The 143,301-nt window shown below is 39.9% G+C and overlaps 4 protein-coding genes and 1 long non-coding RNA gene across 11 annotated transcripts; 3 read left to right on the plus strand and 2 right to left on the minus strand.

Annotated features, from left to right (window-relative positions):
* The first annotated feature begins 19,402 nt into the window (after positions 1–19,402).
* Positions 19,403–25,465, plus strand: s1pr3a (sphingosine-1-phosphate receptor 3a). Its single transcript, XM_036587377.1, has 2 exons — positions 19,403–19,796; positions 21,494–25,465. Exon 2 carries the CDS (start codon positions 21,520–21,522, stop codon positions 22,789–22,791), a length of 1,272 nt encoding a protein of 423 aa, XP_036443270.1. The 5' UTR covers positions 19,403–19,796; positions 21,494–21,519; the 3' UTR covers positions 22,792–25,465.
* Positions 25,466–36,981: 11,516 nt separating this feature from the next.
* On the minus strand, positions 36,982–68,642 carry shdb (Src homology 2 domain containing transforming protein D, b). Of its 3 annotated transcripts, XM_036586959.1 has the most exons (8): positions 68,426–68,642; positions 66,441–67,061; positions 62,196–62,346; positions 53,322–53,522; positions 45,436–45,519; positions 43,983–44,148; positions 42,160–42,279; positions 36,982–37,981 (listed from the first exon to the last, which is right to left on the minus strand). In XM_036586959.1, the coding sequence occupies exons 2-8, from the start codon at positions 66,777–66,779 to the stop codon at positions 37,795–37,797; spliced, it is 1,248 nt and encodes a 415-aa protein (XP_036442852.1). In that variant the 5' UTR covers positions 66,780–67,061; positions 68,426–68,642; the 3' UTR covers positions 36,982–37,794. The 3 variants fall into 3 exon arrangements, with proteins under 3 accessions (XP_036442852.1, XP_036442854.1, XP_036442853.1); XM_036586961.1 differs by lacking the exon at positions 45,436–45,519; XM_036586960.1 differs by lacking the exon at positions 45,436–45,519 and having other exon boundaries at positions 66,432–67,061.
* LOC118819250 lies at positions 62,147–63,281 on the plus strand. The gene is made up of 2 exons (XR_005008142.1): positions 62,147–62,367; positions 63,198–63,281. It is a non-coding gene; the product is annotated as an uncharacterized LOC118819250 (long non-coding RNA).
* Positions 68,643–76,369: 7,727 nt separating the features above from the next.
* ankrd24 (ankyrin repeat domain 24) lies at positions 76,370–106,264 on the plus strand. The gene is made up of 22 exons (XM_036587393.1): positions 76,370–77,177; positions 78,644–78,774; positions 78,917–79,005; positions 79,268–79,332; positions 79,792–79,849; positions 79,965–80,035; positions 81,808–81,914; positions 84,764–84,939; positions 87,884–87,906; positions 89,553–89,636; positions 89,730–89,846; positions 91,929–92,048; positions 92,574–92,724; positions 93,832–93,995; positions 96,690–96,859; positions 98,501–99,237; positions 100,562–100,899; positions 102,913–103,146; positions 103,436–103,612; positions 105,314–105,469; positions 105,565–105,630; positions 105,878–106,264. Exons 1-22 carry the CDS (start codon positions 77,115–77,117, stop codon positions 105,950–105,952), a joined length of 3,372 nt encoding a protein of 1,123 aa, XP_036443286.1. The 5' UTR covers positions 76,370–77,114; the 3' UTR covers positions 105,953–106,264.
* A 2,442-nt stretch (positions 106,265–108,706) lies between these two features.
* On the minus strand, positions 108,707–143,092 carry shc2 (SHC (Src homology 2 domain containing) transforming protein 2). Of its 5 annotated transcripts, none has more exons than XM_036587141.1 (16): positions 143,076–143,092; positions 142,712–142,809; positions 137,983–138,225; positions 135,648–136,404; positions 130,894–130,964; positions 125,846–125,906; positions 125,628–125,747; positions 124,758–124,811; positions 124,540–124,591; positions 122,682–122,808; positions 121,843–122,020; positions 118,454–118,547; positions 117,243–117,410; positions 115,726–116,018; positions 113,769–113,925; positions 108,707–113,397 (listed from the first exon to the last, which is right to left on the minus strand). In XM_036587141.1, the coding sequence occupies exons 3-15, from the start codon at positions 138,003–138,005 to the stop codon at positions 113,797–113,799; spliced, it is 2,127 nt and encodes a 708-aa protein (XP_036443034.1). In that variant the 5' UTR covers positions 138,006–138,225; positions 142,712–142,809; positions 143,076–143,092; the 3' UTR covers positions 108,707–113,397; positions 113,769–113,796. The 5 variants fall into 5 exon arrangements, with proteins under 5 accessions (XP_036443034.1, XP_036443033.1, XP_036443035.1 ...); XM_036587140.1 differs by lacking the exon at positions 143,076–143,092 and adding an exon at positions 142,857–143,040 and having other exon boundaries at positions 142,712–142,747; XM_036587142.1 differs by lacking the exons at positions 142,712–142,809; positions 143,076–143,092 and adding an exon at positions 142,857–143,040.
* Positions 143,093–143,301: the final 209 nt, after the last annotated feature.

Genomic DNA, 143,301 nt, shown 5'->3' on the forward strand with positions numbered 1-143,301 from the left:
CTTGTCTGCACAGACAGTAGCCTCCTCAGCAGAGGAAAAGATGAGCTCAGTAAGAGATAATGCTAGACACAAAACTATTTGTGGTCCACTGAGATGCCCCCCTCCCTGTTTCCATCTCTCTCTCTTCCTCACCTTCCAGCCGCTTCCTCCGTTTATTTTCCCACCGCATAGTCCTGAGGTGACCTCCTGCTGTCTCATCTCTCTCCACCATCTTCATCAACAAACCTTCACTTTACACAGCGGCCCTTTCTAATCGTTCACTGAAGCATGTCTTACCTCTAGCCTTCATCGCTGCTCCTCAGCCCATCTCTCGGGTCAGATTCATAAGGGGCTCCTGCCAAGAAGAGCCCACACAAATCTAAACAATGAGGCTGGTTTCATGGGTTCAGCCTGGGGGAGTGTAAACACAGGTGGCCGAGAAGATGAGAAGTGAAAATGTGCCATACAGATGCCCCATAGAACTCTATATGTCTAATCTGAGGACAGTTATTTGGAAGTTGGGGTTGGATGGATTGGCAAAATTGAGCAATTCACATAATTTTGTACTCACCAAGGAAGAAATCAATCAGCCAGGGCTTGCTTGCAGTGGTGGACAGTAACTAAGTAAATATGATTCGTTACTGTAGTTTTTTTGTGTATCTGTACTTCACTGAAGTATTTCCATTTTGGGCGACTTTTTACTTTCACTCCACTACATTTCAAAGTCAAACTTTTTACTCCACTACATTATGCAAAATATATCGTTCCTTTTGGCTTATGTGCGCATAAAAACGTAACATGTCAAAACGAAAGAAGAGTGAGGGAAGCACACCAATCAGGGTACAGCGCGCTCTTTGTTTTTAGCTTTTTTTGACCTGTTGGACATACCGACTGCAAGCATACGGTTCAATGTCAGTGCAGCAGTGTAAAATTTTGGGAGTGTCTATTCCAACATAAATGATGGAACTTTGTGGGTAAATAGACCACAATATAGAAATATGTACACATATGCAGTTGTGGCTGGCATGTATCTTTTTCTGAATTTATATACAAACACTATTTCATGTTATAGTAAATTTGTTTTTTGCTAGTTTAAGTTTATGAACAGAGACCTACAGATGCAATATAGTAAAGGAAAACACATTTGTGAACCTGTGTTTAAAGTTTTTATTAAGCTTAAACTTGTAACTAAGTTGCAAATAAATCTTAAACTGAAACTTTGCTTGTTTGTAAAAAGTTATTTCATAGCCACTCAGTTCTACCTAATGGAAATTGTTTGCCTTCAGTGTTTTGTGCTTCTGATCATTTTAATAGACATCAGTGTCAGACTAATTAATGACATTATCATTATTCTATTAAAAGATTGGTTTACCAAGAGTGACACTGGAGTATTTTCACCTAAAATGAATTAATGAAGCAAGAGTCTTGTTACAAAAATGGTAATAGGACATTAAAGTCATAATTAATCTTTCAGTACTTGTACTTTCGATACTTAAGTACATTTGAAGACAAATACTTTTGTAGTTTTACTTAAGTGGATTTCTAAATGGAGGACTTCTACTTTTACTGGAGTAATATTTTACCTTGGGTATCTCTACTTTAATTCAAGTACATGATTTTTGTACTTCATCCACAACTGCTTGCTTGGTGTATGAATTTTAGTTCTTTAGTTTTGCATTGGAGCTACAATGCTAGTGCAGCTAAATAGTAATGAATCCCTGCTAGAAAACCTAGCACAGACCTGCATGGCTGATCACCAGCAAAACCAGCATATGTTGTGTTTTGGATGCCAGTATGCTGGTCAACCCAGGACCAGACCAGCACTATACCAGTATAAACCAGCATAGACTAGCTATGCTGTTTTTTTTTAGCAGGGAGCTAATGGCCTAGCAACTAGCATCATGCAAACTGAAAGCCTAAATCATCAAATACTCGCCTCAAACCCCATCATGTTTGTAAGTCTCAAATAGATTTGCTTGTGTGGTTCTGACACTGTATGACATAATGTTTTTGTATGTATATGTATAAAACTGGACAAAAGTAACTACTTGTTAGCGATGTTGGCCTGTAGCTCCAGTGCAAAACAAAAGAAGTGAACTCCAGTGTTACATTTGGAGTAGGTGATGAACCACAAATTACCATTCTCTGAAGATCTTTGGAGGACTTTCAAGCTTAGAAATGAGAGTCAATACTGATTTTTTTGGTATGCTTTTCATAGTTTGTGGAAAATATGATGTAGCACATTTATGTACAGCAATAAGCTGACCAGAGGAACTGACTGAAATCTTGGAGTAGGTTATAATAACAAAGACTGTGAAATGATGACTGCTTTCCACTGACTTGATTCTAGCTAGCAATGCCAGTTTTATACTAACTGTATACATATATAGGCCACAAAATGAAGCTGAGCTGCTATTATGTAAACTCTTTCAGTAAATGAAGTGCTGTTGGACCATGAAGCAATAGGGAGTTGGAGTGGCGTAATGGAAAATGACACTAAAATCACTCAAATAACTGCTATGGTACATTACAAAAATGTGCATTTTGCTATGGTGGACCTCATCCCACATAAAACCAATCATGCTTTTACTTACCAAGTACAACCACCGGTGAACTCAATTTATATTACCCACATTCTCATAGCAACGTCCAGCTCTCCTGTGTTTTCATTCTTTCACTTTCTTAGCCAGCTGGACTTCTGTTCATTACAGACTGTTTTGCTTCAGGGATGATTCTAAAGTGCACCAGATTGCGCAAGTTGCAGCACATGGAAATGAATGGGGCTTAGCCTTATTTGGGAAAGAGGCTGATCGGTTCTATATCTATATCTCTAGTCAGGAGGATGTCACAGTTGTCAAGGGTAATACAGCGTGAAATGTGTTTTTAGCCTTTCGCTTGTCCTGCCAGGCCAGCAGAGCCAGAGAGCTTTATGATGGTCAGCTCCATAGCTGGCCTGTCTTGTTCTTGCGGTGGCTGGGGTCAGCAGGGCACATGCTACCTCTGCAGATCTCTATCTGCTTGCTTTATGCCCACAGAGCTCACTGTCAGCAAAGCCAGCCACTCGCCCCATTCTTCTCTGTCTGTACCTGAGAAAACATCAGCCATGACAAATCATGCCAAACTCCTCTGGGTACAAAGGTGGGGTATAATAGAAATAAAATTTCATCTCCGTAACAGTGGCCTGTTTAGATGTTTACATATATTCTCTGCACTTAGTGAGCAGAACTGAATATTTATTATCATAAATTGCCAATTTAGATGAACTGATTAGACTAAAATCCTATTGCTTTGAATGATCCTATACATTAATTATGTTTATGTTGTTAAAACAAGTGATTAAACATTCCATTTTGTCACCACCAATACAATAATGTCACAACTGAAACTTGACGTAATGTTTCACTTCTGACAATTTTGGTTAATTTTGAGCATAACTCAAACTCTCAGTTTGAGCAAACCAGTAAGACTAGCAAAAAATAATTACTTGCAAAATATATATATATATATATATATATATATATATATATATATATATTGGTAGTGACAATTCTTATGGTTACACACAAATTTTCAGAATTTTTGACACATTTACTTTGAAACAATAGGATCTAACTGCTCACCATGCGGCCATGAGGGACAGGGATGCAGTCTCACTTCTTGCTCTAAAATACAGGGCGTGGCTAAAATAAGTCTAATTTTGGACTAAAACTCTTTGTGTTTCGGTAGTGACATGAAAGTGTGGGACAGCATTTTCTGAATAAAGTTTTTTATTTAAAAATTGAACTGATGAATTTAAATCTTTCAGCTTCAAAATAAAAAAAACAAAATATAAAATATAAAAAAATGCAAGCTTTATTTCATAAGTGTAAATTTAGGAGTTAGGCTTTAGGACAGACACTTCACAATAGAAAGTACTATATAAATGATTGTGCATATATATAATGTATTACTATTTCAATTAATGCTCAGGTTTAAGAAGAACACAAACCAAGTAAATAAGACCTGGAAACATAACTGTTTATTTAATTTTTTTTTATACTCTGGAACTGCAGTTTGAACTAATTCAGTAGAATGGTCTATGAGTATGCATTATTTTCCATGTAATTACTCAATAATAAGCTCACAGTGTGTTTTTCTGAAAGTAGAAAAAAACATGTAGTGCCCTGCAGCAAAAAGAAGCTAAAGTATCAAGCTTTTTGTTTATGATGTATGATTGACGGTTCATCATTTTGCTTCAGGAAAGACTGCAGCCACTAACTGTCACTGAAGGCTCGTCTCACCTCTGATCTGATTGGTCAGCACAGAAAATTGCTCATGACGCAGGCTACTTGACCACTTCGAGGTGAAATATTTTCACCTGAGCTCCACACAAAACACGGCTGTGCAAGCTGCATAACACCTAAGGTGTGCAGCACCCAAAATAACGCTTCTCTTTCTTTTTTGATCTGGAAATACATATGCAGTGTGAAAGTACCAAAGCAATCATTACTGTCCTGTTACAATTTTAATGTCTAACTCAAATCTCGAATCTCTCCTATAAGTGAAACTCTAGTACATCTAGTGCTTTAGTACATATTCACTGATGTACTGATATAGGTACATCAGCTGGTTTAATTAGTCTGTTCTAACTGCTGAAATACACACACACACACACACAAACATTATCTAAACCTCTTATCCTCCTGGGTCGCGGGGGATGCTGGAGCCTATCACAGTGCTTATTGGGCAGAAGGCAGGAAATACCCAGGACAGGTTTGCTGAAATACATTTGTAACTATTTTATCCTTTACATAATGTTGAGTAGAGGGTTTCAGCTTTGTTCTGTCCACTATTAAGTGTTTCTTTGGGTTAGGAGGACATGGAATGATGAAAGAGCATGAACATGACCTTATAAATAGCAGTGCAAAACCCATGTGATTTCCATCTCATATCTGATAGAAGAGAGGGTGAACGAGGTTGCATAGCTGCACCGGACATTTGACAGGCCAAGAGTGGATGAGTGGATGGGCCTGTGAAGGACTTTCTCAGGCTCTGGCTGGCTGCTCTGGGAGGTCTCTCCATCTCCAGTGATGACATATGATGACTCAGAGGTTTGCAAGGGTGCTAAGAGGGCAACGGTTAGAGGGAACAGAGGGAGTTTGGGGGATATCACATACATGCGCGCACACACATATTTACAAACTGCTTGTTTTTGTTCCTTTGCAGAACATTCATGTGTCCCAAATGTACTATATATGTAATAATACACTATATGGACAAAAGTATACATATTACACCTACAGGAGCTTTTATGTCATCCCATTCTAAATCGATAGGCATTAATATGGAGTTGGGCCCCCTTTGCAGCTATAACAGCTTCCACTCTTCTGGGAAGCTTTCTACAAGATTTTGGAGTGTGTCTGTGGGAATTTTTGTCCGTTTATGCAGAAGAGCATTTATGAGACACTGATGTTGGACAAGAGGGCCTGACTCACAATCTCTGTTCTATTTTATCCCAAAGGTGTTGGGATAAATGGGGTTGAGGTCAGGGCTCTGCGCAGGCCAGTCAAGTTCTCCCACACCAAACTCACCCAGCCATGTCTTTATGGACCTTGCTTTGTGCTCTGGGGCTCAGTTGTGCTGGAACAGAAAAGGGCCTTCCCCAAACTGTTGCCACAAAGTTAGAAGCATACAATTGTCCAAAATGTCTTGGTCTGTTGAAGCATTAAGATTTCCCTTCACTGGAACTAAGGGGCCTAGGACAACCCCTCAAAAATAACCCCATAGTATTATCCCTCCTTCACCAAACTTTACAGCTGGCACAATGCAATCAGGTAGGTAACGTTCTCCTGGCATTCGCCAAACCCAGACTCATCCATCGGACTGCCATTTAGAGAAGCGTGATTCATCACTTCACAGAATACGTTTCTACCGCTCCAAAGTCTAGAAGTGACATGCTTTACACCACTCCATCTGACACTTGGCATTGTGCATTTTGATCTTAGGCTTGTGTGTAGTTGCTCGGCCATGCAAACCCATTTCGTGAAGCTCCTAACATGCAGTTGCTTTGCTGATGTTGCTTCCAGAGGCAATTTGGAACTCTTTAGTGAGTGATTCAACAGAGCATAGGCCCTGTGCACTTCAGCACTTGTCAGCTCGCTTTGTGAGTTTGAGTGGTCTACTGCTTTTGTGGTTAAGCTGTTGTTGCTCCTAGACGCTTCCATTTCACAATAATAGCATTTACATTTGACGGGGCAGATCTAGCAGAACTGACTTCTGGCAGAAGTGGTATCCTATGACAGTGCCATGTTTAAAGTCACTGAGCTCATCAGTACGACTCATTCTACTGCCAGTGTTTGTCTATCAAGACTGCAAGGCTATGTGCTTAATTTTTCAATACTTTTCAATTTTTCAATAATTTTTCAATAATTTTCCAATACTTTTGTCCATATAATGTATGTGTGAGTGCATGTGTATATCTATAGACATATTATATCTAGTAATATATTGTAGTATATATGTAATAATATGTCCCACATGTTTTATATATCTTTAAGTGTATGTAATTGTAATATGCCATGTTATACAATAATAATATGTATACCTGTGTATCTATGTGCAGTCTAAGCCTAACCTTATCCTCAGTAACCAAAATGAAAGAGTTTTACCCTAAGAAATTTAAAAAATGAGACATGTAGCTTTTGTATAAAATCAGTTTAAAATCAAAGTCAGGACCAGTTTGTTAATTTTGTAGATTATTTACTTTTCTTTGGTTTATACAAACACACACACACACACACACACACACACACACACACACACACACACTCTCTCTCTCTCTCGAGGGAGTCTACGACTCCAAATGGTGCGATACACTGGCTGATGCTCATGTGTAGCCAAAATACATTTTTTGTTGACGGAAATCTAAGGACACTGTAGGGACGTAGTCTGTATAATTTGGCAATAGCTTTCAGTACAGATCGCTCTCTGGGCTTAGGCAGATTCATGTCTAAGAACAGAACATGATATACTCAACCCTTTTACAGACACATCACACATTTCAAGAAACTTGTCCAAAATGAACCCTTCAAACTCTGAGGGCCTGTATGCGCACCCGCACTCCAAACCTCTGCATTCTTTTGTAGCAGCCGTTGCCATGTTGGGAATATGTTCCCATTTAACCTAAAATCCAATTCTTGGGATTTTTTAAAATTTTCTCTTTTCACCCACTAGCTAGGTCTTCACTAGCTCACGATGCTACTGAGCTTTTAGAGTGAAGGCTAACACATGCTTCCTCTAAAACATGTAAAACGCCTCTGCATCTTTCCAAACTGCGGTTAACGCAACGACTCAACCTACTTGGAGGAGAATGCTAACTGACAATTCTGTCATGCTAGCTAACAGATGCCTGTGTTGGCTAGCATCACACTAGGTGATATTTGTTCATTACAGTAGTATTTGGTTCTCTATTTAACACTATGGCTGATTTCATGATTAGTTTTCTGATGACTGTGACAGTGGTTGGTGACTCTGGTGGGGTATACCAGGGACCTCCTCAGACGTTCGTTGTGGCAAGGTTTGGCTGATGGAGGAGGAAAGACCAGGGTTGCTGGTGTCTAGTGTGGGGGTGAAGTTCACTCTAGCAAGCAGCCTTTAGCAGCGGACCAAGAGCAGGGCAGAAATAATCACAGTTTTAGTGGTCACCTGAGCAGAGTACCACACTTCTAGGCTAGTCCTCCTTGCATTCTGTGGGCCTTTAGCTCCAAAAGCTCCTCAACCTTCTGCTTGGCTCTCTGTAGCTCAGCCCATAAGCTCAGCTCGTCTTGCTTGTCGCCCTTACTGCTGCTTTCCAGGATATAAAAAAGGGTGAAGTAGCTAAATGTTTCTAATTCATTACACCCTTAGCATCTATGTAGGTGATTCATAGGAGTTATACTTGAACAAGACCGTTACAGTCACAGACTTTAGCATAGTAGCAGCTTACAAGTATCTGGGCTTCAGCCTGAACTGCAGTATAAAAATACTTAAAATTATTCGGTGTAAAAAAAAAACGGCAAAAAGTCTGACAGCAGGTGTGACAGACAAAACACGTTTATTAACAATAAAAGTATGTTTTCTCAATGTAACCTGCTTTTTACTGTAATTTAGCAGTTTAACTAATTTAACCAGTTACTCTGCCATACAGTATTTTACCATAATAACAACAGTAATTGCCATTAAAATAAATGCAAATGTCTGTGAAATAAAGGTGATCATTTGTTTTACAATCTGGTTCTGTAAATGAGCAATAGCAGTGTTAAAATGCAGTATAAGTATGGTTTATTTACATGCATTTAAAGGGGAATGACACTGCTTTTTCAAAATTTCTGCACAATTAAATGGTTAAGATGCAAAGAAAGTTATTCAGAATGGTTTAATATTCAATTCCGTTCTATAGAAACTTACTGATTCAAAATTGTTCGCAGTGGTGGTGATAGGAACCAGACATATGAAGAGTTTAATCCCTCTAAAAGGAAGTTATTACGTGAAATGCTTATGAATACACTGCTTGATGCCTGAGACATTGTTTTTTAATGATAGTTTTTATTGATAAATTTTAGCTTTTTGAGATAAAAATATTTTTTTTAACTCCATTCATGCAGGGGGGCACATACATGGCAACATAGTCCCCAAAGAAAACTTATTTCTTCAGATATACTGCTATTTTACCATCATTAACATTACATACAAAAACTCAGAAGACACGCGTACAAAAAACAAGGGGACATCGACTATTCAATTTTACATTACTTTGACAGTGAAAATACTTTTTTAAATAATGTGGTCAATTGTAAAATGTAAATAATATTGCTTTTAAGGTAGTTTTTAAGATTGAGTATTCAATTGATACTCATTTGGAAATAATGTAATGTTATAAACTCACATAAACAAATAATAAACTTAATGTTTATATTTGATCTAGCATTATAAGTTTGTCACTGTAATGTAAAATAAGTGTTACTTGAAAAAACGAAAAAAATAAGTGCAATAGGTCACTAGAAGATTTTGGCGAGGCTTTACTTTTTAGTGTAAAATAAGTCTAAGAACCTTCAGTTTTAAAGGGTTAATGATCTCTATCTCACGCACACACAAATACGCAGACACACACGCATGAACGTCTGGGTTATAAAAGCATTCCTAACCCTCTGCCTTGCCGTGCTGAGAGAATTGAACAGTTTCAAAGGGCTGCGCTGTTTACATGAACGCCATCCAAGTTTTCCCCCCCAAGTTATTTTCAAAGGCAAAGGCCAGAACTTTATTTAGCGCTCGACAAAGTGATTACAAGGGAAATAAATTAATGCCGTTAAAAAGTACTTATTGCAATTGGGAAGCTATGACGTGTAAACAGTGATAGAGGTACTGGAAGTGTGGTGATGAACACTACCAGCACGAAATCCCTCACCAAGACTTCATGTTCCTTCATAGTTCACAGCTGCCAGACAACAGTTTCTTTATTGTTATTGTGGAAATAGTCTCCAATTCCCAAACCACACAGGGGCAAGCTGAGTTTCCCTTAAATATTGCCGGTTTCTCAGCACTGACATGGACCTGTGGTCTGCGAAACTCCCTCTAGCCTTGCACAAGAATCTTCTCGGATCTCACAGCCTTTGTCCTTCCGCTGCTCAGGACCAGCAAACACCACAGGACGTATAGGGGCTGAGAATGAAATTGATCCTTTAATGCCTTAAAATCCCAGGCTTATTGCATTCTAAGGATTATTATTCAGTAACTATAGACACTTTAATGCAAATAGGTTGAGTTATTCTTATAGAAGTGTGTAATAGAAGGTTATAGAAGTGTGTGATAAAACTTTGGGCCTGCTGGTGGGCCCTGGCCATTTAAGGGGTTAAAGGAATAGTTTGGCAAAAAAGCTTTTTAAACAATTTAAGTAAGCTTACCTCAGATGTAGTCTATCAGCCAAGATATCTTTGGTTGCCAGTTCTTTAGCTTAGCTCCAAAGCCACAAGGCTAATTTTGCTAACAAACACTAGGTATTATCTAAAATGACACCGTTCAGCGAAACTTTTTGTAGTTCACAGTAAGTCATACTAAACCACACCGACTAGCCTGAGCAACCATAATGAAGACCTGGATGAGGTTTGATTTGGTTGAGAGAGATTTTAGATGTGTATTTACAAAAGAAAATGGTGACTGTTTACTTCTAGCATTTGTTAGCTACAGGATTAAACTAAACAAGCTTAATTTGGACAAACATCTGAAACATTCCTTTGAACGGCTGGCTTATGATTTTCTTATTAATCATAATTTTTTGTTTATTCAGTAACTCCTATGAAGCCAATATTATAGTTATATAGTTACGTCATGAGAGTGAAAATCTGAAGTGCATGCTTACATATCGTAGCTGTTTTATGTTGGACATACATAAAATGTATGTCCAAATAAGCAACTTTATAGAAGAGAGCAAAAAACATTCTACAGTATTTTTTTTTTTCGGATTTTTCCCCAAACTTTCCCCTAATTTTCTCCCCAATTTTGTCGTCTCCAATTACACCCACTAGTTAGGACTCCCCCAATCAAACCATACACCAGTGCTAGGAGGGCGAAGGCTAGCACAGGCTTCCTCCAAGAACTGTAAAGCGCAACTGCGTCTTTTCGAACTGCCGGTAACGCAACGTCATCGGACACCCGAACACGCTCTTAGGAAAGCCCTAACCACTAGATCTGTTATGTCAGCTAACAAATGCCTGCGCTGACTAGCATTGCGTTGAGTGATGGGGGAAAAAGGGACCATCCTACCCACCCAGAGACAGTGAGGCCAATTGTGCTCTCTTGGACTCCCGGCCACGGATGGCTGTAGCACCACCAGGGATCGAACTCACAGTCTCCTGATACATTCTACAGTTTTAATGTAAGTTAATCCAAAAGGGTTTTATTCCAAGAGATTTTTGAGAACTTTTGTTAGTCGATTCATCATTAAATTTGCACATAATGTAAAGAACAACTGCGATGTTCAAATGATGTAGAAAAATATATATGAGATATATGTTTTTCTTTGGACACCGATGATATGAATGTTACAGGGTTGAAGCGCTCAAAAAGCTGTATTTAGTACATTTATAATAGTGTGAGTACTGTAAATAAACAGAAAATTGCTGGAGGAGTTACTGTACAATGTAGATATAGAACTGGTCCAATACCCAGTATCAGACTAATACTAGCACAAAATACTAGATCTGATAATGGAGAAAAAGAACAAATTGGATGTGATTCTGTAACAGATCTAGCCTGAAACACTGTCTTTTCCAAGGGGCGCCTTCTCCAAGGGGGGCCAACTGAAAAAACACAAGGTGAAAAAGCATGAATTTGAACTACATAAAGTTCCACACCTAACATATTACTTAACAATGTAAACTAAAATATGAGGAAAAGTGTCCCATATTTTTTTCCCAGATATGAACATTCATTAAGCACATCTTAGTCAATGTTAGCAATTCTTCTGTCACTACAAACCACAACTACTTCTGCTCCTCCTTCTCCTCCTCCTTCTCCTACTACTACTACTAATAATAGTAGTAGTAATAGTAGTAGTATTAGTATTAATAATAATAGTAATAATAACTAGTTGTATAATACACATAGAACATATATATACTATACTGCACATGTCCATCTTAAGTGAAGTACCTCGATTATAAACAGCTCATTTAAAAGCTTAGTAGATTTTGAAGAAAAAAATAACAGATCGCTATTGGTGTTGAAAAAGGTTCTATATCGGTATCAGTACTGAGGTTTTTTCAGTTCTGGTATTAGTATTGAAAAAGAAAAAGTGATATTGTGCCATAATTACATTATAAAATATTACAAAAAATGCGCCTCTTCTTTGTTGGGGTTCATTGTGACTGTTGGGGGGTTCTAACTGTCAGTGAGCCAGTTTTGATATTTACAGGCAGAAAGTTTACCTATTAACTAGCAAATGTGGTGCTGCTGGCAGAAATAAGGTAAACTAAAAAGAATCCAGCTTTTTGCTCATTTTATGATTTCAATCCATGTAGAACTGCAGTCACTAATCCCTCCTCCATTACAATGGTGACTGAAAGCTCATCTTTTGATCTGGGTCAGCACTGAAAAAATGTTCACAATGCAGGCCATTTGACTGATTTAAGATAAACCAGGTACATAAAAAGCGAAGCACTCAGAGGACATCTCCCACTGAAAAGAATGGAAATAGCCTCACCGGTCTGCAAAAAATGTGTACAGCGTGACAACAACCCCCCACCCCCCTAAGGGTGACAGCAAATTTCAGTAATGTCTCACCCCGTCCAGCACCTGGGCTCCAGCCTGGCCTCCATACCAGCAGATAAGAGATAAAAAAGCACACTCAGATAACTTATCATCATCAGCTTCAGTCCCACAAACCTCAGTCACATCCTGCTTTTAGAACCTACCTGGACAAATAGGAATGTAATTAAGATACTACCTGAGGCAAGATCAGTAGTGGTTTAACGAAATAGTTCGGTTCTTTTATGACCTACAACATACAGGCCTAAAGTTTGGAAGCAACACTGTCTTTGTAAAAATAAAAAAGATAACAATATAATGGATATTTAATATATGAATTAAAATAGAACAAAAGAGGCAATAGCAATAGTGGTCAAGTGACTGATTCTTCATTTGTTTTGCTTCTGGTGATTCTCCTGCAGAGTTTTATTGCAGCTCTAATCAGATCCAAATGATTTTCCAGGCCAGCTGTTTGTAAATAATTAAAAACTTCTCAGTGTAAGAGACTGGTATGAACGAAGAGTGTAACAGCTCTTCCTTTAGAAAAAAAGAGCTATATTTTAGAATACTGTAAACTAGGTGTTAATAAACATGTAGCATGGTGGCGACCACTGATAAATTAACCTAAAAGTAAAATAATTTTGACATTGCGTCCATACATTTGGCCTGTAGTTTACCTCATAATAAAGGATTACAGGAAGGAAGTGCAAGACAGGCCAGTGGTGATATTTTTCTGTATGGTGCGGTCAAGATGATGGAAAGAAACTGTTGCTGTTGATGGGAATGGGAGCAGTTCTGAAGCAGTAAGCTGTGAGCGCTGGCCAGATGTGTCGTTCTCGCAGAAGCGTCTGAGTGTGGGGGAGGAGGGTACAAGAAGGGGGCAGTGACGACTGAGGAAAAGGGGTCGGGGCACAAAGGTGAAGGCCCAAGAGATCGTCCCTTTTTTCCTGCGCTTACACACTCACACACACACTTACGCATACCTCTCCAGTTCCCACTAAACTTTACATTCCAAAGCAGCCAACTCACCATCAAACTCCGTGCCAGTGAGCCCTGACTCACTACACAACCCATAAACACCACGGCCCGGTCAGAGAGCCTCACGCATTCACACGTAGCCACTAAATGAGCTGGCGAAACTTGAGTGGGCTATTTTATACATTGATCTCTCAGCAACATCCAGGAAATGGCAAAAATAGCGGCTGCTTGTTAATCAGTTTGTTAATCTGTTGAAATCACACACAGGACTGTTCATCTGGACTTTTGTTAATGTTCTGTAAAATTTACCCAACCTTGGAATAGTTACTACGAAGGAATGCATTTGCGGGCAGAGCACGGATACGTCAATTACATGGTAACCACAACACTGAGCTTCCTCCAAGAGAGGAATTACTGGCAGGCATACAGTCACAATTCCCTGTATTGGTGTTTAGTTGTATACTTTCTAATATTACTGTTTTCAAATAGATTTAAATGTAATTATTAGTGGTCATCTAAGACGTTTTCACAGTACTGTATGACATGGAAGAGTGGACGGGGTGCCTGGTCATTCTCACGCTCGACCTCCACAGCCAGACGCCTCACCCAGCCTACAGAAACAGCTAGCTCTCACTGAGCTTGAGGGTTTCCAGAGTGAGGCGGCTTCAGAGTGGCAGCTGGGGTGGGGGCAGAGACCACAGCATGATAGCAACCCCCTACACACACTGCTTCTTTACTAGCATTTTTCTGTCTGTTCTCCCTCCTCAGGCGAGACCGCTAGAATGGACCTATGGGAAAGTTCAGTCCGGACACAGTATGGGAGAGCAGCAGTGGTTGAGGGTGGGAGAGAAGTTATTCCAGAGTGAGCCATGGAATGGAAAGCCCCCGAAGGCTGCTTTTTTCACCCATACTCAATTTGATGTACACTCATTTTAGCACTGCAGGGTAGTTTTAGGCAGGCAGCACATATTACAATGTGCCGCCAGGAAGAACTTCTCTTCCGGTGTGTGTTTGTGAGTGTGTTTATTTGTTTTTATACATTTTCAGGATAAGAAATGTCCTCATTTTGTAGGAAAACCAGAAGTAAACAGGACTAGCATGCAATGTCAGGGACTAAAGAATGGTAAAGAGTAATGTGTTTTTTCACAAAAGGTATATGTTTCGTTTTTTAAAACTGAAAAAGCAAAGCTATTTCTTTCAGGTTACTGAAGGGAAAGTTAGGGTTAGATTTAAAGTTAAGCTCTCTTATTACATGTAGATACATATATTATATACACATACTAACATATTAATTGTAATACATACAACACATTGGGACATATTAATACATATAGACACATCTATAACATATATGTGACATATTATTACATGCAGGTACTTCTATTACCACCAACACGATCATGTCATTACTGAAACAGCTTTCACCAGTTCAGACATAAAATCATAATAGTTTTTATTAAAACATAAAAGGTTTACTTCCAAAGGATGGGACCTAACTGCTCACCATGTGGTTATGAGGGATGGAGATATAGTCTAAATCTAAATCTTTCAACTTCACTTTAAAAGAAATCAAAATGATATTCAAAAAACACTGAAAATACAATATCGACAAGTTAAATTTAGGCGTTAGGGTTTAGGACTGACCTCCCACTAGAAAGTACTCTGTAAATTATGATTTTATATACGTAAAAGACACAAAAAACAAAGCACAAAGTGTTTTATGTGAAGAGGACCATAATGGGAAAAAGCTTTAGGGCTTTATTGTGATTTAATCCTTAGTGATGTAACGTGTGTAATGGCTGCTGTGCACTGTTACGTGTATTTTTAATCATCAAATTAATTCAATCAACCAACCAATCAATCAGGTCGTGAGTGTCCTCTCCATCAGTGCACCGGAGACTGAGCATCGCATCCTCCTCCTGGGCTCGGTGGAACTCCTCACAGAGTCAAGTCCGGTGCTACTGTGGTTAGGGTTAGCAGCAGCCCTCCTCTTAGCAGCTTAGTGCATCGTTGATGCTGGCCAGGGTGCTGCTTGTGTGCGCTGCCCATGACCCTTGGGATCCATCCACCGGCGCTGGTACTGCGTGTTCAGCTCCTCCAGCATTGGCAGCTTCACCTACAAAAAGCCATAGTGCCCTCAACCTGGCGGTGTGTCCTCCCACCGGTGATCTGGCAACAGGCTTCGATGTGGCATGTTCAGCTTCTCTTGAGCCCACAGCTTCCCTAACAGGGAATGAAGGCTACACTGCCAGGGACCCTCTCTGCCTCGGCTCTGCCGCAAGCCTCCATAACCAGCTTCACTTGTCCTGTCTCCAAGCCCAGCGTTTCCTTCCTAAGGTTGATCATGGCCTCTGCCACCACGAGGAAGTCCATACCAAGAATGCACTCATCCTGTATAGATGTGAGCCAGAACTCGTGCACTTGGCTCAGGCCCCCCACCACGACCTGTGGCAGATCCACCAGCACCTGAAGTACTTTTCCCCCCAGTGTTAGACAAGCTGCTGGGCGTAATGCTGGGCAACGACTTGCAGCTGTACAAAGCACTGCCACCCTCTCACTGGGCTCCAATGCTGGGCCCCGCCACACTGTCTCCTTCGGCCTATTCCCCAGCCAACTTCTTGGCTGCTTGGTGGCGCTATCCCACTTCTGACACCACTGTGGTGTAAAAGAAGACATTGAAAACAAAGCACATATATATATATATATATATATATATATATATATATATATATATATATATATATATATATGCAAATGCTCTTTTATTTTGGACAGGCACTTCAACAGGCAATAAGAAATCTATCAGTCCAGCGCACATCCAAACACAAAACACAGGAGGAGTGTAACGCAGAAGGACACAACATATGAGGAGGGTAGACGCTTCTAACCACTAGTTACACTACAAAGCTCGCCCCCCTTTGGACACATTTTACTCTAAGCAACACAACTACACTAATAACAGCAATGTCAACAACAACAACAAAGAGCATCCTTCTTGTGGAGTGTAGAGTTCCCCAAGAGCCACTCTGCATGGCCACACCACCTAAGCTCCTCATAGCAGTGTGGCCTATAGCAGATGCCATAATATATTTAGTTTATTACCATCTCAGTTAATGCTTTGGGGTTTAAAAGATCATGGCATTATCGTTGTAAATATCTAAAGTCTGAATACTTCATTGTTTTTTTTTTACTGTGGAGTAAATAATTCGGTGGAATGGTCCATAGGCGACATTTTATTACTACCTATAGATACTGACATAGATAATAGATAAATGTTGTGTGTATGTGTGTGTGTGTGTGTGTGTGTGTGTGTGTGTGTGTGTGTGTGTGTGTGCTCTTAAACACAAAAGTGCTCAGACATGCTGTCTATTTCAGCGAACAGCTCTGGGAGAGAGACGACCTATCGCCCAAACAGGAAGGCCAGAGGAAAGGAGCCATTTCTCATTAGAAACATGAAAACAATGTTGATCAAAGAATGAAGAGCTGTAATTCATGGGGCCTTGGCTTGTCAGCAATGAAAATGTTTTGAAAAGGCAAAAGAAAGTGGAGAACCACCCAATTCAGGGGTAAAAACATAATGAAATATACATTTCAAAATTGTGGCACAGGCATAGGTGGGTAGTATCATGTTCACTTAGTTCAATGTACTTTGTTAGTAAATTGCAATTAAACTACTTTTATTATATTCAAGCAGGCCAATTTTATTTGTTTATGTTTAATTCCTAAATTCTTTGTTTTGTGTTTAATTGTGTTCTGATAGACCAGCTCCTGGACTGCTGTTCTGCCACTCACATCTCTCACTTTCATGCTCTAGCATTTTATTTTAGACTTAAATTATCCCAAAAAGAGCATAATAGCACCACACAATCTTCAGTTTCTGTTCCGATCCATGCTAGAAGTAATAATTCAAAAACGTATTTTATTAGAGCTGTTTTTATTTCTACACACTTAAAAAGACGGTTCTTTAAGGGTTATTTAGTAAAGGCAAAGGCTCTATTAACAACCATTTCATGCTTAAATGGTTATTTTTATGGTGAAAATGTTTTTCAGATTGATGGTGTTGCATATGGTTCTTTAAAAATGGATCTATATAGCACCAAAAAAAGGTTCTCCTATTGTTAAAAGCTTTACTTCATAACAATAGAAGAATCCGTTTTGGTGCTACATAGAACCATTTTCAAAAAAAGTTGTGTATAGAACCATATACAACACATCCTCCATCAATCTGAAGAACCATTTCACCATGCAAAGAACCATATAAGCATGGTCCTACATAGAATATAAAAATGGCTCTAAATAGAACTGTTGCTTTTATTAAAGAACCCTTAAAGAACCATCTTTTTAGGTGTGAACATAAGTCATTTTTTAAGTTATTTAAGTTTTAACTAGATTTGGTTTCAGGCTCCTGAACCCACGTCAAGACTATGTCAGCCATCGTTCATCAACATAGACATTTCTTACTGTATGAACAATAACTGTCCTACAGGCTGGTTCACCCAGACTCAGTCGAATAAAGTGACACCTTCACCGATGTTTCTTAGTGTGTTCAGGGCCACATTACCGTCCACTGTCAGCCTACATGGTAAAACACCTGTTTCAGTCATCAGTCAGACACTAAAGGCATCATTACAGTGACTCATCGTGGGTTTAGGTCATTCAGGTCTGACTTAAAATTACAATTCCCTCTTCTCACGTGGGTCGCTGTGTAACTAAAAACACAAAAGCAAAACAAATTCACGAGCTACCATCCCACACATACACCGACACACACGCGCTCGCAGTGGAGCTGACGGTAACTCTCCTGAGGCGCTTTTTTCTCCACTCATTTTCAGGCAAGCCCCGCCCCCTGCAACCGGATTGGCTGCTACTTTATTCTCACTACTGAGCGACCTTCTGTGCATTTTCAGTGTTTAAACAGGATGCTTATCAAGAGACATTATAACTTATATTTAGGACATATATTTCAGCATATAGTGGTATGCAAAAGTTTGGGAACCCCTGATCAAATGACATGCTTTGATGATTTTCTAGGCGAAAATGATTTAAAACATCTCTACACAGAGCACACTACTGCACACTTTACTACACAATAACTGTTCATTTGCTGAATTCAACATACCGGGGGAAAAATAAACATAAAATGTTCCATGTATGAAGGTTATGGCACATTTAATATGTTTTGTTTTTATACATTATGTTTTGAATTTGAGTAAGTAGCTACAAAGTGAAGATACCCACCTGCAGTACGAATTTATGGCAAGTTATGGTCAGTATAGCTGCCTGTTGGGCTTTACTTGGTGGCTTGTTCGGTAGCTACCTTCAGGTTTACATGAGGCAAAGAAAAGCAGTTATGCTAACACTAACATCAGCTAGCTGACAAGCCAACTAGTTTAAGGATTTAAAAAAGAAACTTCTCTCTATAGTGAGAGCATGAACAAGCGACAGAGATAGAAACAATGTTATCGACAGCCCTTTATCGTCTTTGTTTTTATGTTTCACTTCAGTATTTGGAAACAAAGATGACAGTATTTGCCATATATTGTTGTTTACAGTAAGTTGATGCCAGTGAAAAGGTCATATAATGTTGATCACAATGCAATTTAATATCCCTCAATTCCTCAACTGGTAGGTGGAAATTAAGAGGTGCCAACTTTGTCAAAAGCCAGTCAGATGAGAACATTTTTACCAATTAAAAAAAAAAGATTTGATTGATCTCTTATAATTTCCTTGAGTTCTTGTAAATCTGAGCTTAACAAAATAAAGTATTACTAAACACAGGAGCAAAGGGAAGGAAAGAAGCTGAAGGAGACTGACAGGACTGAAGGAGCAAGTGAAAGAGCGTTCAAATCATATTAGTGAATGAGTGTTCAAATCATATTAGTTCTGTGCTTAATTCAAATTATAAATAGACAGATCTGCTGTGTGCCAGTTTGACCAAACAGACATCTTTGATCATGTTTGGCTGTTGCTACTCTAAAAGTTCATGATGAACAGCCAATCTGCTGGGCCAAAAAAAATCCTGGGGGACCATGCCCCCAGCCTTAGCCCCCCATCAATGAACCTCTAGTGGCAGCTGATTTCAGGGTATATAGCCAAAATAGCTCAAAATGAATACTCACAGTTTGAGATCCTAGCCAATGACAGCGCAGGAGGCGTGGCTTGACGGAAAACGGGTGGGGGGGAGAACAACGACGCAGCTGCAAAGACGCTGCTGTAGTGCAGCGCGAGTCAGGACGGAGCGATGCTTCTTCAAAAGTACTAAAGGGGGACAAACCAGCTTAGTGTTAATACGACAAAGTGGCGCGTTTACAACATTGATTTTCCACATTCACAAATGAGTCTTTTGTGGTGATCTGGAGCAAAAGTTAACGCTGATGTCTGGAGCACAGATTTGGAGGATGAGTGATGTTACGGAGTCTGACTGAACTCAGCCACGGGAGATAAGTTACCCAAACAGATGACTTTCAGAGTTTAATCGTTCTGACGGCATGGCGCCTACTACCTGCACTTTTGCACGTTTCCTCCAAACGTTCCGGTCAGCCGCTGAACCATAAGAGATTTTGCGAGATTTTGAATGCGAGGTATGTAACCTATCGATGCTGCTACCAACATTACTGTATAACAACGTCTTAAGTTTCAAACGTCTTCATATTTCTGTGAAATAAACCCGTCTCCTTAACCACAGTCCCACCAGAAAGTGTTCATTTAGGTTCCTTTTATTGATGAGGCTTAAGTTGGCTTCCTATTCGCCCGCTTCTAGTTCGAATTTTGCCGTTCCACCTTAAATGGTGCAGCAGTTACACTCTGGCGCCTCATTTAAGGTGGAACGTGAAAATTCGACCAAGAAGCTGGCGAATGAGAAGCTGACTTTAGCTTCGTCTGTTATTTGAAGTCAAAGGTTTCTAGGTTCATCTGGAGGGAGAGGAGCGGGACACAGCAGTTTACACACCTACACGATGAGAAGATTAAAAATATCCGATGCTAATTTACCGCTCTGCACTTCTGGACAGTTCCTAAAGCACGAAAATAGTCACAGAAAGACTTTAAAAGGTTTTACCACACAGCAAAAACCTACATTTGTGAGTTATAGTGACCAAAACTCTCAGAAAAACGTTAGCTGGAGAGGTTAGCTAAAACCGTTAACTTACTCTGTAGCTCGTGCGAGCCGTTATGCTAGCTACTAAAACAAGATGCATTTAACCCCTAAATTGCTTTATATATCGTTCTTCACAGGTGAGGAAACCTCTAGCTAACTGTTTAAAACTGCTCGCTATGTAAAACATTTCCGTTTCCTAGCTGATGTTTTGCTGTATTAAGGGCGAGTCTAAATTTACCTTCTTATTCGAATTTTTCGTTCCACCTTAAATGATGCAGCAGTTACCTTAAATGATGCGCAAACGCCACAATGTCACTGCAGCACCATTTAAGGTGGAATGGAAATTTTGAATAAGAAGCTGGCGGATAAAAAGCCAACTTGTGGTTCATGTACTGAAGTCAGAGACTGCATAAATAGTAAATCTAAATAATGACACAGGTTATAGCCGAATGATAGACTATATGTGATTTTATAAATAGTGTAATGTTCTTTTAAATAAGGTTTGCCCATACTGACTATCTGAAAGTGACATTTTTCGTGTTTAAAGTGAGCCAAGGGATTGTTGGGGAAAATTAAACGCAAATAAATAAGGTAGATAAGTTGCAAATTGTACTTTATATGATTAAAATTTAATACAAATGTAATAAATCAGAATTTAATAATGATCTCATTGGGGGATTAAGGTAACTTTCTGGTGAGCCAATTCAAACGTCCTCATAGACCAGCTTTGGCCCACGGGCAACATTTTGAGCAGGTCTGTTCTAGTCAGTCACTCTGTATCTTATTGTCCTCACTCTTACACACATTCTTATATCTTTAGCCAAGACTGCTCTTGTTGAGAAACTGATCTGTGTTGGCGTATGGCCTAAAAGTTTTCATTATTTTAGTATCCTTAGCAAATTTTTTTTTTTTCAGGTTTGTTTACTGTATCCTTCATTAGGCACCTCACAAAACATTATGTCCATCCAAAATATCTGGCTTATGAAACTGCGTTAACATATTAATGTCTTAAGATGAACAAATGTAATCTAATTAGGCACAGATCTAATTTAATAATGATCTGACTGGATTTGTCTTTCTGATGGGGAGAAATTTAATTTACGTTCTAGAAAAATGGTTAATTTGTTGCTAATGCACAACATGAGTGTTTTTTCAGAAATTGTATGTTTTGCTTGTGAACAGATCCCCACCAAAAATCGTGATGTTTGATGCATCTCGCTGGCTCCCAAAGCTCCACTCACAGACGCCCTCTGCTGTTTGAACCAGGAAGTGCCATCAGAATGGACAGCTACCTGGAAGAGGGGATGAACTCTGTGATTGTGACCCACTACAACCATTCGGGCAAGTGGGGACGCCCCCGGAGCGGCAGCACTTGCAAGATGGCCTTGCTGCTGTTCATCTGTGTGCTGATTGTTCTGGAGAACGCTACTGTTTTGCTGGCACTACGGTGCAACAAGCGCTTTCACAGCCGCATGTACCTGCTCATTGGCAACCTAGCGCTGTCTGATTTGTTGGCCGGTGTGGCCTACATGGTCAACATCTTCACTTCGGGCCGGCGCACCTTCTTCCTGACGCCAGCGCAGTGGCTGGCTCGCGAAGGCAGCATGTTTTTGGCGCTGAGCGCCTCCACCTTCAGTCTGCTGGCAATTGGCGTGGAGCGGCATATGACTATGGTCCGTTTGCGGCCGTGTGAAGCAGCAGCGGGGGGACGTGGACGGTTGTTGGCACTGCTGGCTGCTTGCTGGGCCGTCTCGCTGCTGCTTAGCGCCCTCCCTAGCCTGGGCTGGAACTGCTTGGGCCGGCTGCACACCTGCTCCACTGTGCTGCCACTCTATGCCAAAAGCTATGTGGCCTTCTGCATCAGTGTGTTCAGCGGACTGCTCGCTGCTGTGGTGGCGCTCTATGTGCGCATCTACCGGCTTGTGACATCCAGCGGGCGGCGGGTGGGCTCACGCCCATCTGAGCGCTCTCTGGCCCTGCTGCGCACCGTGGTGATTGTATTGGGCGTGTTTGTAGCCTGCTGGGCACCGCTCTTCCTGCTGCTGTTGCTAGACGTGGGCTGTGGGCCTGAGCGCTGCCCTGTGCTCTACCAGGTGGACTGGTTCATCGCCCTGGCCGTCCTCAACTCAGCCCTCAACCCACTAATCTACACGCTGTCTAGCCGAGAGATGCGTGCCGCCTTCTTCCGCCTGCTGTGCTGCTGTTGCTGCCGGACACCACTGGATGCAGTGCCAACCACCGCCGGGCCGCCACTGCCAGGGACTGGCATGCCCACAGCTGAGAACAGCAAATCCAGTGCCGGAGGAGTGGGCAGCGGGGTAGTCAGGTCCACATTGATGAGGAGCAAAGTCCCCACCCCAGCTAACTCTCAGCACGGGGACTCCTCCACACCTGCAGTCACACACCCCTCTGGGCCAGCGGACCTGTTGTCCGCAGTGCTGGTCAAAGCAGGGGCGCTGCCTTCGCTAAGCAAGTTCTGATTTTTAACAGCAAGAGAATCTTCACATCAATGAAGCACTCTGGACCGATAAATAATAGGGGCGTAAATTTTAATCTGATTCAATTATGATTATTTTGCATCATGAAATCTCAAATTTGACCATAATTTGATTTTAATTGATTGTTTTGGTACAGTTTGATACAAAAATATTTTAAAAAATACATTTAACACAAATACATTAAATACACAAATCTGACTGTAACTACTTCTATAGTAGCAGGATATTAACAATGAAAACAACACACCAAGTTTCTTTTACCTTTGAAAATAGCCTGAGAATTTTGCTTTGGCCGAGAAATGGCTTTCTGGGTATTATCCTGACCGCTTCTATATAATCTAAAATTCCAAAATTGGTGCACTTTAAATGCTACATTCTCACTGATGCATCACAGTGTATTGATGCATTTTTAAACCCCTGATGGACGTGTATGGAAGAGATGCCTCAGTTGTTGCACTTGTAACATCAAGCCTGTGGGTGAATTCATTAAGGTGAAGCTACTGGATGAGGACTAAAACACTTTGATTTTCTACTCGTGAGGATGTAGCCACAATGTTTAAAGCACAATTTTACAGATTTTTCAAAATCTCTGCATAATTCAACCGCTGAGATAGGGCTAACAATATAACAAAATAGGGCTGTGGAACTATTAAAATAATTAATCGTGATTAACCCCTTTAGTTTGTATAGTTAATAGTGATTCATTGCATTAGTTTTATTTGCCCAAATTCCCACAGAAGAATTTTTCCATTTAAAAAGCAGTGCATTTTATTTTATTGATATGAGTGAATAAGCTCAATCAAAATAAGCTCAATCAGAATGTATTTCAAAGATTCAGCTTGAACCTTAATGTGAAAATCATGTGAATGTTGGATGATCATGAAATTAAGTAAACACAGTTTACAGTTTTCATCACAGACGTTCAGTGAGAGCAACAGTGGCTGCATGTTCCATGCACAATTGTAGGTTCTTTCTCTCATACCCATACGTTATGTCTTGTTTTCCACTTTGCTGTTGCTTTGGTTAGTTTGATTTATCCATACGTCTCCTGCAAGCACTGTCTAGCATAGTCTGCCAAAGTCATCCTCCAGTGCCACCAGTACTGATATTACTGAGACTGTGGGCCTCAGAGGTGTGTTTGGCTTGTAAATTATACTATGACTCAATATACTTAATAAATAAATTTATGGCATGATAGTAGCTGTTAATAACAAATTTTATCAATGAATCACAGTAACAGTGTGCCCTGAAGTACAAATGGTTAGAAACTTTGAACTACGAAAATGCATTAGGAACATTAATAGAAATTGATGCAGTTAATAATTTTTTTCGTTAATGCATTATTAACATGTAAACTTTGACACCACTGTGATACCACTCCCACCAGGTTTCTGTGGGGGAGCGTTTCTGACTTTGTTAAGTTTCTCTAGAACGGAGCATTTCATATCAAATCACTCTGATTAACTATGTTTACACCCTGATGTTTGAATTATGCAGAAATGTAGAAAAATGGGTGGAATCCCCCTTTAATAGGAAATACAAAGGGCTAACAAACAGTGGCTATCACCTCCCAGTACAGGAACACCTTGACAACTGTGGTCACTTACCTCTCCAGAGAATAAAATGTTTCAGAACAGACCAAAGTAAAGGGGCCAGGACCTCAATGGAGCACTCCGGACTGATGGCAGAAGCGTCTCTGTATTAACTTTCAACTGTTGCACTTAACATTAAGCCTATGGGTGAACTCATTAAGATGAAGCTGCTGATTGTGGACTGAAACACAAGGATTTGCTTCTGGTGAGGATAAAGCCACTGTGTCTAATATGAAATGCAAAGGGCTAACAGACGGAGACAGTACAAGGACATAGATGGAAGGTTAAATGTGGTACAGAATGCATTACTGTAAAATAAAAAAAGAATGTTTATATTAAATATAGTATATTGTCGCTGTTCAAAAAATGTTTTTTTTTTCATAATTTGAGCACAGCCACTGTCCTTTACATTTTATAATAATTTGATAATAGACCAACAGAAATGCTCCAAAATTGCTTGGAATTAAATCTCCTTACATTGACAAAGTTTTTGGCTTCTTCTGGAAAGTTGTAGTTTTAAAGATACTTGTTTTTTATTTATTTTTTTCTTCTGGGCAGCGATGATATGCAGAAAAGTCTACTCCAATGAATTGTGTGAGTGGAACACCATTTGTATGTTTTTAGTAATACTATATCTTGGAGGTCAGAGAGTAGAGCCACTACAGAATATGTCCACTCTGGTGTACAGTTTCTTTTGTATAACACTTATTTGTATATTTTCATACCTTAACAGTATTATGTACATTATAATCTTCTGTCTGTTCCAAATGCCTTTAACAGTATATATTGTTGTTGTTTTTTTTCTTTTCCAAATTATTCAGCTGGACAAAAACGTTATTTATAGTTTGCTCTCAGTAGCTCATATTACACCTGGTGAGGTTGAAATGAGTGATAAAGAGTGATGACTCTATTAAACTGTGGATGGTTATTGATTCGGATATGGTCTGTAAGACTGGCCGAGGTTTGTATGAGTGCAAAAAATTTGATTTGTACGCTTTTCATTTCTTTTGGTCACTGCATAGCAAACAAAAATGCTGTGCATGTATTTATAGATTATTGTGAATGTAATATACCGAACCAGATAAATCCAGCTTTTCGCTATCTGTAGTTCAGTCCTACCCCTCTGATTGTACATAAATGTTTGACAGCCAGGGGGAGCTGCTAGAACACATTAAAAGGAAGCACACTGCAGGCTGGACAAGAGCCAACATTATCCATCTCAGATACTGATTGAGGGTCGTCTCTCTATACCTTTTCCACCACATGAGCTTTAGTATTCCATACATTCATTATGAAATAGATTTAGACGTTTTAACATTTAGTCACATGAAACGGTTCTTGCCTTGGACATACGGTTTTAGGACTAACCTTTCATGTGGAGGTTACATTTTGTGGGGCGTCTTTTCTTTAAACCCTAAGAATGTTCTTCACACGGACACATCTAATTTATAGTAATGGTTCTTTGAAGAACCATCCTTAAAGGGTTTGCCAAAAGGTGTCCCTTCCATGGCTATGGGCCTTTTTGGCACTTTTATTTATTTTTTTAAGATGAATTCCATTCTCGTTTCTGCATAGTTCAATCACTAACATGCTTTGTGTGGTTTGATATGGTTCAATGTAGAGAAAATTAGTGACTCAGATTTATCTACAGTGGTGGTGATAGGAACCAAGGGTCATGAAGTCTATAGTGCAATTATAGCCATTTTATTCACAAAATGACCAGTGAACATACACATCTTTTTATATGTTTTATGATTTTATATGTACGGTTGATAATGGTAAAATAGTGGTAAATCTGAAAAAAATACTTTTATTTTAATTGTGTGTTTGCTTACGATGCCCTGAATGTATCTTTCCACAGTAAATGTTTTTAAAAAAATGCATTTTGGAAAAAAAAATCCTGTCTCTAAACTATCACAAAACAGTGTCTCAGCCAACAGGCAGCGTATTTGTAACTGTTTCATGTAACAGGTTTCTGTGAGGGAGGCTTTAGAGGCCTTCAGCACTTCAGATGTCTGGTTCTCACCACCACCAGTGTGTACACTTCTGACTTCATAAGTTTCTCTTGATTGTTGCATTTCACATCAAATCACTCTGAATGACTGTTTCCATCAAACCAAACTAATTATGCAGGAAAAAATCAACGGGCTTCCCCTTTAAGAGTGTATGTTGATGTTCACTATTATCTGTAGGTAGATTTGAGATGAATGGTAGGTCTTATGGGCTTATATAGATACAGCTGTCTCTGCTCATAATGAAACATGGATATTGCTGTTGGTCTCCTGTTCTGTGCACCGCTCTTCCTAACAGAGGGTTGATGAGTCTGACTGCCATAGTCAAGCAGTAGATCTGCTGTAAGACATTTTCTGACAATAGAGGAGCTATAATCCTAATAAATGCTGACAAAAGGCATTTTGGTATGTGAAGGATATGACATTTAAAATGTCATTTTCACCTCAGCTGCAGGCTTTCTTCTCCCCCCGGCTTTAAAAGTCGGGAGAAAGAAACAGAATACAGCGAGATTTGACTCAGTAGAAAGAGGAGTTGTCAAAGTCTAGAAATGATCTCATATAGACAAGGTTTCAGCTTAATAACAGCAGTCATTAATTTTTCATCAAATGACTCCACTATACTTAAAGACCTGCCATTATTATTAAAGGGGCCATGTATGGAAAAATCATTGAGTGCTATCCTTTGTAAAGATTTCAAAACATACGGTTCACTCCAGTCCATAGATGGAAACTAAGCTGCAAACAGCAGTCTGTTTCGAACTCATCATGGTTGTGATGTCACAGCCATGAACACATTTCCATATTAACGCGCATTCAACCTACAACAGTTCAGCCCTGCCCATTCACGTTGTGATAAGGAGTGTTGTTACTGCAGGGAGTCTGTAGCAGAGGCAACTAGAAAAGACTTCAAGTACATTTATAACTCTTAAAGGCACAGTAACTAAAACAGCCTGTTTAATTCCACAGAGGAGCTGTGTGAAAATTATTTGCTGTTGATTGTTTTTGTGCATGAAACATGATGAGTTTTTTAGATACTAAACGTAGTCTTGGACTACACGGCACTCTGAGTGGAGGTTCTCCATTGAATAGAAAATGTAGTCCAGGACTAGACTTAATCCCTGACAGAGAAACAATGCTGTCAGTAGACTTATGGTGGGAAAAAACAGAAATGTAGAGTTAGGAAGGGCGTTTATTCAAATTTGTAAGGCATTATTTGAAAAATAAATAGGATATATGTAAGACTACTAAATGAAATGTTACAGGCCACTGCACACCAGATGCCACCAGGGACAGTGATGCTTTCAGGCCCAGAGCACAAATTCGTAGTGTTACTTGAAACGTATTCAGAGAATGGGGTCAGTCTAAAATCTTTAAGACAAACAGACAAATGCTAAGCATCTGCTGCACCTCAGCTAACGTTACTGGCCTCGTTGCCTCAGACATTTCAGCTAGAAAACAGCAAGTTTGAAATGTTAGTTAGCTGATACCACACAGATTATCTAAGCCGCTCATGCTTCTGAGTTGGGGGGGTGGCTGCTGGAGCCTTTCCCAGCAGTCATTGGGCAGAAGGCATTTCTGTTGATCTGTCATCAACTGGCCTGACTGCATGTCTTTGGACTGTGGGAGGAAACCCGCGCAGAGATGAGGATAACATGCAAAATCCTCACAGAAAGGGCCCTGATCACCCAGCCAGGCCCTTCTTGCTGTAGAGGCAGCAGCACTACCCACTGCACCCTCGTGCCGTCTAGTAGCTGATACCAATGTGAAAAACTTTTCCATCAAATCAGTGAGTGTAAGATGAGCTTGATGTTTATTGGCACTTTTCTCTGACACATCCTATGTTTTATAGCTGTGCTCTATATTATCTGCTACCAAGCACCAGAGACCCTTGACCAGTGTGTGGTAGCCTTTAGCTGGCTGCAGTAGTCTTTCTACGGGTGCTTCTTTGTATTAAACACATAAGAAACTCGCACCAAAATGAAACATGCAGCCTCTTTGCTTTCCTCTAGTGGAGTTCAGACTTCTCATGGTTCTTAAATATAAGAACGAATAATGTTAGATTAAAGCTGATCTGCATATCATTTAATATTTGATGTTTTAAACATGGCTATTGAACTATTTGAAATAGAGGATGACCCCTATGATGAAAAATACTGTTGAATGAATGACATGACAACCCACAAAACACAGAAATGTAGCATAGCACGTGACATGAATTCACTAGCCAGCACTGCTAAAGGGATATGGGTAAAAGGGAGATTAATCCTTTAAATGGAGGTGTTATGCTCTTACCTCATGCAGCACGCTCCTTTAGTGAATAGCCTCAGTGCTACAATGGATCAAAGGCCCAGCCGCTGGGCTATTGTGCTCTCCTTCACGGGGGATATTCATTTGTCGGAGTGCATGTCGGATCAGAGGGGAGTGTGAGTGGCTGAATGCGGCAGTGTGGCACCTTGGCTGGCCTGGAGCTCGGAGGGACAATAGCTCCATCTGTAGCTGGAGCTCAGGCTACGGCAGTGCAACAGCAATGAATGGAGTCCTCCCATTAGCAGAGCAGGAGGCCACTTTCGAGAAGCTGACAGGGGACTCGGGGGGGTGGGGGGGTGGGGGGGGGGAGTGTGAGTGTGTTTTTATAGGTGTGTGTGTGTGTGTGTGTGAGATGAGGGGGAGGGAATCCAGGGCTGGAGTCCAGATGATCTCAATTATTCTTCTCTAGATGGAGGTTACGGTGGGCTTTCTCTGGTCTTGTGCCAGTTTTAGTGCTTTTCTCTTTGAAGGATTGCTCTGAGACCAAAAAAGAATGGATTCACTTGATGTTCACTTGTATTAAAGGTCTGTATTTATCAGGCTTTTATGAGTAAGTAGATCTAGAGGTCTAATCCACAATAAAAGTAGCTCTGCACCAAATGTACCTGATTTAAATGTGTAAGTGACAGAATACAACCTGTAGCACAGGGTAGAATGTAACATGGATACTTGATGTAGTTAAGCAGCTTAAAGTAGTATGTGCTTTTGGTCACCTTCTCGTATTCCCAATGGATCAAAGTAATCTCATCTGCAAATACTGACAGCAATTGGACAGATATTTCTTGGGATGAAGACTATGAAAGTAATTTTGTGTTCATATATAGTTTTCATTTACTGAGTTGTATGTAAGTCACAGTATTCACAGCTCTATTATTTTAATAATCCCCTGTAAACAGCTATAACACAGCACTGCTATGATAAATTTAATCAATCTCACAGTAAGAGCTAGCCAGGACACAGCACAGCCTCCGTGCAACAAGATTATAACAAAGTGTTACAACCCTCAGGCCCTTCTAGGCCTTCAGAGAAGGCCTAATGAATTCTGTGCCATTGAAAAATTAAATGACATATCTGTAATTTTTAATTCATTTTAATTTAATTTGATCATCATGCTTGTTGTTTTTAACTCCACAAGTGTCGCAGCAGTAATTCTCTTACTTTTATATGTTTTGGTTGGAAACAAAAGGGTCAAGCACCCAAAGAAATGTCATCCGATCAGGATCTGGATAGACAGTCTAGCAAGCTCTCCTAGTGGTTAACCCAAACTGAAGGTCTAATAGTCACAGTTCGCAACTACAGCTAAGCCTTCCAAAAGACAGAAAACAATATCTCCTATATAAACTCAAAATAGTTTTACAAGTTTTTTATTTACAGATTCATCAGACGCATACTACAGATTTTATGATATATATATATATATATATATATATATATATATATATAATTTTTTAGCGGGACTACCTTTTATACTGTGCTGAATGACACATCTGATCCCAGATCAGCATTCTCACTGAAGCATTTGAACAACGGGATTGAGGTAATACAAACAGAGCAGGATCTGAGCACAGATAAGCTGTGCAGGAGCAGGTCTTTATCTCAGCCAACTGTTCACAGGGGAGTGGATGTTAAGAGGTCAGAGGTCAAACATCAGGATGGACAGATGGCCTAATGGTGCGTTCGAAAGGTTCTGGTAAACTCATGAATTTCAGAATTCACCACAAGAAAATTGCACTGGAAGAGTTCACAAGGTCATAAACCCACATGGTAAACTCAGCCAAGTGCCACATTACCCGAGTTTATGAGTGCTGACCGGCATGTAATTCTCTGGTGAACTCTCCATGCAGGGTATAGAAAGGTGTTTTAGCTTTTACATCGTTTTTTTGATATCAGAAATTCTATTCGAATAAGTAAAACTGTTAAAACATGAACTTTCAGACGTAAAAACTAAATTCAGTTCTTACCAGTAGGAATGATATTGCAGCATGTAGGATTTCAGTTGAGTTCTGGTAAGAAATAATGACTTTTCCCAATTCATTTTAATCAGAGGAGCCGTCAAAATGTAGGAAGTGCTAGAAATTAGTTCTGTTCTTACATGAAACAACTGAATTTGCCCATAGAAGTTTCATTTTCACTAGTAAGAAATCAACTGGAGTATAAAACTACGATTTCAACCTGTCAAATTTGGTAAAAAATGGAATTAGCACATGTAATAAATACAAATGAACTGGAATTAGCCATTGTTATTTTTAATTCTTATTAGTGACTACTGAAATCTTTCAGGCTAAAATATCACTCCAAATAGTAAGTTTAGAATTAGATTAAAACAATCACACCTATTTGAGCTTGTTGGACATCTCAATCGAAACCAGGGGCATTAATATATATTTGGCGGCCCTTTGTGGCTCTGACAGCCTCCACTTTCCTGGAAAGGCTTTCCATAAGACTTTGGAGCGTGTCTGTGGGAATTTTTCCGCATTTAGTCCAAAAAGCATTTGTGAGGTCAGACACTGATGTTGAATGAGAAGACCTGACTCACATTCAACGTTCCAAATCATCGCGAAGGTGCTCAGCGTGGTTGAGGTCAGGGTTCTGTGCAGGCCACTGGAGTTCCTCCACACCAAACCCGACAAACCATGTCTTTATGGACCTCGCTTAGTGCACAGGGGCAGAGTCACGCAGGAACAGGAAAGGGCCTTCCCCAAACTGCTGCCACAAAGTTGGAAGCATATAATTGTCCAAAATGTCTTTGTATTCTGTAGCGTTAACATCACCCTTCACTGGAAGCAGCCCAAACACTGAACAGCCCCAGCCCATTATCCCTCCTCCACCAAACTTTACTGTTGACACTATGCATTCCTCTTTTCCTGCTATCTGCCAAAACCAGACTTGTCCATCAGATTGCCAGATAGTGAAGCATGATTCGTCATTTCAGACAAGACATTTGCACTGTTCTAGAGTCCAGTGGCAGCATGCTTTACACCACTCCAGCTGATGCTTGGCATTGTGTGTAGTGATCTTAGGCTTATGTGCAGCTGCTTGGCCACAGAAACCAATTTCGTGAAACTCCCAGTGCACAGTTTGTGTGATGATGTTGCTTCCAGAGGCAGTTTGGAGCTCTGTAGTGAGCAGTGCAATAGAGGATAGGTGCTTCAGCTTGGTGGCCCTGCTCTGTGAGTTTGAGTGGTCTAACTGCTTTGTGGCTGAGCTGTTGTTACTTCTAGACACTTCAATTTCACAATAATAGAACTTACAGTTGACCAGGGCAGATCTTGCAGGGCAGAACTTTACCAATGGGTGTGGCTTAAACACCTAAACTCAATAATTGTCCACATCCTTTTGGCCATATAGTGTAAGTCTACTACTACATCTTCATATCATGAACGATATAAATATTAGTCACAATACATTTTTACCAGTTGGCGATGACCATGCAAATAACCCGTAGCTTAGCTAAGATTTGATGGTGTGAATATTTTTCAGCATTAGGAGTTGACGAGGACGAGAATGTGCCATACTATCTCTCCAATAAGACAGAAGGCCATGCCAGCCTTGCAGCACTGTCTGCTGAACAACACAGTCTGATAGTATCTGAGAGCTCTGAGAAATGTGAGTGAACGCGTGCTTTGTCTCACGTGAGGCCTGGTGGGTCACGTGCCGGTTTTTATCTGAAGCTGAGAAATGTAGCCGAGAAATTGGACAGCGTAATTACTCCATGACAAGTAAAGAGCCTAATTACGGGACAGATTAGCATTGTATTCATTGTTCGATATCTGGTGATACGGTAGGGGGCTTTCTCTGAGTGAATGACAAGCAGGCGGCTTTAGTGTGTAATGAGACCCCCTCCCAACACATACATACCCGAACCCGACTCTTTTCAGCTGTGGCAGCTGTGGACTATCTCTGGTTACAGGCTAGCAGACACACCTGTCCAGTCAGCGCTGTTCTCATACTGTATGTGTTTCTGTGGCATGCCTGAGAGATTAGCACATCAGTCTGGGGCAAAAGGATATATGCATGTGGCACATGTGCCAATACGTGCATGTCTGTATGAGCATTTATATACTGAGATGCCAGTTTATGTACCATGACCTTGTACCTACACTAAGTAACATCCATCTATCAGCTACATCTCTTGTTTTCGTGAGTCTCACAATCACTGACTGTAGCCCATCTGTTACTGCATAATGTATTAGCACCCTTTTTCTCCATCCATCTATGGAAAGAGATCACCAATGGACCACTGCTGACCAGATATTCCTTGGGTGGTGGACCATCATCAGTACAGCAGTGACACCAATAGTAGGTTAACAGATGTTTGGCTGGTAACTGTATCAGGTACATCAGTGTAGGTCAGGCATGTCAAACTGGGGACCTTCTGGGCCAAAGCGCTGCAGAGATTAGCGTTTACCCTCATCTAGCACTCTGAATTCAGTTCATGAAGGCCTTGCTAATTAGCTGATGAGCTGAATAAGATGTATTTAATGGGCCAGTGTGCTGAAGTCTGCAGTGTACATGGCAACAGTGCCACCACCACTAGCTAATACACAAAATGTTGCATCTACACGGTTATCAGGATGATGCGGTGCATTTAATCTGCTCCCAGAATCCTATGGTCGTTTGTTACTGTTTGCATTGAGCAGCCTGACTGGGTACATTCAAATTAGCAAGTAAAGACGAAGGTCAAATAGCATTTATTTATATTGCTTTGATCATTCAATAATAATTGTGATACTAAGATAATAAATGCATAACATTAACATAAATCTGTATGCACAAGTTTGAGCACCCAGGCCAAATCACACATTTTGTTGATTTTGAAGTGAATTTTTTTTTTACATTTTTAAAATTACAATAGTAATTGTGACAGTTGAGTGCAAATTCTTTGGCCCACGTTCTGCCATTCATACAGGCGTATATGTGTGTATATGTGTGTTGTGAACAGCTGTGGGGAATGGTCAGTCCATACAGCCCACTGTCAAGTGAAAAAACTCTTGCTGAAGGACGCCTGTGTCTCTGCTTGATGGATGATGGCTGCTGCTCTGTGTTCATGCATGTGTTTTGTTTCCTTCCAATCCCTGTGATCTGGAAGTGAAAGTTTTCATTCATTTTCAGCACAAAAATGTGAGAAAAACAGGTCTGACCTACAGAACTAACGGTGTGTGGCCACAGATGGACTACAGTCAGTAACAGCACCTATACGGTAGGTGCACCCGATGTACAGTCGTATGTAAAAGTTTGAACTCCCCCAGTCAAATGACATGCTTTGTTGATTTTCTAATTGAAAATAATGTGACGCCTAGTTTCTCATAAAGCATCTTTCTCTGAATTTTAGCACCAAGGATCAGTGTTTCAGTTTTTTCTCGATTTAGTTGTAGCACATTTTATGACATCCACTGAGAAATATCTGATACACAACTGGTCAACAGAGTCTTAAAGCAAATACAGTGTATTTACAACAAGCATGTTTCCACGATTCTGACAACAAATTCTTAATTTTGTCAACAAGATTCATTGACCAGGGCAATTTTTTCCCTGTCTACTCCTGTGTGCACTCCCAGTATATATGCCCCCCTGTCCTGACGAGGTATAAAAACAAACCTGAGTGTGTGTGTGTCCCTCCAGGGTGAATCTGCTCCTGGCTCCACACAGATCGCAGGTGTCATTTTCTCACAGTGCATTCAATAAATTAGCAACAGCTGATTTATATATTTATATATTGCTGCACACACATGGCCCAAATTATGATTGACAGGCCAATACACATCTCTACCAACACACATGCATACAGAGCACACAAGGACAAACACACTCACACAGAGCACACAAGGACAAACATCACTCCATGAAAAATGTATTTAAGCAAAAAAACAAAAAAAAAACAAAAAAAAAATCAGTTCACCTGCATAAATGTTCCCATTGAAACCAGGGCTGCTCATCACTCATTCTAACACACACACACACACACACACACAGCTCCCTCAGAACGCAGTCTGGAGGTGGAGGAGTGATGTGAGTTGCTCTCTCTTCTCTCCGTCACACCAGTAATCAGTCTCTGCCGTTTCATTTGGCAGCGTAATAAAAGCAATCTCAGCCTGCTTCACTCCTGCAATAGCAAAATAATAAGGCGACACACACACACACACACACACACACACACACACACACACACACACACACAGGTGGTTAATGAAGGAGGAAGAGTAAGCGTGGGCTGTAATGGGAAGAGCATGGACATGTCCACTCTCACAATGCTGTCTATCCGCTGTCCCCTGCAGTGTGTTTAATGTGTCTGTGAACATCTGAAATATAATGAATGTGAAAAGATTGGACGTCATGAAAAGTGTGTGCATTACAAGTTGGAGCCATTCATTAATGACCCAGTCATTCTAATCAACCTCAATTCAGTGGCATAGCTGAGGAGGGGGCCTGCTAGATGCATTATGTCCCAGAGACGTGGCTATAGTAAGGTTGACAACCACCGACTAGCCAGCTGGCCTACTTTATTGTAGCCACCTTAACTAAATGGAAAAAGAGCATTTTAAACATGATTGTTGACATCACATTTATCTGCTTCATTACTAAAACTGCTGACAGAGAACAACAGTGAGTAAAGACTAATTGAGTCCTCCATTTTATGGAAATGGGTGTAAATGTCTTGGGAATGGTTGACTGGTGATTTTCAAAAATCATGAAATTCTGCAGTGGAATTCCACACATACTGAACGGTTTATTCCAGAAACTTGATTAACTAATCAGAGTTCATCTGCAGTGATTCAGCTTAGAGGGGGTGTGGCTATATCAGCACTGCACTGCCTGGCCACAACCCCCTCCATCTGCTGCAAGTTTAGCATTGCTACTTTTGATAAAGAGCTGCATTTTCTGTGACATTTTCTGTGAATTCTAGCTCATTCTTTAGCTAGATAACAAATGTAGTTAATGCCAGAATATTAGCTGGGATCATGCAACTTAAGTTGAAGTCTAACACGTCTCTAGAGTTGCATCCAGTGAGCGATACGTCATTGAAACAGTGTGTTGATGAGAGAGGTCAATGGAGAATAGCCAGACTGGTTTGAGATGACAGGAAGGCTACTGCAACTCAGATAACCACTCTGTTTTTTTGGTGGGAAGAAAGGCATCTCACAATGCACAACACATCAAACCTTGAGGTGGACGGGCTACAACAGGAGAAGACCATGTCCGGTTCCACTTCTATCACCCAAGAACAGAAAACTGAGGCTGCACAGGCTCAATAAAACTGGACAGTTGAAGAATGGAATCTCATTTTCTGCCGAGGCACACAGATGATAGGGTCAGAATTCGGTGCCAATCCACAGACTCAGCCTGCCTTGTTGTAACAGTCCAGACTGGTGGAGGTGATGTAATGGTGTGGGGAATGTTTTCTTGCCATCTTTTGGGCCCATTAATACCAATCAATCAGCACTTGTATGCCACAGCCTGTTTGAGTATTCTTGCTGACCATGTGAATCTCTTCATGGCCACAATTTACCATCTTCTAATGGCTGCTTCCAGCATGATAATGTACCATGTCACAAAGCAAACGTTGCCTTAAACTGGTTTCACGAACATGACAAAGAGTTCAGTCTTCATTGACCTTCCCAGTCACCAGATCTGAATCCAATAGAACATCTGTGGGACGTGGTAGAGAACTGCAGCATGAAAGTGCACCTGAAAAAAATGTGGCCAATATTAACATCGACCAGAATCTCAAAAGAATGTTTCCAAAAGTGATCAAACTTTTTCAGACTTCAAACTCTGCCATTGACTGCTCATACATATTACGCTGATGGAACGTCAACAATAAGGCCGTGGGACACCTCTTCGGGGTTTTGCGAATACTGTAACTGCTTACGCCAGGGACTAACACAGCTCAGCTAAGGTTCCACGGTCTGCAGATCAGTCAGATCAGTTAAGCAGGGTAATATTTTTTCAACACCAGCATGTAAACATAATTGTAGAGTTTGTTTACAACTGTGTTAGACCACCAATGGTGGCATGCAGTTGTGTAATCATCGCTGTGGTGATTGCCATGGTGATTGAAGATGCCATGATCAAAGGAAAGCTGTGGCGGTCACTTTTAAGGTGAAAGTGAAGGCACAAGGATACAAGAACTAGCCACAAATTTCTTTTGAGCTGTTAGAAATCCAGTGGTGCCTGGCCCCCAGTTGAGGGGGCCCTGCAGTTATGCCCCTGCTTCAAGCTTTATTCACTGAAGCACCTACAGTGAAGACATAATCAAAGCATACTCTCTCCAGAAATTTTATTACATAATATGTAAAAACAGATTAAATGTAGCAGCTAAAGAAACATATTTTTCATCATTTTTTGTCCTGATTACACTCATCACAATAGCCTCTCTGGAACCGATTAACATAATTCAAATACCACTTCATTACTGCTTATAAAAAACAAAACAAAAACAGATCAAATATATAGTTGTAAGCTTATGCAAGGCCATTCTAATTAACCAAAATGATTACTTTAGAACAGAAATACCCCAAGAAAACATTGAAATATACTAAATTAGCCAAGCGAGGACACTGGCTGTGGCATCTGGCTTCGTGTCTACCAGACAAAGCAATCTGAAAAGGTCCCACGTGGATCAAAGGGCACGTTGATTAGCCGTGTAATCATAAAACGGCCTGTGGAAAGCTCCTTTACAGCCACCATAAAAGTCTCCAGTTGTCCCGAGGGACATCAAGGCCATCAATGAACACAAGCACAAACTAATCAAGAGTCATTACGGCAGAGATTAATAAAAGAATGTTAGGCAACAGGTTAATGTAACGACGGTCACATAGAGCTTATTGGACAGTCAAATACTGCTGTGTGAGTCTAATCTTAACAAGAGCTGCACTGAGATGCTGTCAAACCACTCAAGTCAATTAAGCATTAAATTGGGTGCGAGTCATTTCATAAAAGTACAGCAGGCGTCCTTTTTCTTTGAACATTCCAATTCAAGATAAAAGATCAGATCAGCATTTGGTACCACCGGTACCGAGTCCTTTGTCCAGTGAATTAGCCAATAGCACCGAGGCCCGCAGTGCTCTAGCCAATCACAGGGTCTGTACCAGCACAGGGAAGAGCAAGGATAAGTGCTCAGCTCCTCGGATTGGCAGCTTATGTGTAGTGTAGTAATGGATGACTTCAGGGATGGTGCTGAACGGAGGGCTGTTCTGGCCCAGGATGTACTTGCCATCCTTCGACTGGCTGAACTTCATGTGCATGAACCCCTGGCAGCTTCTGAGGAGCAGGAGGAGAGATTTGAAGTTAACAAACAGAATTCAAGAAGATTAACCAATGTTTCCTTATTTTATGCAAATGCATGTGGATGAAAAACAAGGCTTTTAAAATAACAATTCAAAAAATCTTATTTAAAGGGATTTTATATGCAAGAATCTACTCAATGTATTGATATTTGTTGCCAAGCTTTGCAATGGTATAAATTCATGTTAAAAGAGAATCAATTTTACCACCCAAAGATGTCAGGTGGCACAACCAGATATTAAAAAATATTTTCAAGTTATTACCGCATCTGAAACATGTATAAACCAGACCTTGTACTTGGACACCCATACAAACCTTTATCACTGAACGCAATTTATTGTAACAAATATGCATTGTGACAACAACAAAAACAAACAAAATAATTATTCATGTTTTATTCAAGCTCACCAGGGGTCTTTGTGGTACCCTGCCCACTCTTGTGTCAAAATAAAAGTTCATTGTTGGTTGTGCCGCATAACATTTGAGATAAGCAGAATTCACAGACACGTTTTGCAATGAGCTGCATGCTTTTACAGCTATTTTTCAGCATGTTATGTATATTTTAAAGGTTTCAAACATAAAATCATGACAACATTTTATATTTAGAATTTTATATTACTATCATCTTTTTTATTAGTTTACGTAATCTATATATGTGGTAGGGCGGTTGCACCACTTGACTATTTTTTATGTTATGATTTGAATGGTTTCAAACATAAAATTATTAAAAGCTTATTTTATTTAGAATATTATATGATTAAATCAAATTTTTCATAGTTTAATCTATATATATGGTAGAACGGTCACACCACCTGACATTTTAGATGTCTGGAGACATAAATGCCAAAAATCAGTTTTATATTGATGCTCACAGCTAAAAAGCTAATGGCACAGGTGTTAAGATGAGACAGACACACAGAATGTCTTTTCAAAGTTGGTCCAATGCTTGAGCAGCACAGTCATAAAGCAATCCTGGTTATTTTCACCAAGGTTTTGCTGGGCAATTAAGCAGGAGCCTGTAAAAAATCCATTTACACCACTGGAAGTACCAATTACCTAAATTAGTTACCATAAATTCTTTCTGAACGAATGAAACATAACAGCTCTGAATGAACAAATGCAGAATTACAGCTTAATCTACAAATTCATGAAATGTTCTACATAATTACATGTTGTATAAACGTATTGATGTGGTCTGCGAGCTGCGCAGGAAGCTCTCCAGGAGCAGCGCTGATGACCACTGAAACTAAAAAGATCCAAGAGACACTACAGGACTCCACAGACAGCACAATGGCTAATCAGACAACAAAGGAGCATTCTAATCACTGGTATTTCAACACCATATGGACTGTGAATAAAAGGAAATTAAACAAAAGATGAAAGAACAGAACAAAGGGACTGAGTAAGAGATCTGGTGTTTGAAAGCTCAGAGAGTGAGGCTACACCTCCCCTTTAAGAGAGCCCAGTTTACACCTCTGGATTTCTAATTATAGAAACAGTGGCTGAGAGGTGAACTCTAATTGGCTGCTTACAGTCTGTCATTAAGGGACAGTATGAGGGAATCAAAACACAGCAACAAGAAGGGAAAATGCCTGTCAGAACAGACAAGCACCTATTCATAAAAACAGACATTTTTTTTTCCTACGGAAACGTAATTTTTTGATAGTCCACTTTCACGCTGTACTTTATGCTCCACTTAAGAAAATTGCTTTTCCATCTTGTGCTTTCACATGTTTAAGGTAAAAATGGAATTAAGAGAGACTTTGTGAAAGGACACAATGTTTTCCCAGTAATTCATGTGGAGTTAGCCTTCGTGTCACTGTGGTTTCAGAAGCAATTTCGTAGCGAAGCTGCCGTTGCTCTGGTTTCTTTCACAGCTCTAACATGACAGGAGAAAGAGCACATGTCCATCATTTCCATTACAAAGTCCAGACTGGTTCCTGTAAACAGACCGCTTAGAAGGCTTATGGTTTTACACTGTGTTTGGGAAGGATCTGTGATTGTTCAAAATATGCACAGGCATATTTTTAAAGTCTTCGGATTGTGGGTGATTCTGTGCGGCCTGCAGCAGGCCATTCATATTCATTAGCACAAGGGCAAGAAGGCTTGTGTGAAGTGAGGAGTGATTCACCTGCCTGATTACAGCTTTGAGAGAGAGAGAGAGAGAGACAGACAGAGAGAAAGAGACAGAGAGACAGACAGAGAGAGAGAGAGAGAGAGAGAGAGAGAGAGAGAGAGAGAGAGAGAGAGAGAGAGAGAGAGAGAGAGAGAGAGAGAGAGAGAGAGAGAGACACTAGGCTGAATGGGACACGGATCAAGACAGTAATTAGAGAGAGAGATTTGGCCAGATAAGCACCTTGACAAGGGTGGATAGATTATCTGGAGAAACACCAGCATGAAATCAACTAGGCTGATGGAAAAAAAAGGCAGAATGGAACCCTCTGGGCCTTCCACACCCTATTTCTGGGAACTAAAAAAATACATGTAATTTGTAGTTCATTCCTATGCAATGATATGCAATGGTAGATATATCTAAGCGAGCCCTCCTATCGGTTAGGACTTCAGGAGCTGAAGAGCAGTCTGAATGTGTTACATTAACAATCAGCATAATTACAAAGTGACAGGGGAATCCATCATGTTTTGATTTCCAATGATAGACGAGACCAATTTTGTGAGAAAAAAACATCACTCTAGGTCTTCTGGAAGTCCTAGATACATCACTGACTGTCAAGACGAGCAGCGGCCTGATCAGTGGGTTGTTAAAAATGGAAAACAGGCAGCAGATCTATAACAGAGCTCAACACAAAGTATCGCTGTGAAACTGCTACAAGGTAAAACATATGCTATTATGTCTGTCACAAGCTTCAAGTAACACAATGAATGTCTTTTAGAGCCCCTGCACCAAACACAAGGCCCGTGGGTCAAGTGAGGCCTATGACACAGTCCTATTCGGCCCGCAAAATTTTAATTTTCTATTCTTAGTAGCACGTTTCACCTGGATATGCACTACAGTCCCAAGCATGCACTGCAGCATGGTGTGCGTTCTGACCCCCAACAACAATCTATGGGCGGTTACACAAAAATGTATTTTTATTTAGAATTATTTTTAAACAAGTATTAAGTGCCTTTTTTTTGCTGTTGCAGTTTTGGCATATTTTTAATAAACAATGGCCTGTTTGGGTCATGGCAAAATGTTACGTAAAATAAAATAAAAAACACAGCTTTTTTAATATGGTGCTTTTAGTGGTTGAGTTTGACTCCCCTGTTTCAGAAGCTTCAAACATCTGTGTTCAACCTAAAACTGCCAAAAATGTATTTATTGTGAATGTTATTGTGAATCACAGTTAGCTCAGCACTAATAAGTTTCTAGAATCCCATAGGGGCGTTAGCATAATTTAGCATTATCGCAGAGACATCCCTGATGTTTTGACCGAGTCTTTAACAGTTATGGTCTAATTGAAGGCCTAGCGCCAATAGTCACAACTGGCCACTGAAAAAAGGATAAAAGAAAGTAGAAGTGAAACAAGAAAGAAGGCTAAAAACTCACAACAGGAAAGATGGGCAAAAGGCCTAGACCGGATGGCGGGATGAATAAACAAGCCAATATACTTGTGTTTGCAGGAGTGTAAAACAGCTTCAGTGCACTATGATGCATTAGTCTGAAGGTGGCAATTCAGCAGCATTTATTTTAGAATGTTAGAATCAATTATACTAGTACAAGAATATATAGTACAACCCCAAAAAAGCTTGATATATTGTTTTTATTGAATATATTCCACTACTGTGTAAATAGTTCTATGGATTATATTTGTGTATTTGTTTTATAATTCTAAATCATATTCAAACAAGCAATTGAATTGACTTGAACTATAGTGAAATTTAGCATTTCATGTTGCACTGAATCCTTTCCTAAAGAGTCAAATTCAAAGCTACAGAGAGCTAGGCTAAATGGGCGATATGTATATATATAATTATATATAATATATATAAAAGGCCTCTGTTCTTGGCGATATGGCAAAAATATAATCTCACAATACTTTGATACATTTTCACAGCACATAATATGAATCCGAATATTCTTTGAAAGACGGCAAAGATATATTTTGTGTTTTAGTTTGGGTTTTATTTAAAAAGCAACAGTCATTGTACCCCACCTGAGAGAGAGGGAGTATTCAGAGTGGCTGGTCTCACTATTCCTCACCAGATAACTGCACTCTTTACACAACGTCAACAAGGACTCAGCATCCGAGCGGGACAGAGCACCATGGTACCACCTGAAAATACACACAGCGTCACACACTTTAAAAAGCAAAACAAAGAGACTCTGAGCTCTGAACAAGGGAAAGATACTGGCTGCTAGCCTGTTTGTGTGCACTGGGGCTGCACAAAATGGACATGAAACGTGACTGTTCGACATCACTATGACAACATGAGAAGTGATAAATTATGATCTGACTGGATGTGCAGGATAACTAACCTCTCCTTTAAGCAAAGTTTAAATTACAGCACTCACCATTCTGCTAATTAAAACAAGATGAAATACTAATAGCTACGTCCATCAGAACTGTAAGCACATTTCTGTGCACTGTAAGGCTGAAAAACAATCAGAATTCCTTAAACAGCTTTTTCTACATAAGCTATAAAAACAAATAAACAAACATATTTTTTCTGTTCTAATTAGTGAATGAATTAATATGTTTAGTTTTATTTCCTATATTCTCGTTTTGCGTGACGTCACACTGTACAGTCGCTACCATTTTGAGGACCGAATCAGGGAGTGACTGCCCTGCGTGGTGCCTTCAATTTGCTGTGCTGTGACGAGAGACTACACAGACCACAGAATCCAGGCACTGTATAGTTTAGTGTTTTTCTCTGCTGTTCACACCTCGTTCAGCTCAAGAAGGGACTAATTAGCTAATAATATAAGGTATTTTAACCAAGGACACCACAATTATGCAGTGCAGGGGTTGCAGGACTGGAGCTGGGGAACTCTGCACCAACTGCACTAGCAAACTTACAAAATCCCATCTGTCGAAACACAAATGTAGTGTTTTGATCCAAACGACATTCAGTCGTATATTAAATGTTTATGTTTCTCCATTTAAGCGTCCTTTAAAGTAATTTTATCCATCTTTCACCTTTAGTTGTGTTCGTGCAAAGCCACAAAGTTGGACCCAAATATGGCGGCCACAACAGAAAAATCACGTGACTGAAACCCTAGGATAATCTACAAAAATAAATACATATATATTTCATTCCTTGTAAAGCTCGTTATGGTGAAGCAGGTTTGTTGTGACAGTAGACATTACTGCTTATGGATTTCACACACACAACTCACAACATTTTTACAGGCCAGTAGTCTAGGATAGATTTTTGGAGCTGTGCATATATGCATCCTGTAACTGGCTATTTAGCTGTATGATTCAGTTACTGGCTCTCCATGCAGGTGGGCACAATTCAAGCCCAGGACAGAGAAGCACTTGTTGGGCTTGTAACACTACATTCTTACCAGTCTAATTTTATCACTCTGGAGCTGTGCATGAGGCAATTTATTCTGTTTCTCATTTCAACCCTTGATGCTATATTTCTTATCATTATCACAATAATGATAAATATGTGATTTATCATGCAACCCCAGTGAACACCCTCAGTGAGAGGAAAATAATGTGTCCTCCACAGTTGACGAACTGCCCGCTACAGTGCGGACACACTCCAGCGGCCTGTCTAATAGCATAACCATACACACACACCACTCCCATAAATCATTTACACACACTCCTAAAACACAGCATGCTGGGTTTGGCTTCCCAAGAGTACTGCAGGGCACAGAACAGATGAGATCATCAAGCCATTTCCCAAAAGTCCCCCACTGCCATTTTCACCTTTCATCACTTGAGACTGTGTAGTATAGTGTTTTAGTATATACTGTTCTGAATGTGACAGCCAGGCTAAAATCTAGCACTGTAGTGTTACTCACACTTGTTTCTCCAGGGGCAGGGTGGGGTCCACACGCTCACCCAGCATGGGGTGAGGCTCGCTGGGCTTGCGGAGCTTCATGTTGCCTGTGACAAGAGGAGCTCTGGGGGAACGCAGGCGATCTGGAGGAGGAGAGGAGCGCTCCCAGTCCGCACCCTCAAACTGCACTATAGGAAACAGTAGAACATACATCATAAACTGAACAAAATTACTTTGTTTTACTGCAACTATATTAATAGTTAAAGGGCCCATATTCTAGATTTTTTGCATTTAATTTTTAAGTTTAAAATACTGTGTAGTTTTACATACCAAAAACAATCAATTTATTTTTACATGGCCATTTCCTGATCTCTCTAAATCCCTTAGAATTAAACAGGCCCAAATCTTTATATATATATATATATATATATATATATATATATATATATATATATATATATATATATATATATAAATAAATGGCCTGTTCTTATTGCCTATAGACTGTCTGCAGTAACAACACTCCTTACCACTTCAGCATAAACTGCTATAGGCTGAATGAGCTGTCACACATATGACATATGTCAGGCATGTTAAACTGGGGACCTTCCGGGCCAAAGTGTTGCGGAGATTAGCATTTACCCTCATCTAACATTCTGAATTCAGTTCATGAAGGCCTTGCTAATTAGCTGATGAGTTGAATCAGGTGTGTTTAATAAGGCAGTGTTTTGGCCCACGAGGACTGCAACCTGATAAATGTGACATATGTAAAAGACCTCTGTGCTCACTGGCTCCTCTGTATTGTGTTTTTTCCAAAAACCAGCGCTGAAATGTACAGAACAAACTAAAATTTGGATTGAAATTCTCAGGGATGTTGAAAATAAACCTCAGCCAATCGGATGTCTGGATCCTTTGGAAGCAGCACTGACATATTTGCTTCAGTCAGGAACACAACATTTGTTTTTTCTTCCTCTTCCACTTCAATAACTGCTACAGCCCATCTGCTGTAACGACACTCACTATTGCTTCACTGCTGTAAGCTGAATGAGAGATCATATCTAAAGTTGTTCATAGTTGTGAGATCAAACTGGGCTGTTTTTGCAGCTTAGTTCGCACGGATGGACCATATGGACTGGGGAGTGAACAAAACTATTTGGAACACTAACAATATTTACACAGTACTTATTAATTAAAAGCTGCGAAATATTTTCTATAATATGGGCCCTTTAAGACGTCTTGACTAAATCCATATTGTTTTTGTGGGTTTAAGCAGGAGGCATAGCAGCACAGGGAGTTTACTACAGGGACAGTGTAGAAGCATAGTGGAGAAGTGACCTGAAGCAGGGAGAAAGGGGGATTCAGGAGTCTTTAACTGCAGGAGTCATGCTGTGATTGTGACTCAGCAAGCGAGACATTTGCAGGACATAGAGAGGGGGCAGCAGGGGTCAGAGATCAGCAGGGGTCACAGGGGTCACCTTGCTCGCCCAGAGAGGGCTCCTCCTCTAGCTGGCCCACTGGAGGGGGCCAGGGCAACTCTGCCAGCTCCTTCAAATCTGACCCTGAACAGGTCACCACCCCGAAAAAGAGTACAGATGGCAGGAGGGAGAGGGAGAGAGAGAGAGAGAGAGAGAGAGAGAGAGAGGGAGAGAGAGAGAGAGAGAGAGAGAGAGAGAGAGAGAGAGAGAGAGAGACACACACACACACACACACACACATCAGAATTAAAGAGGAGAGAGATAGACAGAGGTGAATTTTAGCACTAATCGGACCTGAAAATTCGGTCCGAATCCGAAAATAGCCCAAAAACTTTCTGCCTGAGACCAACCTGTCTGGACCAAACCCTACCAGAGGGTGGGAAAAAAAAAAAAATTCTCAACCCAACCTGACCCACATCACGATCAAGTTTTGAGTCCATAACTGCCCTGAGGACAAGAAAATTATACCAGAACCTGACACAATAGTGCCAATTATCACGTATTGACAGAGATTGAACAAGCTTTTCCCACTTGCAGTGCTACAGCCTGATTCTTGTACAAAGGTTAGCAGCAATTTTCCTACGTGAATCATGTAAAGATGGACAGCAATAGCAAGAAAACCAAGGTGGCACCAAGAAGGCGAGAATGAATAGCTCCTTAAGGAGGATGAGGACATATCCGAGCAGGTGGGCAAGGAAAAATGCTAAACTTAACTTACTAACCTGGGTTATTCTTCATCATGTAATTCCTGGTCTGAAACCAAGTCCCACTCCAGCCATGGTGAGGACCCAAACGTGAAATCTAAACTCCCTGTGAGCCCGACACATATCCGGAAAAATTACTGAACCCAACCAAATCAAACATGAGCAGTCAGGTGCTGTCTGGTTCAGATATTTTAAGCACTAGGGTGAATGGAGACATAATGAGAGAGGTGGTAAAAAAGAAAAACAGAAAGCTGGTGATCCTTGGTGACAATCACCAGCATCAGCAGGTACACAAGATATAATAACGAAATCAGAAATAAAATGCAGCATGTGCACCAACTTATTACCATCTCAATCCTGCACTGCTCATTACACAGACACAGCATCAGTGCATCATTGTAATGCACACAGTCACATCTCACACTCAAACAGGATTACATGAAGAGATGGCCAAGGGGGAGGTGTGCATGTGACAGCTTTATAAGAGACCACCAGCCATGACGCCCTCATTCCTTCTTTCTAAAGGAGTGCTTGAACAGGAGAAAGGAACAGACAGCCTCATACATCTCCTGCTTGTCTGTTTAATTATTGAAGCCCTGGACCAGCAGACGCACACAGCACTTTCACTCTGGTCTGGGTGCATTATTGATGTCTGGTGTCACACAATGGCCTCATGTGGACAAGCAGAGCAGGCTGGATCAGAGAGTGACCCCGCCAATGTGCCTAACACATACACACACCTGCAGCTTCAGCGACGACAGCCTAAAACCACTAATACAACTCAAGTCAATTTTTATTTGAGCATTTAACATTAATTGTCATCTTTCTAGCGCGATCAAACATTCATTTCCATGTTCCATGTTGCTACTGCCTTTGTAAGTTTATAATGATTTAACCACAGGTCTCCAGCAAGCACTGTCCAGCGTGGTCTGATATTGCTTCAACATATTGCTTCTTACATGATAATTTAACCCATTTATAGTCATTTTTGTTTATTTATATTATGTGAAATTATCTTACTGCACTGGCAGATATGTTTATTTCCCCTAAGTGCAGTAAAATAAGTTCACCTGATATCACTTATTTGTTCACAAATAGGGTAAATACTCTTGTAATGTTATTACAATCTCATAATGAGAACTACTATTTTACACAAATGAAAGACCTTTATGTGCCAAGATATCATTTTGATCTACTACCTGTTTATTCTTAAGCTCTTTAAAAAAAAGCTCAGTATTTAGAGATGAGTGGTCTGTCTTGTAGACTCTCTGAACTGTCACTGTGCGTAAACACGGTATAAATGAGGGCAGTAGTTGTATACTGAGGTTGCTAAGCAGCCACGTTGTCCTCTTCCTGCTCCAATCCACATCAACACCTTCCAGCCTCTCCACACACACACACTCCTCACCTGCCAGCTCCTGTAACACTGACAAAGGGCAGCACATCAGCCTGAGTTAACTACTGACCTGAAACCCAGAGAGAGAGAGAGAGCGAGAGAGAGAGAGAGAGAGAGAGAGAGAGAGAGAGAGAGAGAGAGAGAGAGAGAGAGAGACAAAGAGAGACACAAAGAGAGACAGAGAGAGACACAAAGAGAGACAGAGAGAGACACAAAGAGAGACACAAAGAGAGAGAGAGAGAGAGAGAGAGAAAAAAAAATAGAGAGAGGGAAGGCAGGAGGGAGGGAAGAGAGGGGGAGAGAAAGAGAGAGATAGAGAGAGCAGGAGAGTAAGAGAGAGACACAAAGAGAGACAGAAAGAGACGGAAATGTAGAGGAAAGGAGAGAGGGAGAGAGAGAGAGAGGGGGAAGGAGGGGGAGAGGGGGAAAGAGAGAGGGGGTGAGAGAAAGAGAGAAAGAAATAGAGAGAGAGGGAAGAGAGGGGGAGAGCGAGAGAGAGAGAGAGAGGGAGGAAAAAACAGAGAAAGCGAGAGAGAGAGGAAAAAACAGAGAAAGCGAGAGAGAGAGAGAGAGAGAGAGAGAGAGAGAGAGAGAGAGAGGGAGGGAAGGAGGGAGAGAAGAGAGAGTGAGATATATATAGAGAGGGAGGGTGAGAGGGACATAGATGAAGAGACAAAGAGAAAGAGAGAGATAAATAGATATAGGTGAATATACAAATATGAGATGCACACAGATATACAGATAGACAGACAGAGATGCACACAGATATACAGATAGACAGACAGAGATGCACATAGATAGATAGATAGATAGATAGATGTGCTGTCTTTCCTCTCTCAGTCTCTAGCACAAAGACAAACTCGGAGAATAGCACTTCTGCTAATTCACATACACACTCACCCACACACAGATGCAGAGGTCGTCTCTGAGCTCCAGTAAAACACATATAGACAGATAACCTGTAGAGGTGTCACTGTGCATTACTGAACAAAGGGACAAACGTCTCTCAGCAGGAGAATCAAACAGGCTGAGCGCTATTCAGAGATGTGATGATTGGGTTAGTATAGTCATCAAAGAGACAGCACTGCTTTTTCCATTTAGTTTTTCATTCCAATATAAGAAGATAAACTGCCGTCCAGGACGATCTTCATATTGGACACAATGCATCTACTGGTAAAATGTAAATACACACCACCATAGCAATTAGCAGCTAGACTGTAGAGAAGCGCAGAGAAAACCACTGTGTAAAAGCATTTAAAAACACAGGCAAGAATTAATGCAGCCTTCACATCCTATCAGAAAAACACAGCTACAGACTTCCTGCTCTTATTCCATTACAGGCCATCTTTTTTAATCAGTTTCATCTCGACTGTTTATCCCCCGAAAAACATTTATCCTCTCCCGCTTTCTCCTCCCAAGTGAAACATTAGTCCTCCTTCACCTCCCCGTCACTCGTCTCTCTCCCCTGTGTACTCGCAAAAGATGGAAATGCACAAGACATGTCTTTTCATTACTGTCAGAGGGAGAGGGAGAGAGAGCGAGAGAGAGAGAGAGAGGGAGAGAGAGAAATAAATCAACAGTGGAGCTAGTCTACTTTCCCATGGGCTTTCTTCTAGCAGCCTGACAATCCAGCACATACTAAGATCACTTTATTTCACTCACAGCAACACACACACGCCCTTAAAAGACTTTCAGGCCAGACTACATTTTTCAGGCATGGAGAAAAAAGTGATTCAAGAGAAGTTAGGAATAGCAATTCAATATCTTTATAGTTTACAAATATATCACTGCTGTCGGAACAAATCATCGTATTTCCAAAATGATAACGTTACAGGAGAAGGAAAAAACCTTCTAAGCCAAAGGAACCAGACTTTTTTCTTTTCTTTTGCTCCGTTCATCGTGAAACTTACACATGATACAAATTTTCACATCGTGAAAAATACATGTTTTATTGATTTTCTAAGTGAAAATAAGTTACACATCCTCTACAGAGAACACGCTTCTGCACATTTTAATACACGATTACTGTTTATTTACTGAATTTAACATATTGAAAAAAAAATAATTGTCAAAATATTTTAAAACATAAAAGGTGACCCGTGCAAAAGTAATGGCACATTTTATATTTTATTTTATTCCAATACATTTTTGCACACTAAAATATGCAGATAAACGTCATTTTTAAATTAGTTTTCTGTAGAGGATGTGTTAACAATTTTTCACCCAGAAAATCAACAGAACGTCATTTGACTAGGGATGTTCAAACTTTTGCATACCACGGTACATAGCAAATGCATTTTTGATATCTCTCAAAGCTAAAACTGAAAATCAATATTGTTACGCAACTTCAAAAACAATACAGATGATATATCGTTCAGCGCTGATATATTGTGCCACTGCCCTCAGTGAAATGCATTAGGAGTGGGATATAGAATAGAGTGGGATATAGAATAGTAGAATAAAGAATATCCAGATTCAGAAGGGAAAGTGAGGACTGAGTCTGGATCTCCCACTGTCTTCTTCACACACTCTCTCTCCCTGTAATCAGCTCTGATGAGCATGTAGAAGGTGTGATGTGGAGGTGAAGAAAGAAGGGAGAGGTAGAGGAGGAGGAGGGGTGATGATGAAGAGTGAGGGTGTGTGAAGGTGGGGGGAGTTAGGAGATGAATCTGCTCCCCTCAGCACCCTGCAGTGGTTTATCACACAAAGTGTGTCAGCCCTGCAGAGAGAGAGAGAGGATGAGGGTGAGAGAGAGAGAGAGAGATGCATTGGTAGAGAAACAGAAAGACAGTACAGACACGTACAGATGCACAGAGATAGACACCCAGAAAAAGAGAGTGGCATATAGACACAAAGAGCACGAGTTTCACTCCAAAATGCTGTGTAATGTTGTACATGTGTGTGTATAGTGTGTATTTGGATATAGTGAGTTTTTGAAAAGATAATATAGAACGGAAAACATTTTTATTTCCCTAATAAAAGTGGTACAAATCATAACACTGCACCGATATTTACTGTATATGTAAAGCTCAAAGCAAACAACATGTATCCTAAAAAAATATTCAAAGTGGTCTATAACGCATTTTGGGACAAAAACCTTCAAACACATAAATGGACAGAGATAGACGATAGTGATAAAATAGTAGATAGCAGAACAAGCAACAGACAGACAGACAGATAGACAGACAGACTGCATGACGATATTGAAATCAAACTGATGTTAGCTGATAATGGTTTTTTAAAACTTTGTGTTCCGAGGCCGAATGGAATTCGCGCCCTGTTGTAGGATGTAATGCCATTGTGGGCGGAATATGCTCCACCCCCTGAGCCCGCGTGATCCCGCAGCCTCATTATGTCGAAATAATGTCTTTTATGTAACAGGGCACTTCAGTTATACTGTATATATAATAACGGTAGCAGCACTGTTTCATCATTACACCCCTATATTATTACACACAGAGATGTATGACTAATTTTAGCTGACTAATGTTTGATAACACATTTTATCATTTGGAAAAAAAAAATTTCCACCCCTAATTTCACTCAAAATCACGCATTGATAGGCATCAGACAGATGTTTAGATGTGACGGACATTAGATGAAGTATTTATTGTACTCCGGAAGAGCAGAACGCTTAGGTGATGCTGGACTGCTGTGCTAAAAAAGGCTCCATTTTATTTATTTACTGTCTGTTACCATAGAGAAATACATTTTATAAATGTTTATGTATGGGCAGATATGTACATGAAAAATATCGGAGATCGACATCGAGCCCTGATTCCCTTATCGGTGCATCCCTAACAACAGACAGACAGATAGACAGACAGACAGACAGAGAGACAGACAGAGAGAGAGACAGAGAGAGAGACAGAGAAAGAGACAGAGAAAGAGACAGACAATACGACAAAAAAAAAAAGAGACAGAAAGACAGAAACACAGAGACTGATGTCACTTTATGTCTCAACTACATACAAAGTGACACTTCAGATTATACACACAAATCTCTCTCTCTCACACACACACACACACACACACACACACACACTCACAAGTACACATGGCAAACACTCACTTCTTTGTCTCAGTTTTACACACACAAAATCTCTCTCTCCCACAGTCATAGTCATTAATTCTCCTCCATCAGTCTCTCAGTGTGTATGTGTTATGAAGGGGGGGGATTCAGGAGCATCTCTGAACCCTTCAGCTCTCCCTCTATCTCTCTCTCCCTTCCTCTATTCCTCTCTCCCTCCCTCTATCCATCACTCCAGCAGTGTCACAGCAGATATGCAGCACTGGAAGTTCTTGTCAGCATCTAAAGCAGCCTAATGCAACATGCTGAAATACATTATAGCCCTCCTCTGTAGTCAGCATTACACCAATAAAACATCAATCACTCCAAATGCTAATTTCGGTGGATTCGGAGCAGGAACACAGACAAACACAGTAAAGCCCTAAAGGGCACATGCTCTGTGCAGCCATTCAAAGCCCCGGCCCCAGTGCGAACACTTGATTAGGAGCGAGTGAGGCTGTAAATTAGCAGAAGTGCCTGTGACTCTTCTGTAAACATGAGCATCTCTCACTCACTCAATTTATCAATCTCGCTCCATCCCTACCTGCATCTCCCTGGAAATATTACGGCTTGAGTGCTTCATGGCTGCTGGAGCACTGATGAGAAGGGGCTGTGTTGGAGACAGATTTGAGAGAGAGAGAGTTCACCACAGCACTGTCTCCCTTCTGCAGAGCCACAACCACAAACTAAATGTAATATCAAAATTATTAATATTTGGTGCCTTTATTACAGCTTCCATTAATTTTGGGAGACTTACTTTCATTTTTGCAAAGAAATCTATGGGGATATTTTTCCACACCTTAAAGGCTTTCGAAGTTGCATTTTCTGCTTGTCATAATCCAAGAAAATGCCAAGCACATTCAGTGATGTTGAGATCTGGACACTGGGGTGGACAGTACATTGTACATTGCAGCTTCTTTGTTTGACTTGCAAATGTTCTTCTTTTTTCTCCATTTCCTTTTCTCAGTAAGGGCTTCTTGACAGCTACACATCCTTTTACACCCATAGTGCTGAGTTGCCTTCTCACAGCGGAAGGATGGACAGAAACACCTGTGGATTTTTCAGATCTGAAACAAGAGCGGAGCTTGATTTTCTCCTCTCTCTCAAAGATGAAAGCGTTAAGTGCTGTTTATGTGATGGGTACAGTTTTGGTGGTCTACCAGATCTTTCATGGCTGTCAGAGAGAAAATGGGACTCCCATCTTTTTCTACATTTTTAAATTACAGTTGGAAAAGCTTGTTGCTTCCCCACTTATTCTTCTTTGACTCTTCCCTCCTTATGCAAGTGGACCAGCTCAAATCTAATCTTCTTAGAAATATCTCAAAGGTAGACAGCTGAAGATATATACACTTATATAAGTTATATTCATTTGCTAATTTATTTTGCCCCCTTGCCTTAATTAATTCTACTGTCGGGCCACTATAATGCTTCCACAAACCATCCAATCAAATCAACCCAAAACATGTGTAACACAGTATTTAGCTAAAAGCTAGTGTTTTTAGCTACAGCTAGTGCCACTTCAAGAAGGTCAAGAAATACAAATGGCCTCTACAACAGAGAGCCGTTTGAGATTAACTGCAGGCTGACACATACACTCCATATACACTACCCGCGTGTAGAAGCCACAGTTTCATAGCATAATGCACTGTATCGGGAGTTCATTAGGATTCAGCCATCGTGTTTCACTGCACAGAAAGAAAACAACTGCTCCTCTTACCTGCAAAAGCCTTTGAGATGTGGTCCTTCTTCCACTCCCAGGGCTGATCGTACTCGTCCGCTGGCCTCTCGTCATCCTGCGGCAGTCTGCCCTCTCTGCCCTCTTCAGCCGGCTCTGTGGGCCCCAGGCCCTGCTCCTCATATGGAGTGTCGTACAGCTGCACCTCCCCTCTGCCCCGGCCTCCAGCTCGCCTCTGCAGCTCTGAGAGAACACATTTATCACATACAACATCACTGATGTATCATATAATGTACTGTTTTCAATCTAGTACTCAGAGTTTATGAGACAGTCCACATATTTTCTCTAGTCCAGCTTTTAACACACCTAAACCAAGCTATTAAGAACACTCTAGATCTGGTATAGGTGTACTGTAAGCTAGGTTAGGGCAAGAATATGGACTGTGTGGAGTGCCCTACTTTGAGAAATACTGATATAGAACATACTGGTACTATGGCTGCACAACATAGCGTTTGTTAAATGTTATTGTAACACTGGTTATATTCATATAAAGCTGAAATATGCAGGCTTTTTAAACACTTTTTCTTTTATTGAGACCATTTTTGTTCAGTATGTTCACAGCAATCTCAGAGGGTCGCTCTACAGATGTTTTGATTAATCAAGGCATTCATGTTGTTCAACAAATGTACATACTTTCAGTCAGAGCAATGATAGCAGTCTTTACGTCATGCCACGTTAACAGTTTTGGAGTGGGCAATAAGGATGACATTGTTATTGTGATCAATTTTGCCAAAGTATCTATAGTGATGCACCATTATTTTTTATCTACATGTCTGCCAATGCTGCTATGTAAATACTTATAAAATGTAGAAACTGGGACTAGATCCATCTGGATTAGCATTACAGAGAAATGCGTTTATTTCTGCAGTACAATGATTACAAACGCAGTGAAATGAATAAATACAGACAGTTTAGCACAGTAGCTGTGCAGCTGTTCAAGAGTTCAATAAATATGTCATCAAATACTGTTTCGAATTATCAGTCGTATCCAAACATCCGTCTGATGCCAATACTTTCTTCCTCATTAACACCCAACGTGACACTGGTTAGCTGTAACATACTGGCTCATCTGAAGAGGCAGCCGTTATTAATTATCCAACAAAAAAAAAAAAAACTACCAACATCCCTTGCCTGTCTTTGAGTAATAAAAGGTTCCTCTTCATGCCGATTCATTTCCCTAAGTTATTTTTGGGTAAAGTCTTTCAGCCCTTATTTTTCGTTCCCCGCAGTAAACCTGTTCATTAACTATTACAGATACTCGAAAATTAGTCAGAAGGTACATCCCTACACTCAGGTATATTTTGTCCCATTTAAACAAATTCAAACAAGAAAAATATTTCATATTGTTATAAATAACTAATGTGAAACTTCACGTTTTGTGGTCATCTCCACAATTTAAACCAACTTAAACAAAGTAGCCATTGTTTATCCTATTGCATCATCCTGGTAACGATATTTTGAGAAATCTATAGATTCAAATAACCTTTAAATCTTAATGTTAATGAGTTTTAGTGACAGTGCTCATCCTACATTTGTTTAAGGCCTAGAGAAAACACTGCTTTGTCTGTTCCATACTATGCAGTTCTAACTGGTGCTGTATTATGCAGTAAGTATTGGTAGAACTTCACCCCTTAAATTATTCAGTTATCACTCCAAAGACTTCTCATTTAGTAAGTACTATAAACTATTAGGTAACTACTTTGAAACTGAAGTGTAAGCGATGCAGTTATAAGACTGAGCAATTAACCGTTAATTAACCTACATATGGGCCCTTAAGGTTAAAGAGGTTAAGAAGCTAAGGCTTCCTCCTGCAGTGGCCACAGTTTCAGGGAACAGGACTGGATTCTACATTGGTGTTAAAAAAAAAAGAAAAAAAAAAAAGAAAAAAAAATACAGCATGTGTCCTCAGCTGCAGGGCAAGCAGTAGCATTTATTCATTAGAATGGATGGAGACAGGTTGCAAGGAGAAAAACAAGACATAACGTGAAATCGATATGTTTCCTGCATCGCCCAGCTGGGCTCCCTCGCCGGGCGACATTAATTATGAAAATGTGTGCTGAGGAGTGGCGGGGCACAAATTTGAAGGGGAGACAAATTGTGTTTGCACAGCTTGGCAGAGGCTCAAGATTTCATATGGAGAGGCTTAACAAAACCCTTGTGATGGAAAGATGGAGAGATGGGGAGATGGAGAGATGGAAAGAAGGAGACAGAGAGACAGACAGGGAGAGATGGGGGGAAGGAGATTGGGAGACACACAGGCTTCAACGCTGATCTTGAGTTTTAATGTCTCATCTCAAGCAGCAGCCATTTTCTTGTCATTTTCTATTTCCATTCTGCTCAACAGCTGGGAGCCAGTCATCAAAAGCAAAAAAAAAAATGCTTTTCAGCACAGGTGAGGTGTGATATGGATGCATTACACCAGTACAAAAAAACACTTCACATTTAACTGCAAGAAAATTCACAGCAAGAGAACATGAAAGCTTTTTGTTCTGACCTCTAGTTGTCTTTCTGCGGGGGCCGTTTGATACAGCAATACACTCATCACACAGATACAAAGAGATAGTCTGAGAGTAACAGAACACAACATGACTTATCACAGCACAGTGTCTCTTAGGCAATATGACAACAGTGGGCCTGCAAAAAAATGAATGTGAATTAATCGGCCTCTAAGTGTGACTAACTAACAGTAAAAATGTTTATCAATGTTCTGATTGAATAAAATAGAAAAATTGTGCTTTAAGTCTGCACATAAGCTTGAGCTACAGTAGGTAATAAAACAGTGGCTTAAAGTCAATGATATAGTACTAAATATGTATATAAAACATTAAAAGCTCTTTAGTCTGCAGCTTCATAACCATGTTAACATGCTAACTGCGTGAATTCATATCCAAGATGAGCGAATGGCATTTTTCATGTGAAAACTATGTTTACAGACTGAGGTGTGTTTTATGCTAATGAACCAGTTGTGCGCAGTTGCCTAGGTAATTATGAAACACTGCGAAAAGCGAGCTGCCAGATTTTTAATAGTTTTTTAAAGTAGCTGTTAAATACTTCTAATTAACAGAAACTGAAACGGCTTAGAACATTCCACTGACTAACCATAGTAACGTTAGCTTGTTCTGACAAATCATCTTCAGTGGGTAGTTTAGTTTGTCAGAACACCAGCATGGAGGGAAAGCTACCAATTACTCAACATTGTGCTGCATTGAAAACAATTGTTGACCATTTTTTTTTGCTAACATTATTAGGTAAAATTGTTGTTTCACACAACTTTTCCATGGACAACATGTCATTATCATGATAGATCATTTTTCTTCAATATCTCCTCAATTTTGGTCACCTGCTATCCAGGTCTCCCCTCATAACACAATGCTACCACTCTTGGAGGATGAAGACTAGTGCTTCCTCAGAGCCACACAAAAGCACCACCAGTCTTTTCAAACTGCCAGGAAAGTAACATCACTGGACAGCTCAACATGCCTGGAGGAGAACACTAACTCAGATCAGCCTATAGCGGCTGGCATCATGATAAGTGATGGCAGAAGGAAGAGGATCCTCCTGCTTAAAGTGAGGCTAATTATGCTCTCTTTGACTCCTGGCCATGGATCACTATGGTATTGCAAGAGAAACTCGCTATCGGCCGAGGGGCCAACACTTGGACAACGGTCTTGTGAGGTCAGACGTGCATTTTGTTAAACTCGTGGTGCTCACTTGTGACAAAAAAAGCCAGTGCTAAAAAAAAGCCCCTCTAAAATCTGCCCCTAAATCTGTGCTCTTTTAATGTCCGGAAAATAAACACAAGCAAAACAAGCTAGCGACTATTGTTTAGCTAGTGTTAACTGATGAAATTGTTTGTTCCTTACAAGAGGTAAGGCTGAGAGGTGACATGATGATTAATTGTTTTTGGGGGCTTTTCAGCCATGCTTACTAGTGACTAGTGCTCCCTTTTTTATAAATTTATATTATATATATAAAATTAGTGTGTTTACATGCACTCAATAATCCAATCATAATCAGATTTCTGCAGTTATCCGATTATTCAAACGGTCTGGTAAGCAGTGCACTCTCATTTCTTAGATCGCAATAAGGTCTAGAAATCTGATAAAGAGAGAAGGATTTTAGCTCAGTAATCAGATTTCTCAGTGCATGTAAATTCTTACTCTGAGATGGCAGCAAAACACTTTTGGAGCTACGCTGTAACCAAACACATTCTTGAAAAAATGAGGGGTTTAAATATTCTTCATCTTCTAGATGATGTATATTCCTATTTTTGAGTGGTGTGATGTTTTTTTTAAAAAAAAGCTGTGGCATGAAGTTTGAGTTTTACATTACGTTTACATCACATCTTATTCTGCGAGTTTATTGGCTGGTTACAAAGCAGAAATCCGATTACTGTCTGACCCGGAGTTTTCTGATTACTCAAGTGCATGTAAATGCGTTGATCAGATTACTGACAAAATCTGATTTTCTGCAGTTATCAGATTATTAAGTGTATGTAAACACACTCAATCTTTCTCCATTTTTGCCATGTTTGACTTTTTATTTTTTTTGCATAATCTGAAAACTCAAGCTACCATTTTCATTGTGTTAAATTTCATGATGAACAGACCAAGAAAAGTGGAATGAAACTACTTGGGGAAAAAAATCTTGTTACATTTACTTTTGTCATAACTTTAGAAAGTTTCTCCTCCTCCTGTAAAGTTACCACTTTGGAGATATGATGTTTTCTTCCAACAGCAACAGTATATATAAATTTCATTTTAAAATACTGTGCTCATGGTTTTACACCTCATCCTTGCTGGTGCATGCTGTCTGGTCCAACTTGTTTACAAACTTTGGACAAGCAAAATATTGTGATACACATCACATATTGAAAACTGTCCAAGTACGTTATATTCAATGTTATATTTATGCCACGTCGCCCACCCTTAGCGTCTCTGCCAACTGCATTTCTAGTTACAAGCCTGCAGTCGAAACACCTCGAGATTTGAAATTTTTGACAGAGAAGATAAATGACCATGGTGAGCGCTGGTGAGAGAGTGAAAAAAGGCCAGACGAAGAAGAAATACGAAGGCCCCGCAAACAGGGGCAAGGCAAACTTTAACCTTCAAATGTCTCTCTTGTGGTGGGCTCCCTAGCTGTCTCCATAGCGACAGCTGAGGCCCCAGGGGGACGGACCCCGAGGTGAGGGGGAGGGGGGTGGCGGCATGTTGATGTTAAGAGCCTCCGACAGGAGAGAAGGAGCTGAGAGATTCCACTCTACCTCAGCGCTGACACTTATTAGCAGATAAGGAGGACACACAGAGATGGAATCAAAGTGCAGACGTTAACTGGTGAGAAAGGGCTTTGGGTGAGAGTGACGATCCACACAACAGGGCAGGATTAGGTGTCTGCACAAAACATGCAAATATCCAGTGAATATTCAAAACTCTATTATGGGACTCTTGACAAAGCTTCTTCCACTGCATGAAACCGTCCTTTAAAGCAGGGGTGTCGAACTCAGCTAGTAAAAGGGCCATATTAAAAAATCTAATCAAATCTGTGGGCCAGAGAAAAAAAAATGTTTTCCTTTCATTTTTAATTAATCTTGTGCTGTAACCCGAACTGGCTATTGTTTATTCAAAATATGCAAAAAATTCAATAGTAAAATACAGACACTTGTAGTAGACCTTGAAATATTACATGTTAACTTGAATTACTGAAAATTGAAATGTCCCCAGGAGCTCAGTCTTTTAAACCTACCTGTTTACTTGAACTAGATACCTGGCATCCTTTCTTTGCTGCAAGTTCATTAAGACGTGGGCTCAATTTCTGAGCTGCTGAGCTGACGTTAAGTGTTTGTTAGTTGAACTGCAGCTGAAATGCATTTTGATGATATGACTGTGTGAAATTGTGCAGAATTGTGTAGAATTGAGGTGAAACTGCTGTCCCATAGACTGTTGTTGGGTTAGGACAGTAAGAGCATATATTACGTTGCAGTGCATGCTGGGGACTGTAGTGCAGCACCTTGTGAAGCAGGCTAATATTAATAGAAAATTAAAATAGTTTGGCGGGCTGGACAGGATTGTGTGGCGGGCCTGATCTGGCCCGTGGGCCTTGTGTTTGACATATGGGCTTTAAAGGGAACCCTCACTGTTAAGACATGTAAGCCTCAATACGGTTGTACACGGCCAGCACTGTTGGAATATGTTGCATAAACCAAGCAATACTTTATTTATTATTGAAAATTGACAACATTCCTCTAATTTCTGTTGCGGCATCAAATGGTCACACTCTCTCTTGTCCACTGATCAAGGAACAGCGAGCTAAACATGTAATTTAACTCAAATGCATCACTCTGCCCTCCCAACTTGAGCTAGTGAGGCATTACCAAAGAGAAAAACTTTTGGATTGTCTTATTTTCCGTAGGACTGACTGCAGTGCAACTATATATCTATATAACAATACTATTAGAGGGATTTTGCCAGTTTGTCATGCTTTATAATAAATGAAATACTTCCATTTGGACTATACATCATTTTAACAGAACTGGACAAGTAAACTATTTTTACAGCATACTTCTAACATTTAGGGTTCTCTTTAAAGTGATGGTCAATCACTGAAGAGATGCTTGGTGTGCAAAGTTTGCTTCTTTAGTTTGGAATGGAGCCACAAAGCTAATGTAGCTAAAAAGTAATAGCAGCTTAGGACAACCATTTAGCATTACAGATGCCGAAAATCACTATTTTGCTTCAAACCAAGTGGAGTTGTTGTGTAATCTCACATAGACTTTCTTCTGTAGTTTCTGGCACTGTTATCTATAAAAACGGACAAAAACATCACACAGCTAAAACAGTAGTAATCCTCTCGATGCCTAAATTTTGTCTATATCTCAGGTTTTTATTTTCTGACAAATTACTGCTTTAAATATAACAAATCAGAGAGCTAGACAGGTTCATTTCAATCGCTCAGGCTCAGTACCAGATAGCTACTTTGAAGCCATCAATAAAAGAGACTTCTTAAAGTTAAAGGTAAAAGACAACAGAATAATTGTTTTTTTTCATTATCTTTGACCCTACCAACTAGAGGTGAGCATAAATATATGACCATATTGTATTGCTATCAGGCTAATTATTGTTAATGTAATGAACCATATCCTTTTATGAGCATGTCATGGATATCATCAGTACATAAAGAATACTGAACAGCTACCTGCTTTATCAATAAGAGCGCATAATTTGGCCTGTTTAATCAGATTTAGTGCCGTACACTAAGTGAAACAATGTGTAAAATCATTGTATCCTATAATATACTATATGATATAGTTTTTAATGGCAGTTTTTAAATGTCTCACCACTGGTGACCAGAACGGACCCTGAAATGCACTCCAATCAGAAAGAAAACAATCCACTGGGACGATTTGAGTAATAAATGGAGCATATCAATTAGATTAGGGATCAAATTAACCCAGCCTGGTATTTTTAGCTAGCTTCAGACAGGAGGTCCCTGGGTATATGGCTTTTGTTTAGACATAGGAGGATGAAGAGCAATGCTGCATCTAATGCGACACTTCGACAAAGGCTTTTAACAGAGAACTTCTCTTGACTGCAGAGCAAACACCACACACACACACACACACACACACACACACACACACACACACACACACACACACTCTCTCTCTCTGAGCAAACCCCCTGGAGGCATGGCAGAACACCCAACAATGAATGAACAGATCTCCAAACAAGTGTGAAAGACTGGCTTTAAGACACTGAAGGAAGACAGTTCACTCCACACTAAAGAACATTAAAATCACATGACTTCTAAACTTGAGACTGAGCCCCCCCTAACCCCCTCAGTGAAACTGAAAAAACAAATGAACATCCTGCTGAACTCAAACCAGTTTCACTCACAAATGACAGGAAGAACAATTACAATGAATAAAGGCACCCATTCATTCATTGTAACTAGGATAAGCAGACAGAGATTATCATAATTATAATAATACGTAGCAATTATGCCTTTGCATCATAAACTCATCACATCTTGGCCTTATCACTACACGTGAGCCTTGTTTCACACATACTTCTGCATGACATGACCAGACACTGTCACTACTTGCAAGAAAGTTCCACAGTCATCCATTCTCAAAATGCATAAACAGTCAAGTCAGTTTCATTACTTTACTTGATAAGCAGTCACTTGTAAAAAAATCCAGTCGCATTTGTTTTCCAATGGCAGTTTTCTGACTTGCGACATCATTTCAAGCCTTAAGATCAACCAGAAAAATGTGTAATTTAATGCATTATAAAAAGGACAATGAATTGTATGTTTGTCATGTTTTGATGGTTTGTTAAGTTTTGTGTCACTCTCATTTGTTTTCACTGCATCTGGCTAGGAAAAGCAGGCTTGACACCTATTCTCTAGATGCTGTTCTATTCTAGGACCTGTCTAGGATGCATTGCTGCGCTGTTCAAACACTCTAACCTGTTAATATGGGTGGCGAAATGAAAAACAAGATGTTCTTCATCACTCACATGACACAGAAGTCGTATGTATGAAACAAGCCTAAAAGGAAGAGCATCCATAGTTGTAAAACAGAGTGTTCAGCTCTAATCCTGCAGAGCCTTAGTCCATCACAGTTTGCTGATTTCCATGCACAAACACACCTGTTTCAACACAGCAGTTTCCCAGTTTAGTAGGTGTATTTGAGCATGGAAATCACCAAACTGTGCTGGACTGCTGCCCTCATGACTCGGGAATTGGACACCCCTGTTTATCAACAGCGACATGTGACATGCTCCAGCAAACAGACACTGAGAGGGAATTCAAACTGCAAGGCAGTGGAAAGGAAGGCTGATGAAACACTAGACTGACCAGTGATTACTCTCTGAGCTTCATAAGGTTCCATGTAGCCATTGTTCTCTGGGGTCGAAGGAGCCTGGCGGTTTTCTGGCTGCAGATCCTGGCGAGCGTCGAAGGGGTCTGAGTAGTCTGTGTCGCCAATCGCTGGGGCTGAGGGGACCACCTAAAGTCATGCGAGACAATGGTGAGATTTCTTAGTGAGCTACAAAGGAGCAAATGCTTAAAATCTGAACAGACATTCACAGCTTGTGTTGGGAAAGAGGTAAATTCACTGATCATGCTGAGTCTTCAATGTTACCAAAACCATTTGGACCCCAGCGAAAGCCATAGTATACAGTACAGTTGAAAGCCAATCTATATTACAGTATAGATTGTATGTAGTGCTGGGGGGTATTGGGGAAGCAAGAAAATAAAAAAAAATAAATAAATAAATAAAAAAAAAAAACACACACCAGCATAAGGGGCAACCATGAATTTTTAGACCCAATTGCAATTTCATTACAGCCATATCACCAGATGGCCATGTTGGACAATTTTTATAGCCAAAGCTTTTTTTTGGTTTTTAAAGAAACAAATACATCAACAAAAAACCAAAGACAATATCGTAGTTTATTTGCTGTTTACCAGAGGCTTGCACTTCAATCTAAATTAACAAATGGCACATGCACAGCTGGGCACGCACACACACACACACACACACACACACACATAATTCAACTACAGTGTTCATATGATACGTTTACATCACAGTGTGATTTAAATACATAAACATATGAACTGCGTGTTAAGAGAAAATATCAGCCAATTGCCATTCTAGATGATTCTTGTCTGTTCATTTCTCAGATATCAGTTTGTATCTCCTTATACAACAGCTTTATTGTTTTTAGATGAGTGGCACTAGGCCTGTGGTGTTAACACAGGCTTCTTATTTGCAAAACATTTTGGAAAATAACCGTGTAAACACTAAACTATATCCGGTGTCGCTGTCATTCTAACTATACATTTTTCTCCTAGTAATTCTGAGACTGTTCCTGGCACTTAAGTAGAAGTGGGAGCAAACGCAGGGACAGCGTGTGAATTGAAACGTAATCTTTGTGGTGAAAAAAAAAAATAATCTGGTGACAGAGAATGGAACTGCAAATGTCTCACAGACTTTCCAGTCAGAGGCTGCTTAGCCTAGCCTGGTGCCTTCTTCTCTGAAGCCATCTCACCTGAGGCTGTTTTAAATGGCCTGTTTCTGTGGATTCTTCTGTGATCTGAGGATGTCCTTAAACATGCACCATAACACAGAGGTGGCTTTTTGTACAGGCATGAGATCTGCCTGCAGCAACAGCCACATTTATGGAACAATCTCTTCTGTGTTGGGTACAATAAATTCATGTAAGATATTCATGTAAAATTTATCATCCAGTATGATTAAAAGTTCAATTACATGTGGGAATACTAGTGTCGTTCAATGGTTTGTATCAAATAAATCAATAAACGAACAAAAAGTTCTTAAACCAGCAGTAAATGAGTTTTATCATCACTCAGTGGTCACAGGCCCATAAAGCATCTCTGGCTTGTAATCACGGCTTCTAACTCACTCATATTTAGCAGGCTTAAAATTCTCCACAAGAGGGTGCCACTGATGCTATGTAAGATCAGGGCTTCACATCAGTTGACATACTCACATGCCTCAATCGGAATAGACTAGTCTGATTGAGGCCGTTCAGAAGACAATTTCTATCTAACTGAACGAGGTGGGTAATCACATAAATAATCAGTTAAATAGAAGAATACTAGCCATGTAATCGGATACCCGTGTTTACATTCCCATTCAGAAAGTTTAAGTACGTTCTGCGCATGTGCCGCTGCGTCATAACAGAAGTTTATAACCTTCAACATGGCAGGAGCAGAAACTGGTCTGCAGAGGAGACGACGTTTATGCTTTAGACTTAAAAATACAACACACAATAACAAGCTGTTCAGATAAGCATATGAACAAATGAATGAAGTGGCTTTACACAAACTATAAAGCAATTTAAAAATGCCACCTGAAAACTCAGGTAACTCATTGCTGCTCATCTCATTCTGACTGGACTCGTGTGATGCTTGTTGTCACGGTAACGTCTACACAAAGTGATACTCTACATTTTGATACGGATTACTTGTAGTGTGCATGTAAACGGAGATTTTCATCAGACTGTTGAGTAGAGTGCGCATATAAACACCTCAATCTTAATCTATAATTGGAATGAATTCAGTCGGATTGGGGAAAATCTCTGCACGTTAACATGGCCAATGACACATTGTGTCCTTGTTTCTGAAGAAGGTCAAGCAACATATTCATACATTCATTGCACTCTGCTAATAAATGGCCTTTGAGAGAGTCCCCATTCTGGCTCATGGGGCAGAAGGCCTCCAGTGGAAAGTGTTGATGAGAGTGTTAGAGGAGCATTTGTCTTTCAGCACAGGCACAGAGAGTGTCCGCCGTCAGCTGGCACCCTGACAACTACAAAGGCAGCCATATGGTCTCCCAAATGAGCGCACTGAGCCACAGGTTCAATGCCAGCGCTCAGAAAGCCATCCCACAACCACAACGTGCAACAATCTTCCACTGTCATGAAATAGGAAAATGTCATTTGGTTTATTTTAAGCAAATTATTCCACTTAAAATTGAGTCAGGGATGGCCCTGTCCAGTCCTTTTCACTGGGAATTATAAGAAAAGGGTTAACAGATGTGTGAAACATTAAGCATTTATATAAACTGATGAGACCACACAGTACATTTAAGACCTAATGCACTGAAGGAGCTTTGTTAGAGCACAAATCAAATAGATGGCATCACATTTGACCGCACCACCGACCACACTTTGCCCCAAGCCAAGCTAATCAGCTCACTCATCATGGGCAGTGATTAGTGTGTGCAGTGAATCAATATGTCCATTTAAAGCACCTGCAGCCAGACCATCTCTCACAGCACAGATGTGCTAGTGTGCATGCCTATTGTGCCTGTACCTTGTGTCTGATCAGAGGAAAAACAATGGAGACCTTTTAGGCTCTTGCGAGTACTCACAATGGGACCCCTCTGCATGCTTAAGCAAACTCAATCTATTATTCATGTGCCCCAGCCCACCGTACATCAGAGGGCTCCGACACCTCTGTCTCAGTTCAAAAGGGTCAAAATCCATGCAGGGATTACAAATGGATTAGCTTACATCAAGCATTGCTGAGCATTGTAATTCAACCCTTTCGAATGTTTCTTACTTCAGTTTCAGGCAGACGAAGCCATCTAACTCACGACCTACAGACCATGTTAAAGTGTGTATGTTACAGTGGCTCATATGGGGTCGGAAATAAGACAATATGATACTGGTTTTGCAATAAAATACATCACAATATGCTTTTTGGAGCACATTGTGAATTCTTGAGAAGCACTGAACAACTGCATGTTCTGTTAAAAGATATTTAGATGCAGCATAGCTGTATAAGGATCTGGGGGAGATCACGAGTGCGAATCATGTCAAGTCCAAAAGAGTGTAACTGGTCATGTTTAAAGAGGCACTCTGGCCAAAATAAAACATGTAACCCTTGCTATATCCATTGTGAACATAACTACTCGCCTCATACAGTAATAGAAAATCACACGTGATTTTCCAGTTAAAAGACTAGAAAACTCCCTTCTGTAGTCTCTTGAAGGTGGGAGAAACCTTTGAACTGCTTTGAGGTGGATTTTTGGGGGTCGGCTGTCTGCCGCATGTTTTTCCCCCCCACTAGCTGTCTAATGCAGAAGGAAGGCAGACAGTATCTGTAGTATATATAGTAAAAAAATGGATATAGTAAGGCATAATACAAAAGAAACTGTTATAGTGTCTGTACCAGCTTACAAAATAAAATACTGTGATAATTGTGAAAATGTGATCATCTTGAAAAGTATCATTATTTTTTTCACTATATTGCCACCCCTAGCACAGTCACTGCTCATACTCTCAATTAATTTTTTTTTTATTTACAACTCTGAAAATGAAATCCATGTTTCAGTTGGTATAGTGTAGTGGGTAACACCTCTGCCTTCTATGCTGTAGACTGGGTTCAATTCCCTGCCTGGGCAAGCAACCTACACTATACCAATAAGAGTCCTTGGGCAAGACTCCTAACACTAACTTCACCTACCTACGTAAAATGATCAAACTGTAAGTCGCTCTGTACAAGAGCGTCTGCCAAATGCCATGAATGTAAACGTAAATGTAAATATTCCCAACTTACTCCACTTACTGGCTCTGTTGGGTCCTCCAAGGACACGGAGCTTAGAAGAATCTTGGTCCGGCCCAGATCTTGCGAGTCCACCTTGATGAGCCGATGTTTAGGAGACACCACTTTCACATCCAAAGCACTGTTCTTCAACATAGAGCCGATTCCCGCAAGCGGGCTCTCAGCTGACCCACTATCATTCCTGCTTTTGTTTTCATAGTCTTCATATGGGTCCTCAAAGTCCAAGCTTTTTTGCACACGGTAAGCCTTGAGTATCTCACTCTCTGTGTAGTCTGGCTTCGGTGGCTGAGGGGGCATTCGCTTGCTTCCAAAACTCAAATAGTCTTTAAGCCACTTCGCCATTGTGGCCAGACTGGAAACAAATATATACTCCAAACCAAGCACAAATCAGAAAAAATGAAAAACAGTTGTTTTAGCCGAGTCACAATCAAATGCAGACAGTCAAGTCAAAACTCGAACCTATGTAAAACAACCAGGCCTGATGGTAGTTTGAAAATGAAATTCATTTTTCAGTCCAGATGCACGGCCAGTGAAGAACGTAATCCGTGGGAAATGCTTGGCTGGGCTCACATGTGGACCATGTGCGTCTACCACTGAAGAGTCACGTCACCTATTCACCACCTACTGTAACAGTGCGAAAAAATGTATTAAGAATATAATTCATTATACATGAATATATAAAACACACTATAGTAATATTGCAGAACTTCTATAGGACCTTTATTTGAACTTTCATATGTTTTATATGTTGAAATATGAGTTCTTTTTTGTTTCAATGCATTCACCCTTGGAAAATAAGTATTGTGATATCATGTGGCGTGAAAATGTCTTGATGTTCTGTTGTATGTTAGATTTTTGTCATGTCGCCCACCCTTACTATACAGCTCTGCAGTTCTTATTACCCAGAGGAAAAACTGCCTTTTCTTAAGATTGTCTCAAAGAAATCAAGCAGATCTCAATACTATTTAGTATTAGTATTAACGACTAACAAGAAAAGAGGAGATGAACATATGCAAGTAATTCTGGTGATGAATGAGAAAAGCACAAATTCTCCTTCTACACTGACAGACCGCTGAAAGAGTTCTGTGCTATAGAATAGAGCTACATAAGAGAACGATGAGATCTTAGGCTTTTCTTATGGAGATATTATTTAGCTTTGGAGATATTATTTAGCTAAGACTAGGGTGAGATGGATGAGTCAAACACAAGAGTTCATCCATATGTGTGACAATATTTTGATCAATGTGAGAAGATCTGAGGCTTATTTCTCAGGAACCAAACTTCAGAAACAGGAAAAAATGAGAAAATGGTTTGAGTCTCACTGATCACAGACAGGACTTAACCATGTCTAGGAGAAGTCCATGAGATTACGAGGAGATCTCTTTCTGAGTATTTCTTCCCACTGTTTATTGGATAGGCTAAAAAGGGAGAAAAGTGATCAAATCCCATCTCCTCACCACAAAACTCATTACAGCTGGAGAGTGTGGAGAATCGAGATTCACTCATTTCAAAGCTTACCTGGCAAAACAGTACCTGAAACAGTAGTAACTGAAATGGGGGCGTGTAAACAGGTGAAGCCGAGCTAATAGTCAATTGTTCGTGAAGTGTGGTCTTGTTAACTGTAAGAAATGTGAGAATATCATGGTTCACTGTGTGACAATAAGTGCTTCAACTGAACCGAACCGAACTGAGAGGAAGTGTAAACAGTGTTGACTTCAATGCTAACAGAACCCAAAACCAAGCCACTCGAACCGAGAACTTCGTAACACAGTTGTTTTGCTGAGAAGTGTGGATGGACTAACCCAGTCATGACTGGACTTCACCTCCTCAGCACTTAATATCCTCAAAATCCAACCCACAGTGCACAAAACACGACTCCCTCACCGTTTTACACGCTTATCACTAAACCGTATCGGCGACAATGGCTGTGAGAGTGACAGTAAAAGCACTAAAGCCTGCAGAAACGCAGTTAGACTTTTGTTACTCACTGTTTTCAGAGCAGCTCCGCTCGACTCAGTCTACATCTACATGGCAGTGGAAGTCCAGGAGTGAGTTTTCCAGCAGAAAAACACGACAAAACGCTGTTTCGAGGACAGATAAAGAGTCCGTTCTCCGCTGCTGAGGACCAGCAATCAGCAGCGTGAGAGCTGGGGGCTTCAGCTGCTCTGGAAGAAGAGCGAGTGAAGCTTTAACGAGCGAGTGGAGAGAGGGAGCATTTAAAGGGGAGGACATCCAGCGGTGGCCTCTTTTTTATTCAGCCGGCATTTATTACCGTGATAAGAAATGAGGGGAAAATGTAATTTGGCAGCCTCTGCTGAAGCCACGCTGAGCCTGTGCCACATAAATCTGCAGCTGGCACATCAAAATATGACGTGCCAGATGTGCCAGTGATCATATAATATGAAGATGTGCTTAAGAGATACATTTGTGTTAGTGTATCTACACAGATGGTTCTTTAATATAGGGAATGGTCTTATCTGGACCATGAGTTCTATTATAGAACCATTTCATGCTTAACTGTTCTTTGCACGGTGAAATGGTTCTTTAGATTGATGGAGAATGTGCTGTATATGGTTCTATAGATCTGTATAGCACCAAAAAGGGTTCTTCTATTGTCACAAGCTTGACATTGCAATAATAGCTCTTTTTTGGTGCTATATAGAAACATATACAGCACATTCTCCATCAGTCTGAAAAACCATTTCACCATGCAAAGAATCATTTAAGCATGAAATATACAGATCTCTATACGGATCTCACGGTTCTAAGTAGAGCCATTGCCTTTACAAAAGAAACCCTGAAGAGCCATCTTTTGTATAAGTGTGTAGGGTCTTATGGGCCCGGTGCACACCCACCCCACCCCACCCCCCATCTGAAAATGACATTCAGTGCATAAAAATATCACAGTTCTCTTGTTCACTTCCTATTTTATATCTCAAACAAGATGATGCTTTTAAGACTTGCCACTAGCTTCTAACATTAGCCCCTTAAAATCTTTAAAGGGAAACTCCACTGATTTTTCAAAATTTCTGCATAATTAAATGGTTAACACGTAAACAGAGTAATTCAGATTGATTTGGTATAAAATGCTTCATTCCTGATAACCTTACCGAGTCAGAATTGTTCATAGTGGTGGTGATAGGAACCAGACGTCCAATGTGTTTAATGCCTCTAGAAGCTACACACAGAAAGTTATCACATGTAATGGTTGTGAATACCCAGCCTGATGTCTGAGACATGTTTTGTGGTAATGTTTTGGCCTAAAACATACTATGATCAATTTATTTTTAATTCATTCATAGTGGAGGAATACATGAAAGATGTTCTAAGGCAAAATAGTCCCTAAAAAAACTTTTTTTCAGCTTTACCACTATTTTACCATCATTAATATTACATACAAAAACTCAGAAGACATGTGCAGGCCCACTGGTTGTTTTGAATTGTAAATAAAATGTCAATATTTGTGTTGTAATCATTGGAACCCCTGGTTCCTATCACCACCACTGTGAAGAAATCTGAGTCAGTAAGTTTCTCTACAAATGAACTACTTCACATCAAATCACTGTAGATGGCTTTGTTTAAATCTCAACCACTGAATTATGCAGACCTTTTAAAAAAATGGTGGAATTTCCCTTTAAGCCAGTGGCAGACTAATTTTTTTCACTATGCGGTATCATTATTAGGAATTAGCTTAAAGGGATACTCTTGCCAGTACATCTCATCCTACAGCTGTACTGCTGTAGTCTCAAGAGTGAGAGTTTCTGGTTTTACAGTTAGGAAAACCCCCTTCTGATGATGTGTATTGAAGGTGGATGAAGGTTTAGAAGACTACAAGTGCTTTGGGGTAGACTTGGGTTTGGGCTGTTTGAGTCTTTTTAACTAGCTGGCTGAACTGACAACCAGTTGAGGTTAGTGCTATGTCACTAATGTTGTCCAGCACCGCAGATGTACTAACCTTATTCTAGATTAGTGGCGAGCAGTCTGGATTTGTTGATTGCTATAGGAATTCCCTGTAGTTGGATGATGTATTTGCATAATGCATGCTAGGTATTGTAATGAGAGGACACTGACGGACGGAAAACACGCTGGGGTGCAGTGCTGGACTACACAATACCTTATAACAAAGCTGAAATGCCGAAATGGCCCTTTAAATTACCACTTTGTGCTGCATTTCTGGCCCAGTTGTTCACTCATAGATCTAATACCTAAATCTATATGTCTGCCCACAGCAAATGTGGAAGTGTAAGTGATTAATATTAATTGCCCTATTAATATTAATTGTTAATTGAAGATTGAAGGTGTTTGCAACACATTTCTGTCATGTTGGCCGTGAATATCTGGTACAACACTTGTTGAATTGAGTGTTTACTTCAAGAGATACTCATTTACTCATAGATGCTTTTATGCATTTATGCCTTCTGTCCAGCGACGACACAAGAATCCAACACAGTTTCAGACATGAGGATGGTATTAGAAGGAATTTTCTGTGAAAGCTACCAAATAAAGTGCTTTAACATGTGTACACATTTTTAAAAAGGTTATTACATACAGAAATAGATTATTAATCAACATGTGGGCTCATGAGTACATTTAAAAACTCGTCATGACAGAGACGACCATTTTTTTGTTTTCACTGAATAATTCTTGATTGGCTGATGTTACTTGAAAGTCAACTGAAGTCACTGAAGTGCCTGATAATACAGACTGTTAAGGGGCTGTAAACACCATTTTTACGAGAGCCATGATCTCACTTTTTCTCCACAGGCAGATGGAGGGAGGAAGATGAGGTCATAGCAGAGGCCCCCCCCCTCCATCACCACATCATGCCCTCACTTCTCTAAATTACCCCTTACAGACGGGGACGTGTGAGCCGGGAAGAAGGAGCCTCGAGGGACAAAGGAGAGAGCAGGAGAGGCAAGAATGGAGAGGCAAATTACCCTCTTGTAGATGAGAAAAGCAATGCAATCAGCAGGCGCACTGACGCTCTACAGGAGGTTTAGTCCAGTCATCTTTTGTCCTCAAGCAGCCCAGGCAGTGCAATCAAGCTTGATTATGTTTCACTCATTTGTTTTTTTATTTATACATGTAGCATTGACCAACAGACTATTCTTTAATAGCTAAAACTGCAAGCATTCTAACAAGTGCACTCTAAAAACGGTTCTTCAAGGGTTCTATAGTAAAGACAATGATTCTATATAGAACCATGAACACTTTCATGCTAAAATGATTCTTTGCATGGTGACATCCTTCTTTAGATTGATGGAGAAATGTGTTGTATATGTTTCTATATAGAACCTTTTTGAAAATGGTTCTATAAAGCACTAAAAAGGGTTTTTTCTATTGTTACATGCTTGATATGGTAGCAGCAGAACCCTTATAGTTCCTCATATGCTATATAGACTTATTTTCAAAAAGGTTCTATATAGAACCATATACAACACATTTTTCATCAATCTGTGCTATATACACCATATTTTTTTAAAAAAAAGTTCCACGTACACTCTTAAAAAAGATGGCTCTTAAAGGGTCTTTTAGTAAAGAAAATGGTTCTGTATAGAACCATAACACTCAAAGAACACTGCATGATTAAAATGTTCTTTGTATCGTGAAAGTGTTCTTCAGATTGATGGAGAATCTGTTGTGTATGGTTATTCCATTGTTACCATGTCAAGCTTGTAACTCCATTAATCTGAAGACCCCTTTCATGATGCAAAGAACCCTTTAATCATGCAAGGTGTTCTTTGAGTGTTCACGGTTATACATAGAACCATTTATCTTTACTAAAGAAGCCTTAAAGAACCATCTTTTTTAAGTGTGTAGAATCATGAACAACACATTCTCCATCAATCTGAAGAACCATTTCACCATGCAAAGAATCATTTAAGCATGAAATGGTTCTATAAAGAACGTATGGTTCTAAATAAAGCCATTGCCTTTACTAAAGAATCCTTCTTTGAGCTCAGGGACCATATTTATCAAGTATAAATATGGACAGGATAAGTAAGCACAGGCCTACTGACTGTGGCTACTACCTGTCCAGGATCTCTCTGGATTGCCTGGGTATTTGGTTGCCTGTCCAGGAAAACATTGATTCCATTCCTGGACACAAAATGTCCAGGAATCCTTTATTTTTTTCATTTGTTAGTATATGGTTTGGTCAGTTGTTCAGCTTTCCCTCAACATAGTGACAACTCTTTCTGAAAGGTGTTGCTGGCATGTTTCTTTGTAGACTGGATCATGAACGTCCAGAAATTTCACAGTTCTGGGGTGGCAGCCCTAGTTCTAGCACAATGTGCTCATAGCATTTAGAATGTAAAATGCAGAACTAAAAACAGATCAGCACTGTTTTCGCCCGGTTCTGTTTAGAATAGGCATTTCAGAATGTGATGTCTAATAAACAATGGATCTGATTATTTTCATTGTTCAGGGCCTTATGTAAGCCCAACTTTTACTCAACATCACTAAATGTTACACGTGCCCCCCTTAGTGGTCATCTACGTGAATTACACAATACACCTCACAAAATACCTCCAAAGCTCATCGGTAACTCCACGTGTTTCCTGAAAACACAATGCGGATTACATGACGTTCAGCGTTCCTTCACTGTGCCATGGCACTAAGGTGGTCTACCAAGATGACTTAATTAATTTTAAAGAGAAGCAGACCATGTACAAGTAAAAGTGAAATTGTATGGGCAACTTTTGGGGCTCTCTTCGTCACATAATTCAGCATTTCCGGTAGAAAATAACAGCTGCGTCTCAAACTGCACACTACTGCACTAAATAGTGTGTCAAAAACTTTACGCCACCCCTAGCAGCGCATTCATTAGAGTAGTATGTATAGTGTAGCAGCCTGTGGTTTAAGACGCAGCCGAAGACTGTAGAAATCCACCTCCAGTGGTTAAAGCCCGCCCCCTGAGAGGGCACTGATTGGGTCTGGATTTGTAGCTTTGCGCTGATTGGCTGCGAGTATTTCTTAGAGTTTGGTGTAAAATATCACCAGAATAGCGTTTTTTGACAGCTAATAATCTTTAGAATTTAATGTTAGTAAACAGTCTCACTTTTGTTTCTAAAAAAAAAACAGTATGTAATGTGAATTTATAGGTTGCGAGACGAGAGCTGAAGCAAATATACAGTGATGAAAATATAACGTAGAGAACAACGTAAGACTCGTGTGCCAATCAGAAATGGTCCGGAGCTGTTTCTCGCAGCTGATTGGTCGGTTTTCGAGCGAAGTCAGCGAAGTCCAACAGGCGTGTGGACTGTGCACCCAACGTCATTTGGGACAGGGCATCCCTACACAGGGCAACACGACGGGTCCAGAGGCCAGTGGACCTCATCCTGATGCGATTAACGTGAGTGTAATTGCCTGCTGGTTTTCTGTTGTGTTGTAGTTTCTGATTTTCTGTTTACTGATGTGTAATATGTGCCTCTCACATGTGTGAAAGTTTGGTTACTCCTCATGTGGTAGATCTCCCAGTGTATAGCTGTGTTAGTCTATGAAATCCCACTTTTCCCAATAACACTGAAGAAAATAAGGTGCTTGTGTTCATCTTTTTGCGGCTGAAGAGTTGAAATCATTGATAAAACTCATAATTAACATAATTGTGCAGTGAAAATACTTTTGCAAATACAGGCCTTCATTGAGAAGGTGTGACTTGAGTTTTTGGTTGTCTTTGTTTTAGCTTCTACACATTGTAGCACACAATGAAGACCTTAAAAGCAAAGTTCAAGAAGACTGAGGTAAGGCCATACTGAATGAGTGAATGGAGTTTTTACTGTAGCTTTACATCCAGTTAATTTGGTTCTATAGAACTAAATTGGGCTTATCGGTCATCAGCAGGACCTTTAATCAGTGAAGTGTTCTTTATCACCAAGTGTACCCAAACACAGACAGCGAGTTTGTATGGGTGAGCACATGCCCAGGCTCCATGCTCATTATGAGTCTCATTTACCAATATGGGACCAGACCGGCCTACAGACGGCCTCAGTGGTAATCTGAGATCTTGACCAGTGTTCAATTATTCAAAAACATGCACACACACACACACACACACACACACACACACACAGACATGCACACTCACACACATAGTGGTGGGTATATTATTCCACACTATCAGTACACCATGAAAACAATTAATATGCTATTATATTAATTTATTCTAAAGAGCTGTCCCAACTGTCTGTTCTTTATTCTCTTAGTCTATACAGTCTGATGTTTGGTAGATCTTTCAATTCATCTTGAGCTCCATAAACTACAGTTTGAGGTGAGACTGAGGTGCTGGATGGTTAGATGACCCTCCATAGGGGAGAGAATGTGAGATGATTGCTTTGGCCTTTCTTTTCATCCTTTCATTCACCAAAGCTACAGTCCCTGACTGAGTCAGATTTCTCCAGTTCTTTTGCAATGGACAGGTAATACTGTACACCAATGGAGCAATGACAGATTTCCCTGACAATCTGTTAGCAAGACTTCTATTGCCTAGACCCATCAGTCTGGTTTCTACATCATTAACACCTTATAATCGTGGATCTGTGAGAGCAAGCTGTGATAGAGAAGATCATAAGGACTTTATGGATCAGTGGTTGTTATTGGTTTGAGCAGAGGCAGCTTTATGGTCTATGCAGACAATTACTTTTATGTATCTCAAGAGCTTTGACACCTACTCCATAATGGACAATATAAAGGCCAGTGGCTTCAGACATCACAGCTGTAGTATTTGACCAGAGGCATCTTCACAGTGGGGCATTAGCCAGAGGCTTTTGACTGTGCATACTGCTTCAATATTGCTGGACTAGCCTTATGGAACAGATAGAATCTGCAATTAGACCGAAGTGAATATGTTGATGCATCTGAGTTCTCAAGGGCACCATAGCTTGTGGCCTTAAAGGCATTAACATGTATAGATACAAAACCTCCAAAATGGTAATTTTACATTCTGTTACATTCTTTACTTGTAACAGATGTCAGTGTAATAAGGTTTTTTTTTCAGCATATCTTTGCACCATTTAGTGCAAGAAAATTTAACGCAATGCAAAGTTGTATGCAGTGGATATAAGTTTTTTGTGCGACAGCAGTGATGTGGTATATAGCCAGGGTTAACCCCTTAAAATCCCAGGCTTATTACATACTAAGGCCTACATGGACTACTATGAAACTAGCTGAGCTGTTCTTAGGCTATGTAAGTGTGCAGCAAACTTTGGGCCCACTGGTGGTCCCTGGCCATTTAAAAGGTTTAAATTGAGCTGAGTTCTGGCACCTTTGGTTCATGTTAACAGCAAATTAAGCTGAGCTACTGTAATTTAATCCAAATATAAATAGTTTTCTATACAATCTTTGAAGCTTTTAGATAACAGTAGATAACTGTAGGCTGCAGCTCGAAGCACAGTGGTGAAAAGGACATTAGGTGTTCTTGAGATCTTGTCAAATGTCATAATTGATGCATTTCTTGTTTAAAGGTTTTAGTGTGACTTTCATCTTTGTCAGATAGCACTAAAATACTAAAACAGCTGAGTAAATTAATTGACTAAGTTACATCACTTGTTTCTGTTTTATGACTTGCTTGCATTTCCTTGATATCAGTGCTGAAAACACCGTATAAAACCTCCATTTAAAACACCATATGAAACCTCTGCATTGAAATATTGTTCCTACATTGTTGACACTCACTGAAAAAATAGGATTCCTCCACCCCTGAAATCCCAGTTAAACTCCTAAATACAGCACATAGGCCTACGTGTCTTAGTATGTACATTGATGCCCATCGGGGTTGTTTAAACCCCAACTGTATAGTGCTGCATTGTTAGTGTACAGTTTGTGCTTCAGCTGTGTTGAGTTTCTGTTCTCCCTGTGTTTTTTGCTGAGTCCTGGTCTCTTGGTGCCAATACACCAAGGTGGCTCAAGCTCCCGAGCACAGGCTAGACAGAACAGAGAGGGGAAAAACGTCCAAAAACAGTGGAATGGGGAGCAGAGAGAGACGACAGAATCAGGCTGAGGTCTGAGAAAGAAGGACACAGGGAGAGGGAGGTGTGTGTATGTGTGTTTCTGTATATATCTGTGTCAGCTAGCCACTGCAGTGAGCTCTGCAGAAAACAGAACAGGACGGGATATGGATAGTTGCACTTGAACAAGCTGCGTACAGGAAGTAAATAGCATTTGGCTTAGACAGTAGTTTGACCGCGCTTAGAGGTGACGAAGGCTTCAGTAAGTTCATCTTGACCGGTTTTCAGTTAGTTAACTTTGGCCAGACTACATACAGGAAGCAGTTAGCAATCAGGTGAGGCAGTAGAATTAGAATTGACTGTAGTCATTCTCAAAGGTGAAATAGGCTTTAGGTACTTAATGTTGACCAGTCTTCAGTTGGTTAACCTTGACCAGTCTGCGTGCCGCAAGCTGTTAGCTTTTGGTTTTAGGCCGTAGTTTGACCGTAACCATTCTCAGAGGTACTGAAGCCTTCAGTTAGTTAATCTTGACCAGTCTGAAATAGTGACAGAGCCTTAAAGTGAACTGGAATGACTATCCCGAAGGTAACTGTATAGGAGCTGACTCTTTGAGGCACAGAACTTACCTCTGGGACTTTTTTGGTTGCTGGATTTTTGTGTATATGCTTGTATAAGGGTGCCTTGCTAGCACTAATGTGTGGAGAAATGAGCTGATGCCTGTGCTCTGAGCTCTATGGATCCTGAGTTGGTGTGGAGCCTGATGAAGTGCTGCTGCCCTTGTGTCGGAGCACTGGCGGTACGTGCAGACGCTCCTTTTTATTGGTTTCGTATTTTTACCTAGTTTATGCCAAATTTAGTCCTGGGTTCTTCTGCCTGTTACCTAGGTTTCTTAATATTGCTGCTTAGCTGGGAGAAGGCTAGCGAGTGCTTCTTCCAAGACACGTGAAGCAGGTGGTCATTGCATTTTTTTAAACAGCCACTTAGCAGCGTCATTGAAAAGCTAGACATACTTGTAGGAGAACACTAACTGTCACGTCTGTTACATCAGCTAAAGCTTTAATTGCACTGGATTTGTTTGACCAGAGGAGATCATGTAATGTAATCTGTGTGTGATTTGCCTGACCAATTCATACCAAAGGATTTCATTATCGTGTTGATGTTTATTATCGTGTTATGTAACAGGTGCCACACTTCTGAACCAGAGTCGGTTTATGAGGAGACTAGCCTCTTCCTATTTTCCCCGTTATATTAAAAACAGGAATGCAAAATGCCAGGTTGCACCCACGAGTCCTAAAAGAATTGGAGAACTATGTTTGGAGCTAAATCACTCACCCAGAACTTTTCTTTAATTTTGGAAAGTAGAAGGATGTGTTTCACTACAAACGCAAAGAAAACTTACCTGTATGTTTCCTTTTTTCTACAGCAAATAGGATTTGGGCAGCAGGACGAGAGCGTTACTGCTACTGAGTGCTGATTGGTTGGCTAGCGGAGCAGCTCATTGGCTGTTCACGCTCACTGATGTCATGGACGTACATGCAGCGCCGTTTAAAACTTCTATAACTCGAGTTCAAAAGCTCTAAAACATATAACTGCAATGAGGAGCATGAGGGAGGAGACTTTACCTCTCATTTCAGTGTGGGTTGGTGCCCATTGTTCTGAATTTGAGCATTAAGGAATCTGGTTAAATTGAGTTTATTACAGCATTTACTAAGGGAGCTCAGGGTTTGGTAAATTCTAGTAGTAATTCGCTCTGAAATTATTATTTAGATGACTTTGGACCACAGACTATGGACATCGCAGAGTTGTACTGGATTAAAATCACACATCTCAGAAATCACTCAAATTACAGCACCCCCTCGGGAAAAACTAATCCAGCTGGAATACGGCTCAACAGACACTGAGGGCTAGACCAATTAGGCACTCATGGACTCGCAGACCTGGATGGCTGTGGCATGGTCAAGGATCAAACTCCTTTTTTTATGTGCGCGTTTGGGGTCACACATCTCGGAATACATCTGATTGCACTTTGGAGGAAATTGAGCACAAGATTTACGAAAGAAGAGAAAAGTGAAAAGTTATTAAAAAGTATAAAAAGTTATTAAAAAGTTCTCAAAAAAAACCTTTTTAAAAACTTCTCAAATTAAATATCACTGAAACTTTTGGAGAAGACTATTCTTTTAGGCTTTAAACCATGGCCACACCACTAATGTACTATCTTTTGTCTATCTCGTAATTGTGTGTCATTGATAATGTGTATTTCAGAGTCAGGACTGGAGTAAGGGTGATGAAAGGCTGCTGCAGGCCGTGGAGCAGGACGAGCCAGAGAAGGTGGCCGCTCTGCTGTTGAAGAAAGGGCTCTGTCCATCCAAACTGGACACAGAGGGCAAGTCAGCGTGAGTAACCAAGCTACTCCTATAAAACTCTTGCTATATTTTAGTCTTACAGCTTTTGTGCTGTATGTACTGCATTTAAAAGAAATGTCTTATAATGAAGAACTAATTCAGGAACCTGCTTAAATTGATGTCTTTGTTGTAGCTTCCATCTGTGTGCGTCTCGAGGCCGCGTGGACTGTCTGGAGGTCATCCTTTCTCATGGTGTGGACATTAACATCATGGATGGTACAGGTAAGCGCTCACATCTAGATTTTGCCCTGGTATGAAGTTTCTTTTTACTACTACTACATTTATTAAATTTTACCCACGGCCCAACATTTATTTCTGTTCTATTTGCTTAATACTGTCCGTTTATGTTAGCACCAAATTTAGTGAGCTTGGACAATAAAGTGGTTATGATTCTAATTCATTCCCAGACGTTTCACTGTCAGACAAAGAAAGCAGAAATGTAACACTGTTGGAGTTTCTGCTTAACTTTCCTCCATCTGCGTAGGTTTCAATGCCCTCCACCTTTCTGCCAAGAATGGGCACCCAGAATGTCTGAAGAGACTATTACAGGTAAGCAGACTAATATCTAAATTACCGTGGTTGTGTTTTGCATTCAATTTACACTAGACCATTATTTACATGTAATTACATAGTTATTACATAGTTATTACATAGTTAAATATACACTTTCACATTAAGTTTACTTTCTGTATGTACTTCCAGCTTTTTTCTGTTTGTTGTGATGTCAAAACAGGAGAAAATGGACAAATGTAAATAAATGTCCATTCTTTTTGCAAAACAAGACTGTACGTACAACAGTAATGTTATCAAATTCAAATCATGATATAATATGGAGCTAGGATATATAGGAGCTTGTTTCAGTAGCTGGGAATGAGAGACTTACTTTAAATGTAATGCAAAATTAAAACATGCCTGTGTATTTGCAGGTATTTTAAAGTTAACGCTGATGTTGTTGACAATAACTGTGAAGCATTTGTCAGAGTTGTTCTCTCCATCTTGTTCCTGCAGGAGAGGATGCTTGTGGACTCAACAGATAGTTTTGGGCGGACCTCCTTACACCATGCTGGTAGGGCATGTTGTAGCTTATCTCATTGTATTGTTAATGTAGCCCACATGGCCTTTACTTAGTACTCTGCTTCTCTGAGTATATTCTCTTCTTTCCCTCTGTGTGTCTGAACCAGCTGTGAGTGGATGCTTGTCCTGCACTGAGATCTTATGGGACTTTAAAGCCAACCTGGATATCCAAGATGGAGTAAGTTAACAAAAAACCTCATAGAAATTGTTTTAAACCTTGCGTTAACATGTGTCTCATGTCTGGATTGTATCTAGATATACTTTGGCTGGATTCTGCTTACACTTTTCACTAAAACGTATCCATAGTGTGAACAGATGAAACCTGATTTTACATAAAAAGCACATCAGCACATACACTGATGCGCCAAAATATTATGACCACCCATCTAATATGCTGCCAAAATAGCTCAGACAAGCCATGAGCCCTACAAGACCTCTGCCCTGTGGCATTTAGTATTACGATTTTTGCAGCAGATCCTCTAAGTCCTGTAAGTTGCGAGGTAGAGCTGCCCGGGATTGGACTTGTTGTTTCTGCATATCCCACAGATGCTCAATTGGATTGAGATCTGGGGGAATTTGGAGGCAAAACCATTCCGAACAGCATGTGCAATGTGGCAGGACGCATTATCCTGCTGAAAGAGGCCATTGCCACTGGGGGAAACCCATTATCATGAAGGGATGGACCTGGTTCGCAGCAATGTCTGGGTTGGTGGCACGTGTCATTAATACCTGGACCCAGCAGGACAGGTTTCCCAGCAGGACACTGCCCAGAGCATCACACTCCCTCTGGCAGCTTGTCTTCTTCTCACAGTGCATCCTGGTACCATCACTTCCCCAGGTAAACAATGCACATGTACCTGGCCACCCATTTGATGTATAAGAAAACAGGACTCAACTGACAAGGTGAGCTTCTTCCATTGCTCCAAGGTCTGGTTCCAACACTTGTGCGCCCATTGTGGATGCTTTCAATGGTGGGCATGGGAACTCTGACCGCTCTGCAAGTGAAAGAAGGAAGTTTTTTTGGGATAACTCCAGCCTCCCATGTCCTCCATCTTGCATTTCCTTGTTTATCCACTCACCTGGTCATCAGCACCCGGCAAACGCATTTCTGCTTACGTACTTATATGCAAAAATCTGACACACATTTTGTTTACACTTCTGTTGAATGATTACAAGATCTGTCTTTTTTGACCACCTCCAAATGTGGTTTGAGTGGCATGTAATGCAATCACAAGGCATCCTGGGGGTGTATGAGCCTGATTTATCATGTCAAGTGAAATCCAGATGTGAAGGCATGTTGATGCAACGTATAAAACGCCTCATAGTAACTAATACAATGCATGATATGTTTTGTCAATGTTAGCAGATGCTTTTTTATACAGCCTCCTATATCACATTTTACAACAACGGGCTCAGTCCATTAGACCCCCATGCTTAAAATTGAACTCAGTTAAAAGGGCTCAGTTGTTCAATTGAATGGTCACCCTTCATTCTGATATTCCCCTTTTGCCTATCTGTAAATGCTCAACTGTCTGGTGAAAGATTAAGATTAGAATCAGAACCAGGGTTTGGGTTAGGTTATGGGTTGAGGTCAGGCATAGTGTGAGTGTTAGGAAAAACTGAAGTGAATTTAATGTGCAGTATCCAAATAAAGCTTTAAAATTTGCATTGGTTGTTCAGGGAAAGCAAAGCAGTGTAGAGCATGAGTTTCCCAGGACTGGAAATCCTTGGGCTGACCACTGGTTTTGGTTTAATCTCTTTGCATACATTTTCACATCTCAGTGTCCTTAAATTAGGCTCATACTGAATGATGCATATTTTTGCAATGTTTTTTTTTCTGATACAGTGAACTTCAAAACTATTTCCAGTTGCATGACAGAGTAAATATGTGACAGTGGTTTTTAACTGCAGTTTTACATTGTAATGTAGTTTCCTGTGTTTTTCCCTCAGGATGGGGTGACTCCACTGATCCTCGGGGCCCAGATGAGCAGGGCTGAGCTGTGTTCCTTCTTACTGGACAGAGGTGCCAATCCTAACATACAGGACAACCAGGGCAGGTAGAACACAGTCTGCATCGTTTCAACCAGTCTTAAAGGTCATTAAGGTCCTGATGCATTTTAGAGCTTTTAAATGACCATTTCATTTATTGAAGGAAAAAAAGTAATCCAACACCAACTCGCCCTGTGTGAAAAAGTAATTGCCACCTTATTTATTCAATCAATGAATTCACCAAATTAGTTGATGATATGGGTTAATTAAACTCAACACATCCAGGCTGTATTACTGCCAAACCTGTTGAATTTAAACATAACTTAAATAGAATCTTTCAAGCAATGTGAAGTAGGTTAAACAGTCTCAGCAAGCAGCACATTATCCCATGATCAAAGAAATACTGGAGGATATGAGAAAGAAGGTTGTTGAAATATCTCAGTCTGGGACTCCAGCGAAGTCACTAAAGAACCCAGATGTGCATCTGAGGAACCGCAGGCCATGCTCACCTCAGATAAGGTCAGTGTTCATAATTCCGCCATTAGAAAGAGACTGGGCAAAAATGGTATCCATGGTAGAGCTGCAAGGCGAACATCTAACGTAAAGCTAACACAGCATTCCGCAATATGAACATCATACCAACAGTCAAACATGGTGGTGGTAGTGTGATGATGTGTGCTTTGCTGCTTCAGGTCCTGGGAGACTTTCTGTAATTGACAAAGCCAAGAATTCTGCTCTCTACCAGAAAATCCTGGTAAAATGTTTATTTAAAAGCTGTGTTTTGTGTCTCATGTTCTTGTATTCTAATACATTTTGTATGAGGATCTGAAAGAATGAGTGTAACAAATATGCAAAATCAGAGGACATCAGGAGGGGGCGAACACTTTCTCACAGCCCTGTGTTTAGTACTGTGCACTGAAGGCACCGGATGGATGTAGAAGGACAACATGAGAAAAATGTCTTCACCTCTCTCAGTTCTTTGATGTGACACCAAGTGTTAGTTTCACTTTGACTGATAGGTGTCTGCCTAAATTTCAACTGTTTTAAAGGTGTTAAAGCACTGTTGCGTTAAAGGAACTGTTGGGTAAAAGTTTCCCACTTACCGCATATGTTGTCAACCAGCCAAGAAATGTTTGGTGTTCAAAGTATGCAAGATTTTTCACTGGATCTATAATGTTAATGTACCTAACCAGTTTGCATTGTGCAATCTGCATGCCTTAATTGTTCAATAAAATTTCTATTTTTGTCCATTTTAATACAAAAGTGGATAAAAGTACAGAAACTTTTTTTTAGGCCTCAAAGACTAAAGCAGGCTGCTAGTACTGTTTTTAATTATGCAACATACAATTTATATCTTTAGTGAAAACAGTATGTCACTGAAACAACATAATAATGTGACCAGTTTTATTTATTTTTGTTTTACCTAGTTTTTCATTTTATTTTCAAATGAGTATTTCATTGTAAAGCAATTTGAGCTACAACATGTAAAAAATGCTATATAAGTCAATTTAAAGTTACTATCATTATTATTATTATTATTATTATTATTATTAGAGATGCATCAGTACCGTTTTTTTGACAAAGTATGAATACATGTTTTTAAGTGCTTGCCAATACCAATACATACTGGGTAACCTACTTAGAATTAATTAATTGATGGTGTAAATGAGTACAATGTATATTAACAATTAAATCATTAAAATCTAGTTGATTGAAATGATGTGCATTAGCTAGCTATGTTATGTTAGCTACTTTGGATTGAGTAGCTTTGCAGTGGAGAAGAGTGGGTTTTGTTCCACATCAGAAAAGAGCTTCTGTACAGCTGTAAGTAAAGTATGTTTCGTAGTTTTGATCCCCATAGTTTTCAAACTGTCTATGTCTGGAGCACAGTGACAGCAGGAATCAGATCCGAAGCTAATATATCTGAGGAGCTCATGTTTTGAGTTTTACGTCGTGTTGGAGTCTTTTTGGCTGGTTGACTACTTGAGCTGTAATCGAATGTCCTTTAATGCCAGGTATACACTGTGTGGTTTGGTGATTTTGTGTGTAGCAGTTTTATAGTACCTTCTTCAGTAAAAAGCCCTGGCATAGAGCAGCTGCCTCTATTGTCCTTTTCTAATAACTGACTGAAACGTATTCGTCAGGCTACCACTCGTAGCAGTCTGTGAGGGAATCTAGAGCTTCCAGGAGGCTTACAGTGGTGTTTTTTTTTACATAATTGGTCCCACCCATTATGAATCAAATCAGGATTGGTTGATTCCACTGTCAGTTTCTAATTATGTTGGTAGATAATCTGATGTGTATGGCCTTCAGTTTAGCTCCTGAATTCCTAACCAATAGGAGAGCTAGCTTGGCTGTATCAGCCTAGATAACATGGAGAAGAAAAAATCCTGATTGGATCATTTTCAAGTATTTAACCCTTTTGTTTCCAAACAAAACTTGACAATGAGATTAGTAAAAATACTTGCCGAGTTAAAATGCAATAAGCATGATGTTTCTGTTAAATAAAAATAAAAAAAAATTATAGACCTTTTTTTCACAGAAATTATTAGACCTTCTCTGAAGACCTAGAAGACCCTGAGGGTTCTCCACTGATTATTATTGTTGTCATTATTATTATCATTAATATTATTGTTTAACAAGTAATGAGGTAATAATTTAGGCATGTAGTTTGAATGATGCTAACTGGTGTACATATGGTTCCATTACTTTTTACCTACATTAGCCTCATAGCTCCAGTGCAAAACAAAAAAAGCAAACTTTGGGCACCGAACACATCTTGGCTGATCAAGTGTATTTGACTGAACTATCGCTTTAATAGGTATAAAAATAAGAAATGAGGATTATCCAAGACTGAATGAGAATATATTCCTGCCTGGAACGTTTCTCATGCTGTAACTGTGCTCTGGTTTGTCAGATCAGCTCTGATGCTGGCCTGCGAGAGTGACAGCCTGGAGACGGTGGAAGTGTTGCTGAAGGGCGGAGCTAACCCGCAACTCACAGATGCCCTGGGCCACGATGCCATGCACTATAGCGTCACTGCCGGCAACCGACGCATTTCCCAGCTGTTACAGCCTGGAGGAGGGGACGCAGGTAACACTCTACTTGTACCTCCTTCATTTCCCCTGAGAGAAAGAGAGAGAGAGAAGCCATCTGCAGTCTGGCGCCTTCTCGGCCCTATACCGGAGTCTTCCAGGCTCTCTGAAAAAGCCGGTAATCTGAGAAAGTGGATCAAAAGCACAGATGCAGCTTACTGTGGCAGGACGAGACACAGAGGGAAAGCATTTTACTACCTCGAGTTACAAAGCTCCTCAAGACTGATGTGAACCATATGTTGATGGGTGCTGGAAGTGAATGCAGCTGTTACAGAGAGACCCCTTGAAGTAGGCTCAGTGACATTGATGTATAAATGCACCTTTTAAGTGGATGTCTTTCACTACAGTGGAGTGTCTGCGGTAGGGCACGGAGATCAGTGGGAGAGTAAAACTCTCACATCTGACCTCACATTTTTAATAGTTTTAATAAATAAACTGAATACACAAATATAACCAGAGAAACTATTTATACAGGAATGAATCCAGTGGTGAAGCATTGCTATTAAAGCAAGGCCTTCAATTCAAGCGGAAAATGTCAAAACCTCTACGATAATGCTAATTTCTGCTAGTGTCCCTATGGGATTCTAGTAGTTTGTTCATGCTAAGCTAACGAAAATTCACATCTTTTGGCCGTCCAAGATTAAACACAGGCATATGAAGTTTCTAAAAGACTTTTCATATTTTTCCTTGAAGCTTGTATTATTATGTTTTCCCTTGTAGCCGTTACACAGTGACTGTTTCAGTAGAGAGGCCTGGTTTACAGCAGCCGCTGCTGTTTTTCATTTTGGTAACACTGTACTTTAGGTCGGGTTCATAAGGCTATTTTTGCTATGTCAAACACATAGTGGTGATTATGTTACACATAATGACGCTGTAATGACAGAGTTCAGTAGATGTTCTCTGGTCCTGAGGAAAGTGAGTGTTATATTTGTGTTCAAGAGATTTTATGAATCCCTGTGGCAATGCAGTGACATTTATATGTATGTTTTCTGTGGCCCTTAAGTAAAGTGAATATCGTAGTTATTCTTATAAGATCTTAATGAATCACTGTAGCAGTGCCATGACACTGTACTGACAAAGTAAAGTGAGTTTAATTTTACTTCTTATTAGATGTTATGAATCCGCATGGTAATGCCGCTGATATGAGTTATGTATATTTTATGTAATTTGGCTCTTGGTAAAATGAGCAGTTTGGGTAGTTTCAGGCCATTTTATGTTGTTTCAGGAACAACTTAGGTTGGAAATTTTGTCAGGATTAAAATGTCCAGTATAGTATTTTAGGAATTGCATATGAAATGGACACTATGCCACTAGGACTTTCATAATGTGTTCTGTCATTTTACCCCAGAAATTGTTCCCACTCTTTGAAAATTGAAACGTGATTGGTTAACTTCATAATTATGCTGACAGTGTTTCAGGTCGTCTCTTCAGCTCTTGAAGGTTTAACCAATAGGGGGGCTTGCTTAGCTTAGAAAAACAATTCCTGGCTGGCCTGTTTTCCAGTGGGGATTTGAAGAATTTAACTATAACTTAAAACTTAACTATGAAACAATATTTGCAGAGTTTAAATACAAGCATGACTCTATTGAATAAAACATAGTTTTTAAAAAAATTAAAAATTAAAAATTAGACGTGCATTTTTTAGTTCCCAGAAATCATTAGACCTTCTCTGAAGGCCTAGAAAGCCCTGAGGATTCCCCACTGAGTTAAACATTAACAATTAAAACATAACATTATTTATTTAATATTATTATAATTGATTGTAACATTCTGAAACTGAAGTGCTTTAAATCACCATCTTCAGATTGATGTGCCACAATCCATCAGTGCATTCTTACTTTGTTAGTATAAACTCAGAACTTGGCCTACAGTGTTTGTGTGTGTGTGTGTGTTTGTGTGTGTGCAGTGGTGTGCAAAAGTTTGGGTGTCCTGGGTCAAATGACATGTTTTGTTGATTAGTAGACCTGAGTTAACACATCCTTCACAGAGAGCTCACTTCTGCACATTTCACACTCACAAGTACTGTTCAACTGCTGAATTTAACATATTGAAAAAAGTAAATTAAAAATGCTGCCTGTGCAAAAAGTTATTACACATTTTATATTTTTATGTTTTATTTTTATATTAAATTAAGCAAAAAAATGAAACAACAATTAAAAATCCATATTAAAGTTCCCTGTAGAGGATGTGTTAGCTTCATTTCATTTAGAAAATCAATAAAATGTCATTTGACCAGGGGTGTTCAGACTTACAACTATACATTATTGTTTAAAAGTGTTTAATTGCTTTTCATATGAATCATTTTTGCAATCTTATATACAATAACAACTCATACAATGCAGAATAAATTCTCTAAGCTAGAGAACAAAATATAGTTTTAGATGTGTTTAATGTTTTACATACTTTTGCTACAACAAAAAGTTATTCAAAGGTAAAATATATACCGTAATTTTCTCTTTAAAGGATTCTCTTTAAAGTCTAGTCATCTGCCTCAAGATTTTTTTTTTGCAAGCAATTTCATTAATTTTATTAAGTTTATGCAGTCATTTTAAAATCATCTACAGCTCAGGGCCCAGCTTCCCAAAAGCATCGTGGTGTTAGGATCAGTAGCCTGTGAGACCAATAAGTGTGATGCTCACTCTGCCATTAAAGAATCGTCTTTGTGTTGAGATTCTATGGGGAAAGCCAACCTTTTATCTATCTATCTATCTATCTATCTATCTATCTATCTATCTATCTATCTATCTACCTCTCTGTCTGTCTTTCTGTCTGTCTATTCATCCATCCATTCATCAATTACTTATCTATCTACCTGCCACTTTACTGCTTTTATATTATTCTGAACATTGATTCCAAACATTTTGAACAATGACTCCATGGATAATTAAACAATAGTGTATGTGTAAGTGCACTGCTGTCTGTTTTTTCCTGTGCACCCGTAGCTGCTGAGGGAGCGAGTGATGAGGTAATTCTCACCACCACTGTCACTGTGCATCATACAGCAAATAACCCAGTCTGGTTTACATACAACTATACAACAGTTGAACCCCTTTAACTCTAAGGGTCCATATGTAGGCCCACATTTCAATCTCACTCTCATAACTAGTTAGTTTCAGCTACCAAAGGACTTATAGTCATTACTGAACAATAACTGAATTATTATCATTACTGCAGTTTAGAGGCTTAAACTGATGCTTCCCAACTACAGGCCCAGTTGCAGTTCATAGTTTTCCTGCTCCTGAGTGGCATTGTTAGCTAACAGTCAAGTTCTTCTCGAGCTGAGTCAAGTGTGTAAAAGCAGGAAGACATACACCTGTACAGCACACATCAACTACTGTTTCATTTTGAATGAGAAAATACATGAAAACAATATACTTCACGCTTCAGTCATCTTTTACTGTTACTCTGATGAAACAAATCAGTAATACACATTCCCATAGCAATGTGAATTCCATTCTGAATGTGGCTCAGAAGCTATCACAGTGCATGCAGCAATAAAGGCAGGTAGTACACAGAAATGCTGATCCATTCCAAAGTGAACATGCACACCCACCAACCACTCTGTGGGCAGTTAAAGGAGTAATTCAGCAAAAAATCTAATTTATGCAATTTTCCACTTACCCCAGATATAGTAAACTTTTCAAGTCCAAATTTTGCTCCTTTAGTTTAGAACTAAAATGACAAGGCCAACACTGCTAACAAACACTAGAATTCAACAGTCACCCAAATATCAAAATAGTTTCTGTAAAAATACACCCCCAAAACTTCGTACAACCCATATCCGGGTCTTCATTAAAGTCATACAGACTTGCCGATGCGATTTAGGACACCGTATGACTTACTGTGAGCTATAAAAGTAAACAAAACTGCAGGTAGGCACTTTAAACAACAGGGTCTGTGTTCACAAACTGCCTCAGGAGTAATCAGTATTTGTGACAATGACCATCACAAATATAATGGAATCTTATCCAAGATCAGTTTTGTGAATATAAGATGTGCTTTGTGAATATCAGCCCTGCTGTTGTCTGAAATGACTGTCATCACGGTGGAGGTTTTGTTCTTTGTGCTAAACAACATACTGTGCGCTAAACAACATCAACACAAGGTCTGCATAACCTTAATGAAGATCTGTATGCGGTTTGAGTGAATTGAGGGAAGTTTTGGATAGTTTTATAGTTTTCAAAACTATTTGGGGTCTTTGGGTGACTAATGAGTTCTAGAGTAGCTAAGACAAATCTGACAACCAGTTGTGTTAGTGTTAGTGCTATATCACTAATGCTAGCTAGAACTACAGATGTATTCTAAATCAGTGGCTAACATTTAGGAACTTTTTGGCACTGTAGGGATTCCCAACGTCTGTGTGGTGCATTTATGTAATGCATGATGGGTATTATAGTGAGAAAATAGCGATGGTGGAAAAAACAGTAGACAATAGTGAACTATGTGAATACTGCACTACAGAATACTACATTACAAATAACAGTCAGTGCTAGCTTTAGGCCGAAATGCCCTTTTAAATGCCATAGGAGAGGACTAACAGTGTTCCTGGCTGCATTGCTATCTTTCCCTTAACCTTACCTGCTTACCTGCCTAACTCCTTCCCTCCCTCAGCAACCCCCCGCTCCCCCACCCCTGCCAGGTGGGAGCACTCCCCGCAAGAGGAAAGCCCCCCCTCCTCCAAAGTCCCCCCGACAGGTATCTCATGAGATGAATTGCTCCATGATCAGGATATTCAAACCAAAAATGCTGCACATTGCATGTTATTTGCTGTCCTTTTGAATGTTTTAGGGTACACCCCCTTCCCCAGGCCAGCCTCCTCCCGAACCCACCCAGTCTCCAGCTGCAGAGACCTCTGCCCCTCCATCCCCAGCCCCCAGGGCTCAGCATTCATCTACAGACAACCTTGTAAGTGGCATCTGTTAACTGCTAATACCTGCTGACTGCTATCACCAGGGCAGGATGCGAGGGGATGCCATCACCATCTTCCCTTTTCTTTCCCTTTGGATTAATGTGATATCACTTAAGATATCTATTAATTGCATTTTCATTCCATCCATATGTGAAATTTCCCCACTATGGGAGTTCTTCATGTAAAATAAATAAGCTATGATCAGGGCAGACCAAATTGGACTAGTTTGAAAATGCAGTTGAAGGTGTAAAATGGGAATGGGTAAGTCTGGAGTCTTTAAGCAAACTAGGAGCAGGAGATTTTTGTTACACCTGGCAACTGTGGCCTCTATAGTGAGCACTAAAAATACAGCAAGAACTGCGGACTAAGAAAAACAGGTAAAACTATAAATTGGAGTTTATAAACTTTGGGAACTACCTTAATATGAATATTTAACATTGATTAATATTTAATTCAGTAAAAAATAAAATTAAGTGTAAATAAACTGCCTGCTGCATCTCCAGATGGGCATTGCTAAGCTAACTTAGTGACATATAGCTGCCAGTGTTACATATAGTAAGCAGTGCTGCATTGCTCCATAGGATGGGAGATGGCTCTGTTAGAGTGCTATGCATTTTGCTAGAAACCACAAAATAGCTTAGAGGCTGAAAGGGGATTCAGTTGACACTGTTGCAAACTGAACATGAGTTGAACTGAGCTAAGTGCTTTTATAGACCACTGAAGTTCTGTCGCCATTCTGTAGTCAGCGTCATGCTCTTATATAAGGGACTCAGAGTCTAAAAGGAATTTCTCAGTGAAAAAAATTAATGGAGGTTTTGAAAATTGCCTCTGTCACATCCTGTAGTAATCAAAATGTTCCAACATTGATACATTTTGTCCTGTGAACATTTTTGTGTCAAATATCACTGGACCCTGTTGTCAAAAAGTTGAAATATGAATATTGCTACATGTAAGCTAATGCTACTGCACACTGAGTTGATGTCATTAGACTGGCAGCCTCTTTAAAAAAAGAACATGCAAACCAGCACACTTTGCCAGTGTGGTAGCCCTACATGCTGACCTGTACTCAGGCAACATTGCTTGACATGACCAGAGTGAAAGTGGTTTTCACCTTTTTAATACTCTTCTCTAATACTCTGCCCGCGTTCTAAAAATGTATCCTACCCATTAAGCGGTCCTAGCAAGCATGCACATATCATTAGTACAGTGTAGTAACTCAGTATTTAAAACGTTTTGAATGTTAATTCAGATTCAGGTTAATACTACTACTTACCCCCTGATAAGATGATTTAGGGTATCAAAATGTCTCAATTATTCTTTTAATTGTGGTACTATTTTCTGATAAGGACATTCACTGTTTCTTGTTCACATTTTCCCATTTCACCTTGAATGCTGCAGCAGTTACATTCTGGCACCTGAGGCGTTGTAATAACTGCTACACTATTTAAGGTGGAAGGGGAAAATTCGAACAAGAAGCTGGTGAATAAGAAGCAGGCTTCAGTTTTATAGTTTTGATGCTGGTAGATTTTATTTGATGAGGTGAATTAAACTATCAAAATATCCTACCAAGAGGTTTTATGCAGGGAGCTACATATAAGTATGTGCTACATTAGGACATGTCAAACTGATGGGCAGCAGCGTTAGCTTTCCTGTAGCAATATTAGTGTTACGACCCTTTAACAACCTGGTAATTCAGAGGATCCAGTGATGTACAGGAGAAAAATGTACACAGGACAAAATGTATTGGGTTCGGAACATTTTTATTTACCACAGGGCGCAATAGAGATGATAAAACCCCGTTCATATTGGTCATAGAGAAATTGAGTGTAGAGTTCCCAATTTATGTATAATGCAAACTACGGAATGACGCATGACTTGAGTGGTCTATTCAAAATTTGAAAATCATAATATAATAAACAAATGATGATTCTAAAAGTGAAAGAGGTTTAATTTTTTTAAAAATTCAACCACTGGCTATCACCAATTAGCACTGTGTAACCTGTACGCTTACATCATCACATGCTAACTTCAAACTATGTTGTTTTTTCTTATTATTTGTGTTGTGTTTGTGGCGTGAGGCGGAGGATGAGGAGGTGTTTGAGGAGATTCGAAGGCTTCGGTTGGAGAGGGGGCGTTTACTGCAGAAGATCAAGGCTCTGGAGCAGCAACAGAACAGCGCCGCCGCTGCACTGGAGGAGGTACTGCACTCATTAAGGAGGACAAATTAACTCTTTAAGCCAACTGTTTTTGTTCCAATAATGACAACAGTAGCTAGCGAGGCATCAGCAAGTCTCATGTAAGTTTCAAACACTGCTGGTTTTCTCATAACAATAGAGTGACCACTTTAGAGTCCAGATCTCAGGTATTACTTGGATTGTCAGAAGCAGAAAATGCAACCAACTTCTAAGACTGAACTTTAGAGGTGTATAAAAATATCCCTGCAGATTTCTTTAAAAAACTGATAGCAAGTTTCTTGAAAAGAATGGAAGCTATAATAAAGGCAAAGATACTGAAAAAATCACGGTGTTGTAGTTGTTGAGGTTTTCATGTAATTTTCAGTTTAATATATGTTTTCTACTTTTTTCCTAACATTGAAAAATGAATAACTTGGCCATTTTGACATAAAGGGTGGTCTCTGACTTTTTCACAGTACCGTACTTCACAGTATTAACAGATATGGTCTGAATTGCGTCTTTGTGCTTTGATGTGTGTGTGTGCCTCAGCTGAGCTCACTGAGGGAGTGTTTGAGAGAGGCAGAGGCAGAGCGTGATCACCTGCGGATGGCACTGGAGGAGTTGAGGGGAGCTCAGCTGAGTGGAGCAGGCTGTGACTCAGAGGACACTGACGATCCAGATGAAATGCTGGACTTCCCAGGTGAGCACTATCCTGCCCATCAGCAGATCCAACTCAGAGTAATACAACCACAAACAGTGACTCTCATACAACAAAGTGACCAGTGTTCAGATGACCCACAAAGATCCAAAAGATCTATTATAGTCTTTTTCTTTTTAATGCAATTGTGGATCTGTTAAAGAGGAATTCCCCCAATTTTTCAAAACTTGTGCATAATTCAGTCACTGAGATGTTTGATGTCAGTCTGTAGTACAACAAAAATGTAGGCATTTATTTACTATCCAAAAATGTGTTTTACATTAGGGGTGCTGAAGTTTTAAGTAGCACATATGTGACGTGAACAATAACATCTTGCAAAGTTTTTAGCCTTTAATCTGAATTTTGTTTATCATTTACATCAAACACAATGTGTCACACTGCACTATAATGAGGCGAGAGACGACAATATACACATATAACTGACACATCGGACCACTGATGCACATCCTCTCTCTGCTCTCTCATTCTTCATGAAACTTTATGCAGATGAGCTGAGCAGTGACCAATCAGATACTGATATGTGTCGTAGTAACCAATTATGCCTTGTGCACAGTCACACAGGGAGATTTAACACTGACTGGGAGATATAAATATTATATAGCCGATTCTTTTTAAAGTTTATTAACAATATCGGGCTTCTTTGGGCTTCAGAACTGGCCTCTATCTCTGCATACACTTCCTGTCGTTAAACCTCAACGTGTGTGTATTGTAGCATCCCAAAGCGGCTACCACAGGTTTTGAAAAAATAGAAAAAAACTCCACTCTAAAACAAGCACACATGGCTGTTTGCTACACTCAAGTTCAGATCTCTGTATTATTATTACTACTGTAATAGTAATAATACAGGGGGGTGCTGCAGCACCCTCAGCGCGCCCACTTCCCATGTCCCTGATAACTAGTGAACCTCTGCCATTTTTTTAATGTTTGTATTTTATTTTGTGTCAGACCACAACAACACAGCATATCTCTAATACAGAGTGGCTGTTTGCACAATTCTGCCAAGTCCCACCTCCCTGTAGGAACCACCAATAAAGATTCAAGTTCCAGCATGAAGTTGAGTGACCTACTTGCTTACGTTTTTGCTATCAGGAGCTGAGAGGTTGTTGTCCAAGCGTTCTCGATGCACAGAGGCTGTGGCATCGTCTGCTCAGGCTGAAACGGGCTCTCCCGCCCCTTCAGACAGCCTGGAGCAGCTACACGCGCAGGTGGAAGAGCTGACCGCACAGAACGCTGACCTGCTTCTCAAAGTGCAGGTGCAGTCTCATATACACACACACATACACACATGCACACACACACGCGCCATGTGCAGATTCATACGCAAACAGCTCATTCTGACAGGAAACATGTCTATAAATATTTGAGTGTCATAAGCATCACATAAAAAATATTCACATAATTTACTAGAGCTTTTGGAGCTCTACATACAGCGGAAAGTTTTTTTTATTTTTCTATTTAAAAGTTTTTGGCATTTTTTTTATCCCAATTCTCATTACAGCTATGTGTCCAAGTATGTATTTCTCAGTACCAAGACTGCGTTTTTAATTAACTGTTGAATATCTTAATCTGAATGTCTTTCTTGTAAACTGTAAGGATGTGAACCAAATGTTATGTAGCACAAGTAAAAAGAAAAGCTCAGTGGCTGTTAGTGTGTTGCAGTAATGAGATGAAATTGCAAAACACGTTCAAATACTTTGTCTGACAACAGTAAACAGATTGTGAAAAGAAAAGTTCCCAAAAACACACTGTTTACAAAATATGGGTACTAAAAATCTGTTTAAAATCAATGAAATCATTCAGGTTTATTTTTAATTATTTATTCAGGCATCATTGCTGGTATACCCAAAAAAGGAACACATTAAAGTTTAGTCATTTTAATTTTTCTCAAGTTCTGTTGCAGTATTTGTCATGTTTGTGGGAATAACCCAAATCTGCCAGTGGCTTAACTGTAACAAGCCTAGTCTCTTCAGCCATAAACCCATATTTACAGATACAAACCCACAAACACCGGTAACCTTGTTGTCTGTATGTATTGAATTTGACTTAAAGGCTGCTTTCCTGGGCAACACAAAAGAGGACGCTCAAGCTAACCACATAGCACTGACCTCGTTCTTAAAGGGCATGTGTTGTTAGCAGCTTTCAGATTCAACTTTCTCTCTTTCTCTCTCTCTCTTTCCTTATCCCTCTCTCTCTGGTTCTCTCTTTCTGTATAACCTGATATTCCTATTATGCATGGTCAAACACCAGCTGAACCAGTGGCCTCTAGTTGCTATGAAACAACACAAACAGTGACCATGAAGACTGAAATTAGAATGTAAATCCAGTTCTTACCATAACAGCAGACACGTTCTCAATGTATATGGAATAGATAATGCATTGTCACAGGAGACAGTGAAGATACTGTCACTGAAGCACCGTGCTTTATAACGGGGAAGACATTCAGAAACCTTTTGTTGTCACTTCTGTCCGAGACAAGTGTTGTGGTAAAAATAGAATGGCGTCAGACACTGTCTGAGTGCAAACATACAAAGTGGGTCGTAGTGCAGGAGGACTCGGGCAGAAAAACTGGCCTGCATGAGGAGGGCTTGCAGTAAGACTCCAGTAGGAAAATAAATGCTCTACTAAGGACAAACACTCTATAATACTTCAATTTTAGATGTTCAGCAGTCTTAGAATGGGTGGAGGTCTGAGCACAAAAAAGTGCTGTTATACCAAAATCCACACCCCGAATGGTTCAGAGGAAAGAGTGACATTCTTCTTAACCATATACCAAAAATAACAGCAGCATCCGCCCCCATTGGTCATTCCACCAGCAGACTGACAGTCAACTCATATATTATTAATTAGTATAATGAAAAAACACTTTTCTGTATATCTGTTATCAGATTAACTAGGACACTGTTGGTTCTCTGCGTGCAAAATGTGACTATGTTGAGCTGCTGGCAAGCAATGAGGTGTGAGAACCCCCTGCTGTGAATACAATTCACACCTCTCCACAAAGATGACTGTGCTGAGATAAAAGGAACAACACAATTGCAGCTTTCTTTCTTGACTGAAACAATTAAAAACAGTTTTTATACATAATAAAAAGTACTTTGATAAATGTTGACTGAAAACTGAAATATATTCAGTTAATGCTACTGAAGAAAAAAGAGGTACAAAACTGGTAGAAATGACTCTTTTAGCTACTGTGAAAAAGGATTAATGTTTGAATGAAACTCTCTCTGTAACTCTGTTATCAAATTATCTGGAACACTGTTGGCTCGAAATGTTGTGACAAACATGGCTATGCTGAGACAGCATATTTTCAGTGACCTTATCAGCTTGATCTTACAGTAAAAATGTGAGCTGAATCTAACACGTGGGAGATTTTTTAACCCAATTTTCTTCCTCACTTTGCAACCGCACATGCTTCCTACACCACATGAAAGACCAGCCAAATGTCTAAATGCCGCTAATGCAGCTGGACTGCTCAATACGCTTGGAGGAGAACACTAACTGCTAAATCTCTTACCTCAGTTAATGCTAGCACCCCAAAAGCATCATTGGTAATGATGGATGGCTGTGGCATTGCTAGGGATTGAACTTGCAAACCCCTGACAAATAAGGCCAGGACAGCTAAAATAATTTTTGGAAAAAATATTTGGCACTTAGCACTTCCTTTCTTTACTAAGACAACAGCATTGAGTCTTCTCTTTTAATGAGCCCATGTTTCGGATATTAACATGTTGATAAATCCATGTATAACTGTTACATGGGCTCAGGCCTTTTCATATGCAGTCATACCGCTCAGACCATATTTTCCATCTAGCATCTCTGTTATGAGTGTAGAGGCAGCCTAAATAATATATGCTGTCTATATGAAAAATAAATGGCGGCTGTTAGTTCTGAATGTGAAATCTCCTCCTCGTCTTTCCTAACGCTCGTCTGTTTGGTGGGCTCTGCAGATGCTGGAGATGTTCGAGAAGGACGACACGGACATACAGAGCTCCGGCCCAGACTTTGTGCCAGTGGCTCAGTATGACTCCCTGAGGAGGGAGTTTGAGGAGCTGCAGGAGAAATACTCCAGAGCACAGGCTGCTACTGAGGGCTCCAGCATTGCAGAGGAGGACACTGGGTAAGGTAGTCATTTTGAACTCATTGGCAGGCACATAGCAGGTAGATCGCACATAGGTGCATCCTGGCATTTTGGTGCTTGCAACATGTTTGCTGTAGTGGCTGTGTGTGTATTCATTTTTAATAATTTACATTTTGATAAAATGAACACATATTAACCCATATGACCACCAAAAGTTTTTATTTTAGTTTTTTTTCTTATTGTTAACTTTATTTAGTTTTTGAGAGTCTTGTGGCAAAAGCTTTAGCAAAACTAGAGAACAGTTTTAAGTTAGTCTAATTAATTATAGTAGCCTGCCTCTGATAAAAAGGTAGTTCTTCAAAGGTCCTTTAGTAAAGAAAATGGTTCTATAAGGAACCGTGAACACTCAAAGAACCCTTTGCATGAAACATACACCTATGTGTGTGTATATATCTATATATCGCTTCTGTTGGAAGAAAACCTTGTATCTTCATTTTTGTCATTTTTAAATTTTTGAAAATGATCATTTGAAAATGCCCGTTACCCTTTACATTTTGTGTAAATTTCATGATGAATTGTCCATAAGAAATGACCCACAATGACTTGGAAATAATTCTGGTTCCACTGACTTACATTAAAAGTATAGTAGATTTTTTCCTTTTCCTGTAAAGTTTTTAAATCATTTTGGAGAGTTTTCTTATATATATATATATATGTATATGCAACCATAGTTGGTAGTGCTAAGTGCTAATATAGCATTATGTGCCCATAAAAGCACTACATTGAATGACTATAGCAGAAAAAGAAAATATTGGCCCTATCAAATTACAAGTTTAATCCCCAGCGATGACACAGCCATCTGTGGTCGTGAGTCCAAGAGAGCATAATTGGCCTCGCTCTCTCTGGCCTCGCTCTACCCTATCACTCAGTGTGATGCTAGCCACAACAGGTGTCTGTTAACTAGCATAAAAGAACTGGCAGTTTGCATTCTCCTCCAAATGTGTTAAGGTCCAATGACATTGATTTAGCGGCAATTCAAAAAGGAGCAGTTACTGGCTTCACATGACTCAGAGTATGCACATAATTAGCCTTGCCCTCTTCAGCATTGGTGGTAAAGTGTGATTAGTAGTAGTGTGTTTGGGGTAGACCAAGTGTCTTTGTATGCTGTAGCATTAACGTTACCCTTCTCTGAGCCCAAACCCTGAAAAACACCAAACTTTACAGTTGGCACTAAGCATTCCGGGAGGTAGTGTTCTCCTGGCACCTGTCAGACCCAGATTCGTCCATCAGACTGCCGGTTAGTGAAGCGTGATTCCACTCCACATTTCCACTGCCCCAGAGTCCAGTGGTGGCATGCTTAACACTCAGATAATGCTTGGCATTGTGTTTAGTGATCTTAGGCTTAGGCTGCTACTCAGCCATGGAAACCCACTTCATGAAGCTCCTAATGTACAGTTCTTGACTGTTGTTGCTTCCAGAGGCAGTTTTGTAGTGAGTGATGCAGCAGATGATATGTGATTTTTAAGCACTACATGCTTCAGCGTTTGGTGGCCACATTTTGTGGCTTAGCTGTTGTTGCTCCCAGATGCTTCCATTTCACAGTAATAGCATTATACAGTTCACCACAGATTTATTTTTATTAATACAAACATTAAAAACAGTTATGATTCTTGTACTCAGGTCTGAAGAGAAGCCTGAAGAAGAGGCTTCAGGCACAGAAGGACAGGATAAAGAGGAGAAAGTCAAAAGCCTGGAGGAGCAGCTGGCCCATGCCCAGGCCGAGCTGGAGGAGTTGAGGGAACAGGTGCGGCTGGGGGTTTACTCAGTGGAGGCAGCAGAGTTAGCAACAGGCGTCCATTCCGAGGCTCAGAAGGGCAGGGCAGACTCGGATACCCTGCAGCTGACAAAGAGGGTGCATGATCTGGAGGCGGAGCTGGCCAGCAGAAAGGCGGAGTCCAATGAAGGCGACACTGACACAATCCAGCAGCTGAAGCAGAGGGTGGAGGAGCTGGAGGCATCTCTGCAGAAAAAGGAGAAAGAGAGAGAGGACAGTGAGATAGTACAGAGGCTGAAAAAACGAGTGAGTGAGTTGGAGGCAGCTCTGGAGCAGAGCACGGGGGCGGGGTCAGAGGAGGCCGAAAGACTGCTGGTGAACTCGTTGCGGACGCGGGTGGCCGAGCTGGAGGCTGAGCTGAGGGAGAGTGTTCCCCAGGAGCAGCTGGATGAGGTGCGGGTCACCCTGGGCCTCCAGCTAGAGCAGCTGGCCCAGGAGAGGGCGGAGGCGGCCTCACGACTCAACCAGGCCCTGCTGGAGCTGGAGAGACTCCGTCCTCCACCACACAATGATGAAGACGAGGAGGATGAAGAAGATGATGAAGAGGACCGGTCTGAGGGGTCTGAGCAGTCCATTGCATCGGGTGAGCGCATTTGTTGTCCACTGGGCCGTTCAAAAATAACCCTTTGGTCTATGTATTTTTGGCACGCTGACTTTGGGTGTCAGGCTAGTGGGTCAGTCCTGGATGTCACAGGTGCCCCTTGGTTAGAGGAAGCAACCATTTTTTGGCCTATCGAGTATTTTTTCATTTAAGTATAAATGTGATTTTTGTATGATGCATCACTTTAATTTGGTCCCATAATCCTATATTGTCACTGCTTGCAGACAGTACTTGCCTTTTTGGTGAAATAAATATTGTTGCAGAATTAAACCAACCAACCATGAAGGAACAGAGATCAAGTAATTTCACCAGATATCAAGTTTTTATTGCATTAGTTATGATACAGTTGGACACAACAGGCCTCTACATTACAGTAAACTCAATTTATTTAAACTCTATCTATGTATCTCTATTTTTAAACAACATAACAACAAAAACAACATGAGTAGGATAATAAGTTTATACCTGAATATACAGGACTGTGCAAAAGTCAGAGATCATTCTTTATATATTGTCCAGTCAAAACGGGGTACAAGTTATTTATTCTTCAGCATCAGAAAAAAATAGGAAACATTTAACAGAAAATTATACAAAAACCTCAACTACTAAATATAATTTTATATTTTAGTATTTAGTGTGTCCACGCTTTGCCTCTATTACAGTTTCCATTCTTTTCGAACACTTGCTTTTAGTTTTTCAAAAAAAAAAAATTGTTTTTTTTATTTGCCTCTTGTAAGAACCTCCAAAGTTCAGTCTTAGAAGTTGGTTGCATTTTTTGCTTTCTCATTAGTAAAGTAAACCCATTCACTGACCATAAGGTCTGGACTCTGGGGTGGACAGTCTGTTGTTCTGAAAACATCCCTAGCTTCTTTGCTTGATTTGCAAATTTTGTTATTTTTCATCATCTTTTCTTAGTAACAGCTTCTTGACAGCTACACATCTACTATCCTTTCAGACCTATAGTGCTGAGTTGTCTTCTCACAGTGGAGGGATGGACAGAGAAACACCTGTGCATTTTTTCAGACCTGAAGCAAGAATGGGGCTTGATTTTCTCCTGTTTTCGAAAGATTCAATCTTTTCTCTATATCTTTTAATAATTTTTTGACTGCTATTTTGGAAATTTCTGTTTTGTTTTATTTTTTGCTTATTTTGCTTTTACTCACCACTTCCTAATGCAAGTGGATAAATGAAGGGTGGTCTTTGACTTTTGTACAGTGTTCTATCTGGCCACAGCCTGGATGGGCCTCCTATTTCTTGATGTTGGCCTACAAAAATTGCCATGTTTGCCATTTTTTCTCACTATCAGAGCGCTCACTAAGGCTGTTGCCGGCCAGCCGGACTTTGGCGGCGGTGCAGGAGGAGCTGGAGGTGGCGAGGCAGGAGGCAGCGCAGGCTCTGGACTGTCTGGTTGCTGAGAGGGAGGGCCGTGCTCAGGACGCTTTGCAGCTGAGGGAAGCCGTACCACTGGCCAAACACCAGGAGGTGCTATCCGCTGTAGCCCAGCAGCTGGGGCAGACAGAAAAGGAGCTGCAGACTGAGAGGGCACTTCGTGAGCATGCCCAAGCTGAAGTGACCAGGCTGGAGAAGGAGCTGCAGGCTGCACAGCAGGGCATGGTCAGCAAGGAGGAACATGAGAAAATCAAGGTGAGAGTGGAGTTCTGAACATCTTAAGACATGCAGTAAACATTTAGAGCAACAGTGTGTCAGAAAGTCAAAATGAGGCAATTCTCCCCATTAACTTAAATGTAGTCAGTTCAACCATTAAAGGTTGGTCTTCAATATGAGCTTCTTTAGTTTTGCACTGGAGCTACAAGGCTAATGTAGCTAACAAATAATGGAAGTGTATAGTCACCAGTTTAGCATTATGCAAAAGAAATGTCTAAATCATCACAGAATTGTCTCAGACTGTACCTAGCTGTTAAATAATGTCAAAAAACCTGCTTAACCCTTGTGTGGTGTTGATGTGTTTGTTACTCAGTGGTCTTGTGGACCCACTGCATTATTGTTTTTTTTAATCAATACAGCCATAACAATTTATGTAAAAATACCAGATGTTTAAAATATCACAAATGGCCAGTGTAAGGTTCTCCTTTAGCAGCTGTAGCCAGTCAGCAGCTTGTCCATGTTGTCTACCTCACACACATGCATGAAGGCACTAAAAAATGTATTATTATTTTATATGTTTCTCACAGAAAATGAGCAAAGGCCATGGAATCTGATGTTGAAATAATAATAAATCACATTATTTTTTACTTTGGTAAACATTGAAAATGAGTCCCACAGACCCAACACCACACAACGGTTAAATGGACAAAAGTATGTTGGATAGCCAAAAAAACAGTAATTGCCATCTTGGAATGTCAATTTTTCTTTTTATTATAGATGATTTGTCATACAGTGTTAGAAACTACATAAACTATTTAAAATTGCTTAATGATTTACCAAGGCAAGATATGCATTTAACCCCTTTTTTCAATCTCTTTGAAGGTAATTTTTTTTTCATGATGCATTTTTTTTTCTTTAATAAAGTTGATGCAATAATTTTTGATGGAAAATGTGTGTAATTTACAAAACCAGAAACAAACTGGATTTTCATCTCCATAGATGTCCAAGCAAGTCAACATTTATAACAGTGTTATTGTGTTTACGTGTTTTTAATTATGTCACTTGCGCACAAAATGTTGACATCAAGAGCTGCAGTTGTGCTGTCTGATTTATACCAGTAAGCCCATCTTGCGGAGAGGTATAAATTGATTTTCACAGTCACCACGTTACATGCAGCCTGATAATCCACTAATAATCCTACTAACACCTCAATTGGAATAGACTAGTCCGATTGAAGCCATTCAGAATACAATTTCATTAATTGAATGGTGGATAGTGCTGTAAATAATCCATTAAATAGAAGAATTATAGCAGTGTAAACACCTGTATCTGATTACATTCCCAATCGGAACGTTTAAGTATGTTCTGCGCCTGTGCGAAAGTTTATAACGTTCAACATGGCGGAGCAGAAACTGGTCTGCAGAGGAGTTGAAGTTTATGCTTTAAACTGTGGGACGGACGTCCAGCTTATGTGTATCAGAACACGACGTCTTCCTCTCGGCCTTCTTTAATAAGTACATGTAAAGATTTCTGAGTCTGGCATAATTTTAAAGTAATTAAAAACACAAGCGCGTCAGCTGCAAACTCAGGAAACAAACTGCTGCTTGTCTCACTCTGACTGGACTCCCATGATGCTTGTTGTCATGGTAACGTTCATACTAAGTGGGACTCTACGCATGTGTGTAATTTTGGATCGGATTACTTGCATGTAAAAGGAGGTTTTCCATCAGATTGTTGAGTAGAGTGAGTATATAAACACCTCAGTCTTAATCTATAGTCAGAATTAATTCAATCGGATTGTCAAAAATATTGCACGGAAACACAAACTTCACAGTAATTATAACAGCCTGTTTATTACTAAGAGAGAAAGAGAGATTGAAACATTGTTATGTAAATATGAATGATGACTCTTTTTGTTATATAAAACCACACAAATGTTACAGATGGAACTTGGGTGAAAAATAAAATACAAAAAAATGTAGAAGATGGGGTACACATAATGTTCGAGATGCCTCTGGAATAACGAAGAGCCATATCAAACTTTCTTTCCAGGCGGAGCTGCAGCAGCGTCTAGAGGAGAGCCGGAGCGCTGCAGAGGCAGCACAGGACGCTCTGAGTGAGAAGGAGACAGAGCTGAAGGAGCTGCGCTCACAGAAAGCTTTAGAGCAGGGCCTGGTGTCTAAAGAGGACCACGAGGCCCAGCGTCTCTCTCTACAAGCGGAAATCAACACCCTGACCGCTCGCCTGGCCGACCTCACCCGCAAGCATGAGAAGACCTGCACTGAGGTCTGCCAGTGTGTGTGTGTGTGTGTGGGTGTGTGACTGTGTGAGCCTGTGTGACATTTCTTGATAACACAGTGATGACACTTTTCTCCTTTACATGCATGCACAATCTCTCCTGTAAGTACCTCCAGCCCTGCTTTGAGGTCAAGCAGGTGTGTTTATGTGTGTGTGTTGGTGTGTTGTACCCTGGAGGAGGTGTGATCTCTTGTGTGAGCTTCATGGACCCATTTTCATGCATTTTGTAAAGCTTCTTAATCTGCTGGTGTCTCATTCTCTCCTTTTCCTCCTGCAGGTGTTCCAGGTGCAAAGGGAGGCTCTGTTCAATAAGAGCGAGCGCCAGGTAGCCGAGGCACAGCTGCAGACAGTCCAGCAGCAGTTGGCTGACCTGCAAGCCCAGTCCACCCACATCCAGCAGCTGCACCAGGATATCCAGCACTCACAGGGTCTAATCAAGGAGAAGGACCGCAAGGTGAGAGGCCGACCCAGCAAAGAAAGACAAGGGGCTGAATTAGGCCTTTCCAAACTCTCTCAAGTGGACTTCTTTTCATTGTTTTCGATAATCGCAGTCCGCGAAGGAAAAGTGCTCCTCCAGCCTGCACAATGCATTTCATGTTCTTAAACCACATGTTTAAGTTAAAAAAACATCAACTTTTGCCATAAAAAAACCCTTGTGCTGTTAATGGAATAATCTTTGACTCTCATTCTGCTCGCATGGACCACCGAGTACATTGATTAAGTACTAACTTGTTTTTTGCTTAAACTGAGGGGCTGGCGACTTATTCTCTTAACTAGAACTAGGCTGGTCAGCCTAAACAACTCCAAGAGGGGCACCGCTGCATTGGTGCTAAATAAGACTCGCGGTGGTAATTTGGTGACGAAAAAGTACTTAAAAAGCAAAAGTTTTTGCATTAAACAGTGCTGTCTTATCATTGTTATATGACAAAAAGTTAAAAAAGTCATGAAATGACTGGAGTATACAGCGATGAGCGACAGAACATTCATGTCACTCAGCGATCCATGGTTGCTTGGCAACGATATTAAACTCTAAAGGAACTACAATTCTTGGCGGAAACTCCGTTTTAGGCACTCCGCTTCGCTTCGTGCTTAAGAACACCCTTGCCTGTGCTAAAATCACAGTTACGAATGGCCTCTCATGGCTTATTGCTTTAATGGTCGGTCTTCCGTGTTTGCTCTTTTCTACGTGTCTATCAAGTGCGTTGGATTGCCCTACTCAGAGGCATGTCCACCTTGTGTCTAAAAATGTGTTGTCTGAATGCCCCCTTGTCGTAGTCTTACAAGACATTTGCAGTTTGTGTCACTTTGCAAAATGGGCATGACCAAGGCTGGACCAGAAGATTAACGATGGAAAATGGGGCAGATAGCAAGCTAGGAAACTCGATAACCATGAAGAGTAAAAACACAGTTGTGAACATAATTATACCAGATAATTACGAGAGCATAGTGCTGCACACTGATAGTGTAGAAAACACAACCGTGGTCGGCAACAGTGGAGTGACCTGCGTGTGCAGCTGAAGTCTTTATAGGAAAGTCTGTACACTTGACAGAATCTAATTTCCCTTATGAAGTAATTAAGTAATCAGGAGCTTATTCCTACCAATTAGCATCATACTGAGGCAGCATCCAGTCATGAAATAATCTCAAATGGACTTGGTTATGTACGTGTGATGCTGTATTATTTACCGTTATCTAGTAAAATGAACTAAAGTATCTTGTTCAACTAAAAAAATAGTAGCAGCCACGTAGAAGCCTGAATTTGTATAGATGACAGTGACACACAATGTCAGAAATCCCATAAACAAATCTATTTGAGATTACCTAACAACTTGATGCAGATTAAAGAAAGTGTGGAATGCCGTTTGAACAATGCTAATTGGCGAGTAGAAGTTATTATTTATTAACTACATTAACGTTGTAGTTCCAGTGCAGAACTAAAGAAGCAGACTTCAGAAACCAAACATGTCTTGGTTTATTGACTACATTTGAGGTATATTGTAAAATAATAATAATAATAATAATTTCTTTTTTTTGGCCAAACCATCACTTTAATGTCTGTTGCTATAGTGTATATACTGTATTGAAGTTCTCAGAAGTGGAAAATACTGCTTTAGTTAATACCCACTTTTCTCTCCCCCTCTCTCTTTTCCTGTAGATCACAGAGCTGTCGAAAGAGGTGTTCCGTCTAAAAGAGGCTCTGGGGGCTCTGACTCCTCCTCTTGGTTTGCCCCCCTCCACTCCTTCTTCTGGAATACCAGGACAGCAGCTGGCACTTCAGAACCGTATATCTGCACTGACACAGCAACTCCAGGTGGGGGCAGTACTCAGCTCTAAATTAGAGCTCAGTCCACTTGAATTAGAGTGCAGTGTGAAAATAAAGTAAGTTTTTGTTGTGTATCTTGTCAGGACTGGGAGCGCAAGCACAAAGCAGTGGTGGCCATATATCGCTCTCACCTCCTCGCTGCAGTACAGGTCAGTAATGCATAGGCTTTATGTATGTCTCATTACGGTATATTGTCTGCTTTTCTGTTCTCTACAAGACATGTCTATGTCCTGCTTAAACCCTTAAATCATATGGACCATCAGTGGGTTTGGTCATTCATTCTTTACTGCTTTAAATACATGACCAGTTTTATAGCAGTTACTGAATAATTAATAATAATAAGCTTAGAGTTTGAAGGGCTAATAAAGATGTCTGTTTGTATGTTACACTTTGCAGGGTCGAATGGATGAGGAGGTGCAGGCTCTTTTACTCCAGATCCTCCGAATGTCCCAAAAGGGCCCGAGCCATTAAAACACACCCAACTGTTCTTAAACTGACAGCAATATACAGTTCATGCAGGATCGAATGAATGCAGTGAGTGAGTTGAGGCAGATGAACCGGCTGGACTGACACTATGCAAAGCCTTGCAGGGCAGACGACTGTTAGCGCTATGTCTGGGAGTAGAATGTGAATTGCTAAGCTGGATGTCAGCAGATATAGTTTTGGAATATGACGGAGATGAATACGTTTGACATTATCTGCAATGCTTTATTAGTTCCTATCCTACTAGAGGGTGATGACCAAGAATTTTATACAACATTTCAATAAACACTAAGAAATACAGCACTGTTGTCTTCCATGTATCATTTTTCCAGCGCTCTAATGAGGATTTGCTGATTCAGGTTCATGCAAGTTTTGGAAAGTCACCTTCAAAATGTATTCAATTGCATATTAATTATTACATGAATGTTATTCAGTAACATAATATCAATGGCTGCACCATTCATCACCATTCCGTCTCATCTATCACTCTCAGTATTTTTTTTTTTTGGAGTTTGAATGCTTCTCTTGACCTCTAAATTATGTTTGTATGAAAGGAGAACTCCACCGACTTCTCAAATTTTCTGCATAATTGAATGGATGAGATGTAAGCAAAGCCATTCAGAGTGGTTTGATGTGAAATGCTCCATTTTGGAGAAACTTACTGAGTCAGAATTGTTCACAGTAGTGGTACTAGGAACCAGACATCTGAAGAAAAAAGTTCCCTCTTAATACATGAAACAGCAGCAAACACACTGCCTGATGCCTGAGACATTGTTTTTTTAATAGTTTTGAGAAGGTTTTGCCCCAAACATCTTTTAATACAAAAAGTTTTTTTTTGCCAAAATTGCATATGAAAACTTAGAAGAAACTTCTAAAAGCCAAAACAGCGGTTTTAGATAGTAAATAAGGCCTTTTGGTTTTAAAGTATTTCAGGATTATGAAAATGTGGAACAGACCTGATTTGCTAACGTATGGTACATAACAGACCTTTATACTGTGTGTAAATTTCATGAAGAATGGACCAAAAGAAACAGCCCAAAATGACATATATATATATATATATATATACACATACATAATGTATAAAATAATCACCATGTTACATTAAGGGCTCTTTACAAAAATGGCATAAGATACTCATTGGCCACACATGTTAGGCTCCAGTCCTTGCAGGCCAAAACCCTGCAGACTTCAGCACACTTCCTCATTAAACACACCTGATTCAGCTCATCAGCTAATTAGCAAGGCCTTCATGAACTGAATTCAGAGTGTTAGATGAGGGTAATTGCTAATCTCTGCAGCACTTTGACCCAGAAAGTCCAAGGTCAAAGGTTTTGTCCTAGTCGGTCAAGAATCACTTCCGGCCGAAAACCAGCCCTTGGCCTGGTTCATGAGTGTTAAAATGTCACTCACCAGTTGCTATTGGCGCTTTATTTTGCATTCAACAAGCATCTAGCTCTGCGCCAGAGCCGCCAAAGTTAGACTCATCACTTCCTCTTAAAACGCGTCCCGCACTAAAAAGTCCCTCCTGATGCCCAGCCATCAGAGTTTGATTGACAGGAAGCCCTTTTCACAAGAAACAGAATTGCATAAACACTGGGTAAAATATTCCGCTATTACCTTACAGACAGTTACCAACTTCAGTCACTTCATCTTTGTCATAGTTACCAAGATTGAAATTCGAGGATGTGTCCAAAATTGTTGAAGAACACTGAACACACAACAATGTGGGAGTCTAAACTAAATAAAGAATATAAATGCTCCATGGAAAAACTCCTTCACAGCTATCATGGTACAGCAACGTCAGCTAGCTAATATCTTCAAAGTAATAAATCAATGGACAGGTGAAAATACCAGAAACACCAGCTCCAGTGAACCAACATCTACTCCATGAGGAACACTTGCTTTCTCAGTTACTGATAGTTTTTCAGGGAGAGATGAAAACGGTTCCACTGATAGCGGCTGCAGCAGCAAGCTTAAAGCACAAATTGCATTCCGTGTAACGTTAGTCAGCAGCGGTGAAATGCTCACACAGAGGTTCTTTCACTCCGAATGACACAGTTTATTTCTTTGATAACTGCGCAAACCCATTTTCCTCTGCTCATGGTCAGCGGGCAAACAACTGAAACTGAGATAAGGCTGTTTTTGCTTCAAGCTCGAACACTCGAGCAAGCTGTACACGCTCTACTCGTCATCCTTGCTATTGTTATTGCTTTAGCAGAAGCAGCGTTACCCTGCAACGATTACTTCTAGCAGAAAAAATGTGGAAATGTGAAAAGGGCCTGTTGCAAACAGGATTGCAATTGCATTACGATTTTGGCAGAGCTGAGGTGCCAGAATAAGGAACTGCAATTGCAAATTGTTTTTTCCTTTTTAAATAGGTCAGAGTCAGGCTATTAAGACAATGAGAATGAAATGTCAAAAACTCTTTGCTTTTGCATATGAATTTTTTCCAGTCTCTATATACAGAAATGCAAATGCAAATACACAGTTTGCATATGAATTTGAATGTCTTTGATAATGCACACTCACAATGGAAATGCAATTGTAAATACACAATTGAATTCGCATTTCAAGTTTAAAATGTGCATTTTAATTTGAATAAAGTTCAGAGTATGCTGCCATAGCTGTGCACATCCACAACTGCTGAGCAAGGCTTTGCAAGACCACTCGTCTAAATACTGAAACACTTCAAACCCACTTAGCACAGAAGCTAAGAAATAAATAACCCACACACTGTTGTCCTGTTTGTACTTTATTGGAACAGCAACTCAATGGTTACACGAATATGCTGAGAAAGCAGTCTGGATGGGAGGGGATGTGTGGATTCATGGCAACCTGACAAGTCTCTGTGTTTCATGTCGGCTCTTGTACCGCTGATTCTGCAAACATCAGCATTTCAAGATGGTCAGTAACCTCTCTGTTGCAAAATACCTGCATTAATGTGCACTGAAGAAAGTGATTCATTTAAATGTGTAAAATCATTTTCACACAAATCAAATATATTAGATCAGTTTACATACTTTTGAATTGTGTTGATGTAAATATATTTTATTCACATGTAAATTACATTGTCATATCTCAGAGAAGGTTTTTGGAATGTAACAGTGATTCACAGATACCCTGCAGGACAGCAGCTAAAGGAAGGAATACACAGAGTATTTTGTGTTGTGAATACTTATGCATATTGCAGCTGTGTTGTCAGTCACATGGCTGTTCAACGTAAGCAGACAGGAAGTAAAATGCAGAGCTGAGCTGTCTCAGTCACTGAACGATCAAAGTGCTACTGTAATCAGTGTATTTGTTGTGGTTCAAGAACCTTCGTGAGGCACTGTAGAAACGTGCCTTTAAAGTCTGTGTAAAGGAAATCCAGAGATTGTTTCGAAACATGTGAGAAAATACCTGCTGACAACATGACTGTGAACTACGTAATTCTAAATTGTGGAGTTAAACTGTTAAACTGTTTTTCATGATTTTGTGTTCAGGATTTTTTGGACGGGCCTGAAATCATGGCTCGATGACACACTAGAACCATACTTAGCATGACCCCTGGCCTAGCACTAAAACAGTTTAAAAACTACACCGCTAGCCTCGCTAACTTTGGCTAAGCTAAAGGCACTAACAGTTAGCCGGCTGTTTCAGTTGAAGATATGTTAGCCGTCCAAGTTAGCGTTAGCCGGAATGGCTGTTTATGGAACAGGGCTAACAGGCTACAGGCTACTACTTCTCCATTAGCCTTTGCTAGCTACGCCTTGCATAAATGGGCGAAAAAAATGATAATTCTGTGGCAGACCGTGAGGAACGAGGATGATGCTTGGGTAGGTGAGTGTCCTATGGCTCCATATTGGGTTCTGGCTCTTGTGGGTCAAACATGCATGGCTTTAAGTCCAGCATAATAAAGCTGATGGATGGAGCATCCATTTTTCAGGCTGCAGTGATATTTGACATTTAAGAAAGACTGCACCTTTCCTGTGATTGGGCAATTTCAACACCTACAGCAGGCGAGCAGAAAATACTGCTTATTTTTCACAATTTTGGAATCTAATTTTATAATTAATTTTATTGATTTTTTTTATTCATTCAAATTTGGCTGGGTGATTGGTAACACAATCTGTGGTGTGACAAACTCAGAACACATATTTATTACTGCTTTACATGCCTTTAACTTGGGTCTTTCTGTAGTACTTCTAAGATACGATTAAACATATTTCAGGATAGGAATACTATCTAATCAGACAACAGTTATAGAAGGGTCTTCAAGGGTAATTCCACTGATTTTTCAAGTTTTCTGCATAACTACATTGTTAAGTTATGAACAAAGTCACTCAGAGTGGTTTGATGTGAAATGTTCTGTTCTAGAGAAACTTACTAAGTCAAAATTGCTCATAGTGGTCGTAATAGGAACCAGACATCTGAATGCGTTGCTTGATGCATCAGGCATTGTTTTAGAGTAGTTTTGAGGTGAGGTTTTGGCCCAAAATGCATTTTGTATGGCAGAGAGACACATGCAGAGTGTTATAAGGCCAAGCAAATTTACCACTACTTTTCCATTATCAGCATTACGTGTAAAAAATTAGACATGGGTAGGCTCACTGTTTTTTTTGGACAGTAAATAAAATGGCTATATTTGCACTGTACGTATTGACCTCTGGTTCCCATCACCACCACTGTGAAGAAATCAGGAGTCAGGAAGTTTCTCCACAATGAACCATGACCTCCTTTGTTTTCTGTATTATGCAATTTTTTTTGAAAACCAGTTCAATTTCCCTTTAATGTCCGGCAAAATTTAAGTGGTCAAATCGACCAACCTCTCTACTGTTGATTTCAGCAATTTCAAGTGAACCACCCCCGTAGTTTATTACAGAGAGTGGACAGAGAGGAAAATACTGTATGAAGTGAAGCCTGCATGTTTTGGGTTGTGGCACAAGGCTATTAACTGTAGGTGCTTAGGAAAAAGAAAATCTTTACCCTTTGTAACAAACTGTAACCAGGAAAATGGTGGTAAGTTACAACATGGTCCCAATGAGGATGGGAAACATATCTATGACCACAGGAAACTTAATAGTATAATCCTTTCATTTTAATTTCTTTTTATTTTCGGAGCTACTGACGACATGCCCACCCCAAAAAAACCCTCTTAGTATTGTTTTATGGTTAATGACTACATGGCCTCCCAAAAACAGAAAAAAAAACAAACAGCCTCTTAGTATTATTTCATGGTCTTAGGAACTCAACCTTAAAAGGGGGTCAATACCTCATTTTAACTTTAAAAATATAAATACACCTTTAGGTAGTTCAGTGCAGATACTTCGGACAAAACAATTTGTTTTTGTAGATGTTCAACCTGTATATATATTTGAGCCTTTTGCCAATTCCTGTTAGACAACTAAAGAGGAAATCTAATTGAAAATCACTGTGAACAGTGCAAATTAGAGCTCACATGATGGCACTAATTCATTTCCAATGTCATTACTGATATCGAGTATCAGCCATTACAATCATACAAAATTAACTATTTCAAAAGCTGCACTATGTAAGATTTGGGGATCACACATTTCTATGTAAAATTTGGGCATTACACATTTCTCTGGTGGAAACTGCACGTAACTTGCAGAAGAACACTTGTAACGTTGGTTGTGTTTCGGACCCCTTCCCCGAACAGATAAATCTGGCCATTAGAACCGTGTTGAAAGATTTTTCAAAGAGCCTGTATGTGTGACGTTAATACATAAAGACGCATGACGGTCCAAAACACTCCTGGGAAATCTGACCCGAAGCCTCTGTCTTTTAAATTATTATTTTATGTTTTACAGGGTGACTCATAGCAACGTACAGACACCATATTTTAGTGTGTATTTTTTCCTGACTATTTAAAAATCTCACATACTGCTGTTTTATTGGAAGCGGGCAGCCATTTTAGCATGCACACATGCACATGGAAGGTAGTAAAGCAATACACTCTCAATTTCTGTTGTTTCTAATTAATCTTGAATTGTCACACTTTAAAGATATATTTATAAATAGAAATATACATTATGAACAGAAATCATTAACGTAATCTTGTCTAAATTGGCTGCCTGCTGTGTTTTGCTATACTGTGACTTTTTTGTTCATTTTTATAGTTTACAGCAAATCACACTGTGTCCTAAACCCTTAATGAGGACCTGGATGTGGTTTGAGCAGGTTGAGAGAAGTGTTGGGGATGTATTTATGGAAAAGGTTTGGGTGACTATTGACTACTGTTTTTTTAGCAATGTTAGCCTTGTAGCTCCAGCACTAAATTAAAGAAGCATCATTTGAACACCCAACATGTCTTGGCTATTTGACTACATTTGAGATAAATGGACAATGGTTCATTTAATTTTTTGCCTTAGTATTCTTTTAAGATGAGCATCTAAAAGCAGGCATGTTACTCAAATGCTCTATACAGGAAGATATACAGAGCTAATAACATCACATCACAGTGTGAGTGGGGCTATTTCAGGCTAGTTTGGTTACAGAAATGGATTGAATTTATTCTTTCTTTACAGTCCATCTACTTACAGTCCAGCATCTTTTGCTAATATTAACCTGAAACCAATATTCCATCTGTAGTGCATATATGCCACTTCACAGAGGCAACCTTGTATCTACTGAACTACCCGAAAGTCTAGGACTTAAAAGTTTATTATATTATATGAAATTACCATGTTTAAGTAAGATGTACATTTTGTCTGTTAGTTCTATGGAGATGAAATGTGAAATGCCATGCCCACAATATGTGATATGCCGGTTTGCTATGTAAAAGTTGACAATGAATTTCCAAATTGATATTATGATTAAAAAAAAAAAAAACATTACAGAAGCATGACCGTGCATTTGGTCCTGAGGTTTCATAAATTATACATGTACTGGATAAGACAGCATAACACAGATGATATCATCAAGCTTATGAAACATCATATGTCCACTTAATGTCCATATGAAATACTGCATCCTGAGAACAAATCGTATAGCACAACGAGAAGCTTGTGCCCATCTCCTGGCTGAAGACATTAATACCTTGACTCCGAAACTGACCCACTACCCGGATATAACTGAATGTCGGCACATTGAACATGAATGCACTCAAGCGTAGTCACTGATTGTTCACATTTTCAAAGAGGCGACTCTTAATTACACCTCATTTGGAACGTTCCAGAGTAAAAAGACAAATGTGAGCTGTAAATTGCACATATCTGTCTTAGGAAATGCGCAGTGGACTCCCATTCAGTGAGCTGTCTGGCTGGCCCTGGGTTCAAACTGTTGATTGAACAGAAGGGCATGCTGGGAGTCGTAGTTTGAATCCCATGTGTGATTCCGCATGTCCAATGGAAGCTGAGAGTCCGTGTTTAAGGCAAAAGTGTGGGGCCTCAGGCTCGTCTGCACAGAATGAGGCCTAGCTTCATTACAACCTGGGACAAAATAACAACATAATGTCTCCTGGTGAGCTGATTCAATAAAGATGTCATCACCCATTTATTAAAAAGCTTGAACTAAAAAGTTTGCACCAGAAAAACTTATTAAAAATGTCTTTAATAAGGATACACAGTATCACTGATGTGAAGCATTGCTCTTATGGAGCATCAAAAGCAGTTTGATTGCTAAAGGTGCCTGCTAAACATGAGTGAGTAAGTGACTGATTGACTGACTGAGTTACAAGCCAGTTCCATAAGAGGTTCAAATCTAAAAAATCTGAAGCAAAATTTAACTCTGCATTTAACACACAGACTTGTTATGACTGGTTAGTTCATTTTACTTTACTTAGGATCGTGTGGATTCTTACCCTTCCATGTGTGTTGCTTGGGTGGAGGTCACTGCTTCCTGCAGACCACCTGCTGGAGGTGGAGCTCACTCTCAGCCGCTACAATGGGCAGCTTGTTGCTCAGATGATAGTTGATCAAGTGACTGATGCTGTCAAACAGCATGTCTTTTGTCCGGACCTGAGAGTTATGAAGAAAATAAAAACACATTAGTTACCAAAAACAAATGGTAGATATTTGCAAGATGTTGTCAATGAAGTTCAAATATGGATCCATGTTTTTCTGAACTCAAGTCATTCCCCTGTTTTAGTCCAAGGTAAGCACTGTCCATGAAGACTGCACTCTTGCCTGATCTCACTGAGTTTTATACTACAATCTTTTTTTGCAAGGCCGTATAAGCACTGCAGAATGATTGTTGAGATGCCAGTGCCGTATGGGAATCATGTGGAAATCCTCAGGTCAGAAGGTACTCGTCATATGACTGACAAAGAGGTAAGGATTCCTGTGAGTAGGTCTTGTGCGCATGACATGGCTAGATTAAAGCCTTCTGGATGTCTAGTTGTTGGTGTTGGCAATTGAGAAAAGAGAATTCAGTGCTGCAAAAATAAAATCACAGTCAGAATTTGGATTGTACAGAGTATAAACCATGAGAAGCTGGAAATAATGAGGTTTCTGTGGTTCTTTGTGGATGTGAAAACTGCACAACAAAAAAGCAGAATAGGAAAAATGTTGATGCCTTTAAACTTTAAAGCTGGCAAAGACTTTTGAGAGAACCTTGGATAGCAGAGAAAACAAGTAAATGGATTCTTAACCAAATCAAGCCTCACCTCTCACTCAAAGCCCAGATAACCAAATTGTAGCTCTCTTAATTTGGGCATATTGTGAGAAGAACCAACTTATTCAAATAGACAATAGTGCTTGCAACAGTTGAAGGTAAAAGACAACCAACTACAAGATGGATGGGCACAATCACAGATGAACTGAACAGGCCATTAAGATGCCCAAAGATCCAAACAGAAGGCAGGGCACTCTAGAGAAACACTATCCATATCGCAACTAGGAGTCAGAACCAACTTGAAAGCACTGTTTACAATAATAATGATATCTATATAGCAAGATATGGAACATCTTGTTGGGAAAGTGTTCATTTGTATAAATATTACTTTATTTTTTGCAAAATGTTTTGAAGTACAGTCTGTGCCTACAACGATACAAACTAAAACTTTGTGACTAAAAGATTAATCTTCTAATTTATGTTTGAGGAAAGACACATAATGTGATTTGCAAACTGTCATAAATAAAGTGGTACCAACATGGATGAATTAAGGAAAATGAGCAGTGAATTTCTAAGGGTATCCTTTGCCTTTCCAGGGTACTCATGGGCTTCCACATTTGTAAATGTCTGGGTTGATTTAGTGTTACTTCATGAACTATCTATCGATCTATGCTTGCTGGCCTCTAACCTTCCATAAAAAAGCTGTAGCGTCACTGTATGACCTCCCAAGTGTTGCTATGCATGATCCACTGTGTCTGTTTCCACTCAAGCACAGTGGAAACCTGGCTAGGCTCACTGTCTACTTTCAAAAGGATGTAACTGATGTAATTGCACACAGTTATCATCATTACCTGTCTTGTCTTGCTGCTGTGAAGGTACTGATATGCTTCAGAGCTTTTCAAGTTGTTAACAGCTTTTCTCTGAGTAGCTAAAGACTCCATAAAATACCTAAAAATACTCTCGTAGTTTAGTTATGGGCGTGTTTCATGTTATCCTTCCACCTTTCAATTGGAGAGGGATGGGATAGAATAATGCTCTAAAATGATGCAACGTTAGATATATTAGCATTTGTCTTAAGCAAAATGTATACTTAGTTATGCATATATACCTCACAACGCATTGATAGAATATTGCGGGCATGCAAAGGGACTAGTTCAGAGCCGTGGTCTACATGCTGTTGACCCATTACAGAACAATGAACTCACCACTCCCTCAGGGTCCACAAGCAGCAGGTGTTTGGGCAGGCCACAGTGCATCCCCGTCAGCACATACTGCCCTGGATTAGTGGCACTATCCCGCACCAGGAAGTCTCCATCACGGATCAGGAGCTTCTCAGCGTCGCGGCGGCTCATGCGGCCGTGGTACCAGGCCTCTCCGCGGAGCTGCTCCTCCGTGGGGGCCACAGGGGCTCGGCGGCGCGGGGGGCTCGGCCATTGGTCCTCAAGCACACACACACCACCACCAGCCTCATGCAGACGCAGAGCATCCTCAAACGGTCCTGAGAGCAGCACAGAGTGGTCAGAGAGTGAGTAGTGGCTAAGCACAGAAGACCAAATATGTTTAGTGATTCCCAAACCTAGTCCTGGAGTATTCTGGCTCTGCATATTTTAGTTTTTTGCCTGGTCCTACACACATGATCCAACAAATCAGGTCCCAGATTCCCAGAAACATTAAGATCATTCTAACTGGCAGCGAGAGTGTTAAGTGTGATGCTCGCCCTACCATTTCAATATGATCTTTGTGAAAAGATGCTTTTGGGAAACCCAATCCAGCTCATTAACAAGCCTTTCCTGAAGTGATGTGAGTATCAGCGCAGGACAACACTAAACAATGTAAGGTAGGGGTACTCCAGGGCCAGGATTGGGAGTCATTCATATAGTGAATTGGGGTGGGTTTTCCCTGGGAATACACAGGATCAGATGGAGAGCACCTACCATTTGAAAGAATTGTTAAAAGAAGTGTAATACTGAGAGATTTTAAATGTGTTGTTTTAATGTACATTAAAACTGCATAATATAAAAACAACTTACTAAACCATCCGGTGAGATAAAGGGGAATTGTGGCTTTTAAAAGTTAAAGCATTTAACAATATTTCATGTTTTTTTCATGTTAGGTAATATTCTGTACCATAGCATTGTATCCGTCAGTCTTATAAGTATGGCATAATTCATAATTTTGTGTCCTGTTTGTGTTTTCATCCATCAGTGTTCTGTCACTACAATACCCAAATACATCATACAACATTGAATCCTCCCTATGACAATAAAGAAATCCATTAACGTAGAGGCCAATAAATTTAGATGTGCTATTCAGCTTCCTTGCAAGAGCATTAGCTACCTGGCTTCATTAGCCAGCTAGAGGAAAAAAGGCCACTTAAAGGCCATATCGCATATCCACCCAAAGCACTTGTAATTTGTCAAAAGTTCCTCCCACCTTCAAGATACATCATCATAAGGGGGTTTTCCTAGTCTTTGAACCTGAAAATCTCATTCAAGAGACTACTGCTACACTGCTGTAGGATGTGAGTGAGCATGTTTACAACAGATGTAGCAGTGGTTAAATTGTTCATTTTGGCTGGAGTGTCCCTTTAAGCAGAACCAAACAAAACAACTACTTGCACAACCCTGGAATAGGTCTACACTGGGTCGTACCTGGGGACCTATATCAGAGGTCCAATACTGAGCTACTATAAGACCGTGACCTTTTGGCTAGATTAACTTACTCATGTCAAAGATGTCTTTCTTGGGGCTCTCAGGTCTGCGTCCTCCCTGCCTGTCTGCTGCAGGGTCCATGTTGTCCAGGCTCTGTGTGTTGACATACAGGTGCTCTTCATAGTCCCGGCTTCCAGGAGGATGTCCATCTGCTCTCAAATATCCATCAGATGTCAAACCTGCAAATGATATACAGCTATGCAATCAGCCAGCAGCAATTAAAAAAAGGATCTGATATAATGCTGCGTGACCTATTAATCTATGCTTTATACAGTGAAATGCAGTCCTGCATAGTTGACTAAGGATAGTGACAATGAGTTTTTTTTTTAAGAAAATGTTCCAAGGTGCTGCCCAAAAATACATTCTTCCTTACTATGCTCTGGCTAATATTTTCTCTCCTGCACTCAGACTACATACTAGGATTTTCCCTTCTGCACTAGATTTGCAAGTAGTATTTTTTCCTCTTATGTTCAAATGTGCTATTAAGATTTTCCCTCCCATACTCTGATTGACTCCTGGCATTTCCCCGTCTCTGCTTTGATTGGCCTCTGCTATTTTCCATTCTGAGTTCTGGTATTTTTCCTCTTACAGTCCAGCTTGTGTTATGACTGGCTTCTAGTATCGTCCCTCCTGCCTTCTGATTGTCTTCTGATTTTCTTCCCTCCTGGTCTCTGAATGGCCAGTGGTACCTTTCTCTCTTGCTCTTTGTTTGGCTAGTGATGTTTTCCCTCCTGACCTTTGAATGACTAGTGATATTTTCCTTCCAAGTGATTGGCTACCAGGATTTTTTTCTCCTGTTCACTGATTATCTACTGGGATTTTTTCTTGTGTTCTCTGATTGGCAACTGGATTTTTTTTTCTCCTGTTCACTGACTGGCTACTGGGATTTTTTTCTCCTGTTCTCTGATTGGCTACAGGGATTTTCTCTCCTGAGTTATGACTGTCATATTGATTTTTTTCTGTCTAGTATTTTTGGTCTTGTGCTCCAGTTGGCTACTAGTATATTTCCACATACATTTTGATTGGCTTCTGCTATTCTCTTTTATGCTCTGATTGGCTACACAGAGTTTCCCTCCTGTGCATGACTGGCTTTTATTATTTTCCTCTCCTGCACTCTGATTGATTAGTAGTAATTTGCCCTCCGGGGGGAAATGAAATATACATACAGTTTCTGAAGCTCTTAAAATATACATTCAGGACAGTAATATGCAGTGTGTCTCACTTGAGCTACTGCCGTTCTCTGTGTCCCAGTGCACTTCATAACACAGTTGAGCTGCAGGGAGAGAGGACACATCTCTCCTGATTGCAGATCCAGCCTGAAAATATACACAAGAATGAATGTGTTTGGAAGTCTACTCCAAATAGCAAACATTGGTTTGAGGCTAGAGCCGAATGATTATAGATCTGGTAGCTAACAAGGCCTGCTAGTTAACAAGGTTCTAATCACATTAGATGGGTTATTATTTTGCATGCACCAGAACTCTTCTTTTGGAGCTCACAATAACAAACATAGCCCTCCCCCCAATGATCTAATGCACTCTAATTCCCACATTAGTTTGAATGAACTCTTATAAATGTCAGATAAACAGACTTCAGGTTATTAGTGAATCGAGCCATAGCAATAAAACAACATTAGCAGAAGCCTGTCATTTTGCATCAGAGCTGAAATGAACATTAGGCTTATAAGACCAGCACAGTCTCTCTAGGTTTACTGATGATGGCTCCACTGGCTGCAAGCTTACTGAAAGCTCTTAGAAAGGCTGAGGAGAAGATGGATAACTTCTCTTGTCAGCATTAATTAGCGAGAGTGGGTGATATGGATATTACCTAGAAACCTCAAAATATTATATTTCATTACTTTATGCCGCTGAGTCGTTTCAAACCATTATAGAGAATTTTCAATTTCATCGGGATTTTAGGGATTTTTAGGTTGTTGTACATGAAAAGCATATAGGTAATAAACCATTTGGCCACAGAACACAAAGAATGTTTAAACACAGAAGACATACAGATTAAGAACTGTAAAGGAGGTGCAGTCTAACTATCTTGTTAGCCTGTAGCCTTGTTTTTCAGTTTTCCTTGCTGATACTCCCAGCTTGGCTCCCCAGATGGCCAAGCAGCTCAGGTGAAGCAGAGGACATATGGAAACAGTAACTGGGAGTGAGTCCCAGCACTGCATTCGAAATCATCAGTCAGAAGTTCACTAAGATTTTACTATAAATTATATTATAGTGATGGGGCAATCAACTAATTTGTGCCAATTAATTGACCGTTTGCAAAATAATGATGGGCATGTCTCTCAGCCAATCACAATCTCTCTAAACCTCTCTGAACGTTAGAGCTCCTCAAAACAAACGTGCAGATGGCAGTAAATTACTCAGAATTATTAAATCTACATTATACCTTCTAATCATCAATAGTTTTACTAATTGGTTCTTAAACTGGGCCATTTACATTATACTGTAAAAGCAGGGCGCGAACTGGGGGATTACATAAAAGGGCAGCCCTTTGCCGTTTAACACGGGGGAAAATGTAACTGCCGGCTTGGCCAATCATATCAGACCTGGGGGCGGGTGTCTGGTGCTGCTCACGCGAGGTAATGTCGGTTGGCGACTGCGGCAGGATTTTGGCCAAAAGCAAAATAAAATAAACAATAGGCCTTATTCAAAATACATCATGTACAGAGTAAAACAGTAAGTAATTGCAGAGTGAAGACGACTACAATATGAATTTGTGACAAATTATGGTCAATATAGCTGGCTATTGAGTTTTTACTGTTTGCTTGTTAGGTTAGCTAACGTAGCTAACTTTAGGCAGTCCTTATAGGAAAGTCTGATCACTCGGCAGTACAGGACCTGAACGGGGAAAGACCTAAAAACTCGAAAGCGACGACTAAGTTACCGTTTCAAAATGTGTGAAATAACTGGAAAAATCTCCCACAACCCTCACGAACAGTTTGTAACGTTTGGCTCATATAGGTTAACGCACAAAGCCTGTTTCGGTTTGCTCTGGCTGTTGGGCTTGCGCAGATCTCCACCTCTGACGAGTGCTTTTACCGCTAGAGGCTTAACGAGCAGGCGGAGTGTTTTTATTGAAGAGTTACGAGCGTTCTCGTTTATTTATAACGTCTCTGCTTTAGGTGAGACTTTAAGAGGGATAAGCGAGAATTTTAAGAAACTTCACAGACAGTGAGAGTGTGAACGAGCATAAGAGGTACATATAAATTAACGTAACTGACAGCTTTTGAATCAGTTATTTTCATATTTGTTCATATTTCACTTTTGAAGCTATCATATCAGTAGTAACGTTACCCATAAACTCTGGTTTACAGTAAACTAATGTGAGTGAAAGGTCACATCGTGTTGATCATGATGCAGTTTTATATCCCTGAGGTCCTCAACGTTTAGATGGATATATGAAATTTCCTTATGAGAGGCGGCAGCTCCACTGAAGTCATCAAAAAAAGAGTTGGCCTCTAACCACATCTCGAGTTCTTGTAAATCTGAGCTGATAACAATAAGTAAATAAATAACACAGGCAGGAAGAAGGAGAGAACAAAGCTGAAGGAGCAGGTCTGATCAGGTACTAATCTATGGTGTGTTTGAGCAACAGAACATCTAAGAGAGCACATAGAATTGCTTTAGTACCGTTGCTTAATTTGTGCCTCTTGCAAATGAGTAGATATCATTTGAGTCATATTAGCTCAACACCTAATACAAACTATGAAATGACATTGCTTTATTTTATGCCTGTTCTTACTCTATAAGATTATGATGAACAAACATTTTGGGGCATTTGGGGCCCCTGATCCCAGTGGTAAAGCCTTAGCCACCCTGTTCATAATTCTCTACTGACACCCCTGGATTAAACTGCGTGGAAGACCATGCTTACAGCTCAGTGTCAAAACTGTTAACAGACAGACATATGCTGTTAATGTGATTTGTAATGATAAATACACAACAATTTTGAGATCAGTTCATATATATTCATCATATATTCAGATTAAACAGGACTTTACAGTGCTCAGATATGTGATTAAAAACATTCATACTTATGCCATAATTTATATCGTTTCATTAAAGTTTGCTTAACAAGATGACAAGTCCCCCTTGCTTTGGTGTGAGCTTTAACATTATCACGTCTAAAGGGGCAGCTTCTATCACTCAAACATTCTACATGTTCAACCTGAAAACCTACTATCTTAAGATCCAGTGGCTAAAATTTTTCTTAGTTTGATTCTTTTTTTGCTTGAAATTGACCTACATTCATATTCTTAGTATATATATACATATATATATATATATATATATATATATATATATATATATATATATGTATGTATATACATATATATATATACACACACACACACACACATATATATACATATATATATAAATATATATATATATATATATATATATATATATATATATAAGTGTGTACATTATGCTGTTTCATGCTGTAAGCGAGATCAATAGAGGAATTTAAAATATGCATTTTCATCATCAGACTGCCAACTGATCATTGCTGATTCATTGAGAAAACATTTTAATTATTTTTTTTTTTTAAACAGGGCAATTGATTTTTTTATTGAGTAATTGAGTTTACCTGTGTTGTTTTGCTGTTTGGTAGGCTGTGCACATGGCCCAACAGTGCTCCTGAGGGTCTCAGTCTTGAGTCCACCACTCCCCCCAGTGGAGGCTCCTTCCCTGGGATGCTATTGTAGTAATCATGCTCTGATGGTTCCTCATCATCACCCCATGCTGACTCCTCTGTCCTGATATTCCTGCCATTATCATTCAAGAGTTAACATAGTCATGTAATCAATTAATAACAACATAAACTGAATACATTACATAAATAACATCATAAGAATACAAACGTTTATAAATAACAATGATACAATGATAAAACAATGATAATCACTCACAAAACAGGTTATAGGGTCATATTGGAAATAACACGCTCTAAATAGGGTTATTACTGTACCTCATCGGGCTGTGAGGGAGTATGGTTAATTGCCGGAGGGACTAAAATCCAGAGCACAGTGACAGAGATTATTTTTCTGCTCTGGTAAAAATGTGACCCTGATCAAGCTTGCAGCTTCTGAGAGCCAATGAAATGAATTTAGCTTTAAATAATGACGCTTAGTTCATCAGGACCAAAACAGGATGGCGATCAGAAACCTGAGCTCTCTGTATCCAGTTACCACCGCGTGCACCACAAAACAATGACAATGCTTTTAGAACAGCACATCAGATATTCCACTGCATGTTTTCAGCTCTGAATGGAATGGTCATTAGAAGTTATATAGAAGAGAACTAAAAAGACTGCATCTTTGATATTAATAGAATCTTCTTGCCTGTGTTGAGCATCAAAAAAAATCTTACTTTTTTTTTTACGTTTTGTATCAGTATCAGTTGATGGCTATTTAGTCTGCCTCTTACCTGTCCATGGTGGGGATGGCTTTGGGTGGACTGTGCAGATACTGTTTGAACTGCAGCTCAAAGGCTTGACCAATAGTGCTGATGACGTTCTGTGCAAGTCCATCACAACACTCCAGAATATGGCATGCTGAGAAATAAGATACAGGCACACTTTAGCCATGTGGGAAAGCAGACTTCAGCATGCTTAAAGGAATAGTCCAGCAAAAAATCAAATGCACACAATTTTCCACCTACTCTAAGTGTAGTTGACCAGCCGTGACATGTTTGGGATACAAATTTTTGCTACTTTAGTTACTTTAGTAAGTAACTTACAAGGCTAATGTGGCTAACAAATGCTAGAAGTAGTCACCCAAATCTTTTGGCTGAGGGCAGCCATTTTAGACAATAAATGTTGTGCTGAATCCTGAACTCACCTTTGCGTGCATGCATACCATGCAGGCAGATGGACTTACAAAAACAGAATGAAAATGACCTCAGCTACTCTATGAATATCCAGGTAAGATCTTCTCAGTCTGTTCCACCGTAGTTCTGTGGGGTTCAGATACTTTTGGTAGCTACTTTTTCTTCTATTTTAGCACTTATGTCATTGAAGGAGAAATATTTTTTGCTTGAGTGTGGTTTTAGGTTGCTTTAGGCATTGGTACTTTCTTAGCCATCATTTAGCAGTTTAGGCTTAATTGAAACACTCCACATGAAATACAACCCCATTTCCAAAAAAGTTGGGATGCTGTGAAAAATGTAAATGAAAACAAAATACAATGCTTCAAAGACAACATATGAAATGTTGAAACTGAGAAATTTGATTTAAATATATGCCCATTTAGAATTTGATGCCAACAACACGTTCCAAAAAAATTGAGACGGGGCAACAAAAGGCTGGTAAAGTTGTGTAATGCATAAAAAACATGTGGTGGTTAATTGGCAACAGGTCAGTAACATGATTTGGTATAAAATGAACATCTCAGAGAGGCTGAGTCTTTCAGAAGTAAAGATGTTGAGGGGTTCACCACTCTGTGAAAGACTGCACGATCAAATAGTGCAACTGTTTTTATTCAAAAATAACATTTGCCAACATAAAATAGCAAAGAACTTTTGCTTTTCATCATCTATGGTACATAATAACATTAAAAGATTCAGAGAATCTTTGCACTATATAAACAGGATCCAGGAATGCTGCCACCTTCTCTGGGCCTGAGCTCATTAAAAATGGACTGAGGGGAAGTGGAAAACTGTCCTGTGGTCCGAATCAACATCTGAAATTCTTTTTGGAAATCATGAACACTGTCAAGACACTCAGCTTGTTATCAGTGCACAGTTCAAAAGCCAGTTTTCATGATTTTATAGGGGTGCATTAGAGCACGTGGCATGGGTGACTGGCACATCTGTGAAGGTACCATTAATGCTTAACAATACAAACATGTTTTGGCAACATATGCTGCCATCCAGATAACGTCTTTTTCAGGGAATGCCTTATTTTTAAAAGTTTATTTATAAAATTTCTCAGTTTCAACATTTGATTTGTTGTCTTTGTACTATTTTCAATAGAAATCAATTGAAATATAGAGTTTAAATGATTTACAAATCATTAAATTTTGTTTGTATTTACATTTTGCACAGCATCCCAACTTTTTTGGAAATGGGGTAGTATTTCTTTATGTGAAATTTCTTTATATGTTCAGTGCTACAGTATTGATAATAGACAGCATACAGTTTAAACATCTGTTTCAGCCATCAGGACATAGTAGTAGATCTATGATGTGCCATAACAGTTAAGTGAAGTAGTGACAATCAAAAGTGATGAAATATAGCTAGCCTATACACCTACACTGTAGTTGATGCATTAGGAAATCAGCAATACCTCTTTGATTGACAGGATCTTTGGCCACGTACGCAACATAATCAGGTGTATCCTGAAAGATAAAAAGTGCAATGGGATGAGTTGTTTATATCAATATCTTGAATCCTAATAAAGTTAGAAACAATTTGCTCTAATAGGCAGACGTTAAAGATGTGAATGGAAGCAGCTCTCAGACTGCTCAGAGAGGCATTAGGAGAATGAGTGTTTTGAGGACTGACCGTATCTCCGCCGGAAGCAAAGGAAATGGACTGCATAGGGTGATGTGCGATCACCTGGGAGACAGACAGAAAGACACAGAGGGAGAGAAACGGACAACAATGTCAAAATCAGTATAATCAACAACTCCCAAGGTCGATCTATTCAATCTGAATCTTTCCAAAAAAAAGGTTGGACTTCGATACCATACGTACATCCCTAAAACTTTGCTCAACTCTCTCAGACTGTCTACAGTGTCTTTAGTAAGGTTCTACAAATTTGATAATGTGGTTTAGGACACAGTATCACTTTATATGAACTATAAAAATGAATAAGACTTCCCAGTGTAGCTGAACACTCCGGGTTGATTTGGGTGATTATTGACCTCTAGTGTTTGTAAGCAACATTAGCCTTGTAGCTCTAGTGCTAAACTGAAGAAGCCAAATCTGGACACCAAGCATGTCTTGGCTCATCAGCTATATCTGAGGTATTTAAAAAATTGCTTAAGTTATATTTTTTCACAGATTAATTCTTTCAAGCCTTAGAAGTCCCAGTTATCGCAATTCATGCCAAGAGCATGGTGTAATTTCATATTATGTATTTCTCGCTTAAAGTTGACTGAATAAAACAGATAAAAAGATATTTTATTATTAATGCTGTGAGGAAGAAACAAAACTATTTATTTTGCCATTTTTTTGTCATTTGTTGGCACTGAAACAAACCAAAAAAAGACAAAAATGCAGACTAGAACATGTCTATACAGAATGTAAATGTAACTCATTATGTAACTAAGATTACATTTGTGTCTGTTATTGCTACACGTAGCTTCTTGGAAATGTTAAGTCTCAGATATGAGGCTCAAACCACATCAAAACTTTATGGAAGTTTCTAACCTGTCGTGTGGTGGGGATGAGCAAACTCAGGCCCTCTATAGAGATGTTGACAGCAATACTCATTCCAGCAAAACGCAAGTTACTTTTCCCCATGATGGCCTGGAGGGCTTTGTTGGCAGCCTACAGACAAAATATTAATGCAAAATAAAGCTGTTTTATTTAGACAGTGTCATCTGAATGTTAATATGAAGTGGAGATCAATAATCTTCATTGCTTACCTTCTTCTTCCAGGCACCCTTCCCACCTGGAACAGCTTCACACAGCCGGTTGATGGCCTCCCTGAACACACACACACACACACACACACACACAGTTGGTTTGCACTTGCTGCAAAACATCAAGAGGTGAGTTTCTGAGATTTCATATATTTTCTTGTAACAAAACCAAAATGTTGTAAATATAAAAAAATACACAAACATACACACACTTCACCACTGAGTTACAGCTATGTCCTCCCAACAAAAGCTGTTCCTAAAAGTGTCACTGACTGTACATAGCTTTCTTTTTGAGAGAGAAAATCAAGCTCCTCTCATCCTTCCACTGTCATAAGACAACTTGGTGCCAGGGTTATGAAAAGAAAATCCAAACTCTAAGGCTGAACTTTGGAGTTGTGGAAAAATACCCCTGCAGATTTCTCTGAAATTAAAAGAAAGCAAGTATCCCAAAAGTAATGGAAGCTGTGATGAAGTCAATGCGTGTGTAAACTAAATACTGAAAAAATTACATTTATTTGTTGAGGCTTCTGTTTAATTTTCTGTTAACTATGAAAAAATCAGTAGAATGTACTTGGTATTTTGCCTGCAGATTTAATAAATAAAAGGGTGGTCTCTGATTTTTGTACAGTAATGTGCATATTACACACCCAAACACATATAGTATGATGTACTTTGTACAGTATACTTTATCATAGATGTGAAGTTAGATTATTGAAGTCACTTCAACTATTCGGACACCGAAGTCTAGCTTCTGTCATTGCTGTAATTCATTCAAAGGAACATCCATTTCTATGCAGCAGCATTTAAGCATGTATTTTCACATTCCTGTTCTAATTAAACAACAATATTTTCCATAAGTTCATTAATGTGCTGTTTGCCATGTCACTCAAAAAGGTCTAACATCAAAGAAAAACAATAATGAGTGCCCAAAGTCTTTATAATGACATTAATGGAAAACATTTAGTGTACATGCATCTGCCAAGCACCATTCGTCCGCACAGGTCTATACAGGCTGATATAAACAGTACTTTCATATAAACATCAACATTGAGTGAAATTAGCCTCAGACTTAATGCCAGTTTAAGGTCACCACAAAGTCCACCAAGCTCTGGAGCACAGCCAAGAGTGAGTGAGACGTGCAAGAAGGCATATCCACCACAGAAATATGTCAGTATTATTAGTTTGGCCTTTCAGCTTGAATAGAATACCATGATCTAGCTTTGGAGTGAAATGCTTTCAAATGCAGTCAGATTCTGATTTTTTGCTTCTTTCTTTGTTCAATATGTTGGTAGACATTAACAGACGTTAATAGCCATTCTAGTGGCTGCTGGAGTGTGTCAGTCAGTGCATCTCTAGCAGCCTCAGGGACACTGAGCTGATGGCTTGGTGGCTGACTGAGTGCCTGGGTGAAGGACCCGATGGATATCGGATATCTCATTAAAATTTTAAAAGTGGCGACTGTCCCCACAGAAGGACTTTTGAGGGATTATTTTCAATAAACCAGCTTCTGTTGCTTAATTGCTAAATAAAATGAAAGGGAGCTGTGGCTGCAAATAGCTTTATGTTCACTGAGCACCTCTGTGTGTCTGAATTTAAGGTGAAAATGGCAACATGCATATGAGAGAGATTTGTCAATCTGTACGCTTGGCATGTTGGTGTATTTTCTGTGTATGTGACTGTGTGTACTGTTTCTTCGCTGCTGTGTTCTTTCCTATCTACCGCATGATCAGTCTAACAGAAATTGTATGCTGGCTTCATGACGATGACTGATGTGAGAGCCCACCCACCCACACTCTCTCTCTCCTCTCTCTCTCATCTTCCCTCTACCACCTCCCTCCTCCTCCTGCATAAAAAAACAGTTTATATTGGGCAGCTTTGGCAAAACACACCCTGCAAATTGTGTCAACAACTCCAGCAATTCCCATCACAGCCAGCCCACACTGCTCAGTAATGCTATCATAGGCTAAACCACTCCCATAGTACATCTCTTCCCTAAACACAGTCCGCCCATTTCAATACCAGTTTTAACATGCCCTCGTCTACTTCTCACTCAAAGGAATTTTCGGCACCACCTTAAGGGCCGTTCCATTACTTTATTAACTTAAGTGAAATTTGTTAGATGATCTCTCAAAGGTGCAAGGGATTGAGTGAACACCAATGTCAGCAGCAGAACTTGCCCAGAAGTCACAGCAAGCCACATCTCTCTTCTCAAACTTGAATAAAATGGCAGACAAAGCTGTTTATAAGCAGTGATACACATTAAAATACTTACCATTTCAAAAACCATAACATTCGATTTGTTAAGTTCACACTGGGTTTAAGGCAGTGGTCTGTTATGCAAGACTGCTGATACAACTTTATTACTTTATGCTGCTAGCCTGCTAGTTAGCATTCTAAAGGCTACTTATACAACAGTTAGTTCTGGCCACGCAAGCTGATTGGTTGAGGAGCGTTCTAACCGTGCTGTTATTTCACCATAACATCACGTTTTTTTCACAAACACTGTATCACTCCGCTGAGACACCATTGCTAAGCAACGACTTTGACAGCTGTAGGAGACGCTCAAGCCATTTGAACTTTCAGTCGGCAGCTGTGACAGAAGAACAACTGAACAACCTGGAATCTGCCAGAGATGAACCGAATACCATTCACCAAATGTGTAGTCTGATCTTCAGAGTCTGACCAAATCAGACTGAGCCATAAAACTGCCGCAATAAAAAACAAAAAGCTGCTCAGTGGTGATGACAGATTGGGAATTTAGTGTATACCACTCTATACCACTCTACAGCTTCCATAGTACATCGCTTCCCTAAAATGCAATGACCTGACATAGACTTTTTCTTAGGATTTTTATCAAGAACAAATTTAAGAAAAAATTTTGGAAGATACTGGTAAATGGGGCACAATCACTCTATACCACTCTACCACCCCCATAGTACATCTCTTCCTTAAACACAGTCACTCTATACCACTCCCATAAACCGCTGTCCAAAAAAAGGACTAATCTATTTTTGTATGTGGAAAGAATTTGTCAGTTCAAAGCCTGACCCATCACACCTTGTGGTTAACCGACAAGTTCCAAAACTCTGTTTTGTTCTACATACGTTTTACAGCTTAATATTACTGTCGTTTGAATTGTGAGTTTATTAAATATTCAAAATAGGAATATTGTTTCATGCATGCTACAAGCAAGCTAACACTCTTATTTAATTGACATGAAAAAACATGCAACCTCACCAAAATACCCCGCACAAACAAGCAAACTTTGCCAATGTTTGAAGGTAAGTGGATTTGGCTGATATGTGAGTAGCTGGTGTTGTCATATAATAGTGGTGAATAAATGCCAATTAAATATCTGAGTGGTTTGCTTGCAGCATGTATGTAGCAATAATCATATTTTGACGACTTAATGACATTGTTATTCAAAGACGTTCATGGAAAAATGTACAGAGAACCTATATTGGCTTTGTAACATTGTTGTTTACCACCTCAACATCTGATGTCAATAGAACATCCTTTCCCTACACACACCTACCACTCCCATAGTACATCTCTACCCTAAGCGCACCACTCTATATATCTCCTCCTCTTGCCTCCCAACACACCAGTCTATCGCAAACCCGCTCTTCATTGTTTTCAACACTCTTCGATGCTCAACCCGCTGCAGCTCTCCAGTCATTAACCACCATCATCAATAATACATCTCTATCTGCATCTGCATGGTTCTGGCAGCACTTAAAGTCAGTGTGGGCTATGGGGATTGGATTACTGCCGATCAATAGCCAGGGGCAGAGAGACGGACTGCACCATTCCCAGTGGGAATCTGCAGCTCCGCCTACACAGGAACAAACACATGCACACATAGACATGTGCATTAATACATGGTCGGCCTGCGCTGCATACAGCAAGTCTTGTGCATGGACACAAATTAGAGCTGCACAATATGTTGTTTGTATCATTATTATGATATTGTGGCCTTTACAATCACAGGAAGCTGGGGTATGCAACTGAACCTTTTAATTAGCTTATTTTATTGTGTGCTACAAGCATTCTGACCAACCTCAGATGTTCCAGATGAGTATTCTTGGATTTTTTTTGATGAATCAAGGCATTCACACGATTCAACAAATGTAAATAATTTTGGTGAAAATTTGCAGGCCAGTCTTGAATAATGTTATTAGAGGTTCAAAAATGTGTTTTAATATATTTTGTACAACAGTTGATTCCGACGACACAATCTGATAACCGTCATTAGTGATAACAGCTCAGTGATAATTACTAATTATTACTATTGATAATAGCTGATCATTACTTAGTTTCTACTTCAGCACATACAAAAACAAAATGGAAACATTAGATAACTTTTTTTTGGCTGAAGGAATTGGCAATTTAAAAGCACATTTGAGACAATGTTCAGGGTTTTTGTTTAGACTTTGTTACTTTTTCTTTATTTTTCAGAACTGTTTTATAAAAGAATTATAATCTTGTGCTGTCATGAATACTACTGCCTTCAGGCTTGTGTCTGCAACAAAATCACAGCCTTGATGTTATTTGTGATAACACATTCTCTCACAATTGCAGAATGTAGCAAATAATAATCAGCATATGAAATTTTGTCCATATTGTGCAGCCCTGACCAGGATATTGAACTAATTTCCACCTCTAAAGGCACACATTCTATTGCTAGAGTGATAATGAGCTTCATTTGGCAAGCTTCCTGTTGTTTCAATTCTACATGTCAGGTTGTCTACATGTAAAAACAAAAAAAAACAAAAAAACAAAACAAAACATATATATATATATATATATATATATATAAACTTTTAAATAGCATTGCAGTACGTTGGTATTATCAGCCCGAATTAAAACATGCAGTAGTGTGGCAGTCAACTGTGTGGTCAGCAAACTTGTCACTATGTTACTATGGCAGTGACACTAAAACAAATACATAACTAAATGAGTACCGTAGTTGTTTTAGTGTTTCCTACATAAAAGTTTCTACAAACTATCAAATCATTAGCAGCATTGAGCAAACAAGCTAAGTGGCTTACCTCGTCACCTGTGTCCTAGTGGTGAAATCCAGTGACCGCATTGATTTGAGAACCTCAATACAGCCCATATACTGTAAAAATATGAAGCAAAACAGACATATAAAACTTAGAAACAGTCCATTTATCACTGTTTCTTTATGAAAACAAGAAGCCAAACCATACTGACAAAAACTTTAACCCTTAGAAGTCTAGAATTATTGATGTCATTTTGCTATACTGTTTTATAATTAATTACATAGTTACTAGGTCCGTCATGATCATAAAGCTTTAGCTGATAATCGCTATTGGTAGCAATGTGTCTTTTTGTGTCTGCTGCTTTTAAAGTACAAGCTTAAAGTGACCAAATTAACTGATTAGCTTTCTAGCAGTCAAACCTTAGTAGCTCTAATGACAGAAACAGCTTGAGCTCAACTAAACAAACACTACTTGCCGCTGCTCTCTAAAGGTGCTATAGCTCCAGTCAGAAGTTAGAATATGTCAGAACTTTTGTTGTTTTCATAAGACGCATGATGTGATTTTGAAGGAATGATGCTTTTCTAAGGCTCCCGAGTGGCACAGTTGTCAAAGCGTTGGCCTTATCATCAGAAGATTGTAAGGTCGATCACTGGTGATGCTACAGCCATCTGTGGCTTGGAGTCCAAGAAAGCACAACTGGCCTCGCTCTCTCTGGGGGAGTAGGATCTCCCCCATCACTCAGTGTGATACTAGCCAGTGCATATGTCAGCTAGCTGACATAACAGAACTGGCAGTAAGCACTCTCCTCAAAGCACGTTCAGCTGCCCAGTGAGGTTGTGTTAGCAGCAGTTTGAAAAGATGCAGTGGCTGGCTTCACATGACTTGGAGGAAGCTTGTGTTTGCCTTCGCCCTCCTAGTGCTGGTGATATCATGTGATTGGGGGAGTCCTAACTGGTGGATACAGCTGAGCTGGGGAGAAAATTGGAAAAAAAATCCAAATAACACAACTTACATAAACTTACATTACCATGATTTGAGTGAAATCATGGTAATTCCCTCACCTCCCATGTAGTAAGTTGCAGTCTGAAGTAGGTTAGTACAGTTTGTTGTTGAAAGAGCAGACATCAGAATTAAATGAGTTAAAGGGGGAAAGTGAGCACACACCACCAAAAGCTATTCTCTTGGGGTTAGCTGTCAGCCATTAGCCTAGCATGGAGACTAGCCAGATTTCCACATGCACTGTTAGTGGCGCTTCTCGCTCAGCCAGCTGCTTCAGGCAACAGTAGTATTTTATAAATTCCAGTAGTGTCTGTAGGCCAAATGACTTTCAGACATAAAATAGCGTTCAGCACCATTTTTGCCTGACTCAGAGAAGCCACTTTACATGTGTTTTACATTTGTTTACGTTACATGCACTTGCCTTTATCTTGTTAGGGTTAGAAAGATATATACCGTATATCTGTCTTTATATTTTTCATTGTTGTTTTTATTATTATGTCCAATTAAAATATTATAGATTTACTTCAGTTGTTAAATATGGTTCTTTTTAACAGTGAAGGAACATCCCTGAATAGTTCACTATTGTTAATCGACAAAACAAATGCTTTTATTTAAAAAATATGTACATAAATACACTATATGGTAATATATACTGAAACCGTCAGTAATTTTATTTATACTGTGATATCTGTGCAATCAGCTTAAATAAATGTGAGCCAGCAATAATGAAATAGAGATGCAACTAATAATTATAAAAAGTTTTACATTTATATTTGATTTACATTCTGAATTAACGGCTTATAGTCTGCACTTCTGACTTCTGTTTGTTTCTGTTCGTATGTTTGCTTGTTTCAGCTAGCTATGAGAATTAACTGACTTCTAAGAGTTAATCTATGATTTGGGTCATCAAAAGAAATAGCGGTAACAATTGCCCCATCCTCATCATCCGACACACACCCACACACAACCACACTGGTGTTGATAAGTTGCACATCGCATAGACAGTGGCAGAAGCACACATGCAGAATGCCACATAAGGCTGCGGCTTAATCAACAGCATGTAATTATGTAAGGGTGCAAAATATATCTTCTGCAACGCAGCAGCTCATCCTCAGCCTCCAAGTGACAGAGTAATGGGTGGATTGGGGATTGTAATTACAGCAGGCATGAAGGATAGGTGGATAGACAGCGCTAAAAGCCCCATGTTTGGCAGGGGTTGGGGGCAGCATGGGCCTTCTGGGATAAGGAGAAGTGCTCAGACAGCAGGCCATTTCATGCAGGCCTGGGAGTACTGAGGGAGACTCTGTATCCCTCTAATATTGGCTGAAGGATAATTTAACCCCTTGAATTCACAAGCATATTACATCTTTAGGATAGTTATTCAGTGACTATGTGGAAAACAATGCAAACTAATAATTATGGTATTTTTACGTTAGAGGGGTGAGTCATAGGCTTTTAGACCATCCAAAGCAGTGGTTTCCAATGCTTGTTTTGGAAACCGCATGAACAACAGGTTTTTTTTCACTGGTCTCATTCATGATGGGTTTGAAAAAGAGGGGCCTGAGTTAAATCATGGCGAGGTCTTAAAAAATAAAGGTGGTAAAAAGGAATCTTTGGAGGAGAAGAGCCACTATGGGTTCCCTAAAGAACCTTTTAGTGGATACTTCTATAAGGAACCATTTTTTGTAAATGAGATGATGAGTGTAAAGGATATTTTTAAAGTTTAAAGAACCACTAGGTTATATACCAATGAAAGTTTTCCTAGAACCCTACATCCAAGCCAATGACCATGAGGAACCTTAGACATAAGTGTCTCTTTTTTATGTAGGAAGTCATTAAAATTGACTTCCACACAGACCATAGACCCACAGCCAGGTTTCATTAAAGGTTATTGTTGATTAAAGTAATGATTTAACGCACTAATGCTAGTAGTACTCATTAGTCAGTTTGCGCTGCAAGAGTTAACTGTCTGTTATTTTAGCGCATGAAGGTGACTCATAACACTCATCACCCAAACCAGTGTGAAACTCTTTTCTGCTACCTGATGATACCACCCAACCTAACCTCTGTCACCCCAACAAAATGTGCTTAGTGCATGTTGTTGATGTATTTTATTCATGTGGAAACGATGTACACATTTGAATCAAGTAAATTCAAAGCAACACTTTTTTTCAGTGTACTTTTACTCTCAGCTTTTTTAGTTAAAGTTATACACAGTCATCTTCTCCACAACCGGTATGAAAATGGTAGTGCAAATTAGCAACATGGCTTCCTCGACAACAAACCAAGGCTCCTTTCCAAAGAGCCTGAGTGTGTTTTAATGAGATTAGGAAGCGGCGGGAAGTGTTTAATCTAGGAGACGAGGTCTGCACCCTCGCTCTTAGCCTCAAAGACCTCTTTGTCACAGGACTTATTCCTGCTTGATAAATCTTGTTTCCTTGTTTTCTCAATTCAGTTTGCCGTTCCAGAAAGCCCGTCTTTCCAAGAAATTGCAGAGGGACAGAAACTAGCTCCTTCCACTTCAAAACAAGCCCCTCCTTGCTACATTGTACAAAGTGCGTTAATCCAGGCACTCTGCATAAGCCATGACTTCGTGAATTTTGCCAGAATGACATCAAGAGAGGAATTTGAAACTCAAAGGACATTAGCTGTCCCTCAGCAGTGTGAAAAAGAGGTAGAATGTTGTACTCGCTGGCCCAATATGGAGGGCATTATGAAGCCCACTCGTCTAACCAACTTATTCTATAGTGTTGTATAAATAAAAGTACTCACACATAACATTGGAAATATGACTGTTCACTTGGTGATCCTGTAGTAAGAAGGTGGTTTTGGCCTTGATAGAGTTTGATTAGGCCCTTCAGACATAGGAACGTTTAGAAAAGCAGCAGAAGTCCCTTAATATGTTGTTCTATAGCTGGTCACATTTAAAATTTACTGAAAGCCCCAATAAAGCACACTGCATCCTCTGGAGCACATGTGATACAAATGACTATGATTATATGTAATTGAATAGAGGAATGAATGTGCCTGTGTAATGCAATTAGGAAGCATCCTCAAGCCCAGACTCTCTCTCTCTCTTTCTCCTAGGTCAGAAAGAGAGACTGAGCAATATGGGAGGGTTGGGGAAGCTCATTGACATCGACGTCAAGCAGTCTGCCACCTACGGTAACCCTTTATGGACCATAAGGGATCGCACAGGCTATGTCAAATGTCAGCAGCATTTAACATTAGAGTAATGAGTATTGAGATACTGTTAAGCCGCTAATTGTGGTACAGCGGTATTATCACTTTGCTTCTCTCAAAGGACAAACAAGTGTTTTTTTTTTCATTTTCTTAGTTTTGAAGCTTGACATTTATGTGTTTATGATTTTGTTTACTTACCCACGCCTCATGCTGTGCTGACGCACTGTGTTCTCACAGAGCAATATATCTAAATTTAATTATAGATTCTGCCTTTTCCAACAATGCACCACAGACCCAAACAACACACTGGCAAGTTTATTGTTCTTATTTCACACCACTGTTCACATGAAGCCAAATGTAACAGTGTATTTCTTTCTTTACGCCTGCATTAGTTTGTAACATTTGCTGTTAAAATCGTAGTGCCTTTCAAATGTCTTTCCATTTCCTCAGGACAATACAATGTAGAGTAGGTGATGTAAACTGTGAACCATGGACCATCACAATGCTTCTCACAGCCAAGGCTACAATAGTACCTTATTGTAAAGAGCTGAAAGTCTGCTAAACACTATTGAGAAGGAAGCACAGCGTGATCTGGAGCTAATAATTTGGTGACTCACCCTAACAATGTAGGAGGCGCCTGTGCTGCTGATCTTCTTGTCCGGGTGCAGCCAGCCCTGGGATGGCTTGTGGATGAAGCTGCCCTTATGGTTGAGGTCTTCTCCACCCAGCCACATGCCTTCCACCCTTGTCCTGCGGTTCATTCCCGTCCGGAAGCCTCCAGAGCCTCCTGGACTCCCCTCCACCGTCACCGCGCCCCCAGAACCTCTGGGACTGGCTGATCCTGCCGAACCCGCCGAACCCCTCTGCTTGGCGACAGCCTGCAGGGAACAGGAACCCACACAAACAGGGTCACAGGAGTTCAGCACAGCAGCCAGGCTGGCCACAGGCCCGCTGGCGGCTGCAGCTGTCCCAGAAGCAGATGGGACGGCCTTGCCGGAGTCTTTGCTGGAGCTGGAGCCCGAGCTGGAGCTAGATGGGCTTCGGCTGAGTAGCGAGTTGGAGAACTTCCATTGGGGTATCTTTGGGATCAGCATGCAGAAGGTGGTGGCACTGTCCCGCTCACCGTCCGGCCCAGGCGAATCAGCATCAGCCAGTGCCTGGGCCTGTGGAGGAGGGAGGGTGGCCGGCTCCAGGGGTGGCAGAGGCAAGCCCGGAACAGACGAAGGAGCCACCGGAGTGGCCACCACTACCTTCCCGCTCATGGCCAAGCTCTGCATCAGGTCGTCGGAGGAGGTCACGGAGTCGTTGCGGAAGCGGCCATACTTGGGCTTAAGTAGCATGCCCGGAGAGGCAGCCCAGAGCAGGGGAGGGTCACTGGCCACAAGGGGGGGGAAGGGGAAGGGGAAAGGGGGGAAAAAGAAAAAGGGAAAAAATACAACGGGAGAGAAAGGGAAATCCACAAGAATCCTCTGGGAAGAGAAGCCTCCTCTGTGGATTTGGTGCAGTGTCGTCTTCACCCCTCTAACATGCAATACACACTCTCCCTCTCTCCCACTCTCCTTCCTTCTGCTCTCTGACTGCCGGCCCTCTCCCTTAGAGTGGCTCGATTACTCCCCCCCACCTCTCTCTTTCTCTCTCGGTGATGTCATGATGTTATTGCTCGTCTATCAGCCCTGCCCAGCTGCTCTCAGACACCATTAGCTAACGCACATCTGCTTGAGCACCTCCTCCCAGCATGACATCACACACTTACACATAGAGTAGAGCCATGTAGTCACCACCAGACTCATATGGAAGAAAAAAACACATTAAAATATTCCCTCATATCTAAAACATATTTATGCAATATGTCTCAATATACAGTATTGTGCAAAAGTCAGAGACCTCTCCTCATTTATTTAATCTCCATCAAAACAACCATTAAGTACAAGTTATTCGTTTTCAAGAGATATTACTGAGAAAGATTAGATATAAAATAATCCACTTAGGTCAATCAAAAGGAAAATAAGTGGAAAAACTGGAATTCAAAAAAATTCTTAAAAACTCCTAGTAACTATGCAAGACCTGGTAGCCCACCCTCTGATAAACAGTACTTAAAGCTTTTATGTTTCAGATATAGAAAAAAAAACCAAGCTCCCCTCTCGCTTCAGATCTGAAAAAATCTGCAGGTGTTTTTGTCCATCCTTCCACTGTGAGAAGTCAGCACTATGTCTCTGAAAGGATGTGCAGCTGTCAAGAAGTCCCTTACTGAGAAAAGGAAATAGACAATAAAGAAGAACATTTGCAAATGATACAAAGAAGCTGCTAATATTCTCAGAAGAATGGATTGTCCACCCCTCCAGACCTCAACATCACTCAGTGTGTTTAGGATTACGTGGCTCGTTAGAAGCAGAAAATGCAAGCAACTTCTAAGACTGAACTTTGGAGGTGTGAAAAAATATCCCTGCAGATTTCTTTGAAAAACTGAAAGCAGGTCTCCCAAAAAGAACAGCTGTAATAAAAAAGACTAACACACTAAATACTAAAAAACATCGATATTTTAATGTAGAACTTGTGTTTTCTGGATTTTTTACAACTGAGAAATGAATAACTTGTACTCAGTGGCCCTATTGAAGGTTAATAAAAGGGATTGCTGACTTTTGCACAGTATTGCATGTGTCTAAGCACTTATATATGGAGCAGTAGGAAAGAAACAATAAATCTAGTTTACCCGTAAACACACACACATATGTTAGATTTCATTTGAGACATGAAGTCCAGTTATCATTCATTGGAATGAAGATTCACTACTGTAGTCATTTCTGCATCTGTCCTGATGAGCCTGATAAGATGTTCTAAGAACCAGTTCTTTCATATAACAGACAGTAGAAATGTAAAGTCAAGGCAAGAGACCCTGCACACTTGATTAAACACAAGTAAACTAAGTAGAAGGTAATCGTGAAAGTACCTTACTCTGTTGCTGCCTGTTCTTCCATTATTGCTCCACTGTCCTCTGTACACTGGGCATGTTGCTGACCTTCTAAGCTTCTGTTATTTTGCACTTTGGGGTCTGTGTGTCGGACACTTTTGGAGTCTGACGCACGCACTCCGCTTGCACAAGAGGCAGCATTTATTTTACAGAAGTGTCTCTTCCTTTGTTTTGACGTCACGGTGGCCTCAAGCACGTGTCGGCATGCTGTACTCCACTATGCTATACTAGGAGAACAAACAGGAAACACTGCATTGCTACATATTCCACTAGTGATTTCTGTGTCAGCAAGTAGGTGAGAGCATTTTGTTGTGAAAGCCTCGGCCGTGTGGTCAAACACAGACACAAGGGGTACTTTTGAAGTCCAAGATGTTTTCCACGGAAACACTGGTAAACAGGTGACGGCTTTAGCTTTCAAAACAACCCATTATTTAAGGGTTGTATGAGGACGTTTCCTCAATTGCATGTTTTCTTGATTTCCTAAGAGAAAGTAAGTTCACACATTCTCTACACGGACCTTAAATGTATGTGAGTTTTCTGTAATTTTTTTTTTTTTAATTAAATCATTTTTATCGTCACATCACATTTGCACAGGTGGGAAGGTGAGTGAAAATCTTAGGTGCATAGCCCCCTAGTAGTACTTAAATACAAAAATATATTAAAAGTATATAAAAATATATACACATTAGACTCTAAATATACACCAGCATTGCACCATTTCCAATGTACAGTTTTGTAACAGTAATATAGGTTATGAAATAAAAGCTGTGATATGTACAGTTGTACACATTTACATATATGCAATTAGTGAGACAGAGGTAAATAAATGGGATGCAGGAGATAGAATATTGATATATATCAATATATATATATATTCCAGATTATAAAAAATATGGATAGAAGATGTACAAGATGTCAATCTATATGTGCAGGTATAGATTTGTTAGATTGAAGTTACAGTAAGATCATAGTGAGTCTGTTTGAGGTGTGGATCATCCATGGAGATTTAGAGGTGTCATTTAACATATTGGAAAAAATTCAAGCCTCATGTTTTTGTTTTTTAAATTTTTTTGTTTTACCAGCACATAAAATTCAGCAAATAAAGAGTAATTGTGTATGAAATATGCAGAGGGTGTTGTCTGTAGAGGATGTGCTAATTTATTTTCACTTAGAAGATCAAAAACATGTAATTTGTCAACTTTCACATTAACTGTATATGAGGCACTGAAGCCATTTCTAATTAGTGAGAGTAGTCTTAGTGTTCTTAGATCTTTTAGACAAAGTAAAATCAAGTGACAAAGCACCACTCAAGAGAATTTACAAGCAGGAGCCTCATTCCATCTCCCCCTCTCTCTCTCTCTCTCTCTCTCTCTCTCTCTCTCTCTCTCTCTCTCTCTCTCTCTCTCTCTCTCTTTTGGTACCATCACAGCTCCCCTGGGAGCCTCTACTCTGAGTGAGTCTGGAGCACATTCACTCTGCTTTAAACGGGAACTCATATGTGAACAGTTCAAAACAATATGATTTCCGTTGCGCGGTCACCTAAAGGTCAAAATATGTCTGAAGGGAGTCTTCGAAAACCTTAAGACGTCTTAGGCTCAAAAAATGAAATCGCTCTGTTGTTGGTTTTAATCAGTTCTCCTCTCTTGTTGACGTTCCTTAAATACATTCATGGAACTGAGTCGGCTGTGTTGTTTCTGGGAACTACAGTGAGCTGTCAGATTTACTTGGTAAGTGTTTGTTTTGTCAATGCAACTTTGTTGTGTAAAACTCAACATCTGTGCCACTGGTTCCTGGCACTAGCTATTTGCATATTGTCTTACTTGTTTTACTCACTCTCTTCATGTTATCTTCCCCCTGCAAACCTTCCGTTATGTGTTCATCTTCCTTATACTCTTTGGTTAACTGCCTAGTTTCATAATTGTTGGCTATAACAGTTAGCATGTGTGCTGCTGCTAAGTGGTATCCATAAACCTTAGAATCCATGATAACCTCTGTTGCTTTTTTCTTCTTTCATTAGTTGCACTTTATGAAGTTGAATCTATGGGTGGCGCATAAAATGAACCTAAGATGCACTAGTTCTTTAGGGAACAAAACATGGTTCTTCAGGGGATCCCTCCTATTTGGTGCCTTTCTTTTTAAAGATCCCATTTTCTGCTCTTTTACTTTTCACTGAAGTCATTTGTATGGTTTGTGTGATGATATATACCAGTAACGGTCTAGATTCATTTTTACATGGTCATTTTCCAACCTTTAGCTCTTACAATTAAGCAGGCTGCTTTATTACTGTGCCTTTAAGACTGATACATGTCAAAATCCTCTGTTCTGATAGGCTGCCCTGTATTGTGCCTCATATGGTTACACTAAATGCTTATTCTCCAAAGTGAACTTGATGTCAGTAGGCTAATTTTTTTCTGCTCACAGTGCGGTAGTTAGCTCTGCTATTTCACTGCAGGTCACTCTGTATGTGAGCTGAGAGCCACACTAATAGCCTAAGCTAATATTCTTAGACTTGTGAACAACAAAGTTCCTTCAGTTATCATTCCATGCGTCTCTTTAGTGGTTGTTTTTAGCCGTGTGTCATAGCAGAGGTCACACTGTGACATTTTGGACCAAAATTTCGGACACCGCCAGAACTTCATTGTAGGCTGTCTTTGGTTGTAGAGGCAGTAAATTGGTCATCGTGGAGTGTGTCACATTATTGTTCAGAAGACCACTGACTTTAATTCACAATCAAAGAATTATTTCACGTTTTTTTTATTCTGCGTTACCGTGACGATTATCGCACAGTGTAAATCTGCCTTTAGCCTGTGTGTCTTCACCTGAGTAGGGGCAGTTGTGATTATCTATTTGTGGTTTTGGGTGTGACTTTGGGGTTTGCTCACACTGCAAGGCAGGCGATCACACATCAGAGTGTTTAGCCCTTTTTAAACCTGATTTGGTTGTAGCCAACAAAAATTCAGCTCCATCAGTCGCTGCTTACAGTGCAGTGTGTGAGGTGTTCATCATCATTCTCAGTTGGAGCTTGCTTGTTCTGTTAATTTCGTCGGCTACAACCGAATCGGGCTTGAAAAGGGCTAAAATTGCACATGTATGCTGGCTTAAATCATCAAACTGGACTGGGCCAAATAATGATTAGAGAAAACGTTTAAATGCATTGTTTTTGTAGCTCAGTGGTTCTCAAACCAGTCTTGTGTTGCAAATTGGATTGGAGCTAGAGTTGTAGTCAAGACCACTAGTGGTGAGTCAGAGTCGAGACAGAGACCTGGACACATTGAGACCAAGGCCAAGACTTTGTTACTACTCCAGTCACGGTTGAGGCCAAGACCATATTATGATTTTTTTTTGGAATTTAAAAATCAAAAAAAGAAGAAAGTGTGGGGGGAACTAAAGTTCATTTGTAGTTCATTGTACATTCATTATTGTTCATTTGCATAATATACATTAATAAATAAAATCAAAAATTTTAAATATAATTTGTAAAATATATCACTGTTGTCAGAAGAAAACCTTGTATCTCCATTTTTGTCGTTTTTCAGTTTTTAACATAATTTGAAAATGCCGGTTGCCCTTTACATTGTGTGTAAAACGCATGATAAATAGGCCCAAAGAAATGGCCCCGAATGACTTGGAAAAAAGTCTGGTTCCATTAACTTACATTAAAAGTAAAGTAGTTTTTTTTCCTTTTCCTGTAAAGTTGTAATTTTGGAGATACAAGGTTTTCTCCCGACAACAGCAGTATTTTATTTTTATAATTTATATTTGCAACAGATTATATCATTTTTTATTAAATAATTTGTGGCCTAAAAACATTATAAATTTTTATCATAGTTTAATTTTCTCTGTCCCTTCTTTGATAAAAGGTACAGTCACCACCTAAATGCAACTTAATATAAACCAAACAACATGCATCCTTTATAATTATTAAATGAAAACAGTAATAAAATCATTCTGATCTGCCCTCGGGAGCTGTTTGAATTTTGGAAACAATGAACAAGAACAAACAAAACCATGCATTTTATTCAAACGTGTGGAGAAAAGACTTGTTTAAAAGTTTTGCTGATATTCAGTAACAATAGAAAAAAGTTCAGTTTCCAGTTACCTCAGATGCTGTGGCATCGCACTCAACAGGTCTCGACAACGATTTCCGAATCCACCTCACCCCGAGACCGAGCCCAAATGATGTCGAGACCAAGACAGTTAATTGACACTTTTGAGACTGAGACCGGACTTGAGTACTACAGCAATTACAGTTGTATGCAACAGTTTGGGCACCTCTAATCAAATGACATGTTTTGTCACACTGCTGCACATTTTAATGCACAATTACTGCTTATTTGTTGAACTTTATATGACAGTAAAAATAAAACATAAACCTTTATGCATGTCACATTTTATGTGTTAAATTTAGCAAATACGTAGAAATTGGACACTAAAATCTGCAGCATTTGAGTGTGTTCTCTGTGCAAGTTGTGTTAACTTTTCCCTTAGTAAATCAACAAAAACGTAATTTGACCGGGGGTTGGTGGTGAGGGGGGTGCACAAACCTTTGCATACAACTGTGTGGACCATCTGGAGGTTTGAGGACCACAGAGACGTGTTTGAATTGTGTAGTTTTAAAATGCTAGTTGACAATGTTTCAGTCCTCATGGCGAAACATTATCTACTGCTAGAAGTGCTAAAAGGTGAGATATCTCACACATGCCAATCACCTACCATAATAAGTTCAGGAAGAGATCAGTATCATCAGTGCTGGAAGCAAGAGTGCAAAGTAAAGTGTCACTTTTTTGTCACCGTGATCTACATCAGAGGCGCTGGGGAGAGAAAAAACATAACACAACTTAAATTTTGCTGAACTTACCTAAGTCAGAGTCATTTGCAGATCAGGTTCAGAAAGCTGTCTGATGCACAGCTACAAAAAATGAAGTGCTGTGAGATATTTTTGTGAGAGATTTGATCAGCTCACTACTGAGAGCACAAGCATGCTCACTACTGTCACCACAGTTTATCCTGTTGCACGTTCCCTTTTCACACACACCCACACACACAAACATACAGAAGCGCACACACACACACATACCTTCCCTGAAATGTCCAACCATGCTACTAGAACGTTTGATGAATTCAGTGGTTACTGTTGAACTTGACAAAGTCAATATTTGTGAAGTTGCAAAAGGCACAAACATGTTTTCTGGCTAGTTTTACTCTGTGAGGAGGTAAAAATAAGTTGTGGTGAAGTGCTGCTTAACCATGTGTCGACTCGAGAAACAAAAATTAGTCTGTAACTATTCCTCTTTTTCTTTTAT

This window comes from Colossoma macropomum, unplaced genomic scaffold (genome assembly GCF_904425465.1).
Source record: "Colossoma macropomum unplaced genomic scaffold, Colossoma_macropomum, whole genome shotgun sequence".
NCBI lineage: Eukaryota > Metazoa > Chordata > Actinopteri > Characiformes > Serrasalmidae > Colossoma > Colossoma macropomum.

Excerpts from the sequence above, each read along its gene's own strand:
- shc2 (XM_036587141.1), bottom strand. The coding sequence starts at position 138,005 with ATGGAAGAACAGGCAGCAACAGA. Across the intron at positions 125,748-125,845 it reads AGGGTGCCTGGAAGAAGAAG|GCTGCCAACAAAGCCCTCCA; the intron begins GTAAGCAATGAA and ends TTTTGTCTGTAG. Across the intron at positions 113,926-115,725 it reads TTGTGGACCCTGAGGGAGTG|GTCCGGACAAAAGACATGCT; the intron begins GTGAGTTCATTG and ends CATAACTCTCAG.
- ankrd24 (XM_036587393.1), top strand. The coding sequence starts at position 77,115 with ATGGATCCTGAGTTGGTGTGGAGCCTGATGAAGTGCTGCTGCCCTTGT. Across the intron at positions 84,940-87,883 it reads GCCTGGAGGAGGGGACGCAG|CTGCTGAGGGAGCGAGTGAT; the intron begins GTAACACTCTAC and ends GTGCACCCGTAG. Across the intron at positions 89,847-91,928 it reads ATTCATCTACAGACAACCTT|GCGGAGGATGAGGAGGTGTT; the intron begins GTAAGTGGCATC and ends TTGTGGCGTGAG.
- s1pr3a (XM_036587377.1), top strand. The coding sequence starts at position 21,520 with ATGCATCTCGCTGGCTCCCAAAGCTCCACTCACAGACGCCCTCTGCTG.
- shdb (XM_036586959.1), bottom strand. The coding sequence starts at position 66,779 with ATGGCGAAGTGGCTTAAAGACTATTTGAGTTTTGGAAGCAAGCGAATG. Across the intron at positions 42,280-43,982 it reads CTGCCCCTGGAGAAACAAGT|GTGGTACCATGGTGCTCTGT; the intron begins GTGAGTAACACT and ends GTGTATTTTCAG. Across the intron at positions 37,982-42,159 it reads GAATACTCCCTCTCTCTCAG|AAGCTGCCAGGGGTTCATGC; the intron begins GTGGGGTACAAT and ends CCTGCTCCTCAG.